The sequence below is a fragment of the Budorcas taxicolor genome, chromosome 2, assembly GCF_023091745.1.
Source record: "Budorcas taxicolor isolate Tak-1 chromosome 2, Takin1.1, whole genome shotgun sequence".
NCBI lineage: Eukaryota > Metazoa > Chordata > Mammalia > Artiodactyla > Bovidae > Budorcas > Budorcas taxicolor.
The window spans coordinates 160255622-160385195 of record NC_068911.1 but is presented as its reverse complement, the minus strand read 5'-3'; the positions used below and the strand labels follow the sequence as shown (position 1 = coordinate 160385195).

Below are 129574 nucleotides of genomic sequence, written 5' to 3'. Positions count from 1 at the left end.
TTGAGCACAGTGGCATTTGTTTTACATTTTTGCTGATCTCTTTTATGTCTGGCTTAAAAGATGGCTTAGAGTTGGCTGGGGGGTCACATCTACTTCTGTGTTGACTCCATTGTACTATGTTGTTCTTGTTAAAGCAAATAAAGAAAACTCAGTCTCACACAGACAGGCAGTTGAAAAAGGAAGATAAGCCAAGGATCCTAGAATCACACTTCGAGGACTGCTAGAGCAAAGATTCAGAAACTTAGTTCCCTATGGAAACAACCTATGTAAAAATGTTCCCAACATTTCACTTCATCAAGGATACATCTTTATGCCACTTTATGGAATTTTAATGCTTCTATATTAAAATAGTTACCACATGCTGCCATATTTTCTAACAGCATTTCTAACAGTATTTTCTAATGCATTTCCCACTCAATAATCCTGTGACTGTCTTTGTCTTTAAAATAAAGCTGAAACTCACCAGCAGAGCGTTCAATGCCCTCAACAATCTGGTTTCAATTGACCCTTACAGCCTAATCCTCTGTCCAGAGTTCCAGGGGCATCCAAGACTATCAAAAAAGAGAGGCTGGAAATTAATACCATTACTAACAGGCTTCCTTGGTAGCTCAGTTGGTAAAGAATCTGCCTGCAATGCAGGAGACCCTGGTTCGATTCCTAGGTTGGGAAGACCCGCTGGAGAAGGGATAGGCTACCCACTCCAGTATTCTTGGGCTTCCCTTGTAGCTCAGCTGGTAAAGAATCCACCACAATGCGGGAGACCTGGGTTTGCTCCCTGCGTTGGGAAGATCCCCTGGAAAAGGGAAAGGCTACCCACTCCAGTATTCTAGCCTGGAGAATTCCATGGAGTACATGGGGTCGCAAAGAGTCAGACAAGACTAAGTGACTTTCATTCACTCACTCCCTGGAGTAATAGTTAATCTTCATGGTACAAGCACTAGGTACTGAACACAGTACTAAGCACTTATAAATGTAACCGAGCAGGTTCTTAAGGCTTCCTGGAACAGACCCCCACCCCATGTCCTCCACCTGTCTCTTGTATATAGAAAAGCTGTAGTCTCCCAGGCCTTCAAGAGTTAATGGGTCAGGAGAACTGGTGACAATTTAAACAGTAGATCAGCCATATCACAGTCACAGAATCTTTAGTTCCTACCTGAAGGACGTAGATAAGAGGGTCTGATGCACATACCTGAGTTCTGCAGACACTGAAACTACCACCAGAGGGAAAAGGCTAACTTCATGATGCCCAGACTGTAGCCATGACATAAGCTGCTCCATCTTGAGCAGTACGGAATCTGAGGCTTGCACAGTTCCAAGAACTGGCCTCAAGGAAATGGACACAGACCAACCTTGGAGTTAAAGATCAATTGCACTTAAAACAAGCAAGATGACGCTGACCATCACGTGAGTTTCAGGATGACTGTTGGAGCTGACCATGCTGTTCTGCATGTAGCCCCTCCCCACACTCCCCTGAAACTTCCTGATTTTCCCTTTGCCCCCTAATGGGGAATTTGAAGATGGTTTGGGGAACACTAGTGTGCTAGTCGGACACGACTGAGTGACTGAACTGAACAACTGAACTGAGTGCAACATCTCTCCAGGGTTGCCTACTTCCTAAATGAAGCATCTCTCTTTTTCCATCAACCCTTGTCTCTTGAACATTGAGTTTGGAGCAGAGCAGCCAAGCTTGAGTTTGACTCCAACTGCAGCCAGTGACAGAAATGAAACAGAGACAAAAGCAATGAAGCAGGCAGGACTCACGCAGTAACACACATGAAGGAATAGTGTCAACAGAGCAAAGACAGCGAAGGCAGGGCAACAATAGATCACGCCTGTGACGCAGACCTTTCTTCTCCCATGAAAGAAACACCCCAGCCACATGGTCACACCTTGAACTTTTATACTCCTGTATCTCCCTTGTGGCTGTGCTTTTAGCTGAAAATGCCTTCCTCCACCATCAAAATTCTACTCATTTAAAGATGCCCTTTTTGTCCCACCTGTTTTGGTTGTACCTCCATTATATTCTAATAAAGGAAGGGAAGAATGAGAGCAGGGAAAATAGGAGGAAATGCTGTTGCCATAGGAGATGAAGGAGAGACAGGAGTTAAGGCTATTAGCACCACTGCCACCATGAATGGCATTCTCAATACACACACACACAAGGTAACTATGCAAGGTGATGGCTGCATTAATTAACTTAATTATGGTAATCGTTCCATAATATATGCATATAGTAAATCATCACATCATATACCTTAACTATAAATAACAACTGATTTTTTAATTATACCTCAATAAAGCTAGAAAAAATATTTGTTCCAAGGAGATAGATATGTTAGGGAAAGATTTGAGTATAATGCAACTTTTACATTTATGTGGGATTCTGTGCCTGAAAAACACCAGGTAAATGAAAAAAGCTGCACTCAGCTAACACGTGTGCACACACACATTTCAAACAACCACCAGCTACCTGTGTGTCCTATGGGTAAAGAGCATCACTCATCCACACCTGCAAATACAACTTTCCCTCCCCTTTAGGATACATCCTCTTGCACCACTTGACAACAACACAAGCTGCAACCTTTCTCAGGGCCATTTTCAAAAGCAAACTTTAGGTCTTTTTCAAGGTAAAGTACCATATTTATTGTGCTTTCCTCGTGGCTCAGCAGTAAAGAATCTGCCTGCAATTCAGGAGATGTGCGCTTGATCCCTGAGTCGGGAAGATCCCCTGAAAAAGGGAATGGCAACCCATTCCAGTATTCTTGCCTGGAGAATCCTATGGAAAGAGAAGTCTGGTGGGCTGCACTTCATGTGGTCACAAAAAAGTCGGACATGACTTACTGACTAAACAGACAAAAGACCTGTTTATTACAGGATTTATACTTTTTAAACATATAATGTGTAAAACTGCACAATTTTTGTTTCAACTCTAAACAAGTCACTGATGAAGTTTTTGTGTGCTCTTCCCCAATCCCATAGCCCTGTGGTTTTTACTGCATGATCTTGTAGAGTGCCATGTTGTGTAAGAACACCTATGTTGTGTTATAGCTGAACTGTGAGTACCAAAAACCATCTCAACAGTGAGCACACCTAGCACCTAGATCTTGGATTCTAAATACCAATCTCCAATAAAAGAGACAGACTTTTTGAAGAAATGACTGATTTCAGATCTGAGGCTGGGAAGGGATGAAACAAACTTTGAACATCTTGTGCCGGACCCTAAGTCAGTGCTCAAAAACTAGCGGAGATACTTTTAAAAGCTACAGGGGCCAGCTTGCAGGTATGGCCAGATATGCAGATGACACCACCCTTATGGGAGAAAGTGAAGAAGAACTAAAGAGCCTCTTGATGAAAGTGAAAGAGGAGAGTGAAAAAGTTGGCTTAAAGCTCGACATTCAGAAAGCTAAGATCATGGCATCTGGTCCGATCACTTCATGGCAAATAGATGGGGAAACGGTGGAAACAGTGACAGACTTTATTTTGGGGGGCTCCAAAATCACTTCAGATGGTGACCGCAGCAATGAAATTAAAAGACACTTGCTCCTTGAAAGAAAAGTTATGACCAACCTAGACAGCATATTCAAAAGCAGAGACATTACTTTGTCAACAAAGGTCTGTCTAGTCAAGGCTATGGTTTTTCCAGTGGTCATGTACAGATGTGAGTTCAACTATAAAGAAAGCTGAGCGCCAAAGAATTGATGCTTTTGAACTGTGGTGTTGGAGAAGACTCTTGAGAGTCCCTTGGACTGCAAGGAGATCCAACCAGTACATCCTAAAGGAGATCAGTCCTGGGTGTTCACTAGAAGCACTGATGCTAAAGCTGAAACTCCAATACTTTGGCCACCTGATACGAACCGACTCAGTGGAAAAGACCCTGATGCTGGGAAAGATTGAAGATGGGAGGAGAAGGGGATGACAGAGAATGAGATGGTTGGATGGCATCACCGACTTGATGGACATGAGTTTGAGTAAACTCCGGGAGTTGGTGATGGACAGGGGGGCTTGGCGTGCTGCATTCCACGGTTTTGCAAAGAGTCAGACACGACTGAGCGACTGAATTGAATTGAACTGAATGGAGATGAGCTTCTATGTCAAGTTTTGTTCTCTGTAACCCCTTAATTTATAGCCTCCTTGCACTTTATCTATACATCTGTTGACCTATCACTTCCCCTAAAATATCTGTATCTATATTTGTCTTTTCATCTCTCTCTGCACATGTATACACACACACATACATGCACACACACACACACATTATGAGGATGTGTGCATGCTCACTTAGTCATGTCTCACTCTGCAACCCCATGAGTCGTAGCCTGCCAGGCTCCTTTGTATAGGGGATTCTCCAGGCAAGAATACTGGAGTGGGCTGCCATTTCCTCCAGGGGATCTTCCCAACCTAGGGACCCAATCCACGCCTCCTGCATTGGCAGGTGGATTCTTTACCACTGAGCCACTGGGAAGCCCTAACCATGAGGATGGATCTTCTTTATTCAGTCTACTAATTCAAATACAATTCTTTTCTAGAAATTCCCTCACAAATATAGCCAGAAACAATGTTCTACCAGATATACGGGCATCCCTTAGACCAGGCAAGGTGGTTAAAATGTCTTTTATCTATTGAGACTTTCCATTCATAAGCCTATTTTTCTCTTCATTTAATTTTTTGTGTGCTTCAACATTTAATAAATTCCTCCATAAAGACCCTTGCATATCATTAGATTTATTCACTGTTATATTACAATTTTTGTTGCTCTTCGGAAGGTGTTCATTTTTAAATTACATTTTCTATTCTATGAGTAAGAAATTTCTTTATTGCTGAATACTAATATTTTTAAGGGCTCTTTTCCCTCCAGGATTTCTTATTACTTCTGGGATGCTTTGTCAATCTCCCAAATGGAGACATAATATCTAGCATTTCCTAGGCTTATTTGACTAAAAACTCCATTTTAACTGACTCTATATATCTAATTTACTGTTTGTTAAGGGTGAGTGGATGACATAATGTCCATAAAATGTATCTAAGTACAGCAGACTAAAAATGGATCAGATTAGAACCGATTTCTTTCCTCTGTAAGGCCCTTACCATTCTGTGCAAGCAAAGGGAAAGCTTGGCTGGCCTTGATTTAGACCGTCTAACACTCAGCAGGAGAACTGCATGCTCAGGCAGCCACAATGGGAAAACAGTGTCTTATTAAATATTTCAGTTCTGATTCCATTTGTGAAGTAGAAGTGAATTTTGCTAAAACTGGAAAACAATCAAGTTCCATGTATCCACAGAGGTACTAACAAACAGAAAATCAGCATCTGCCATAAAAACTGGTCAAAAGAACAAGGAAGTGACTGCATACCATGTGCCAAGCCCCCAGATGGACTATTTAATGGCCCCTTAGCAGAGCCAAGCATGAGACCTCCCTCTTCTCTCGAGTCTTCTCTACTGATATCTGTGGTTGTAGAAGTTGTGGCCGGGATAGTGGCTGCAATGGTGAGAAGGGCTGTTGCCAGTAGAAGCCAGAAGCAATGCTGCTGCTAGGGGGACCAGCCCGGCTGCTGGTAGCATTTGCTGGAACTGGGCTTGTCTGTTGGTAAGTCTTTTCTACAACCCTCCTCGTCTCTTTCTGTGACCTAGAAGTCACTGGTGTGCACTCAAGGGCTGTAACTGGATATTTTCCTTTCTGTCACATCACAAACTGTTTAATTTCTTAAGACCCTACAGCCGAGGTGAAAGAAAGAACTGAGCCAACAAGACACCCCAGCCACTGCAGACAATCCACATATTGAACAAACTTGAAAACTGAATCATGGTCACAAATGCTTCTGCTTTTCCGAAATTCTTTGACATAACTTCAGGGCCCGCCCCTGTTCTTTTTGTGCTCATACATGACATGCCATTTCTTCTGAATTCTTCAGCCCACCAGTGAGGTACTGCTGAAAATGAAACCATAAATAGAATAAGGCATTATATATTGATGTTTAAATATTTTTTTTAACTTTTATTAATTGTCTTGCTATGAAAGGACCTTCTCTAATCTATAAATTCGGGCAAGCCAAATAAAGAAAGCCTTGTTGGGAAGAATTTCCCAGTTGTCAGATTCACTTCTTTTACAATCACAGTTGCCCTGAGATGCATTATGGCAGAATCACAAGCAGGTCTCAGAGCGGTCTGACTTGTCCACATTCCGTCTCCTGATACCATTGCGACACCTCATTTCTTTGAAGTCAGTGAAAGTGAACATGGCAGTCACTAAGTCGTGTCTGACCCTCTGTGACCCCACAGACTGTAGCCCGCCAGGCTCCTCTGTCCATAGAATTCTCCAGGAAAGGATACTGGAGTGGGTAGCCTCTCCCTTCTCCAGGGAATCCTCCCAACCCAGGGATCGAACCTGGGTCTCCTGCTTTGCAGGCGGATTCTTTACCATCTGAGCCACCAGGTAACCCAGTGAAGTCCTTGGGGATGTTACTATTCTTTCCAAGAATGCCTCCCTCTCACCTTGGTTTGAAGGAACATGAACCCACCTTGAGCTGCTGCCACTCTCCAGAAAAACAGGAGATGTTTTACCTAAATCAGCCAACCCCATCCCTGAGGACATTCTTAAGACAAATGTTATACGTTTCCAAATCTGCCTTAAGTCTTTTTTTTTTTTTCAAATCTCAATTGGAAGTATATGGCTTTTGACATAAGAGGCTATCACAGAGAGTTGTTTTTGGAAGAGGTACTGAACAGCTCAGGCAGATAGCCAGGCATCTGGCTCTTAGGTGGCAATGGCCTGATGACAAGGTGTGTTGAGATGGATTAGGAGCAGGTGTTTTCAGGTGCTTTCAAAGCTCACTGACCCCAGGTTAGGCCTCCCCCTGAAGATTTAGGTCCTACTCTGTTTTCATTCTGGTACTATTCTTGGGAATGGTGAACATGTTTTCATTTTGTATTTGACAGTTTCTGAAAGCGATTCTTCACCCCATTCTTATGAGAAGGATAAATACAGTCAGTGGGCCAGACAGAACCAAGATGTTGATCAAGGACCCACTCTCCTACTCTATTTATGCACATTAATGTGCAAAAGGATGAAGATTTTTCAAATCTCTGTGTGATACAGGTGTAAAAAGTCCCTGCATGAGTCTTTGCCAAGCCACACCAGGAACATACCATGAGTACCTGACTGGCAAGACCCAGGAAAATTCTCCTTGTGTGTAACTAAGGGAATGCAGGTCTAACAGAGAGAGAAAATGTCTATAAAATCAAAGGATTCAATGACTATACTTAGGTTTAGAAATGGGGGAGAATTCATCTACACTGACTTTGTGCCAAATCCTACATTTTTAGAAACTTAATCATCTACCTTGAAACAGGAAACTTTCAATTCAGAGCGAAGAATGTCCTTTGGCCTTTAGAAGGACTCTCAGTATAGAAAACCCATGCTCTCCACTGTTGGCTTATCCCACTGTAGCACCACCCTGGTTCTTCATGTCTCCCACATGTACAACTGGAATCTCCGCTGCTTTCTCTGCTTTTGTGTTTCTCCTTGTCCACTGTAGACCTAAAAGTAACATCCAGTAGTCTGCTCATCAAAACCCTTAATAGATCGGAGGACAGTCTTCAGTTTTTTTTTTGCAATTACCAACGACCTCAATTTTCTTAGCCTTCAGTAGAGTTACAATACACTGGTCTAGTTCAAGGTGTAACTCCTGAGTCAGCAGCATTGGAATCACATGGGAACTTGTTACAAGTTCAAATTCTCAAGACAATCAGAGGGTGAAGCCAGTGATGTGTGTTCTAACAAATCCTCCAGGAGATCCTGGTGCAGGCATGAATTTGAGATCTTTGGACTGTATCAGTATAGGGGAAGACGATTTTTTCCACCTAGATTTGGAGAACTATCTCATATTAATAGGAATCTAGTCAACTATTTCTATCTCATTTTTCCAGTGAATATGTTTTTAATGGAGAAGAAAATCTTTGGAAACCAAGGCTTGATGAAGAGTTCTCAGACTGGACACAAAAAACAAGAACAGTAAAATTTTAAAAATTCAGTTCAGTTCAGTCGCTCAGTCATGTCCGACTCTTTGTGACTCCATGAATCGCAGCACACCAGGCCTCCCTGTCCATCACCAACTCCCGGAGTTCACCTAAACTCATGTGCATCGAGTCAGTGATGCCATCCAGCCATCTCATCCTCTGTCCCCTTCTCCTCCTTCTCCCAATCCCTCCCAGCATCAGAGTCTTTTCCAATGAGTCAACTCTTCACATGAGGTGGCCAAAGTATTGGAGTTTCAGCTTTAGCATCAGTCCTTCCAATGAACACCCAGCACTGATCTCCTTCAGAATGGACTGGTTGGATCTCGTTGCAGTCCAAGGGACTCTGAAGAGTCTTCTCCAGCACCACAGTTCAAAAGCATCAATTCTTTGGCACTCAGCTTTCTCCACAGTTCAATTTTCATATTCATACACGACCCCTGGAAAAACCATAGCCTTGAATAGACAGATCTTTGTTGGCAAAGTAATATCTTTTCTTTTCAATATGCTATCTAGGTTGGTCATAAATTTCCTTCCAAGGAGTAAGTGTCTTTTAATTTCATGGCTGCAGTCACCATCTGCAGTGCTTTGGGAGCCCCCAAAAATGAAGTCTTCCACTGTTTCCCCATCTATTTCCCATGAAGTGATGGGACCAGATGCCATGATCTTCGTTTTCTGAATGTTGAGCTTTAAGCCAACTTTTTCACTCTCCTCTTTCACTTTTAAGAGGCTTTTTAGCTCCTCTTCACTTTCTGCCATAAGGGTGGTGTCATCTGCATATCTGAAGTTATTGATATTTCTCCCAGCAATCTTGATTCCAGCTTGTGCTTCTTCCAGTCCAGCGTTTCTCAGATGTACTCTGCATATAAGTTAAATAAGCAGGGTGACAATATACAGCCTTGATGTACTCCTTTTCCTATTTGGAACCAGTCTGTTGTTCCATATCCAGTTCTAACTGTTACTTCCTGACCTGCATAGGTTTCTCAAGAGGCAGGTCAGGTGGTCTGGTATTCTCATCTCTTTCAGAATTTTCCACAGTTTATTGTGATCCACACAGTCAAAGGCTTTGGCATAGTCAATAAAGCAGAAATAGATACTTTTCTGGAACTCTCTTAGAGTTCAAATCAAAACTGCAATGAGATATACTTACCAGAATGAGCAAAATAAAGAATAGTGACAACCCCAAAGCTGGCAAGGAAACCAGTTCAAAGCAGAGAAACCAAGTCATTGGTAGCAATTATATAAAATAGTATAGGTATTCTGGAAAAGTATATGTTACAAAACCACATATATGTTTACAATAATATTCAGCAATTCAGACATGTAGTACAGAGAAATGAAAACTTAAGGCTCACACACACACAAAAAATCTATACATAAACATTTATGGTACTTTATTCATAATAACCCAAAACTGAAAACAGCTCAAAAGTCTTTCAACAAGTGAAGGGTTAAATAAGCTATGGTAACAATACATCCATCCCCAGAATAGCACTCAGCCATAAAGGAGATTGATACATGTAAAACTTGGATGATCTCAGTGGAATAATGCTGTATGCAAAAGCCTAGCTCAAAAGGATATATACTGTATAATTCCTTTTATATAACATCCTTTTTATTGGTGTATAATTGCTCTACAATGTTGTGTTAGTTTCTGCTGTACAACAAAGTGTTTCAGCTATATACATATATCCCTTCCCTTTTGTACCTCCCTCCTACACCCCATTCCACCCAACAAGGTCATTATAGAGCACTAAGCTGGCTAGCAGGAACCTGCTACATAACATTCTTGAGATAAGAAAAGCACAGCGATGGAGAACAGATTAGTGGTTACTAGGTGTCAGAGCGGAGAAGGCAATGGCAACCCACTCCAGTACTCTTGCCTGGAGAATCCCAGGGACGGGGGAGCCTGGTAGGCTACTGTCTATGGGGTCACACAGAGTTGGACACGACTGAAGTGACTTAGCAGCAGCAGCAGGAGTCAGAGAGGAAGAGTGGGAAGGGAGTGTGACTGTAAAAGGGTGATGTGAGGGGTCCTGGTGACAGGATTGTCGTGTCTTCACTGCTGTGGTCATACACATCTACCCATGCAATAACAAAGCATAGAAATAAGTGCATGCAAATAAGTGCCTGTAAAACTGGTGAAACCCAAACACAGCCAATGTCATGTTAGTTTCTCAGATGTGATTCTGTACTATGTAGCTATGCAAGATGTTCCTGTTGGGGAAAACTGGGTGAAGGCTGCTAGGACCTCTCCGCATTACTTCCTAAAATTGTGTGTGAACCTACAACTTTCTCCAAATAAAAAGCTTAAAAAATAAATATCACTCAGTTGTGTCCAACTCTTTGCAACCCTGTGGACTGCAGCACACCAAGCTTCCTTGCCCTTCACTATCTCCCAGAGTTTGCTCAAATTCATGTTCATGAGTCAGTAATGCCATCCAACCATCTCATCCTCCGTCATCCCCTTCTCCTCCTGTTCTTGATCTTTCCCAGCATCAGGGTCTTTTCCAGTGAATTAGTTCTTCACATGAGGTGGCCAAAGTATTGGAGCTTCAGCTTCAGCATCAGTCTTTTCAATGAATATTCAGGACTGACTTCCTTTAGGTTGGACTGGTTGGATCTCCTTGCAGTCCAAGGGACTCGCAAGAGTCTTCTCCAACACCAGTTTGGAAACATCAGTTCTTTGGTGCTCAGCTTTCTTTATGGTCCAACTCTCACATCCATACACGACTACTGGAAAAACCATAGCTTTAACTATATGGACCTTTGTCAGCAAAGCAAAATTAAGCTGCAAAGGACATGTCTAGATCAAAACGGCACCTGGTTTGAGACCCCCAAAGCTCTCCTTTCCAGCTTCTCCCTGGCAACTCCATTTGCTCATCCTCAGCCAGACTAGGAAGATTATGATCTTTCCATACTCACCCCTGCGCCTGGATTGTCCTGTTTTCACCTTGTGTACTTGGTGAATTCCTTTCCTCTGTCGACAACATCTAATTTTCTCCAGCACTATCAACCTTGGGACTAGCCACCGTCTCTTTTCTGAACTACTGGTGTAAACTCCCTATTACTCTCCAAGTTTCACCCTTATCATCAGTAAATTCTGTTTTGCACGCTGCATCTAGGGTTCGAACCACATCATGCCAGAGCTGACAATCCACCAATGGCTCCCTTCATGCTCTGAATTTGTTTTAATCCCTTACCCCAGCCCACAGGCTCTGCCTGATTGACCCCTAATCCACTTTCATTAGCCTCACCCACTTGCCACACTCGCTTTCTTTCCATTTGTCAAACACATAAAGCATATGCCAGTTTGCACACTTTTGTCCTAGCTGTTTTCTATGCCTGGAGAAAAGTTTTCCAAATCTCTGCATGATTGATTCCTGCTTAACTTTCAGGCCTAAAATTAAATCTCACCTCCACAGAGTGACCTTCTCTGATCACTCAATCTGAAGTAACCCTTAGGGTATGGTTTATAAACAAGGGAATTTTGCTTCTCCATTGGCACTTATTTATTGTTTGTCTCTCTCCCCCCATGACATCTGAGTCCTATCTGCCTATCTACTCACACAGTGTTGTGTGCCTGGTGCCCGCAAAAATGCCGGGCACAACCTCAGTAAACATCCACTTAAAGAAACAAAGCTCTGGAGGCTTTTTATGCCTTCCTCTGATCATTCACGGAGTCAATTACTCCCTCATCTGTGCGAGCAGCTGCCTTTTACAGGATCCCACTGGAACACCGACACAATCACGCACATGCCTATTTACAAGACCTTGAAGTTCTATGAAGGCAGAAACCACACGTTTTGAAGTCCCAGGTTCTTTCACAGTATAAGTCCTCAGTTAATATGTGATGAACAAATGACCTCACCCTCTTTTCAGGGGATGACAGCAGGTGGTCACATCCCCAAGAATACATTTAAAGCCATTTACAAGGCCAGTGATGATGGGTATTGAACAGTGTCTCACATGAGGCCTGAGGGTCAGACGCAGATCGACACTTTCCTTCTCACTAAGTATGCAGTTCAGCCGTGCCCTTAAGCTTCTGGCCAAAGACATTCTTCACAGAAAGCTCACAAAATAAAGCAGCAAAGCTGAAAACCAAAAGCACAAATGCATTTTCTAGAAAGATTTTGGGCTTCCCCGGTAGCTCAGTTGGTAAAGAACCCACCTGCAGTGCAAGAGACCCCAGTTCGATTCCTGGGTTGGGACGATCTGCTGGAGAAGGGATAGGCTACCCACTCCAGTATTCTGGCCTCGGGAATTCCATGGAATGTATAATCCATGGGGTTGCAAAGAGTCAGACACAACTGAGAGACTTTCACTTTTTTCAGAAAGATTTTAAATTGGAACGCTTTTTAAAAAAGCAAATTATCGTGGTGGATTCATGTCAATGTATGGCAAAACCAATATAGTATCGTAAAGTAAAATAAAGTAAAAATAAAAATTAAAAAAAAAAAAAAAGGCAAATTATCTAAACACCAGGGAAAGGAAAACTCCATAATAACAATACAACACAATTAAATCACTGATTTTCAGAAGGGATGCCCAAGTGACCTTGCTTCTGGGGGGTCACCAGAGAAGATGCTGGAAACTCAGAGGTTAAAGTCAACTTGGAAGCAAGTATTCCTTTTTTAATTCACGCTAATATAAGATCATGCTAAAGTCCTTTTTGTTGCCTGTACAAAGAAGTGTAGTAATTAGATACCAGCAAAACTGACCAACCAACAAAAAATATATAGGCCCCATAGCTGGACGAGAAAAAACCTTTGGAATGAGGTACCTAAAGTGTCCAGTCTAGGTGGATACTTAATAACATCCACCATCTAAGTGTCTCAGTGGGTTTCCAACAGGCCAGAAACACAGCTTCCCTAGGGAAGACTTACCCTGGATGCCGCCCACTTGAGGACCATGCTGCACCCAGCTCCCCTCACCCTAGCCCCAGGGGGTAGGGCCTTTGTTCAGTTTAATCACCAGCCTCTCAAGGTGGCTCAGATGGTAAAGAATCCGCTTGCAATGAAGGAGACCCAGGGTTGATCCCTGGGTTGGGAAGATCCCCTTGAGAAAGGAACAGCTACCGACTCCAGTATTCTTGCCTGGAGAATTCCATGGACAGAGGAGACTCGTGAGCTACAGTCCATGGGGTCACAAAGAGTTGGACATGACCGAGCAACTAACATTTTCACAATCTTGGAGTAAATCAAGGGCAAGAACAGAGATAAGCCTAATTCCCTGGGACCCACGATCTTCAAAATGGCTATTTTGACTGTTTATCAAGAAGGGTGTTCATGGATATTCCTTTCCCTATGAGCTATTCTGACACAGAAAAAAGAATTAGAAACTAAGAGCCACTGAGGGGAACAGAAGAGGTGTCTGGAACACATCACTAACCCACCAGGAGCCAGCTGTTCTTGTTGTTCAGTCACTAAGTCATGTCTGACTCTTTGCGACCACGTGGACTGAAGCACATCAGGCTTCCCTGTCCACTATCTCCCGGAGTTTGCTCAAACTCATGTCCATTCAGTCGGTGACACCCTCCAACCGTCTCATATTCTGCCGGCCCCTTCTCCTGCTCTGTCTTTTCCAATGAGTCAGCTCTTCACATCAGGTGGCCAAAGTACTGGAGCAGGAGGTAGGACTAAAATCGTCACCAAACACTTCTCAATGAAAGCCACAGAAATACGGGGCTGAGTATTTTCACCCAGGAAATAATTTCACCCAGCTCTGTAACTGTTCATAAAACTCTGGGAATACAACGTGGGAGGCTGCTAATTACCACTGATGGCTCTGTGATGCCTTTTAAACTTGAGGTCAGAATACAGCCTGAGTGCTGTAAGGTTGATGGGCTAGGATGGGTTGGGAGGCTGTGAAAGATGGAAGATGTATATTGATTGAACTTGGTGAGCTCAAACAGGTAACTGAAGGGATAATACTAGGTAAGACCTGAAGGGCAAGTGGCCAGCATCACTATTCGTCTTTTTCTTAAAACAGGAATTGGTATCTTGGAATGAGCATTGACTGGGAAGGATGGGCAGTGCTATCTGGTTTTGTCCACATCACAAGGCAGCTGTTTGCCTGTCTACATAAGTAAGTCACTAAACCTCTTTAAACAAGTTTTTTCCCTCTTGTAATCACTGAGCTCAGACCCTCCCAAGGGTCCTTCCAGCTCTTAATTCATCAATGAGTTTAATAAAACAGAATGATCCATTAAAACTAAAAGGTATTCTGTAACTATATGCTCACAAAGGGAATTATTGATTTATCTAAAGAGGGCAGAAGTGATTTTTATTTGATGTGAATTCAAAGTTTCATTTTTTAAACTTGTATACAACTAATTGTGAGGAGATTTCAGTCAAATTTACATGATGAGAGGTTAAACAGATAATGCTAGAACTGTGATTTAAATTAATACAAGCATATAAGCCCACATTTTCTTAAAAATTAAGCCTCACCTAAAAGAAATTTAGACTCTGAACAAATAAAAACCAGAAAACAAAACCCATGATGCTAACAAAGAAGATACAATAATCGTCACCACTTACAGAGGGCATACAGCCATCAGTCTAACTTAATTCTGGTTGTAATCCTGGAGGGTCAGTACCTTGAACCACCTTTTCAAAGGGAAAAGTTAATGTTTCTCAGAAAGCTGCCCAAGGTGCAAGGCTTTCTAAGATGTAGAGCTGGAATCTGAATCCAGATTTGAGAGCTTCAACAGGTGGCTGCTAGACAAACTAGGGCAAATCATGACCAGATGCCTTCATGTATTTCAGCAGTAACTGCCAGCAATGTTCATTCCTTCTGGACAAACAATTTATTGGGACAACTAAATTCTTTCTTGATGTGAGCTGTGCCAAATGCCCTGTCACATTAAAAGCAGCAGAGAAACCTAAATATCAGGTTCTTTCCAAGCTGAGGACAGGATGACTTTCCCTTTGTACCTTGGCCAGTCTACCCCTTGCTTTTCTCACCCACTCACAGCTTCACTTTCACCTCCCATGCTGCCTTAACCCACAAGGGGCCTGGTAAAAGTCATCAGATATTTCATCACAGACACAATCCACCTCGTCTTCATCCATGTTATCATAGAATCCTTTAAGAAATCTGAGAATACTCGTCAATAAAGTGTGGAAACAATTATGACCAGACTGCTCATCACATCACTTGAGTAAGTGGATGATATGTGCTAAGTGGTTGATGGCAAAAATCATTCCAGGAAGGGAAGCAGTGGAACCATCAGCCACATCAGCAGCAGGAAATGAGACAGAGAGACACATTTCATCACTCCTAGGACATGAGTCAAAAGAATTCAATTTAGGATGACATATGTACTTAGTTCACTTGTCGAATTGCTCCAAAAAAAAAACAAAAACAAAAAAAACACCCACAAAATCCTACCACTTGCTAGCACTGGTGGTTTGGTGCAAGAGATTCAGAGGAAGTCCCCATAGTCCAAGTAGGAGAGAGTAAATTTTTTAATAACTCATGCATACAGTCCTTTTATTCTCGCATTTTCAATTGTGATGTCATTCACAGAAATTATACATTTTTCCTTCTGTGTGTAATTCAATAATTTTTGGTATATTCACAAAATTCTCTATTGTAGAACATTTTTTCACACCCCAAAGAAACCCTATGGCCATCAGCGGTCACTTATTCTTCCTCCATCCCAAGCCCTGGGAAGCACTCTTCTTAGTGGATTTGCCTGTTTTGAACACTTCATATAAATGGAATCATACATATATGGTCTTTCATATCTGGCTTATTTCATTTAGCATGTTTGCAAGGTTCATCCATGTTACAGCATGCATCAGTACTTCCCTCCCTTTTAATGGCTGAAAATTGCTCCTTTGTATGGTTATACCACATTCAATTCATCCATCTACCAGTTGATGGACATTTGGGTTGTTTCCACTTTTCATCTATTATGGAAATGCTGAAACGAACATTTATGTACAAGTTTTTGTGTAGACATGTTTTTATTTCTCTTGGGTATATAATGAGCAGTAAAATCGCTGAGTCATATGGTAACTCTATGTTGAACTTTTTAAGGAACTGCCAGTTTTCCAAAGCAACTGCATCGTTTTAAATTCACAGCAGCAACGTATGAGGGTTCCAGCTACATCCTCACTAACACTTGTTATTGTTTGTCTTTTTTCTATAGCCATCCCAGTAGGTGTAAAGTGATATCCACTGCCTTTTTGATTTGTTTATCCTTAATGACTAATGATGCTGAACATTTTTCATTTGTTTATTGGTCATTTGTAAATTTTTTAGCAGAAAAATGTCTACTCAGATCTTTTGCACACTTTCTGGTTGGGTCATTTGTCTTTTTATTACTTAGGTAAGAGTTGCTTCAAATAGTTAAAACTACGAAAAGGAATGTATTACACTCATGTTATACCAAATTTGAAATACATGTTTAAACAAATTCATATGTAGTCATATTTTGCTTGCAATTTAAGTAATTTTTATGAATATTTAGAAAATTAAGTTCTATTGTTATAATAAAAAAGGAAAATGTAAGAAGTACCAAAAGCTCTACCAACTCTTAAACAGACAGTAACAAAAAGTACCAAGTAAATTTAGATTTTATTATAGGAAAATAATTTCAATACTTGATATGTTAATATTATTAAGTCATATATTAAGCTCTTCTTTTGTAGACTGGCCACATAATTTTTTCCAATGACAAGAAAAATTACCAATAGTTGCCAGATGTCCATCAATAATTGTCTTCATGTAATCTGAACCACAGACTTGTTCAAAGTCAAATTTAGTAACACTTTGTTATGTCAAGATTCAAAGAGAAATGTCATGTGCATTTATTATATTTCTTACCATTAAAATGTCTCATCAGGAATATGACAATTCCTAAAAAGATAGAATATCTTCCTTGCATATAATTTTCAACCTTTTAATATTTCAGAGATTGTCCTATCTTGGAATCTTAGCAGAAATCATTTCAAGGTTTTAAGGTGGTACTTCTTTCTCAAGTACCTCAAATAGTATTTTTAAATGTTTTATTCTATAGATAATTCCTAATTCCCCATTAGGGTTGAGTTTTATGCATCATATCCACTACCCAGGTCCTGGTTTCCAAGTGAGTCCAGACAAAATATAAGGCAGAGGCTACCCACTGGGTGAACACAGCAATTCTTTTCAGGGTCCAGTCAGATGGGACAAGAATTTGCTCCAAGAGTCCTTGGAAATGCACTACACCAAAGACCACACATCTGGAAGGAAGCCAAGATCAAAGCCAAAACAGGACGCACGGTGTGCCCAACTAAAAGCGTCAGGTGAAGACGGAGAGTGGATGCAAAGCTTCACTCTCACTAGCGTAAATTCCACAAACACAGGGGTCTTACTTTTCATCCACCTCCATACATAGGATCATGCAGGCACGCTGCAAATAATCTACTATTTGCTAAACTTATGAATGAAAGTAAAGTTTGGAGCTTTATGTTCAGGGGCTGAAAGAACACTGAGTTCTCCCCTGTGTGTGCTGAGGGCCCTGGGGAGGAGTGGCCAAGAGTCCAGTCCACATGTGCTGAGATCAGTACAAGCAAGAACACCAAAATGAGTGGAGACTGAACAATTCATCAATGAACATGAAGCTATGTCTGAAAGAACTGCCAGTCTTCCTCTGGTTGACATGCTGTCGACATTTCTCAAGCACAGGTCAAATTTTCGTACTTCTTTATGTTTATCAGGGGTTGGCAAGCTATGAGCTGCTGGTCAGATCTGGGAGGTAGTCTGTTTAATCAAGTTGTATAGGAATATAACTATGTGTACAGTTTGCATATTATCTATGGCTGTTTTCATACTACAAGGGCTGCCCTCATCAGCCTTGCACATACATAATTCAATCAGATATATAATTATTTGAGTTGGTCACACAGGAATTATTAAAAATGGAAGTTCTTTCCTACATTTACTTCTAAATGCTATGAATGTTCAGACTCAAGGCTGTATCTCCAGCTGAGACCTTTCACTTGAGTCTCTGAAACAACCTATAGGTTTTATCTGCATATTGGACTCTCAGTTTATATAAACTGACCTCAACAACTTTTCATCCAACTACTTCAGCAAATGTCACTCCCATTCATCCAACTGTCTGAGCCAGAACAATCATCTGGGTTGTTCTCTTACCCCTAGAATTTACACCATCTCCCCATTATGCTGGCTCAGGTCACCATCACTTGTCACATAAATTACTAAAAACCTTTTGATTGTCTCCCTGCTTCTACTTCCAACTCTTCAATAAATTCATTCTTCACACTGCAGGCTAAGCAATATTTCTAAGCAAGTCTGATCACATCAATCATTTCCTTAAATCTCTTAACATCTAAACACTCTTATCCTCAACTTCTAAAGTCAAAACCCGTAAGATGGCATGTTAGGTGTGTACATCCTCAGTTGTGACCCCATGGACTGTAGCCTGCCAGGCTCTTCTCTCCATAGGATTTTCCAGGCAAGAATGCTGGAGTGGACTGGCATTTGCTCCTCCAGGGGATCTTCCCGACCCAGGGATCCAACCATTTCCTGTGCCTCCTGCATTAGAAGGCAGATTCGTTACCACTGAATCACCAGGGAAGCCCATCTAAAACGGCAGAAACAGCTCTTCAAGACCTGGCTTCTGTCTTTGCCATCTGAGCTCTCGTCATTTTGACTCGTCTCTGTACTCCCTTTGAGATTCTCTAGCATTTCCCAAGATTTTTTGCACTAGATTATCTCAGTGCCTGCATTTCTCTAGGCAATAAGCTAGATGATTCTTCCTCTTCAAGTCTCAGTGGGTTATTTTCATAGAAAACCTTCCTCAGTGCTCTAGCTTGTTAGGTGTTTCTCCTATAACCACAGCACCTGACTCTATCCTACTTATTTTATTGAGCATTTGTGTCTACATCCCCCACTGCACTGTAACTTTTACTACACTGTAATTCTAAGTTTCCCTCTAAACTTCAGGACAAACACTGTTCCTTCCTGTTTAATCCCAGTATCTTACTTGGTTCCTGGTTCACAGTCCATACTTTATATGTGTTGATGAATCCTCAAAAGGTATGGAGCAGAATTTTTTTAAAGGATTATTATCTTACCCGTGCCAACTCTTATCTTCTCAGAAGTTGATCCAAGAAACCCTCATTCATCCAAGCAACATTTATTGAATGCTTAGCATGTGCCCAGCCCAGCAGTGGTTATAGTTATTCAGAGGTAACTGAGACAGAGCTATTGCTAGTGAACAGTTCAGTACCTAGTAGGGACGCAAGTGAATAAAGGAGTGATAAACATCATGCTAAAGCAGAAGCGCACGTTAGACAGAGGAGAAACCTTGCTGATGGTAACAGAGACATCAGGCATCAGCTTTTGGAGGATGGTTTCCAAATAGCTAAAAAGTTACATTTACTAACCAATTAAGAAAACAGGCTAAGGACACGTCTAGGCAACCTCCTCCCAGCACAACCCCTCCCTCCTGGCTGCAATGCCAAAACACTAAGTAGACCAAGCAAATAACTCCTGGGAAAGAGTCTGCTTCCATGGCAAGTTAACTTTTTACAATGCAGAAAATGAGATACTGTCTTTTTGCTTATGATAATAATGCCTAAGACTTCTCACAAGTCCCATATCAGTAAGGATCATGCAAAATAAACATTTACATCCTGATGATGGGAGTATGAACTTGGTAAAATTTCTTCAGAAGGCAATTTGGCAATGTAAATCCTTAGAAAAGACCAATCCCCAAAAACCTACTCCTGGAAATTAAACTTTCAAATAGTAACATCATATAATATGCAAACAGATATATGGATAAGAATTTTAAAATTATTATTTACCGTAATGCCAATGGAGTGTTGGGGCATTACTTCAGCCTACAGTACACCAGGCTTCCCTGTCCTTCCCAATCTCCTGGAGTTTGCTCGAATTCATGTCCTTTGAGTCAGGCAAGGGTGTAAGAAAACAATTTTAAACATGAGTTCTTTAAAATCGCCATACATTATCCCTCTTCAGTCAGCTTCCTGCAACCTGGGCCATAACTCAGCCAGCAGGGGGTGTAACATGCATGCATCTTCGTCCTCTGAGCCACTATCCTTCTGAGTCACACACTCAATCCAAAGTGGACTGGCACAGTACAATTACTGGCACCAAGAGATACTCTGATGTCCCTGGGTGGTTCTGTTCTGTCTACAGAGCTGCCTCCTCTTTTCCAGTGATTGGTTTCATGGTGACAGTGAAACCTGTACTCTTCAAACTCATCCTTCATCTTATAGCATCAACCAATGACTTTATGTGCTATGAGATCAATACTGGTATGTTTCTTTACTAATCCTTCTTCATGAATAGCCTCCACACTGACTCCTAACTCCTAAAAACATTTAACCTGAACATTCTTAAGAAGGAACTTAACTCAGAAGTGCTTCTACATAATTTCTTTTGATGAGCTTTTAGTGTACCTTTTAAGATTCTTTAGAGCAATTTTCCCAAAACAGATGGACTTTCATCAAGATTTAAAAAGCTAAAACAAAAATAACTTATCTAACATAGCGTGCTGTGGTTCATGGGGCTGGAAAGAGTTGGACACGACTGAGCGACTGGTCTGAACTGAACATAGTACCTAAACCAGTGCTTCTCGATCTTGAATATGCTTACAATTCACCTGAGATTCATTAAAATGCAGATTGTGATTACTATCCTGGGATGAGAATTGACATGGCTAACAAGAGTCCAGGCAATGTCCAGGCTGTAGCTCCTCAGACCAAACTTTGAGTAGCAAGTGATCATAATCATCTTTAATGGAAAAAAAGCTGAAATATATATGTTTCAGAGGATTCCAAACTAATACCATTTTACAATAACTTTAAATACAGTTACTGTTATTGACGCCTACTCTGCTTTCCATGTTCTTTCTACCCTAGGAACCTGGAAGTATTTGCAACAAGTATTCTTACACACAAACACACACAATATTCTTTATTCAAATGTTGATGACAAACCTGTACAAAATACTGCAAATAGCTGCTTCTCAAATATGGAGTCCCCACAACACATGCTTATGAATTGTGGTGCTGGAGAAGACTCCCAAAGTCCCTTGGACAGCAAGGAGAACAAATCAGTCAATCCTAAAGGAAATTAACCCTGAATATTGACTGGAAGACTGATGCTGAAGCTCCAATACTTTGGCCACCTGATGCAAAGAGCCAACTCACTGGAAAAGATCCAGATGCAAGGAAAGATTGAGGGCAGGAGAAGGGGGTGAGAGAGGATGAGATGGTTGGATGGCATCACCGACTTGACAGACGTGAGTTTGTGCAAACTCCAGGAGATAGTGAAGGACAGGGAAGACGCTTGCTGCAGTGCACGGGGTTGCAAAGAGTCAGACATGACTGACTGACTGATCATTCAGGTATAACCTAAATCAAATCCCTTATGATTACAGAATGGAAGTGACCAACAGATTCAAAGGATTAGATCTGATAGAGTGCCTGAAAAACTATGGACAGGCGTTTGTACCACTGTATAGGAGGCAGTAACCAAAACCATTAGAAAGAAAAAGAAATGCAAGAAGGCAAAATGGTTGTCTGAGGAGGCCTTACAAATGGCTAAGAAAAGGAGACATGAAAAGCAAAGAAAGAACAGAAAGATACACCCAACTGAATGTAAAGTTCCAGAGAATAGCAAAGAGAGATAAGAAAGCCTTAAGTGAACAATACAAAGAAATATTAGAGGAAAACAATAGAATGGGAAAGACTAGAGATCTCATGAAGAAAATCAGAGATACCAAGGGAACATTTCATGCAAAGATGGGCACAATAAAGGACAGAAACAGTAAAAGGACCTAACAGAAGCAGAAGAAATTAAGAGGTGGCAAGAATACAAAGTGTACAAAAAATGTCTAAATGGCCCGGATAACCATGATGGTGTGGTCACTCACCTAGAGTCAGACATCTGGAGTGTGAAGTCAAGTGGGCCTTAGGAAGCATTACTACAAACAAAGCTAGTGGAGCTGATGGAATTCCAGTTGAGCTATTTCAGTCCTAAAGGATGATGCTGTGAAAGTGCTGCACTCAATATGCCAGCAAATTAGGAAAACTCAGCAGTGGTCACAGGATTGGAAAAGGTCAGTTTTCACACCAATCCTAAAGGAAAGCGATGCCAAAGATGTTCAAGCTACCATAAAATTGTGCCCATTTAACATGCTACCAAGGTAATGCTCAAAATTCTTCAAGCCAGGCTTCAACAGTATGTAAACTGAGAACATTTGGATGTTCAAGCTTGACTTAGAAAGGGCAGAGGAACCAGAGATCAAATTACCAACATCCACTGGATCACAGAACAAGCAAAAGAATTTCAGAAAAACATCTACTTCTGCTTTATTGACTACACTAAAGCCTTTGACTGTGTGGATCACAAAAAACTGGAAAATTCTTAGAAAGATGGGCATACCAGACCACCTTACCTGCCTCGTTAGAAACCTGTATGAAGGTCAAGACGCAACAGTTAAAACTGGACAAAGAACAATGGACCGGTGTAAAATTGAGAAAGGAGAAAGTCAAGGCTGTATACTGACACTTTGCTTACTTAACTTATAACCTGGCCACCTGATGTGAAGAGCCTACTCACTGGAAAAGACCCTGATGCTGGCAAAGATTGAGGGCAAGAGGAGAAGGGGGCGACAGAGGATGAGATGGTTGGGTGGCATCACCGACTCAATGGATGTGAGTTTGAGCAAACTCCGGAAGATAGTGAAGGACAGGAAAGCCTGATGTTCTGCAGTCCACGGGGTTGCAGAGAGTCGGATAAAACTTAGCGACTAAACAACAACACATAAAAGCAGGTCAGACAGCACAGTGGTAAAGAATCCGCCCGCCATCAAGAGACAAGGTCCAATCCTTGGGTCAGGAAGATCCCCTGGAGAAGGAAATGGCAACCCACTCCAGTATTCTTGCCTGGAAAATTTCACGGACAGAGACTGGTGGGCTATGGCCCATGGGGTCACAAAGAATCAACACCACTAAGCTTCTGAATAAACGTAAACTCCTCTCCCTCCTGTTTCAGTTCAGGTTTAGTCCTCAGTCTTACATTTTATTCCTTCAAGGCTGACACTCCTTTATCAGTCTGTTGTACACAGGACTGAGATCTCTCCTAGTCTCCAGAGCCCTTTTCTCTGCCCTTGATTTGCAGATTATCACCCTTCCCCCATCAGTTGCTCCAAGGAACCAGGGTGGAGTGGTTCTGAATGTCACTTTGACAGCTGAGTTTAAAGCTCAGTCCTGCTGCTTAAATTTCTTGAGACAAGTAAACCACCACCTAGTCTGTTTCATCTGGTAAAATAAAGTCATTTCTACATATAAGGTTATGAGAATAACAGGAAATGTTTAAAAAATACTCAGCAATGTGGCACCAAATTAATACAGATTAAATGGAAGATACTACGACACTGATATACAGCATTCAGCACAATTTCCTTCACCTGAGAAATCCTCGACCATTACTTAAAAAGTCAAAATTTTCTGCATTTAAAAAGATAGCTCTGAATAAGAGAAACTGAATATAGTGGCCATAATATGAAACTATATGGTGGTGGTGTTACCTGTACTTTCAATCTAGAAAATACGATAGTTTATGCTCAACCTAACAGCTATTCTTATGAAATGTCTAATTCCAGTTTCCAAAGCTAATTATTCTCTAAACATATATTCCAAATGGCTGATGGGAATCATGTTTTACCATTTGGAAGAGATTTCTCTTTAAAGGTGGGAAACTGGCATCTAAATTACCTGCTCATTGAATGCCGGTTAACGCAGAATTTAAAACTGAAACATAGGACACTGGACTCTGGGTCAGTACCTTTCAATCCTCAAGTTCAGTTTTAATTTTAAAAACGTTAGCATATGACTTAAAAAACAAAAAAGAATTTGAATCTTTCTTCGCCTAGTAAGACTAAACTTTAGTCTCCCTCTAGATGGAGAGGAGGGATGGGGAGAGTAGTGGTAGCTGCGTAAAATTACTGATTCAGAGGAAAATAAATTTTCTTCTGGGTTTTGATGATTAATGAAAGTAATTTAAACAACAAAAATGTACAGAATTGGGACACAAAAAATAATGGTTACTACCAGGAAATAAGATTAGATGTATGAAGAACCAAAGATAGTTTACTATGTGCCTTTTAAATTTCAACAGGTAATAGAGAAATTAAGATCTAATTGCAAAAACCATTGTCTTAAAAATCAAGCTAGAACAATATGAATTTCAAGAAAAAATGTCATCCTCTGGGGATGGGGAATCAGTACTGGAAACTCAGTAATAAGTAAGTGCTTTTAAAAAACAGATGCTTTGTAATTTAAAAAGCAAAGAGAAAGTGACAAAAGTTGCTCTTAATATACAACTAATGGAACAAAGAAATTAAGGCTGGAAGTAGATGCATCATGTGCTTGGCAGGAACAAACATGCATGACAAAAGGGAAAAAATGTTATTCTTCAGTGTTCCAGATGTCTTGTTATGTTCTGTGATCATCAAAGGAAAAAGGCTACTACTTTCAAATGGTACATAAATTCAGGAGTCTTTATTTTTAAAAATTTATTCCAACAAGGTTTCACAATGAACAGCAAATCAGATATATCTACCATATATTTGAAAGGAAAATTGAAATCAACCTGTTTTTGTCTAATACCTAAGACCACCTCTTGCAATTAAGACTGGTCTTCATAAATCTTGTCATATCAAAACATCTTCCAAAATATGCCCTGCTGACTAAAAGGGCCTCATTCTTTCTTTCAGATTTCTCAGTTATCTCATTCCCTATTTTTAAGCCTTAAGTGCTGATATCATTTCTCATGAACGATTCCAGAAACAAAGACTTGTCCTTGACTAACGATAAACACAAATAAAGAAATTCTCAACTCTGTAATCTTGTGAGGAATGGGAACTGGAACTTTCAGTTATTACCCAAGTCTTTTCTAAGGCAAAGGGAGTTAATTTTGGAGAAGTAATAAATAAAACATGTGGTTGTGCCAAAAGATTTTGCCAAATTAAATTCTATGTTCTCATCTCAAAAATAAGGTATATTCTAAGCTAATGTAGATAAGGAAAGGCACAATACCAACAAGTAGTAATAGAAAATAGTTCCAAACCTTGAACGTTTACAAACGTCAGGGTCATGGAAAAATTAAAATTAAGGTGCTAAATAGATGTGAACTTGCACAATCTTCAATGAACTAACTGAAGGCCTTCACAGTTCAATTAAAAAGTATGAGATTTTTCAAACATCTTATTTTAAGACAGTCATACTGAATCTGCAGGTGAGATTCAAAATTGAATGATGTCTATTTTATCGAGTTTAGAGTCAGGCAGATTCATGACTAACCTTCATATAAGCATAAGGATATTCTCATTTTAACAATGTTTTTAAGTAGAAAAACTCTATAAACAAATATTCTTCAAAAGGGGCATCCATATAATGAAATCTTGGCGCTCCAAAGAGATAATGAATTAGAGCTGGATGTAGTAATACGGAAAAATAACGAAGTTAAACAAAGAGGATCAAGTTATAAAACCATACATTTAAAACAACAGAGGACAGCAAGAGGCATACATATAGAGAGAAAGAAGTATATAAAATAAATGATAACATTTCTGAAAGACTATACAAAAACACAAGTAACTGTATTTCTCTGGGATGTGGGAACAGAGTCACAGGAAGGAGACACACTTTTCCACTTTATACCTCTTTATATATTGCATAATTTTTAAACATCATAAACATGTATTATATTTTGGTAACATATAAAAAACCTTTAAAGTCTTTAAAAAACCTGATTGCACCCACAGCATTCTATGAAACACTGGGTAACATTAATTCACAATCCTTTCCTGCCTTTTACTTAATGATTATTTAGTCAAAATTAGAAGGCTTCTGGGTTGTTTGCTTTCTCTGTCCCTCAAGATTAAGGAAAAAAGGTGAGAATTCAAGTTTTAAGTCTCACTGGTTAAACTATAATTTGGATAATATCTATTTAAGATTCCAGAGAACCAATTAAGAAATTAACCAATGAACATCTGAATCACCAATTAAAATATTTTATCTAGGATCACTTTTCCTGGTTACAAAAGCCTGAATCTTTAAACTCCATAGCCCTGTGAGTTTAACGACCCTAGATTTCAAAAATACAGTTAAGTATGTTGAATTTTCCTCCGTTAGCATAAAATAAGCAAAATACATAGAGGCTATCGAGTTTGAAAGGAAATACATTTTTGGCAAGAGTCTTCACCAGAAAATAGCATCATAAATTCAAATTCTACAGAACTGACTCCAAAATCAGAACAGTTAAGAGCTGGCATAAGAGGATCCCTTTTATGTCTACTCAGAATTTGCCAATTCAAAGGCCTTAAAACGTTTTTGAACGTTTGAGGCCCAGAAAATTTAGAGTAGTAGGCTAGTGGCCACCTTGAGAGTACAAACACCCTTCAAACTACACAAAATTCAAGTTTTTAAAACACTGTGATGGTCAAACAAAACACAACTGCAGAGAAAATTCAGAGTAAATGCCATAAATGTGCAACCTCTACATTAGAACAATAATTGGACTTTTTAAACCAGGGTTTTCACAACTCTTGGGGGTCTTTCCAGATTAAATACTTCAGTGCCCACTAGACTTCTAAGTAATTACTATGTTTAGTCATTCAGTCATGTCCAATTCTTTGTGACGCCATGGACTGTGGATGGCAAGACTCCTCTATCCACGGGATTCTCTAGGCAAGAATGCTGGAATGGGTTGCCATGCCCTTCTCCAGGGATCTTCCCAACCCAGGGATCAAACCCAGGTCTCCCACGTTGTGGGCAGATTCTTTACTGTCTGAGCTCCCAGGAAAGCCCGAAGTAAACCAGTGTTCAAATGCTTACTGAATTAACAACACAAAAGGCTCTTCAAATACTACATACAATCACCTAATAGCCAATAAATTTAATGAACTGGGTTGTGGAATTACCCATCTGTGCCCTGCTGGAGCTGGCCTGCAAAGTGAGACCGGTGTGTCTAACTCCAAGTTTAATTTAATTAACATCAGACTAATAGCTGAAATCAGCCATGGTGAGAGTATTAATATCAACATATATCAGTAAGCACTACAGAACAGGACACTTTTTCATGAGAGAAAAGCATTCACCAGCACAGCATATGACCAGCACATCTTGGTCGTATATTCATTTGTTCATATATACCACATAAAATTTTTAATGACTGACATGTTTTAAAATATACAAGGAAAAAGTTAACTAATAAATATAAACTCAATACAATAACTCATTTTAGTAACAGCACCCTTTCAAAAGTAATTTTACTACTGTTTAGCGCACAGACTTAATAGTTGGAATGTTTCACAAAATAGGAGTTACTGTGATACTTCAAATGTCTCTTTATTTTAAAACCTGACCCACTATTTACCCCCATGAATTTACTTGTAAACTTTAAATAAAACCCTAGAGAATAAACTACTAATTTCAGCAAATTATGAATGGAATCCAAATTAAAAATGATTTTTATTAGGTATATAGGATATAGAAAGAGATTCTCTTAGAATTTCATGATTTTTTAAAAATCTGCTTACACATAAATGTGAGAGCATTTTAATCCAACAATAAAATACCTGCTCCCCAGAGCAAAAGCCCTGTCATTAGCCGAATGCCTTGCTTCTTTCATCCTTAGTATGAGCCCACTTTAAGGACCATATGATATAATACATGAAAAGCATTTAGCAAGTCTCTGATACACTAAAAGAGCTTAATAAACCACACTCTATAATACTGTCACCATTATTACTTTCAAGTCATATCTTTAAAGAAATACATCTTTATAGGGTCCCGCAGAGAGTAACTTCCTGATATAAACCTGAGACTGCAAGTGGAGGCCAAAGATGAGGTGAGTCATTCTGAATGTGAGTTTGGAGCAGGAGCACAAACATACGAACAAAGAGGCCCAAGAAGCAAGGCACAGGCCGGCCTGAGGACAGCAGCACGTTTTACTGTATGCCAAGGGCAGCAGTGAGAGGTGAATGACTATGTATCATAAACTACCTTTTACAAAGTCACAATGTCTTCAAAAGAATTTTAAAACATTCTGTTTAAATGAGAAACAACAAGTGTTCTCTCTAAAAATGGACAGGTATAAAAAGCCACTGGGGGGAAAACCCAGCGCAAATTTCTTTCTTAAGAAGTAAACACACTCCTTTAACTGTAGCTGATGTCTTGGAAGGTTAGAGAAATCCTATTTTCATTCCCCCAATATATATATGCACATACATACACAAAGTTAAAATTCTTTGTTAACTATAAACACAGGAGAGATAAGAAATTATTCTTCATTTTTGAACTTTCTTTAGCAAGGTGTAATTTTAAAATAGCTATCTGACACTCTGCCAAAAGAATACCACAATTTCAAAGTGGTCAAAAGAGTAAATGATTCTAAAACAATTACTAATATACAAGAGCCAGAACTTGGAATATTCCTTTTAAAAATGAGATATTCACCAATTTCATCATTACTGAAACACATTTACATAAAAATCAAAGGAAGAAAATCCAGAAAACAACATTTTAAAAGTTTGCCATTTCAACTGAAATTTAAATTTTTCTCATCAAGCCAACAAAAACACTCAGAAGTTCAGGGAGCAGTATATTTACACTACAACTAAACATCGTTGTCACAGAAAAATACAAATTTAAAGTGTTATGCAGTGGTTCTCAAACCACTGTATTCTGAGAAACCCCGAGGGTCCCCCCCAAACCCAAAGTCAAAACTATTTTCAGCATACTAAAATGCTGTCTGTTTCACTCGTGGTTTCACAAGTGCACGGTAGGGTTTTCCAGTGCCTACACACTGTGTCACTTAAAAGAACTGCAATGTGAAAGTAGTAGGAGAATCCCACTGATTCTATTGGGCCAGATTTTCTAAGAGATGTGCAAAATGTAAAACAATGGTCTTCTGTTTGTGGAAAACAGTTATTTGCCATCAAAAATGGTATTTATGTTAATGTGTAATGAGTTTATTATTGTTACGTTTAAATGAATAAATACGTTTTAAAACTATCTCAGTATTAATTTCTAATACAGCAAACACTGATTAATACAAGCTACATAAACAAAAGCTTTTTGGAGATCTTCAATAACTAAAGAGTTAATAGTCCTGAGGCCAAAATGTTTGGAAAGCAGCCAGTTAAGTTATTCTCTTCATTTTACCAATTAACAGGAACTGTACCAACCAGGATGTATGTTGGGAGCTGGGGCAACTCAGAAGTAAAGCAAGCAGTGATGTGCTTCTTCAAATTTACAGAAAGAATTATTCTGCGGAAGCAAGTGACTACTTGATCTCTATCTTCACAAAAATAAGAGTAAAATATACCTTTAAAGTAATCAATAAAGCTTGTCACCCTAAAAGAAAATTTTCTTTCCTGAGCAAACACAAAAGGAGAGAAGATGACTCAACCAGTAAGTCAGGAAACTGCGTCTTCATGTTGCTACCACTGAGTATTTTCTCCTCTTCACTGTTCAACACAGTTCTGATAGTCCATGTAAAACCAGAAGCAAATCTGAATATGAAAGTGTGAGGATTCAAATCCACATTAAAGTTGGACCACTTCTTACACTAAGCATTTTGATTTTATAGCATTCAAAGTTAACAAGAGTTTCCACTTAATTACAAACCTCAAGGTTTACCCAGAAAAAAATAGTCTTTAAAATTATTTTAATAACAACTGTTTAATTTACTTATTTCTTAGATGGAAAGCCTGGTAGGTTAACTGGGTAGTGGCTTTCAATGGTATAGCATAACTTGGTACAAGAGTTGATTGGGACCCAATACAATCTAAAACATAGGAATTCAAAAACATCTCTTAAGTATTCCCTCCATGAGGGGGCTGGAAGGTGACTCCAAAAATTTGGAGAAATTTCAAGTATACACCAACACACACCCAGACCTTTGCAGCATTCATTTAATTCTAAGAGAAGAGGCGTACTGCTCAGAAAGGGGGCAGAGACTTCCCAGTCTGATCAAAGTAGTTCAGACAACTATACATTCAGCTAGATATGCACTGGACAGCAATGCTTCAAGAAGTTTAAAACTCAACACAGATTTTAATATACTATGAAAACAACTCCTGCAGTCACCATTGGAAAAGGTATTCAGCACGAATAATGTTTGAGGAAACTGATGTTCACCTCTTTTAATACCAAAGCTTTAAAAACAATTTTAAGTATTGTAAGAAAACTTTTCAAACATGTATTACATATTTACACATGTAATTTCACCTTTTCTTGATGACACAGAGTCACAGTAATAGGCAATTTTCAGAAGATGGTGTATATAGTGATGCCCTCTCAACTGGGCTGGCTGTCCCTACACTAACTAGTCTTGGACAGTGTATGCTTGTCATACATTCTATCTCCTTCATTTCAAGCCATAACTTCTGAACTGTTAATGTGCCATGGTCTGGGAAATCTAATAATCAAAATTTTACATAAAAACATGAACTCTAACATATGGACTTTGTGACTTCTGTGGGGTGCTCAAAGGCATTAAAAAAAAAAACAACTATTACAAATTTCTCAGTTGTGTTCTGTTTTGATGAGATTGCCAGATTATCACTGGATGAATCAGGCATTATATAAATATTTAATTAAGTTCACTTGAATATTAACATAAAGATATAACTAAACATTAGTATCACTGCCTTTTTAAACAAAGTATTCTATAACTTTAAGGTAACATTGGGTTCCAGTTTCTTTCCCCTAGAAATGAACATAAACAAATGTCCTATTAATATCAGTTTGTTCAAAGAAAAAAAACTGAGGTGCAATCATGTCACAGTTAATGCATGTCTGCTTCCAATACATTCAAAGACAATATTAAAAAAAAAAATCAATAGTTAAAATAAGCCTTTTGCAGTCTGAGAATTCAAGATACTTAAAAAAATTTGTAAATACACATACATGCAAATTCTTCATATATACAAATTTTCACAAAATTAAGAAGTTGCAAAGAAATTAGAAGGATTACAGTGAATCTAACAAGCTACATTAAATGCTTTACCACTGACATATTCCTAAACATAGCAGTCATAGTAGTTTTAATAAATTTTCTACATGGCCTTTTTATAAAATTTGCTTTTAGACATAAAAGTTAGTCACTAGAAGTCTTCTGAAACTCTAATTTAAGAATTCAAGATGTTCTCAATTCACTACTGATATTTAAGGCCACTTTGGTAAAGGCATTGCAGCAAGAACACAAAACAATAGCATATTTTCTAGTATTTATTTTTTTCACCTGCAAACTGTTGCAAAACATGATCAGCTTTATTATGCAGACAGGTATCCCTCTACATTTTTAAAGAATTTAGGCATGTATAAACAGAAGAGCTCTTCAGAAAGGAAAAATTCAAGAATGACTAAAACCTTCCAATTTTGACTTTAACTTTCCAGTAGCAATGGTTAAAGTGATTTTAGGTCATTCATTTCCAGATATAAGACAGCACCTTAAAAGTGGCTGATCTATTTCCCCAGTAACATTTCTCACATAACAATGTGTTAAAGTTACAAATACTGATATGCACAAATAGCTAATTTCTAAGAAAAATATGTACAGTACTGCAGCATAATGAATGTGGCATCTGCAATAACTTAATATTAGCCAATTTTTAATATACATGATACCGCTACTTTTTTTTTTGCCAATTCACAGGTTAAAAGTTGTTACTGGAGCCCTCTGTTTCGCACATATTACCTGGTGTTTAATACACAATGCAGGCTTTTTAAAGACTTCTCTTGTGTTTAAAGCTAAGATCAGTGAAACAAGACAACAGTGCAAGAGGCGGAGAGATGTAATGTGACCATGTAAAAGTTCGTTCCAGTAAAGTGTGTCTATATAAGGCTATAAGAAAGGATTGGTTGATGAGCTTCCTGTTGGAAATTGTCCTGTTGGTGCACCAGTCTAAAGGAAAACATAAGACAAAATAAACAGACAGACAAGTGTGGGAAAATAAGAAAATAATAATATTTTTAAATTAATAGTATTTAGATTAAGTATTATTAAGTGAAGTCACTCAGTCATGTCTGACTCTTTGCAGCCCCATGGACTGTAGCCTACCAGGCTCCTCAATCCATGGGATTTTTCAGGCAAGAGTAGTGGAGTGGGTTGCCATTGCCTTCTCCAATTTAGATTAGGGTTTTATAATTACTGGCAACCATATTTATTCATTCCTATTATTAAGGCAGGAGAAGGAGGCAACAAATGATGGGATGGTTGGATGGCATCACCGACTCAATGGACAGGAGTTTGAGCAAACTCCGAGAGACCATGAAGGTCAGGAAGCCTGACACACGCTGCAGTCAGTGGGGTCACAAACAGTTAGAACATGACTTACTGACTGAACAACAATTACTATTTTTAGCAACATACTGTAACACAACTATAGGTTACCAGGCACTGTGTTGTGTCTTTTATATCCATTACTTCACATAATTCTGTTAACAGATTCCAAGAAGGGATTGGTCCTAAAACATACATTTACAACTCAAACCAAATGACTCCAGGATTCCCTTTGCACATTGATCACTAAATCGGCAGCCTCTCATAAAGCAGAATTTTGATAAGAAAGCATACCAGTTTCATGTCTACAATGTTTTGCTTTCGAGCTGATTAATGTGTTTTCTTAAATCAACAAACGATTGTGCACAATGGCTGCCTCGATTTGTACAATCTTGCATCTGGGAAGAATCACATCCTGCTTTTCCCACTTTGAAAACAATGCAACGACTTACAAACTGCTTAAAACTGCATCTCACTTACCATAAAAGGATTACTAGACACTCCAGCAGCTGCAACTTGACCAAAAGGGGTTACCACTGGCTTTGTTTGTCCAAATGCTGCAAAACCTGCACCTTGTTTAAAAAAAAAAAAATTATAACCTACACCTCTGAGCAACAATCAAGGAGTTTCAGAAAAATCCCCACCAGAGCAACAGTAATTTAAAAAATCAATGTTAACTTGTTGAGTCTCATGTTCTTCAAAGTAAGTTAAAAATTTCAGTGGCACGTCTTAAAGAGTTTACATCGACTCCCCAGAAATGGTTAATTCCAGTCTGTCCCAGCTATGTAAGTTGCTGACAAAGGATTTAATCAAAAGATGAGTTTGTTGACTATTTAAGAGGGGATGTGATCCAGGGATTTCAAACTTCAGCAAATGAACGGCCAAAAAACAAGCAAAATCCACCCAAAACAAAAAAGACTACAACAAAAACAGAAACAAAAACTGAAAACTTTCTCTAGTGAATCTTCCTGAAAACAAGTAACAAACTCGAACTACAATACAGTTACCTTTAGTCTATGTCATCACCACCAACAACAAACAACAAAATATATACAATAAATGGAACAAAATCAACAGTTCTCCAATGCAAAGCAAACACTCCAGGTCTATAAAGTTTCCTTTTAGAATCAAGAAGCATATTATAACACAGAACATACAAGAAAGATACTGGAGATCCTGAGAAAGAAGAGGTATTCTTTAGTCTCAGATTACTCCCAAATCTGTAATCTGATCATAAAAACTTACTAAATCACTCTATTTTCTGTGGCCTAACTCACCAAAGGCTTCTACATCTGTGTAATAAACACTCACTAGATAACACTAGAGCATTCTTTAGATAAATCTTTTTGTCCAAACATTCAAATTATGATAAATAAAGGATACATACAATGAACTTGGCACCAGCCAAATGTTAGCTCTTACCATTGGGCTGTTGAGAAAAAGCTGTCTGTTGAGGAAAAGCTGCTTGGGCTGGGAAGGCTGGCTGCTGGAAGCTGCCACTAAAGCTGGTGGGAAGACTATAGGGAGCGGGAGTCCCGAAGCCCGCAGGCATGCTCATGGATGCAGTGCCAAAGGTCGCCGCTGGCGGGAGAAGGAAAGGCTGATCACTTACAAACAAAAAAGGAGGTTGTCTCTACTCATACTCAGCAATGTAAAATAGACATCATTTACCTTAAAACCAGAAAGATGTATTTTAAATCCCCAAACCCCAACAAACTTAATAGCAAGTTTTAGTGCCATATAGTTTAATGTAAGCTATAAAGCTAGCATTTGAAATCATAAGTAAACCTCTCAAAGTAATTATATAAATTTGAGTCTAAATAGTAGTCTACTTTTAAAGTCCATCATCATGCAATTCACATGTACACTAGTATATACATTTTAAGTTTTGCTTTGTTATACAGAGTAAAATAGTGAAACATTTATATCTAATGAACTGTCTGCTATAATGTAGTATATGTATTCCTGGAAAAAGCTCTGCAAAATAGTTCACTTAAAAATAAAACTTACAAGAGAAATAGTGCAGCAGGCCACTCAAAACCTATTCAGCTTTGTAACCATAGTCAAAAAATGGATGGGGGATAATCCTAATAAAAACATCAACACAATTAAACTATATGGACTCCCATTCCTTTTTTGAAAAGTATAAATAAACAAAGACTTCTTTGCATAAGAGGTATAAGGAAGATAATATTAGGCACAAAGAGTTATAGAAACTGGGGCAAAGTACACAAAAACTGAACAGAAAGTGAAATAGGCATTCTTAAAAGAGCCAAAGAATGTAGGGATTAATGACACTGTACCCAATAACTACCATGGCCTGCCATATCTAGTCACTATAACTTCATGGAATGAAGCATTCATTCACAGGTTGGGGAAATCTGTGTGTGAACTACAGCTATATATATATATATATATATACACACACACATATACACACACACACACACACACACACATATGGTATGTTGCCATCACCCCCCACTTACAATGAGTTATGAATTCATATCATTATATTACTCATATAAAAACACACATAGTAACAGAACAATATAGTACTTTTTGCTAATGATTCAAAATAGAACCTTTCAACTATATGTTCTAGGAAAAAAGAGCCAACAATGTTGCTTTTAATACAGAACACTAGCAATTACATAGTGAAGCATTTTCAGCATTATGTTATCAAACAACATAATTCATTGCATTTTCTGATTCTAAGAAAAAAAATTACCAACTTGAATGCTGACTTAAGGCACTGAAATTAACACTACACGTGCTATATAGAATTATCTTTAATTAAAAAATTAAAAATCTGTTATGGATGTTGCTCAAAGTAATTCTCATAATCCTAATATTTGTAACAGTGCAATTCTCCTCAGTGAACCTAATTAGAACATAAAATTTTAAATATTACTTTTTATTATTCATAAGAAAAAGGAAACTAAGCCACTGGGAAGCAAGTGAATTAAAGAATAATAAGCACACTGCAAGGGAAACAGAAGGGTTTCAGAACAGACAACAATACACTGACATAACTTTGACAGCTCACTTTTTAAGAAAGCAGTATAAAGCAAAAGTTGGCTACAGTTAAGCAAAGCCAAACTCCATGGGATAATGTGGTAAAATGGTTTGGTACATAGAAAAGGTGTGTCACTCAAAGTACTATGAATTCAAACTTAAGAAAAATAATCAAAAAAGCTATTAACATTCTAATGTGACCATGGAGGTAAGCAATATGCTTTTCAATATTAAAACAAATTACCACAGGAGATTTTCATGTAACTTTATAAGTTATTCCCAATGCCACACATCCATGCCCACTCCATTTTAAAACATGGAAAAAACTTAACTTCACATGCAGGGATCCAGAACACTAGCAGAAGCTTCCACAAGCAGGTAGACAAATTGCCACACAAACCTAGATATTAGCTGTGGCCACCTACCAAAATGAGCGTGAGGAAACACTTGAGAATGCATTGCTCCAGAAAGGCCTTATGGAAAGCCATAAAGAGACCAATGTCAATTAACTTATGAGTAACTATTGTCAAAATAAAAGTAAATTTGTTTCATTAAAAAATTCTAAAATTAGAATACACTTACAAAGGAGACAGCATAAGAATACATAATAAAAATGCACCCACAGTCTTTACTTCAACTATATTCATGATACTAGTACTTACAGTATTTGAAACAAAGAGATTAGAATAATACCAGAAAAACAAATATCAAACAAAGAAACATTTAGGAAATACAGCTTTTAAGTAAACACTAACACTTTTTTTTTCACGTGAAGATGCAACAATATACATAAAATGATTTTCTAGGCCTCAGTAGTTACACCCAAAAATGCTATTCATAGAATCATCTAAAATGATCTAGTATCTACATTTTAGCATTTAAAAAGTCAAATCTCAGAAAAAGCACCTGAATAATGTTTGTTTTATTTTCAACTCCATATATTAACTAGAAACTAGTAAAGATAACTCAAGGGAACAAATTATTCAGGGAAAATTAGTCAGTGGACTCCATTAGAAAGGTGAGCAGCACTTTCAGTTTAAAGTGTGATGGCTAAAAAGAGAGAGAAAAGAGAAATTCATCCCGTGCAGATCTTAACCTGCATGACTGAGGTCAGACAGGTTACACGTAAAGAAAAGTACTCAACACAGATCAAATTTAGGTTAAGCACTAGAACCACTGTTTGAACTATCCGGAGTAGGACTGTTTCTAAAAATACATGTCCATACATTTTAAATAAGCATACTTAACTAACTAAATTTGGGGGAAAACAACAACTGAGATGTGAAAGTGGTTCTGAGTCTTGGTTCTGTTGTTTTCTAATTACAGGACACCACAACTTCTTTAAGCCTCAGTTTCCTCCTTTGAAAACAAGGGATGGAGAGGCAGATACAGTAATACCTAATTTACAAAGCTGCTGTGATTAAAAAAATATTCAATGAATCTGTTCTTTTTTCTTGCTAACTTAAAAGATGCTGTTTATAGCTCCTTATAAATTCAACAAAAGGTTGACTGAGGTAGAAGGGTTCTGCGATAAACAAGCTTGGTCACTTTATGTTTAGCTCCTTTCCTAGAGCATGTTACAAGCTCTGAGAAATCGTGCATTAATAATACTGGTTCAATTTTGTGTTATTAACTCAGCATTTCCCATATGCTTTTGGGCACAGAACCCCTTTCCCACAAAGCACTGTGTTAACATCACCTCAGGAGACATGTTCTACATAATACACTTTGGTAAAGCCTGACTTTTAGTCAACAATGATTGTTAATTAGTATTAACTACAATACTCAATCTGTAACACTGATGCCTAGTCCTGGGCTGCTATCAAACTATTTTAGACTTGTTTTTAACAAACTTTTTGAGATATAATTCATATATCATACAATTTATCAACTTAAAGGGTAAAATTCACTGTTTTGTTCTTTTTTAAAAACACATTCACCAGGTGTACAACCATCATCACAATTTAATTTTAGAACATTTTCACATCCCCCTCACTAAAAGAAATTCCACACCTATCAGCTCTCCATTTTGCCCCATCTCTTTTCTGTCTCTATAGGTTTGTCCATTCTGGACAGGTTATAAATAGAATCACACATTATATGACATTTTGTGACTAGCATCCTTTATTTTCCCTGCTGTTTTCTAGATTCATCCATGCTGTACCATATATCAGTACATATCATTACTTTTCACTTTTTATTATCAAAAAAACTCCACTGTACAGCTATACACATTTGCTTTATCCATTCATCAGTGGATGGTCACCTGGGATGTTTCCGTGTTCAGTTGTGTCCAACTCTTTTGAGACCCCCATGAACTGGAGCCTGCTAGGCTTCTCTGTCCATGGATTTCCCAGACAAGAATACTGGAGTGGGTTGCCATTTCCAACTCCAGGGGATCTTCCTGACCCAGGGATCAAATCCTCATCTCCTGCACTGCAGGCGGATTACCACTGAGCCACCTCAGCTGAGCCAAGACTGTTTCCACCTTTGACTACCAGGAATAATGCTGCTGTAAATACTTGTATACAAGTTATTGTGTGGACATATATTTCATTGACTTTCCTATAAGTGAAATGAGTGGAACCAGTGGAAATAGTGCTGATTTAGAAGCACTCTGGGATTAATGCTAAGTCGCTTCAGTCGTGTCCGACTCTGTGCGACCCCATAGATGGCAGCCCACCAGGCTCCCATGTCCCTGGGATTCTCCAGGCAAGAACGCTGGAGTGGGTTGCCATTTCCTTCTCCAATGCGTGAAAGTGAAACTGAAGTCGCTCAGTCGTGTCCGACTCTTAGCGACCCCATGGACTGCAGCCCACCAGGCTCCTCCGTCCGTGGGGTTTTCCAGGCCAAGAGTACTGGAGTGGGGTGCCATTGACTAATACTAGTCATTGGTTAATCAGGTAAATCCATCGAATTGGTCTCCACCTAAGTAATAAAATGATGATGCTTGGCTAGATACCACCATGATTCTTTTGGTTCTACATTTATACAAGTTTATTTCTTGGCTGGGGGAGGTTGGGGTTGTGGGGGGGTGGCGCGGGGAGACACGGGACACTTAAAATCATTCATTCATTCATTCATTCAATGAATATCAGAAAATAAAGGGTACTCATTCAGGGGCAAAGGAGAGATTTAAGAGTTTTAAGAGAACGTCCTAATAACTGAAAACCATAAAATTATATTAACTTCATTAATTAAAGGGTTCAAGGGCTCTAGAAAAATAGAATGCTAAATATTATAGAATCCTAAAAAAAAAAAGTCTTAGGCCACATTGGCCAGTCTTTTGAAGGTTTCTATATATTGTGGTAAAAGAAGGCCCCAAAGCTATTAAATGCAGGAAAAAAAATTATTATTAAAATATGCATTTTAAGAATGAAATGTATCAGCAAAACTTTATAAATAGTTTGCATAGAACTATTATTTAATACCTCTTTCAAAAGCTACCTCAAATGGATTTAACAATACTAATATGAACTAATATTAAGTTTGATGATATAAAACACTGTCGTTTATATTTTAGCTTCAACAGAAACATATTACATAGGTAACATTTACTTTGACTCAGTCAATTCAATAAGATGATCAATGTGAAAAATCAAAATGGTTTACAACAGAAAAGATATTTTACCTTGAAATAAAAATTTGGGGACATACTAGATTCACCTTTCAATAAATTTTGCTTAGACTAATATTAAAACTACTTTATATTATCTGAACAAGCTTTTTGAGATATAATTTGTACACTTTACATTATTTCACATCTTATATAGAACCTTAACTTTAAGGACTTTTGTACTCTAAGTAACAGTGGGGGTGGGGGTGATAATCTTTAACTCTAATAACAGAACCAGTCTGGAGGTACAATCACCAAAAAGAAAAAAAAAAAACAAAAACAGGAATGATTTACCAAGCATATGGGCTTCCCAAGTGGCACTAGTGGTAAAGAACCTGCCTGCCAATGCAAGAGATGTAAGAAATGCGGCTTCAATTTCTGGGTTGGGAAGATCCCGTGGAAGAGGCCATGACAACTACAGTATTCTTGCCTGGAGAATTCCACTGATAGAGGAGCCTGGCAGGCTACAGTCCATAGGGTCAAAAAGAGTCAGACACAACTGAAGGACTAAACACACACACACACCCCAACTCTATACAATAATGCAAGGACGATACAAGGTGATCTGCATCATCTAATTCTCACAATATCCCTGACAGAGAACACTGTTCACATTCTACAGAAAAAGATAATAAAGCTCAGAGGAGTTAGATCAACATGATCTTGGTTAAGGTATAATATGTTTCCATCCTTCAGTTTAAATGGGGTTAAATAGCTTTAAACATCTCAACAGTTATTATTATTACTGCAAATAATGTATTTTCCTATCACTTTTTCTCCATTCATTAAAAAAATAATATACAGAAAGCATTTTTAGGATTACCTAGTAAGTAAATACTAAACCAGGATTTGAACACAAATCTGGCTGTATCCAAAACATATGCACTTAACTTCCCTGAGCCTCAGTCATCTCAGCTGTTAAGAGTGATTTAAACATCTGATGAGTTAAGAGGACTAAATGAGACAATGTACAAAATACCACGTCATGAGACATTTTAAAAATTCATTCCATGAAGTCAAAAGTCTATGCTCAGAAACAGAAATATTATATACATCATCAGTGATGAACAGTATATTTTGTCCAAAACACAACAGAAATCTGAAATAATCACTGATTATGTTTAAGCATAGTATATTTATATGTTTTTGAATGAAAATAAATCATTAAAAATTATGTGCAAAATTTAAATACTTATACAACATGTATTCCGTGAGATAGCAACAGATTATGAATGAAGATATTATATGAAAATGGAAGTTATGGTTCAAACTTCCAATATTACAGTTCTCAACCTTGCCAATGACAAAACGATGTGCTAGTAATTAGTAGTTCTTAACGGTGCAAATTTATTGTGATATTATAAGCACCTTACTCTCTCAAAATATCACATCAACATATGCTATAAGTCAAGTTTAAGGCTTTAGTTCTAAAGTTATCTAAATCTAAAAACCAACAAATTCAGCTTAATGGGTACTGGGTCATACCACATGCACCTGCCAACATTCCAAGGTACTGGCAAATATCTCTGGTGTTCAGGGTAATAAGACAAAAATCAAAGAGGCAAAATAAAAGAAATATGTGGCTAGCTTACAATATGAATCAAAAAGAAAAAAGAGGGGGAGGGATAAAGAGGATTTTTTAAAAAAATTATAAAAAGAGAATATATTCAAATTATTATATCCCAAATTAAACCAGTTTCAACACCCCCCAAAAAATGTTAACAACCCTAAAAGAGATACACATTGGGAAAATACCTCATTATCAAGATCTCATGTATCAATAATAAAATCCATCCATTCCTTGCAATCCCAAGCAAAGGAAAAAACATGACACATATTTTCAATTGAGTTATAATCAATAATTGTGAAACCTGATCAACAAATAAGTCAGAATTATAATGTTCAAGTACCACCTCTGTCATGAACCGGCAGTGTGGAGTTAAGGCTTTAACTCTCATCTCTATGCTTGATTCCACACCCAAAATATGAAACCTTTCAGTGGTGAGTGCTAGGTAACTTCCATGGTCCATTTTCAACTATTAGGTTCCAGGATTCTATAAACTTTCAGCTAGCATATGTTTTCATAGACGAAACTAATCCACTTCACAGTCAATTCAGTAAAAAAGGAACCTTATTTTCTAATGTTCTTCACATAGTGTCTTTGTGGTATATACCTTTCCCAAAGTTTACTGTTCTGTAATTTACATTTCTTACCTGTTGCTCCTCTGGCATTGGTCTGAAATGGATTTGTAGAAGATGCCACAGAAGGACCAGCAGCAGCAACAAATGGATTTGTGGAAGGTGTAGCTTTAAAAAATTATAAGATACACTATAAAATCCTAATGCATTTGTATTCAATTACTTAAAATATTTGTTCATATATTTATGAAGATAGAAAATTAGAGCTTTCTGATAATAAACTGGTGCTTTGATCGTCTTCTGGTATCCCTAAGAAAATGCAATACAATATACACATATATTTGGACTCCATATAAAAACCAATACATATACCAGAAACACATACCTCCAAATGGAGCAGGCACACTTGAAGATGCAGGCTGTGTCTGTGCAGAAGCACCCACTGGCACCGTTCCAAAAACATTACTGAAAACAAGTATTGAAAGAATTCATATTTTGAGAGGGGGAAAAGAGCAAAGGTAATCTAACAACAGGGTTGCCATAAAATACGGAAAAAATAATATTGAACATATCATGCATCACATCAGCTTTCAAACTTTTAAGTCTTAGAATTCATTTACATTCTAAAAAAACAAGAACCCCAAAGAGCTTCAAGATGCTATATCTACCAATATACAGTACATCAATTAAAACAGAAATTTAAGAATTTTTAATTCATTTGAAAATAACAATAAAGCCATTCATATCTGATACTTTTACAAATCTCTTTAATGGGTGGCTTAATAGATGATCAATCTATTGTGATATGTTGTTTAGCTTGGTGCATATGAAGAAAAAACTGGCCTCATGTGGCATCACGGTTGAACAAAACAGAATTTTAACACCTTTTCCAGATAACTATGTATATCTTGCTTGATATCATTCCAGAAACAAGAGTTACAGTTTCCTAGAGGTTAGCTGCAATATGGTCCAACTCTCATATCTGTATAGGAGGAGAAGGGAAGGGCAGAGGATGAGATGGTTGGATAGTATCATCAACGCAATGGACATGAGTTTGAGCAAACTCCTGGAGACGGTAAAGGGCATGGAAGCCTGGCATGCTGCAGTTCATGCGGTTTCAAAGGTGGACACAACTTTGCGACTCGACAACAGCTGTGATATGGAATCTGAAACCCTATCAATGAACTCTGATGCACTCTTAAAGTAACATCCAGTAGTCTATCTTACACTTTAAATGAATCTTTTACTACTTTCGTATCATTCGGAAAATACTTGACGCCCATCTTCAAAATGTCAATATATTTCCTTATGCAAAATAAAAAAACAACCATTAACATCACCATCCATGTCATCAGAAAAGCAATAGGAAGCTTAATATTAAGCTCATGGTGGCTAATAAATTTTCCGAAATTCTACTTAGTTGCTTGAGACTGTGTATTTTAGCCATTGTTTTCCCTAAAGTGACAGACTTAAAAATTTCATTTCTGAGAAAATGTCTAACAAATATCCAAATCTCAATAACCATGGTTTGTTTAGCAATCATACTTCCAAGAAAAAAATGGTGTTCCATAAAACAAGTAGCTGGTTCATTCCACCACTCAAAAAACCACATAAGTTGATTTTCCTCAAGACAGCTTTATACTTCAGTATACGGCAGAACAACTCGATGCATACCACACTTCAATACAGAGAAAATTAAGACATGTGTCAGGGTCTAGACTTAACAAAATCAAATTCCTTTACACTGCTTCATCAAGCATATTCATAATAAAAACTGAATCAAAAATATTCCTAAGTAAAACTGACTGTGTGGTAGCAAGGAATGACTATTAGATGACTGCTGGTACAGCTTGGCACTGGAGCCATAATTCAATGCTAAGTCACCATCAAGTCTTAACCTATTAAAGAGTTTCTATACCATGAATACAAATGTCAATTAATGAAAACACAACCACCCACTCAGAATTATTATGAATTTAGTTTTAACCTCACAAACCTTTGGAATGGGTCTTAGGTACTTCAAATATTCCATGTATTATACTCTGGGGACCACTTATTATGAGTATAATGTAATATCAATAAACCATTTCATTACATATACCTGTGTTTCCAGACTTTATGGCCACCTTGCTATAGTTCACTATTTTATATGTCTACTGTAGTCAATATTAGTAAAGCAAAAATACAGAAATACTCTGAATTTTATTCTTTGGATTCAATCTTTCCCATCTGCCATACAGAAAATGTGTTACTGGAGAATAAGCCCAACTAACTAGTGTTGCAATCCTATCATTTTTTTCTGGAAAAGGTGCTAAAAGGAAAAAAAAAGTTACTCGGATAAAAGAGACAATCTATAGGAATGGAAAATCAAGGGTAAGACATTGTACAGATAAGTCACCTATACTTCTGGGTCTGCTTCCTTGACCCAAAAAGAAGTCAAAAAACTAGAAGAGTTTTTAAAGATCAAATGTTTTTAAAATGTGGTAGACTCTCTTCTGCCAAGAATTCCTTACACCATACATACACAAACACTGTAACAGATACATCTATTTATAAATACCAGTGTGACAGAAAAGATACAGGACTAATCTTGGGTTCTGGTGCAAATCTTTCTAAAACTTTACTTACAACTCAGGCTACAACATGTTACTTTCAGTGTTTAATCTTCATGACTAAAAACTGTACCTTAAAAGTAAGTAATTCTGTAAACAGATTCTCTGAGTATAATTAAACTTGTATTTAACAATTTAACACATCCATTTCAAGATGCGTATATACTCTAAATTATATTTCAGCATTCAAGGAGAAAAAGTACTTTTGATTAAATAAAAAATATAAAACGATGGTAAATCCCCTATGGTAATTACTCAAGGGGTATATTTTAACTAAAAAATGTAAACTCGTAACTTTCTTCAAATTTAGGAAAATATTCAAGAATCTTTTAAATTAAGCCCCAAATAGTGATTACTTAACAACATAATTATTCAAAGTTGAAAAAAAGCTTAAATATAAAACACAAGACAATGACAAGCTACCTGCTAGCATTACTTGTGGAAGTATACACATTACTGGAGGTGGCAGCAGAGCTGAAAACACTGTCCAGTTCTGCCAGGGCTGCATACTTGTCTGAAGATGCACTTGACTGACTGGGAACTGAAACCACAGAACCAACAGGAGCTTTACCTGTGGTCCCAAACCCACTACCCTGATCACCACCTATGAACAAACAGAAACAAATTAAATCAAAGATTTTAACTTACGCTTTTCCTTTCAACTTACCAACAGCATTTGCCATGATGTGTGAATTTAAAACTGATTTGGAGCTTAGCAAATAAATGGACATGATTCTAGAGTCTTACCTAATAAATAAATACTCCAGAAAATACTGGACAAGTTTGGTGCTATACATTCCACTCTGATAAAAATAAAATACTCTGTCTGAAATAAAAACTAAGACCTGGTACCAATGACATGTCTAGGTTACATATAAGAAGAAAATTCTCAAAGTGCTACATTAAATCTGCAAGATGGGGACAACTCAATCAAGCGCACATATACACTCATCTAATGCTGGACCTATGTGAACTCAATCTATTAATAATATCATCTTCCCAGGGTTGTTTACAAAAAAATTAAGAGACAGTAATAAGTAAGAGTAATAAGATAAGTAATAAGTAACACTTACTATGTGCCAGACGCTGTTCTAAATACCTCTCATGCAGTAACACATACAACACAACTTTTTAAGTTGAATGCTATTTCTATTGCTCTTGGTGGGGAGATGAGAAATCATGCTCAGAGATCAGAATCCAGTCTGAAAGCAGACCCCAGCTGTTCTCCTTACTACACTATGCACTTTGAGAGGCAAAAATACTAGCCTTACGACCATAACTGGGTATAAAAATACACTGCAAATAGGCTTTATTTCTTTTTAAATAAATACTAAAATAGTCATAGAAAATAGTTCAAAATTAATACATCACAGAAACCACCAAATAATCCTCTAGTCATCTCTTGGCCTTTTTGGCCTTTAGAACAATAAAGCATGCTAAGACAAAATTAAATTTTTGTCAATTATTTTCTTTTAAATCTAGAAGTTTACAAACTAGTTTCTAGGCTTTCTACCGTGTGGTTATTTCAGATCCAAAATGGGCTAAATAGTCACGAAAATTTAAGTGTAGATAAAACCTATACACAATGAAGAAAAGCATCCTCAGAATGTAATCAATAGAATCAAATGTAGAAGACTGCTTAATACACAAATTTGTATTCTTTTCTTTAAAGCTTGATACCTTGCCCAGCACTGAAGATATTGTCTAAATTAGCAAGTGCCGCATATTTGTCTGTTGTCTGTAGACCAGCTTTGTTCGCTGAAACTTTACTAACAGCTGAAGCTGTTTGATGACTCTGGGATGTATTGAAGGTTCCAAAATCAGCACTGGAGGATTTGGGGAAGTTATCAAAATGAGCAAAATTAGCATTTACTGATCCAGCACTTCCACCTGTAATGGAATAGACAGAAAACTTGAAACTGCTAGACTTTCCCAATATCCTCTGATAGATTATATGATCATTTCTTCTTAAACTAAGTTTCCTATAAGAAATCCTAAAATCTTAAAAGTAAGAATTGGCAAATGGCATTCAACTTGAATCATCTACACATAACCACTCACAGTCTACAAAACTAGATTTTCAAAGGTCCTGACAACATATAGGGCAACAAGTTCCTATGGTGTAATTGTGTAATTACCTATCCCGGAATGAACAAAATAATTCACCGGAGAGTCTCCATGCTACTCAGTTTTATTGTACTTGAAGAGCTACTACTCAATTCCACATAATTTAATGTACACACAACACTACAATGTCTTCAGTAAAATTATGCTAACATATTTCAAGGAAAAAATAAGAGCACTTAATAAATAAATAATATAAATAATACATCAATTTTATTCTACTAAGATTTTAAAGACTGTTCTATATTCTAGAATCTTCCCTAACATACTACCAAAATATTAAAAACCAATATATATTCATTCTATGCTTCTGATGCAATACTTTTGATGTTTGTTCTTTATACCTACACATTAGTTTCAGCAATCAAGATAGTAGATATAGATACATGTAAATACAGTTATAGATTAAACTGAGAGCAACACGCACTTAAAGGTATTTCAGAAACAGAGACATTACACCCTATTTTTTAAAAAAAAACACTTTCCATCAATCAGTTTTTTATACATTCTAAAACAAATACATGTCTTACAGAAATTAAACTGTTTTTGATTAAAACTAAATAATGTCTGTATTTAAAAGACTGTGATCTGTCACAAGGAACTGGTGAACAAAGCACATACTAAGTTTTTAAAATCTGTATGAAGAAAGTTATTTCAAATTAATAAAAACAATTATTAAAGCAACTGTTACTGTACACTATTGTGTTCTCCGAGTTTAGCAATAGTGAGGAGAGTAAAAGTGCGAATTTATGGAGAATTATCATGAAAGGATGATTAAAATTCTATAACTGAAAAACCTATAAAATATACCATTAAATATACAAATTAGTAAAAGATGCCTACTTGACAACAGAACTTACTGTTGGAAGCCTGGAGAGGAAAAGCTGAAGTAAATTCACCAAAACTGCAGCTAGATGAAAGCATTCTAAATGCTGGACAGCCAGAAATTATGTAAATGATGAAATTTAAAGAAAAAAAAAGAAAGTTGAAGGAAAAGGCTTTAAGACAATACAGAGTTAAAAGTTGAAAGAAAAGCAATCAGCCAAAGATCTAAACAAAGGTTCAATGAGTTTCTGAAAATAATACAGTTTATGGGTAAGTATTCAATGTTTAAAGACCAATTCCTGCACAGAAAACTATTTGAAGTTTATCAAAGTGATTATTAAATAATCTACTCAACCAATTATTTTCTGAAGCTTGCTGCCCTGAAAAGTACTTACATTTTTAGTTCTATGGAAATAATTAACTAGCTTCTTTTATTTAGAGCCTAAATTAAATCAAAACGTATTTTGTGAACCTAAAAAACTATTACTACTTCAATGTCTCCGTGCCTAAGAAATTTAAGAAAGATTCATGTGCAGGAAAAGGAAAACAGATATGAATTAGACAAAACACTAGTGTCCAGAAAAACAAATAAAAAAAAATATAAAGATTTCAGGTTTCCCCAGAGCTTTGTAAAACAGAACTATTTTAAAACCAGATAATCACAGTATTTAAGTTTAGAATAATTTTCCAAAACTATATCTACAGAGTTGTATTCTATTTTTTAAAGTAAACATTTAATCATAATGCTAGAGAGGCTCTACCTGTGGTTTGGGGCTGAAAAGAAGAGTGACTTGCTGTGGGGAAACCTCCAAAATTACTCGAACCACTAGACTGTCCAAATGCATCAAAGTCTGCAAAATCTGCATTTGCAGAATTCTGAGCTGTAAATGGTAAGGAATAATACATGTTAATGAACATGAAAACTATAAATAAAAAATATGATAAATGAGTTTAAGAATTTTATGAAAGTTTCCATGTTTCATAACTTAAAGAAAATTCATTTAGAAATCAGATTTTAAGTTCTACAAATGTTTATTTCACCCAACCGCAAGCAATTCATCAAAGGGCATCCAGTACAATGATAAATTTGTACACAAATAGCCTTTGAGTGGCATCACGAACAGTACTATAAAGTGACTCTATTAAAGGAATCTCTGAATTAACAGCACTAAACACAAGTTTCAGTAAAGCAGAGAGATGTGGGATACAGGATACATTTGGAAAATTGAGATTTAAAATGGTGATTCACCAGTTACATGAATCATATGAAAATGGCTTGATTACATTAAAAATTTTTGTTGTTTTTAAGCTTGCAACTATGTTACATCATAGCATACTTTAAAAAAAGCAAGTACACAAAAAGCTGGACATGATCATCAAATAAACTGAAGAAACTCATATTTTATTAGGAGCTTATCATATTAAAACACATATTAACTTAAGAAACAATAAAAACTAGTAAAAATTATACCATAAATACACCTCAAACCTACTGAAAAAGACCAACTGGCATTTCCCAACTGGTAACCAATCTAACAGCAAAGTCCTAGGCTTCTATAAAGTTAATATGTAAGGTAAAACAAAAGATTTTTTAAAAGGCCAAAACAGATGCTGGATAAGATTTTTACAGAGGATAACATAAGAATAAGAAGTGGTTGATATGCAGGAAAGTGAATGCTAAATCGTAAGAGTGAAAAGGATGTCCAACAAAGTGAGTGAGCCACTTTAAATTCCTTGGCAGGCAATTCTATTTCTAGGCAGTTTTTGTAAAACTACTACAAATGAGCATACAGCTAATTCTAATAGCTAAACAATGTATTTTTTATAATAATGAAAAATCAGAAACTCAAATGGCCAGTAATTAGGGATTACTTAATTAAAGAACATTACACGATGGAATATAATGTAGCCATTAAGAAATATATCATGTAAAGAATATTTAGCTTTATACAAAAATACTTATAGCAAAGTAAACAAGATAAATAGGTTAATAAATTCCAGATATATCTTCATGTGGTAACTTCATTAAACATGATATCATGTGCATACAAAATCTGCGTTTTAGTTAAATGGAAGTAGTGAGATTTCAGGTAGGTTATCATGTCCTGAGCTTGCCTTTTTCAGTGAGTCTGTACTCTACTTGGGCTTCCCTGGTGGCTCAGAGGTAACAAGCCAAAAGAAGTCACTAAGCAAAAAAAATTGTCCGTTAAAGTAAAACATTATTCTAGGAAGAAAATCAGCAAAACTTACAGCATTTCCTGTAACTGCTCTTTTTTTTTTATCTAACTGGGTATGATAATGAGCAGGGGGACATGTACATAAAGAAGATCAGACCCCCTTTTCCTACACATCTGTGCCAACCTACCACTTCTGACATGTGGAGTGCTATCCCACTTTGCTCTTGAAAACCTTTTTAAAACCAACTGTCTTGGCCCTCAAATACCACACAGAAGTACCTAAATTAAAAGGCTGCTTACTGCTTAACAACATAAATTCTGTGTTTTCTTGACTCCCTACACTATTTTGTCTGTTTTTATTTAATAAGATAAAATTCAACTTTACAGGCTGAAATTTTACTTTCCCCAAAATACATATAATAGAAGAAATACTAATAGATTAAAAAATGTTTTAATTAATTTCTCAAAAAATATTTTAAAACAAGTATCTATGCCAGTTTAAATTATATATAAGGTTAAACACAGTTTACTGGCACATTGCTGACAACACCATAAGTGCAGTTTAATGAAAAGGGAATCTAAGATAAGAGTCAGACAACTCCATCTTAACATGAGAAACTGTAAACCCTTGGATTAGTCCCTCATTGTTCTGACTCTACCAGTATTCTTACTAACAATATGAGAAGATTCATTAGATGGCCTCTACTAATAAAACCAACACTATGATTCTACAACTTATAAAAACAAATAGGAATAATTTCTTATCAGCTTTAAAATGCTAATCCAAAGAAAATTCTAAAAGACAAAGTAAGTTTCTTAAGGTGAAAACAGATAATACAACTGTAAACCAAATGAAAAGAGAGCATGATATATGAAGTTCTCAAATTCAGAGCAGATTATATTTCAAAAGGCAAGTTTCCAAGTTTTTGGAACCCTTAGCTGTATGGTTGAGAACAACAAATGAAATACATCTGTCCCTTGTAGAAACAGGAATGGGTCCCTAAGCTAGTCTGTGGCTTATAACCTCAAATATATAAGACTATGTAGTCTATAATAATATATACTGAATATTTAACTTATATTTAGAACATCATATGGGAAAAACTTACATTTAACATGTTTTAAACATAAGGAAAAAAAATTAGTTCAATGCAATCCATTTTGCTTATCAAGTCTATTTTATCATATCTATAATTTTCCAACCAGAGCACCAAACAAACTAATCAAATACCTATTCATTACAACAAAACAGGATTTTGTAATACTTCTATCAGTTCTTATTTATAGATACTGAATCCACTCACTGTTTTCAACAACTTTTTTACAGTACATTTTGAAAATTAACTCTGATAAACACAACTTTGGAATTAAACACTAATAATACATTAAAAAAAACTACTATCTAGAACCTCAAACAACTTCTACACAAAGAAATCCAGACTAAAAAGAATGTGACAAAATAGTAAAGAATGCTTTTTATATAATCTTATTCAAAAAGTACAAAAGAGTCAACTCAGTTTAGAATTTAAGGTACTAAGTCAATGAGCCTGAATCTTGCCCAGAGCTGTCTTTACACTTCAGTGAGCAATAGATACTCATGTAAAAGGAAAAAAAAAAAAACGTAGAGACCAGAGGATAGCAGCCAGCAACTCTCATCAAATCCAGGTAACAGACTTCATTCCATCTATACAATATTTTAGATTATTTTCATCAATTCCTAACATTTAAAGAGAGCATTTCAACAAGATTTCTTGCCTCTCTTAAAAGAATCAATATATTAGGAACCCTGAGCCCACATTTCCATGTGGCAACAGGAGATTACAGAACATCTGCCTCTGAAAGGGGCACTGTGGTCCCTTCCACAGTGCATTATACCACTCATCTGTGTTAACTGGGTGGCAAGGCGATTGAATTTGACATCCCTCATATAAGATGTGACAATAATCAATGACAGTTTACAGTTTTTGTGATATGTTTATTACCAGGTAAGATAACTATTACATTCCATAGTAAATTATGTTTCTAACTGCCATGTATATTTCTATAGAAGATGACTTTTCCTGAACATAATACTGACCCCATCATCGACACACATCCACACACTAACTCAGCCAGAATGTTCAAAGAAGGGTAAAGACTTCTGGTTTTTAAGCCATTAAATTGTCTGTAAAAGAACAGGTTTTCCTATAAAATAATGCTAGCCAGATTGGCTTATCTGAATAATTACTGTCTGCCATTAAAGGTTCCATTTGTCACATCAATCTGTTGAGGAGAAAGTTTTCACCCATTATTTTCTTTTGATATGAGAATTTCAGGGCAAGAATTCAGCTATCAATGACTTTAAATCTGCGAACCATGTATGAAAAAGTATAAATTCACAGTGCTTACAAAGGTTCTGGGAAAAGACATTTCAGATTGAACCAAGACATTGGCTTACACTTAAAAACTATGTAAGGTAAAAAGTAAAAGATGGCATCAACTATACTAGAAGGGAAAATAAATAAGTAATTTTATTAGCTTTTTCTTGCAATATCCATATACATTTTTTATGCTCCTGGAATCAAATGAGGTAAGAAAAGAGTAATCTGAGTAGTCCTTTGTAAAAACAAAAGAACTTTAGGCTAAAAAATTATTACTCTCAGGCAACCTGACTTATTAAACTACTTCCTCACAGACATATCTGTCCTCTACTATATTTCTGTGATATGTGGAAAAAGAGACAACAATATTTAATATCTTCAGTCAATCTGATAAAATCATACATTGCTATTTTTTAACATTTATATATCACAAATAACGACAATTATTTTCAAAAAGCATTTTAAGGGAGTTATTGAAAATATAAAGGTAATCATGGTACAAATCAGTCTGTGGAGTACATTGACTTGTCTATTTTTTTGCTAATATGGCTACATAGAAAAGTGTAACATTAATCCCCTGACCTGCAAATATTTACAAATTGCATTCAGAGACCAAACACACACACATGAAACATGAAATAAGCTGAAAATTTATAAGAGTTTGGCAGCTATTTATCTATCATTTCAAATTATATCTCAATAAGCCTAAAATTGAGATAAGTAGAATATTCATGAATTACAGAAGCTTCACTCTCTATTCATTGATTCTTCCACCAACTCTTTTGACCATCATTCAAAAAGCAAGAGGTGAGAACAGAGAGCTGGAGCTCCTGTCTGCTCAGAGAAGAAACAACTGGCTTCCCGCCTAGAGGATGAAGGGAAAGATTTTTTTCAGTCTCCTGGACTTCTGCTACTTGGCTAATGTAAGAAATGGAAAACCTACCACAGTCCCAACAACTTATGCTTCCTGATTTCTTACCCTTCTCCGTATAATCTCTTGAAAGAAATCTTCACCCTAGGATCTCTTTTTAAAGTAAACACATACAGACACAAACATACATAAATCACACCACAACTTCCTTCTGTAGCATAGTCTTAGAAAATGTTTTTATTGATATTCAAAACAAAAATTCCTTTAATGCTTGATAGAAATGTGGCTGAAGGTTTTCTATAATTTTCCAAATTATCTCAAACAACATATTTTTTGATACATATACATAAAATAATCTGTACCATTATTATCCAACTATAAGCCAGGACATGAAACTGAAAGGAAAAAAAGGGCAGAGAGCATCACAATTTCACAGGTGAGTAAAAGAAGGTAAAGTAAGTCCCAAAATAAAACAGGAAACCAATTCAGTAAGTACTGGCTTTTGTCATATTTATAAAACACTGAAATACATACATGCAAAAATATGTCTCAAATTATCATATAAAACTGCTCCAAAATGACCAAAGGAATTCTTAATTTAGTGCTCCACATTTAATTTCATGATTATTCAAACACTGGCAAAAGCTGCTAGGAAAAAACACTTACCTGCATGACTGTTGAAATGTGCAAAATTAGCAAAATTGGCTGTAGCTGTTGACTGAGGTGCTGGAGCAGCAAAGATGTCTGAGCCAAGATCACTTAAAAGGTCAAACTGCTTCTTTTCCTGCTGCTGCCCTTGGGAGCGACCTACAACAGGGGACTATAATCCACATATTAACTATAAAGAGCTTCCAGTTAGATTTGCTAAACGTTTATAAAACGTCTTCCAATTCACCAAGCTTAAAACAGTTTAAAGATTATATAATCGACTTGTAGAGTTTTGAATAAACAAAGGTAAAGTGAAGTAGCTCAGTTGTGTCTGACTCTTTGCGATCCCATGGACTGTAGCCTACCAGGCTCCTTCGTCCATGGGATTTTCCAGGCAAAGAGTACTGGAGTGGGTTGCCATTTCCTTCTCCAGGTGATCTTCCCAACCCAGGGATCGAAGCCAGGTCTGCCACATTGCAGGCAGACACTTTTACCATCTGAGCCATGTTTTCTGAAAAGCACAAATTTTCAACATCTATGCCCATAATTATCTTTTAAGTACAGAGTCAAAAGCAATGAAGTATAATTACAGCAGGTGTTATACCTCAAGACACAAAACAGACTTATTGCTAAGAGTATGATGATACGGCTTTCACAGAACAAATCTTTTATCCAAGGGGAAGAGTTACAATATACTGACTTTACCCTTCTCTTCATTTTTTATTCAAAGCTTTCGTGAAAATGGAGCAATTTATCTAGTTGCCCTAGTATATGCATTTTTTTTAAGGGTGGAATCCTAGTATATGCATTTTTTAAAAGGGTGGAATTTAATTCAAATAATAACATGTTTCAGAATCATTCTTATGTAAGACAGACATAATGCCACACAGTAACAGATTTGTCATAACTCATCTGACTGTCATGAAGTATAGAAGCATAAACTCTAGACACCAACTGCTGAAAAGACTTCAGTCTATTCAGTTTTTTAGAATAAGTTATGTAATGCAAAGCTACCTGCGTTTCAATGATAAACATGTTTCACCATCAGGATGGGGAAAAAATTCTGTCCTTGAGAAATCCTTTCCTGTAAAAGTATATCACAAAGGCTATACTGTTCTAAATAACTCTGATGGTCACCACAGATTCATGTTTTACCACTATATGTTACATCTATGACATTGCTCCTGAATACCTTTACAAACTCATATTCGCCAATAGCAAAACCCACAAAAACAGACACACTGCAACCACTTAACCAAGTATCTTTTAAGGTATTATAAACCATTAGGACATAATGCTACTGGTATACAAGTAGCATTATGCAACTGTCTTAATTCCCAAATTCATTGTACTCAATCCTCCTTACGTAGAAGCTTCTACAAAGACTTAAAAATGACTCACCTGACTAGGCGTGCCCTTATTTAAGTGCAGTGCTGGAGCTGAATCTCCTAAAAGAGATTTCAGTGGTTTGACCTCAGGTGTGCTGCTCGTGCTACTGGCAGAGGACCCTGAAATAGATGCATGGACTGACGCCACCACTTTGGCTTGTTCCGGTGGGACATACCTAAAACATATGAATAAAGTTGAAGAGGCAGTTAACTAAGGAAGAGGTAGGGAAGACTAAGCTCAAAAAGCTTAACTCTGCAATTCTGTACAAGACTGCTTTGATATTAATCTTATTTCAAGAATTGATATCATAAGAGTACACTTAATTAAAATATTCAGAGAAAAGGTAATAAAACAGCAACCACAAAACTTGCTTCAATTATTTACTTACAGTTTTTCTAAGATAATATTAACTGCTTTTTTTTTTAAAAAGACGACTTGTAGTTCATCAAGTACTGTAAGATCATAACATTTGAAAACTGAGCAAAAGGAAGGAAAAATATTTATGTTACAGTTAATAGCCCAAAATATAAAGGTCTATTACAAATCTATAAGAATAAGATTAACTATTCAATTTTTAAATGGACAGAAGCAATTCACCAAGAGAGACACAGAAATGAAAACATTTTTATGTAAATTAAAATAACATACATTTGGTCTGAGTATAAACTTTACAAATTTTGTTACTCTCTATTAAAATACTCTGTGGCCCAGAAGTACCATTTCCAGTAATCTATCCTTGGGCAATAATTGGGTTAAGTGTAAATAAATGTATGTTACCACAGTACTCTTTTAGATTTCAAAAAAAAACAGCAATAAACCAAAATCCATCAGGAGAAAAATGCTTGAAAGGGTTATGCCAGTATCTATATTAATACACAGCTGCTCTGTCTTGACATGGAAAGATGTTCATAAGACTTTACAGGTCTTTTAGGTTTAACTCCAGTCATGTAAGGATTCGTGGGGGAAAGGAATAAAGGAAAGAGAGAGGGGAAGTGAGAACACAATGCCCATATATTGGCAGTGCTATCTCCAGGGCTGGCATTCTTCGAGAGCTATTGCTCACAGAATTCCTGGGTTTGGTTCTAACTACCCTCCTTCCCCACATCACACAGATGGGAAAAGCAGAAAAGCAGAGTTTTTCTACTGTGTTCCACATGTGTGTGCATGTGTGCTCAGTTGTGTCTGACTCTTTGCGACCCCATGGACTATAGCCTGCCAGGGTCCTCTGTCTATGCTCCAAAATCAGAGTTCTAATCCTAGCTCTATCACTCAACAGATGTGAAACCCAGGGCAAACAACTTCAGCACTTTGTGCCTCTGAATTTTCTTCTAAAACACTATGGTTACTATGAGGTATAAACAAATTAACATTTACAAAGTATTTATACAGTGTTCTGGTACACAAGCATTGGCTATTATCAAATTATATAATAATCACAAACAATAAAACTTTGGTTTTTTTCAGTATAGGGAAGAGATGAAAACAGGAAGTTACATTTTCCCAGTTTGGCTTATCAGTAGTGATGCCAATTTCTGAGAATAGCCAAGCCTTTTTAAAGCATAAAATCAGGTAAGAATCTTTGGCTCAAAGGCTTATGTAGCTACAAGTAAAAAAGCTAACTAAACATGTACAGCATAGGAAATGAGTTCAAAGCTTGTTAAAAGAATAATTTCAGAAACCCTTTAGATGACAGCACCAGCCTCAATGCCTCAAGTGTAGCTGCCCACATTGAGGGTTTTTAGAGAGACTGCATTTGGATAATGCTTATGTTGCAGAGAAGGAAATGGCAATCCACTCCAGTACTCTTGCCCGGAAAATACCATGGAGCCTAGTAGGCTCCTCTGTCCATGGGGTCACAGAGAGTTGGACACGACTGAGCGACTTCGCTTTCACTTATGTCACATTACAAACCCACTGCACCACCCACTATGTACATGTCACAGGTGTGCAGGAGCATGAGTTTAAAATGGAAAAGTCCCAGCCTACCTAAATGCTAGTCACTCCCTCTCCCCTACCCACCAATTGAAGTTTGTATTTGTCTTACTCTTATTAATATTCTGTTTTTCAGGACAAAAAAGATAACACAAATTATAATTATTTGAGGTTTACAATTATTTGGTTATGGTTTGAATAAATAATTTTTATTATTTTATTTTGTGGCTATTATCACTAATGCAGGGAGAAGGGACTTCCGGTTTTAATTCTATCAACTCTTATTCATACATGCTTTCCTCTTATCAGCTGAAGCTAAAGCATTTGAAAACCCAGCTCAGTTCTATTTAAACTAACTCTGAGCTGGTAAAAGCGAAACTTCAGAAAATGAAAAATTTGGCCAAGGCTATCAAGGAGAAAGGTCTTAACTACAGGATAAAAGGCCTGGGAAATTTAGAACTAAAATGATAAAAAGATAATTATATACTTCATTTTAAGAGAATTATTTATGGCAGCATGTTTTTGCTATCACCTCATCTTGTAAAGTTTTTTTTTTCCTTTCCTGAACTAAAATCTTGCTGTTATTTTTTCTTCTATATTCATACCTGATGTTTCCAGTAATGCTGAATATGGCCCTGGCAAAAATTAGTCTCCTCCAGAGAACAGTAAGAATACAAAGTTGACAGAACATAGAAATTAGAGCCACTTCTTTCTACTATGCTCACCCAGTAGAAGTGGAGATATCTCACTCATAACCACAGCAAGTATTCCCTCAACTAGAACAGTTTTTTGAAGATATTCTCTGGGTTAAAATACAGTTCCTCTGGCAAACAAGAGGCCATTTACTTCATTATCCCTCTATTTATGACTCTCTCTCATCTTTTTAACCTCTCAAGAAGGAAAATACACACTACTGAAACTAAAACACACACACTAAAGAAATAACCAAGAATTCATCACTAATGAGTCTTAGTAAGCTAATTTAAATTGTTCTCATACAGCTAAAATGAAGAGCTCAAAGTAGCTGAACATTAGCTCTACGAATATACCCTTGCTAAGTTACTTCAGTCGTGTCCGACTCTGTGCGACCCCATAGACGGCAGCCCACCAGGCTCCCCCATCCCTGGGATTCTCCAAGCAAGAACACTGGAGTGGGCTGCCATTTCCTTCTCCAATGTATGAAAGTGAAAAGTGAAAGTGAAGTCGCTCAGTCGTGTCCGACTCTTGGCGACCCCATGACTGCAGCCTACCAGGCTCCTCTGTCCACGGGATTTTCCAGGCAAGAGTACTGGAGTGGGGTGCCATCGCCTTCTCCACAAATATACCTTTGCTCTGCTTTAGAACACTTCACTAGCCACACGTACATCTGTTTTAACTCCTTTTCAAAAATTAACATCTGACAGGTTTAGCTTTAAAAGTATAAACACTTCCTTCTTAACAAGGTAGAAAAATGACTTCTTGGGTGGGTAGTTTGAGCAAAGAGGGGTATTTTGAGCAAAAAATTATTGCAACCTGCAATTAAGTGAATAGACTGCTTCATGAGTGCTTTAGCGCAGTGCTTACTATATAAAAGAAACTAAAGAAACACTTGCTAAACAAAGGAAGATTTTTAAGAAAGGAGGTTTTACATGACTACAATGTCTAGAGAAGCTAACAGGGATAGTAAAGGTCTACAAGAAGAATCCCCGACTTCCCAAAAAAGGGTAAGAGGCCTGGTGGTGACAAAAAGGCTACTGCCAGGCACAGATGAGATAGGACAAAAGCAGAAGTAAAGATTTTTGGAAATCAAATCCAATAAAAGCCAAAATATAATGAGTTATCTACCTATTTCCTTATTTCCTGTCTACCTACTTATTTCCTTCCTTCCTGTTATACTCATCTTACCCATAATTAATGCAATCTGGGGAGCCTTTGCTCTAAATAGAAACTATTCACTCACCATCTTTTCTTTTCATATTTTTCTTGTAGGAACTCTTTCACTTTTTGTGGATCCCTGAAGTCTGGAATTGCTGAAGATCTATCATCAAATAATCCTAGCCAAATCTGTTTACAGACCTTTGGAAAGAATTACAAGAACAAAAGTGTTAAATTCAACATTTTAATGAAATTTTAAGATAATTAAGATTCATTCAGAAAGCTAACCTACTTTAATTTTAATAATATTGCTTTCAATAGGATATTAATCACAATGAGCAATGAAGAAGCAACAAATGAAGGAACTAAATTTATTTTAATGTTATAGCATGCAGTAAAGTCTTATCAACAGCATCACAAAGACCAGCTCCTCAAAGGGAAATAAGCAGTGAAACGGGATCTAAGAGGACCTCAGATTGTCTGATCTTAGAATAATCATAAACTGTAAACCATTAGCAAAGTCACGTAACCTTTATGAATTTCAGTTCCTTCACCCCATAAAACAAAGGAATTTGATCAGCAATCTCTTAATCCTTGACAGGTTTAAAAATCAACCAAAAAGAACAAATAAAAAGTACTAGAATCATACACAATTTGTTCTTAAAGTATAATATAAGAAAAATACAAGGCAGCTATGACTCTAGCTTTATAACTGCCTCCTATACTTTTTGCCCCCTAATGGCTAAAAAAATGAGAGAGATTATCTAACTTTTTAGTAAAAATCAAAGAAACAAAATGATGCAGTACTCAAATAGGATACAAAGTATAAAGAGAACTGTACAGAAAAAGTTGATAAGGTGTGCTTCATCAAAATTTAAAACTGCTTCTCCAGATAAGGCAAGCCACCAACTGATAAAAGGAAGTTACAATCTGTTGAAGAGTGGATAGAAAATTTGAACAAACACTTCATCAGAGAAGATACACAGATGGCAAATAAGCAGCCCAAGACCACAGTCCATGTAGAAAATGTAAATTAAAACAATATTGGGCCCCACTACACAGACACCCATACAAACCACCAGAATGGCCAAACAAAAAGACTAAAGCAAGGCAAAGCGAGGCTTTTTTCATGAACTATATCCATCAGAAATGTGATGGAGCATAAGTTCCTGCATTTGGGACCCGCACCAAAAAAGTAGTAATGGAGAAAATGCTTTATGAAGCTTTCCCTAGAAGAATTTTCCTTTTCTCCTCTACAGACCATTGTTTAACTCTCTTGTGCCAGTAAGTTTTTTGATACAGAAGAGTTATTTCTGGACATTCTTATAAATAAGTGTATTATTATTGAAATAGTTGGTGTTTTGACAAGTATTTATTATAATAATCCAGAAATAACTACTCTACCCACCTCAAGCTACACAGAATGCTTATTTCTGAATTACAAGGGTTCTAGCCACACACACACACAAAAAAAAGACTGGCCATATCATATGCTGGTGAGAATGTGGAACTAGAATGCTCAAGAATGTAAAAATGGTACAATCAGTTTGGGAGATAGTTGGCAGTTTCTTAAAAGTTAAACATATACCTACCATGTAACCCAACCATCCCATTTCTAAGTAAGTACTTAACTCAAGAAACATAAAGGTACATGTCCATGCTCAGATTTGTACATAAATGTTCACAGAAGCTTCATTAACCCCAAACAGAAAACAACCCCAATATCCATTAACAGGTAAGTGAATTAATAATTTTGGAATATTCGAGTTAGATACTATTTGGCAATAAAAATGAACAAATTATTGACACAAGATACTACGTGAATAAACCCTCAGTTATGCTGATTGAGAGACATCAGAACCCACCCCCTCCAACAAAGTATACATAGTTAGTATGTATACATGCATAGTATACGTATTATGTAATTCCATTCATTTAAAATTTGAGGAAATGTAAACTTATCTATGGTGATGGAATGCAGATCAGGGGATGCACTACAAAGGAGCACAACAATATTCTTGGGGATGATGAAAATGTATGTTATCATGTTACTATAATGATGGTTCACATATGTCAAAGCTCATTAAATTGTACATTTTAAATATATACAATTATACTTATTCCTCAGTAAAACTCTAAAAAACAAGTCCACAAGTTTCCAAAATTATATTACTTTAAAGAACAACACTGTAAAAAGAACACAGTATATAACTTCCAAAGCTTGACAAAATTTTGAGAAATCAGAGATGGAAAAGCAGTATCCTTCTCTAGCTTACCTGCATGCTCACTGAAGTAGATGCAGGAGAAATAAGACAGGAAAAAAGGAGTCACCCTTCTCCTCTCCTCCCACGTACCCCAAGCATGTTTCAGAACAGCATTTCTTGTGGTTCCTTACTACTCTGGTCTCAATACAAATACTATAAAGTCATTAATTAAGGCAGTACATAACAAACACAAAGGTAGTCTTATTATAAAAACATTTCAGTGGAAAAGCCCAAGAAGTGAAAACACCCAGGAATGGTAACGCAACTTACAGCACAAGTACTATATAAACCCTATTAGAGGACCAGCTTCTCTAATAAATACTTAGCTACTAAAAAAAAAAAATAACATGATCCAAAAGGGTACCTGCACCCCAACGTTCACTGCAGCAGTGTTTACAATAGTGAAGACATGGAAACAACCGCCATGTCCATCAACAGAGGAATGGATGAAGAAGATGTGGTGCAAATGTATAAAATGGGACACTATTCAGCCACACAAAGAATGAAATAATGCCGTCTGCAGCAGTATCAATGGACCTAGAAACTATCATACTAAGTGAGGTAAGTCAGAGAAAGACAAATATCATGATATCACTCATATGTACAATTTAATTTTTTTTAAAAAGACATAAATGAACTTTTTCACAAAATAGAAACAGACTTACAGATACTGAAAACAAATTTATGGTTACCAAAGGGGAAATTGTAGGGGAAGGAGGAAAAAATCAGGAGTTCGGGATGAAGACACACACACTACTATATACACGATAACCAACAAGGATCTACTGTATAGCACAGGGAACTCTACACGATATTCTGTGACAACCTATGTGAGAAAATAAATGTGAGAATCTAAGAAAAGAAAAATACGTGTGTTTGTGTGTTTAGAACTGAATCATTTTACCGTACACATGAAACTAACACTGTTGTAAGTCAAGTATACACCAAAAAAGTTATATTTTTTTTAAAAGTCCACACAAGACTCTTCTCAACCAGAAACCTATAATTCTCTGAAAATGTAATTTTAAAAGATTCTATGGCTTTAAAATTATATTTATAAAGAAATAACTAGTAGCTCCTAATTCTTTTATTTAAAAAATTTCTAAGTGAGAAAACAAGACATTTGCTCAAAGACTTATTAAAGTGTAATTGAAAGCATTAGCTTAGGATAATTTATGACATTTAGTCTTTGTATTCCAAAACCCCTATTAACTAATGTATACAGTTTTTTAAACTAAAAACAATTAATGAATAGCAAATAATAAAAATACAAACAAAAAGGAGACGGGTTAAAGACAGATTATATAGTTACTGTCTTGGCACTCATCATGGTAATACAGAGCAAAGATGGAGTGCCTAGTTCTATAGATACCTGAATTACCAGCCTGTCACTCAGGGCTTCCCAGGTGGCAATAGTGGTAAAGAATCAGCCTGCCAATCCAGGAGACCTAAGAGATGAGAGGTTTGATCCTGGGCCAGGAAGATCCCCTGAAGGAGGGTATGGCAACCCACTCCAGTATTGCTGCCTGGGGAAACCCATGGACAGAGGAGCCTGGCAGGCTGTAATCCACAGGGTAGCGAAGAGTCAGACACAACTAAAGTGACTCAGCACACACGCATGCACAAGTTACTCAAAATTTCATACTAACTGCTGGAGGGTCTGTTCTTTCTCCCTGACAGGTCAAACTGGTAGGCAAAATCATGAAAACTCACTGCCTCGGTCCACCACAAACTCATGCTATCTTACTATCAAAGCTCCATGGTGGTGTTGTGTGTAGTCACTCAGTCGTGTCCGACTCCTTGCAGTTCGGACAGGCTCCTCCGTCCACGGGATTTTCCAGGCAAGAAAATGGGAGTGGGTTGCCATTTCCTTTTCCAGGGGATCTTCCGGACCCAGGGAATGAACTTGGGCCTCCCGCATTACAGGCAGACTCTTAACCGTCTGAGCCACCAGGGAATCCCTTGACACTGATGATGTTGTTAGTCAGCTCTTATTTCTGACTCTGCTTCCCTGCAAAGGCTGTTTCCTGTATTGCTCAAAATTCTAGCTATACCTGCCACTCATGGCAGTTGATTTCTTATTCAAGTGAAGTGACTCTCAAAATGGGATCCCCCAATCTCTTGGACTTGGCAGCATCAGCATCACCTAAAAACTTGTAAATGCAAATTTTTAGGAGCCACCCAAGACCTGTGAAATCAGAACCTCTGGAGGTGGTATGCAGCAATCCTGTGTCTTAGCAAGCCCTTCCAGGGATTGTGAAATAGGCCAAAGTTTGAAAAACAACTCTTTAGCAAAATCTAGGCCAGCATATGGAAACTTCCTTCCATACGAATACTATATATAGTTTTCAGCAATTCTCAAATTTACTTAGCCATTACATCTTTTCTTGGACAAGATTCATGAAACAAAGACAGTATTCCAGAGATACAACTGGGAAAATGTCACAGTCCTATCTCCTTTTGATCCATTCACATTTTAATCCCTGAAAAAGTGGCTTCTGCTCCTATCGATCTCCTGGAAACTGCTATTTCAGGTTTGCAGATCTTCTAATCATGAACCTACTGTTAAGTTGCTCAGTAGTGTCCGACTCTTTGTGACCCCATGGACTGTAGCCCACCAGGCTCCTCCATCCATGGAATTTTCTAGGCCAGAATACTGGAGTGGGTTGCCATTTCCTTCTCCAGAGGATCTTCCCTACCCAGGGATCAAACCCGGGTCTCCCACATTGCAGGCAGACACTTTACCGTCTGAGCCACCAAGGAATCAAACCCCTGCACACAAAGTTCTCTTTTCTCCATGTTTGTTTTGGCTTTTTTTTAAGAGTAAAATAATAAACACCATCAACTGAAAAGAGAGGGTTTCTGAGTTGAAGGAAAAATGAGAGAGTGAATAAACTAAAACTATCAGACGGTTAAGAGCACTAAGGTTTTAAGGTACGGGTATTTAAAGTGAAATTAGTCAAAACAGTTTTGTGTTTTCCTCCAGGCTCATTTGGCTGTTTAGGTACAAAGTAGGTAGAATGATGGCTTTAATCAGGTAAAATACAACAGGTGTTAAGTGAGTGGTTATAACAATAGATCTACAGAGCATGGACTCAAAGCTAGACTAAGAAAAATGGAAACATGGTAAGAATGATGCACAACAAAGAAATTTAGCATCAGTGGACTGGAGGTCTTAATGGTTATCCCAGAACTGTTGGAGTCAGAAATTAGAGGGCATGAGATGGGAAGAGAAGAGCAGTGGTGGTCAGAAAACAGGGCACTTACACTTGAAATCTAAGAATACAGTTACTGATATCTAAACTAGAACAAAGGATTCCTGGACATAAACAGCCAAAGAATTCAGGAGGCTGAGGTATCTTATGTGGACCCTGGGACTGCCAGAAACAATTAATAGAAAAAAAATATTCCTCATGTGAAGTGGTAAAACATATTACTGAATGAGAGGGGCTGACTGGTATAACAGAGCATGTGATATGACAATAACATGGGGCCGGGGGCCTTGAAACATCACTGAGGACAAGGAGGACACGTGAAAGCCATCATTTAAAAGGCTTCATGATGAAATTCGTTTTGATGATCTCTTTGGGGAGATGGATCATTAGTTTTAATTACAGAATAATATGGTAGGTGTGGCAGTTACGAGCCTAGTTGAGGAAACCAGATTGCCTTAATGTGAATTCCAACTCAGTTGGGTAAGAGAACCTGCTTCATTGAGATGCTGGAAGAGTTAAATGAGTTAATATGTTTTCCACTCAGAACAGGTATATACAAGTGGATTTTAAATGGCATTAGCTATTACTACTTTGATCCCTAGTCTCTTATGTGGTTTGCAGTGGAGTGTTATGGGGTGACAAAGTAAGCAAGGATTGGAAAGCAGAGGTCTTACCAGAAATGCAGCAAACCGTGGGTCTCTCATTCCTGCTGCAGACAGAATCAAAGTGGTCTTAATGGAACAATCACCGTCTCTGAACTTCTAGAGCACTTTATACCTCTCACATGAAACTTGCAACAAACTGCCCTATATTAAGATTACTATGTGTCTCATCTACTTTTGAATTCCCCATTATGCTGAAACAATGGGTTGTGCCATACTAAGGGTTCAGTAGCCAGGCTGATAATACTTAAAACCAGACCTTATGGAGGAATTAAAATAAAATCACACATCAACCAACAGAATAAATTCGTGAAATTGTCAGAATAATTATCCCCCTTATTCTACTGCTAATCCACTTTAGAATTGCAATCATGATAACCACTGAAAGAATCTAGAATATTTCAACGTATATTTATCAGTCAGGGTAAGCCTTAGGAAACAGATGACACACTCAATTTGGGTGATCTGAGAACTGCAACAGAGACGGTTTAAAGCCGAGGTAGGCTGTAAGGAAATCACCAGTGACAATATAGTGTCTCAGGGTTATTAGCAATAGCAGGGCCTGCCTATCACCACCTACTGGCAGCAAAGGGAGGAGGAGAGGAAGTGGTCACAACCTTAACTTGATGGGAGCTTTGACCTTCAATGAAAGGAGGCAGCCAGGCTACAGAAATCCCACACTAAAGAAGTTAAGAAAGTAAATATCCTAACCTTTCCCTTCTTCCTTTCTTTTATCTGCTAACAATGTTCTCCATCAGTTAAACCCTTCCAGGAGGCAAGAAAACTCATTTGTGTACCCCGACAAACCAGGTGCCTGGAGACATAAAAGGGTTAAAAACTAAGGCTAGAAGGGCAAATGAAAGATATGCAGCACTGCACGTAAATCACGTAATAAATACATGCAGTGCAAGCAATTTAACAAACAATTCTGAAAATCAAAAATAGGGAACATCTACACTAATTCTCAATTACTCACATAAAAGAGTTAAGAAAACAGTGTTGCATCAGGCAAATAGATATGACATGTTATAGTTTTATAATCCCCTCAAGGACAACAAAATAGAGAAACCTGCTTCAATGGATACTGACCTTTATTCAGACAACCACAATATTTTCATAAAATAGATACAAAGAATAAACAATGTGACATGACTCTACCTGTAACCTCTAGGTCCAAAGATACAAAATAAGGAAAATACAGGAAGATGTTCTGGAATTACAGAAACTTTTGTCATTAAGCCAATCTACACTTATCAACTAGAGTTCAGATTTTTTTTTTTACCTTTCTCTCCTCAGTAAAGAGAGGATTACTGCCTCCTTCTGTTAAGATTGGGCTTCCCTGGTGGCTCAGACAGTAAAGCATCTGTCTGCAATGCAGGAGACCCGGGTTCGATCCCTGGGTCGGGAAGATCCCCTGGAGAAGGAAATGCCAGCCCACTCCAGTACTCTTGCCTGGAAAATCCCATGGATGGAGGAGCCTGGTAGGCTACAGTCCATGGGGTTGCAAAGAGTCGAACACAACTGAGCTGAGGGGGTGTCTGTTAAGATACAATTACAGCAATTAACAATATTGCCTATAAAATACAGGAACAAATAATAGGAGACAAAGAATTGATGGGTAGACTGAAGGAGTATCAGATTAAAGACATCAAATCCAATTTATTTAATCCCAGTTTGTTGCTGTTTTTTAATTTAAGCAAAAACTACCTTATAATGGCTTCCTTAGCGTAGGAATCAAATTCATTACCACCTATTTATGTCCCAAAGGATCTAACCCCTGATTAACCCTCTAAACTCATCTTACATCATCACTCTCTCCAGCCATAAAGGCTTTCCTGACCACGAAAGGGGCAAAGCGGCAAATTCCCCACACCAAAACACATATAATAGTATCACAATGTATTATTTATATCATACCCTTTGTCTAACTTTTAAATGTAAATTTCACATGGCAGGTGCCTTCTCTCCAATTCATCACTATTTGTTTGTACTATAAGTGCCTGCCAAACACAGAGTAGCCACTGAATAAATATCTGGTGCATGAATGAAAGCAACCTCCTAACAGCCATGAAATATATGTACAGTAGAATTCTTTTTCCCTTTGTTCCATCTGAAATACACATGCTGACCTAGAACATTTAGCTTACCAACATATGAATAAGTAATAAATTCACCAAACCAAATTCTCAAATCAAATTTAGGCCAGATGTTAACAAATTATACCTCTCAGGCTAAATCTGGCCTATAGCCTGCATTTACAGCTGAAGTTTCACTGGAACACAGACATGTCTGCTTGTTTATCTACTGTCTAGGGCTGTTTTGTTCGGTAGTTGCAACAGGTACTGCATGATCCAAAAGCCTAACATTTACTATCTGGCTCTTTAAAGAAAACGTCTGCTGATCCCTGAACTACTTGCAAGACCCCTGGACTTACTTTGATACTACCCCCAGTATCCAAGAATAATAAAGATTTAAATAAGACAATAAATAAAAGCCCGTTTTTGAGGTATGAGTTAATGTACATGGGGAATAACAGAGATGAAAATAAAAGAAGTCTTTCCCTGGAGGAAGCACTTTCCAAGAGTGAGGACTATCTAAGGGCCAATTTATTATATACACCCATTCACTTGAGAATAACAGAGAGATTAATGGGTCTTTCACACTTATTCTCAAAATAACTGATAATCACAAAGAAATAGAAAAAAAGAAGCAAATACTAGGACACTAGAGAGAAATCAGATGAAGTAGAAAGACCAATAAAACTTAATTCCAAGTGTCTGTGGGTTGTGAAGGAGACCAAGAGCTCTCATTCAGACACCTACAGTGGAGACTAAGTAAGTCAGTGTACAAACCTCAGAGCACAGTCCATGCCCTGTTTCATTTAATGTTTCAAATGTCAGAACCGCATTCCAGGTAGGCTGTGAAGAACCAAAACTCATCCACATTTGATCAGATAAAACAAGTTTACTCAAAGTGAACAGTAGCTCTTAAAAACTGTATGGGAACCTGGGCTGAAAACAGGAGGTTATCTGGGGCCTAGGCAGTCTGATTACCTGTTTCCTAAGGAGAGTGAAAAAGTTGGCTTAAAACTCAACATTCAGGAAACTAAGATCATGGCATCCGGTCTCATCACTTCATGGCAAACAGATGGGGCAACAGTGGAAACAGTGTCAGATTTTATTTTGGGGGGCTCCAAAATCACTGCAGATGGTGACTGCAGCTATGAAATTAAAAGACGCTTACTCCTGGGAAGGAAAGTTATGACCAACCTAGACAGCATATTAAAAAGCAGACAACAAAGGTCCATCTAGTCAAGTCTATGGTTTTTCCAGTGGTCATGTATGGATGTGAGAGCTGGACTGTAAAGAAAGCTGAGCACCGAAGAATTGATGCTTTTGAACTGTAGTGTTGGAGAAGACTCTTGAGAATCCCTTGGACTGCAAGGAGATCCACCCAGTCCATCCTAAAGGAGATCAGTCCTGGGTGTTCATTGGAAGGACTGATGTTGAAGCTGAAACTCATGGCCAAACTCCAATACTTTCTCCACTCTCCCACTCCCTGCAAACACATAGTTTACACACATAAGTCTCTTCCCTGCTCCTGTTTAATCTCAGTACAATTTTTTTTTTCCTGTTTACTTGTTAAGATTGCACATGGCCCAAATACATACTGCCTTTTTGGTTAAGTGACTTATCTTTTCAGTCCAGCCTCTGTGAACCTTAATTCAATTTCATGAGAGGATCTGATTAGTCCCTAGTCCCTAGGCTTAGGCATCCAATCAGTTGTGTGTTTTATGGCTTTCCCAGCAGAGGGAGCCTTCCCCCATTTCTTCCTTCACTAAGGGTAGTATGAGCTTGGTAAGCAGGCCCTACCTTCTAAACCCAAGTTTATTCATAAATGTAATTTGTAAACTATAAACAGCTTTATAAATGTAAGATTCACTATATTAGCCAAGGACAGTAGTCTGGAGAAAGATTATCAACTGCCCTATTTTATCAAACTAAGATGACATATGTAACTTATCCTGTATGTGTAACAAACACTCACCTGTCTTTTTTTATATGTCTTTAATAAGTTTCCATGTTTTAGCTAGTTAAATTTATCAATTTTACTTTTATTTCTTCCATTGCTTTTAGTCTATAAATTCCTCATACATTTAAATGTTAAAATATGTAGTCAGTTATTTTTTAATTTTACAGTAATAACTGCTTTTGTTTTTTGATAACCTACAAGTGTATACATCCTTAAACACTATCATTTAGTTTATTAGTTATGAAATAATCTGTTCTACAGAGAAGTGGCAATTGTGGTAGAAAGAAATCCCATACATGCTATTTACCCAGAGTCTAACATCTGCTTTATCATTCCTCTCTCCGAAAAAATTTTTGGAGCCAATTAAATTATAGATGTAAATCTTTTACCTCAAAATGTGTATCTCCTTAAAAAAAAAAAAAAGGACATTCTTTTATATACCCATAACACAATTATCAAAATCAGGAAACCAACACTTCATAATATTATCTAATCCACAGACTAACCAATTACCATGAAAGAAGAGAGCGAAAAAGTTGGCTTGAAGCTCAACATTCAGAAAACGAAGATCATGGCATCCAGTTCCATCACTTCATGGGACATAGATGGGGAAAAAGTGGAAACAGTGTCAGACTTTATTTTGGGGGGGCTCCAGAACCATTGCAGATGGTGACTGCAGCCAGGAAATTAAAAGACGTTTACTCCTTGGAAGAAATGTTATGACCAACCTAGATAGTATATTCAAAAGCAGAGACATTACTTTGCCGACTAAGGTCTGTCTAGTCAAGGCTATGGTTTTTCCTGTGGTCATGTATGCATGTGAGAGTTGGACTGTGAAGAAAGCTGAGCACCGAAGAATTGATGCTTTTGAACTGTGGTGTTGGAGAAGACTCTTGAGAGTCCCTTGGACTGCAAGGAGATCCAACCAGTCCATTCTGAAGGAGATCAGCCCTGGGATTTCTTTGGAGGGAATGACGCTGAAGCCAGTACTTTGGCCACCTCATGTGAAGAGTTGACTCATTAGAAAAGACTCTGATGCTGAGAGGGATTGGGGGCAGGAGGAAAAGGGGACGACAGAGGATGAGATGGCTGGATGGCATCATCGACTCGATGGATGCGAGTCTGACTGAACTCTGGGAGATGCTGATGGACAGGGAGGCCTGGTGTGCTGCGATTCATGGGGTTGCAAAGAGTCGGACACGACTGAGCGACTGAACTGAACTGAACTGAACTGATTCTTAATAGCAAATGGGAAAAGTTCTCCTAGTACAGTATCCGTAACTGTCTTGTTTCATTAGTCTCCTTTAATCAGGAACAGTTTCTTAGCCTGTTTTTGTCTTTAATGACCCTGACATCTGTGAACAGTATAAGCCAGTTATTTTATGTTTCATGTTATGCATTTTGGGAAGGAATACCAATCAGTGATGTTGGTTCCTTCCCAGTGCATCACATCAGGAAACATATGATTTGTCCCATTCCTGGTGACGCTAACTTTAACCATTTGCTTGAAACGATGCAGGCCATGGGACTTCCCTGGTGGTCCAGTGACTAAAACTGCACTCCCACTGCAGGGAGTGTAGAGTCCATCTCTGCTCAGGGAACTAAGACTCCACGTGCCACGCGGTGTGGCCAAAGAACAACTGCAAGACCGAAACAAAGAAAAGATAGAGCCTAGATTTTTCCATAGTAAAGTCACTAGTTTTCCCTTTAATAAGTATCTTGTAGGGAAATACTCTGAGACTACTATTCGTATTTTTATGGCTTTCTTTATGGCTTAACTAAAATTTTTCTGAAATTTATTTTGGCATACCATGTCAGTTAACATTTTAACTGACTCTGCATTAACTGAATAACCAACTCCTTTCACACAAGACTGAATTTTGTAACTTCATATACATATTTACTATATATTAAGACTATAGTATATCTCAGGATCTGTTTTTACAGGTCTAGTCTACCACGCCCTGCATCAGTTTCAGATTGCTGTAATTAATGATTTCAAGTTTTATATCGCAAATTACTTCCTATAAACAGAGCTATATCTAGTATCTACTAGAGCCAATCCTATTTACTCTTCACTTCATAAATTCTTTCCTGCTAGTTTTACTTTTTTAACATTTTGAATAAACTTTAGAATCATTTTCTTAAAAAGGTAAAAAAAAAAAAATTCCCACCAATGTTTTGGTTCCATTTGTTCTAAACTTAATTTCTGAAGGCTCTTACAGCAAAGCATTCTTATTCCCTAAGACAGTATGAATCTGATAAGCAAGCTTGCCAAGAAGGAAAAATTACCAAAGGTTTATGTTTCTCTCTCTACAGAGCAAGTTTTACATTTTTTACATTCCCAAAATATAACAAGAACAGAGGTAAGCAAGGGAGTAGAATGGGCAAGATGATCTGATATTTCATTTAAAACTGAATATTAAAAAGTTTTATTCACTTGTCCTATGAAGTAAGAACTGTCACAGCACCAGCACCAGAGGGCTACCTCCAGCATGAACACGACTCACCCATTGTTCAGCTTCATCTAAGGCTCAATGATAGCGATTGATTTAGATGGACACTCTATTGTCTGGTTGTCCTGGTGACTGAAGGCATGCATTTGCCAGGCAGCTGACTAAGGTTGGGAATGTAGCCGTTGGCAAAAGAACAGAGAGATGAAATGGGCCAAATGCAGAACAAGTCTCTGAAGTAAGCTTGATCTGTACCATATTCTACATAAATCAATCATGAGAAGAAGAAATATTTAGTTTTCTTGGAATATTTGCAAATAGATGGTTCACAGGTTAATATAAAAAGAGGAAAAGGAATATTTAGACAAAGTCCTTCTAAGTAAAAATGGGATCTGCAGAAGTGGTATAAGTTTTAAGTAGGTTTCCAAAAAGATTACCTAACTGTCCAAAGGGGACAACTGAACATCAAGAATAACTGCTACTGACCAAAATAAATAATTTCACAGTGATACACACACACAAACACCAGCTACTTATTGTTACAGATGTTACAGAACTAACTCATTTTGAAAACAGTTAAATATTGAGGGGGCTTCCCAGGTAGCGCAGTGGTAAAGAATTCGCCTGCCAATGCAGGAGACATAGGAGTCAGGGGTTCAATCCCTGGGTAAGAAAGATCCCCTGAAGTAAGAAATGGCAATGAACTCCACTATTCTTGCCTGGAAAACTCCATGGACAGAGGAGTCTGGTGGGCTACAATCCATGGAGTAGCAAAAAGTCAGACATGACTGAGCGACTAAGCACAAGTAAGCAAATACTGAGGACCACAAATGGCTTTATTTATGTTCATTGTATCTACTGATATTTGTAAGAAATAGTTTAATGTATTTATTTTGACTCCTCAAAAGCTTTACTGAGATACCATATAATTCACCTATTTGCACCATTTAATGTTTTTAGTATATTCACAAGAGTTGTGACACTATCACAACCAAATTTTAGAACATTTAGTATCACCGGAAGAAACCCCACATCCATTAGCAGTTGTGCTGTACTAACCCCATGTCTTAGGCAATATTATCTTTCCGACACTCAGTTGTGTCTGACTCCGTGACCCATGGACAGCAGCATGTCAAGTTTCCCAGTGCTTCACCACCTCCCAGAGCTTGCTCAAACTCATGTCCACTGAGTCAGTGATGCCATCCAACCATCTTGTCCTCTGTCGCAATATTAATATACTTTTAATAACAATAAAACTACTGTATGCTAATGTAACCAACTTGTAATTGTAAAAATAGCTATATTTTCTAAAAAATAAGAGTGGCACTGCTATACATTTTTACAAATTTCATTAGTTCCTGGTTAAACAGAAGAAAGTTGATTTCTCATCAGCTGCTGCATTTTCATGTTATGCAGCTTCCGGAAAACTCCACTGTATATTCAGACTGGGAGTAAACACCACAAATCAAGTCTGAGAATTATTATTTAAAAAATCTTGACCTTACAGAAACCCTGTAAAGGTCTCAAGGATTCCCCTCTCACAGGATCCTAGACTAAGTTATCACCATTTTACCATTCCTACTACATGGATATAGACAGAGTATTAGTCACCCCACCCCAACATATACACAAGCACAAAAATGTCTCTACAAAAGAACACAACACCCAACCTATGAGACGACGAGTCTTCTCCCTTCCCTCATTAAATGTAAATCTTAGGAATCTACTAGATCTGACTATCAATTTACAGGTAACTGAGATGACAGAGGAACACTGACACTTCATGGGTGGAATCAGCAAAATCCTGACAGTGGGAAACTACTGAACAAACTACTGAGCTGACAGGGGAAGAGAAGGCGGAGAGAAGAACAGGAGTGGAAAACAGAAACCTATAGAATGGGGAAACCTACAGAATGAAGAAGACCTGAAAGACAAGCAGAGCCGATTCCACTTCCAATAATGTCAGAGTAGCTCATATGAAAAAAAAAAAAAAAACAACCTCCCAGAAATTAACAACTATAAATTCAGCAAACATTATACAATTTATCAGGAAACATTAGAAAACAACCACAAGTAAACAGAATCTGGAGAGGAGTCAACACCTGGAAGAATCAGCTCAAGGTATTTGCCTTTTTTAAGGATCATCATTTGAAAGCAGGCCTCTGCCAAGCAGAGCTGTCAAAACTCAAGGAGAAATCCCCAAACCTTAAAGCTTAAAGACAGAGTTCACAACCACAGCATCCAGAAAGTGGGGGTATGTCCAAAAAGACAAGAGCTACAAGATTTGCATAATGACGTTGCCCAAAACTCTGGCTCACCCTTGACCTTGGCATCCTCAAGAATGATTCAAAGCAGTTCAATTAAGGACTGAAAGAACTGAGCAGAGATTTCAACTGGCTCCCACCAGGAGAGGTAGAGTTTGCTAAAGCAAAATGCGAACAAAACTAACAAACAAACCAATACTTTCTGAACAAACAAAACAGAATCCAGAGGCTCTACAACCAACATTTCCAGTGGTCTACATATAATCCAAAACCACTACATATCCCAAAAGAAACAAGAGTGTGATCCATATTCAAAATAAAAGGCAATAAGTGGTCTTTGTTGACTATCTATTTTAAATACTGTAGTGTATATATGTAAATCTCAAATTCTTAATTTGTCCCTCCCCACCACCTTTCCCCTTTGGTAACCATAAATTTGTTTTCCAAGGCCGTGAGTCTGGTTCTGCTTTGTAAAAAGTTCATTTGTATCATTTTTTTTTTTTAGATTCTACGTGTAAGTGATATCCCATGATAAACCTTTCCGATTTATTTCACTTAGCACAATAATCTCTAGGTCCATCCATGTTGCTACAAATGGCGTTATTTCCTTCTTTTTTATGGTGGAGTAGTATTCCACTGTGTATATGTACCAAATCTTCTTCATCCATTCATCTACCAATTGATACCTAGGCTGTTTCCATGTCTTCACTATTGTGAATAGTGCTGCTATGAGCACAGAAGAGCTGTATCTTTTTGAATTATAGTTTTGTCAGAATATGTGTCTAGGACAGGAACTGCTGGATCATATGGCAACTCTACTTATAGGTTTCTGAGGACCTCCTACAGATTTCCAAAGTGACTGCACCAATTTACATTTCTACCAACAGTGTAGGAGGGTTCCCTTTTCTCCATACCCTTTTCAGTATTTGTTACTTGTAGAACAAAAAAAGCACATTCTAATTTTATTACATGAGTATGAACAAAAATCAAAACAGTGGTTGCCTCTGGAAAGGGGAGGGACTGAATAGGAAGAGATATCAGGAGAATTTTGGGGATAATGGTCATGTTCATATCTTCACAGGACTCTGGGTCACCAAACTGGATACTCTTTCAAAGTGACATGTAAGACTTTTACATTCACTGTAAGTAAATTATACCTCACAAAAACCTTACTGAATTTTAATTAACGATATACAAAAGATTTTAAGAGTGATATGAACTAATTTTGCAACCTACTGTGAAATGCAAGAAAAATGTTAAGACAGGTGGACAAATGGAGACACAGATATATTTGCTAGTGCAAATATGGCAGTGTTCAATGTATCTGCACAATTTTAAGTTCTATGAATTTCTCATAATAAAACATTGGGAGGTGTGGGGCAGAAGACAGGCAAACACTGCCACTGTGCTATGGCTTGAAGCAGCCTCTGCTAGGGAAAAGACCTTGCTATGGCCACCCATGCGAGAGGGTTCTAAAGACAATGTAGCAGAGAGGCAAGCAGCCCCCTACCAAACAGAGCAGTTGCTGCCCTCACACTGCCAGAAGACTTAGCTCACCCTCAGTAAGACTTAAAAGCTGCATTATGCGGCACAGTGCAGGTCAAGTTCTGCCAGAGATGACGGCTCAGAGCCACCCCCACACTTGGAAAAATCCTAGCATCACAGGCCAGTATGAGGTCATCCTTAGGGAACTGGTGAAGTCCATGGTCCAAGAGAACACTGATGAAAGATATTACCCTAAAGCTCCATTAAATTCCTACTGGGCATGACCTCTGGCTTCTTCTACAAAAGCTGATCTTGCCTGTTACAGGATGGCTTGAATTTCATAAAACAGAACCAAAAAACTCTTCAATGTCATCACCAATTCCTCAAAAATCTATGGCCCCAGAGTTTAAGATCCTTCTTATCAGCTTATAAGGCACCCCATATCCAGATGGCATCCTCTGTTGCCAAGATGAATGCCTAGCAACCAACTAGCATCCCTGCTCTGTAGCAAGAATTCAACATCAATTTTCAGGAGTCTGGTTAGCAGGTGATGCTGGAGCAATGGAAGATTCACATGGAAGACAACAACTCAATGTGAACTAAGGGAATGTGTACTGCAAGTCTGACTGCAAGGCTTAGAACTCACCTCAACTGCTATGTTTCCCAGGGACTTGAGGTGGCAGGGCCCCTGGTTACAGGGTATCCGGCCCCAGAGTAACCACCTGGCCTGAGGTTCCCACTGTCCTGGCACAAACCTGGCTCTATCCCACAGACAGAGGCTGGATGGCATCACGGACTCGATGGACATGAGTCTGAGTGAACTCCGGGAGATGGTGATGGACAGGGAGGCCTGGCGTGCTGCGATTCATGGGGTCGCAAAGAGTCAGACACGACTGAGCGACTGAACTGAACTGAACTGATCCCAGAGACCAAGTGGTACAGGTCCCAGGAAGCTGCCTGGTTCCAGCCAGAACTATGCAAGCCCAACTCTGACCCATCTAGCCTCCAATACTTTGTCAGAGTTTCAAAACCCATATTAACCACTCATTAACATGTGAGCATTACTTGAACCTCTATTTAAACATACGTTTAAGGGAAGAGAAAAAATGAAAATTATTAAATAAAAGGAAATATGCACACTGGCTAGATAATTGAAAGTGAAAGTTGCTCAATAGTGTCTGACTCTTTGTAACCCTATGGACTATACAGTACGTGGAATTCTCCAGGCCAGAATACTGGAGTGGGTAACCCTTCCCTTCTCCAGCGGATCTTCCCAACCCAGGGACCGAACCCAGGTCTCCCATGTTGCAGTCGGATTCTTTACCAGCTGAGCCACAAAGCAAGCCTAGATAATCAGATTACCATTAATTTTTATGGATGTGAAAACGGTATGGAGTTATATATTTTTTAAAGTCTTTCTTCAAAGATAACATCTAGTTCATGAATTTAGAGAGGAAATTGTACGTCTCAGACCTATTTCACATAATAAAAAAGGAACAGGAGTTTGTTGTATTATTTTGTCTACTTGTGTGGCTATATGGGAACCTCCCTAACAAAAGTTTTTTTAAAAAAAGGAATAATGTATATTTTTAATTGGATTCAAACAAATCTGTTTTCTTTTAAGTAACATATTTATGGCAAAAAAAGAAATTAACAAGAAAAGCTGGGAGACAGATGACAGGAAGCGAGAATGACTGAAGCAGTCAGAAGCAAATAAATAATATGACCTGGGATACCAAGGCAATAAAGAGTGAAATAAACAGTCAGAGTAGTTACATAAACTATCATCAATCTCCTTCTACAGTACCCTTTGGGTTTTCAGTAATCATTCAAAAAGATCCACATGCTACAGTACGTACAAATATAACATTTCCTACATTCTTTTTGTTAATTAGCATTAGATATTTCTCTGAAAGCCAACAACTAATACCAAAGAATGCAGTGACTATTTAAAGATTACTATGTCACTACCGATTTGATTCAGAATTTTAAGAAACTCTTAACACCTCGCCTTTCTTTGAAAATAAAAACTAGATTTAAAATGTTTCTTCACAAATATGTAGAAACTGAAAAAAACAGCCTATTAAATCATAGCATGTGTTTCAATATTTTAGCTGGATGGTTTTAAACCTCAAGTATCTCACTAGAAAGCCATTCTCCCAAATAATTCCATTTTTAGTCTAAAATTGTTTGAAATGTTACTATTATTACTGAATTAGCTTTCCATAGTGATCAACACCATCATATTGACTACAGTTCTGCAAAAATCTGCCTACACTAAACTAACTGAATTCAGTTCAAAGCACATCATTTTTCTACATGGTACCCCCCACCACCTCACCCTGAGCTTAGAAATCAATGAGAAAGTGTATTTGCACTTAAACTGACATCTTTTATCTACATAGTACACTGGTTTTCAAAATGTTTTCACATATACTACCTTCAAATCAACCTCATGAAATAGGCAGCACAGGTACTTCTCATGGAGTACAAAGGAAAATGAAACTCAGGGAAAAGCAGTTCCCAGTACTCTTGCCTGGAAAATCCCATGGACAGAGGAGCCTGGTGGGCTGCAGTCCATGGGTCGCCGCTAAGAGTCGGACACGACTGAGAGACTTCACTTTCACTTTTCACTTTCATGCACTGGAGAAGGAAATGGCAACCCACTCCAGTGTTCCTGCCTGGAGGATCCCAGGGACAGGGAGCCTGGTGGGCTGCCGTCTATGGGGTAGCACAGAGTCGGACACGACTGAAGCGACTTAGCAGTAGCAGCAAGGTAACAAGGCTTATCAATTGGTGGTGCTGAAACTTGACTACAGATTATTTTGAGTCTAGACTCAATGGAGCCTTCAGTTATTATACTGGTTCTCTCAAAAGATGGTCTACAGCATCAACAACAAGATTACATGGGGCTTCTGGCTGAAAAGGCAGACACTCCTATATCCCACACCCAGGGTCAGAATCTCCAATGGAGTAAAGCCCAGGAATTTTTATAAAAATTACATAATACATATACACACACACAAAAAAAAATACACACATAAAATACACACACATACATACTCACAGCTCTAGATGTAATGATACAGTATTTAAGATTATGCCATGGAATTATCTTATGTTTTGAGGGTAGTAAGATCAATATAGAAGAAACTATGAGAGCAATAAAAAAAAAAAAAACTGTGTAAAATCTTATAGTCAAATATATTTTTAAAAAAGTTTAAAGTCTGAGGGGGTAGTTTGGTCCCTGTGTGCTAAAATACTCCTGAAAGACTTGATGGAAGGGTAAAAACCAACAGGTCTTGGAACAAAGATGAATGACAAATGAACAACTTGAGCAAAATGTCAAGAAAACTGGGATATAAACAGCATATATAAGAAACCAGAAATCACCGGGGTTTAAACATTTCTATTGATAACGAATAAAGTTAGCTAGGAAAAGAAGCAAGGTTATAAAAGGATTTACAACGAGGACTGGAATTTCATAGATCAGGAGTCTTGAATCAAAACCACCTGCAGATCAAATTGGGCCATTGGCCTGTTTTTTGTACTGCCCCTGATCATTTGGTTTATGTATGTTTAAAGGGCAACATTTTTTTTTTAGGGCTACATTTTTTTTAAAAAGTTTTTTTTCAAATAAGAATATACTATAAGCAGTTGACCTATAAAACCTACAATATTTACTATCTGTGCCAACCTCTGCACAGGCAGTTAGGTAACCGTAAACCCTGGAGTAATGAGGATGTAACTGAACTCTGCCACTCAATAAAGACATTCAATATGTCATTATTAAAATAACTACCAAATTTTACTAATATTATTTAGGCTCAGCATATAGTTAAAATTCTCCAAGAGTTTAAATACTCAACCTAAATATTAATGTAACTGATGAAAAGACTCTGATGCTGGGAGGGATTGGGGGCAGGAGGAGAAGGGGACAACAGAGGATGAGATGGCTGGATGGCATCACCGACTCGATGGACGTGAATTTGAGTGAACTCCAGGAGTTGGTGATGGACAGGGAGGCCTGGCATGCTGCAATTCACGAGGTCGCAAAGAGTTGGACACAACTGAGCAACTGAACTGAACTGATATACTACCATATTCTAAGAAAACTGAAAAATTCTCCAAAAAAACCCACTTTGAGCAAGAAGTGAAAAAAAAAAAATCTCCCTGTAACTTCTACTACCTCAAGTTCTGATTCAATAGACATTTGAATATCATACTACAAGAAGTATGCTGGGAAATTTCATGGTTGCTTGAGCTCAAAGCATTCCACCCTTTCTATAGTAAGATACTGTCACTATTTTACACTTGTAGAAATTGAGGCTCAGAGGTAACCTGACCAATGTTCTCAACCCTCCAACTTCAAAACCAACCCTTTCTGCACAAGACCACTGAACTTCAAGTAACATTTAACAAGTCTAGTCCAAATTTTATCAATTTCTGTACAGAGTTGCAGTTTGGGATAGACTGTCTGGTTTTTAATCACACTTAATGTAACACTTTGAAGCTACATAATAGTTCCATGCCCTGGTTCAGGATTCATTCAAAAGTTCACTGTCTTTACTCTGACAATGGCCTACAGGTTCTTTCAGATACTGGCCTTCTACTTTACAGAGTCCACTATTCTGTACTGAGAGTGACCATCTCTTATTACAGTTTATAAGACAAGATGATTTAGGAAATAACCACTAGTGTCCTGTTTAACATTATAATAGATTGAGTCTAATACTATAAAATGATACCTGAATATTCCAGCAAAATTGTCACAGCATGTGAATTTGAAATTTAAAATGTTTTTAAGATATCAGAATACTTTTCTTTGTGCCAGTGCTTATTTCTGACTATAAAATAGCTCCAATCTTTCCCAAAGATGCAATTCAACTACCCAAAAGGCCTGAAGTGCTGTCTCATAAAATAAGGCCTATTTAAGCCACAAGTATAACATCTTAAAAAAAATACTGTCTCCATAATCCCAAGCATCTACAATTCCAAACTGAAGCCCTTTCTCACTCTTATCCAAAAACAGAACTGGGGGGAATAAAAAGATTTTTATTGTCTCTCTCTCTCCCCCACTAGACTGAAAACTTTACAGGAGGGCAGGAATCATAGGCAGTACCCCTAGTACCCAAAGACAATCCCAGACACAACAATAGGTGATTAATAAATCTCTGCTTCAGGAATGAAGAATGAGATGATCATGAATATTGACTAGGGAAAAGCACAACTTACCTTATGGGCCTACCACTTTAGAAGGATTTTTTTCAAAAGCTTTAGTTTCTGGTTTGAGGGTTATGTTTTGAATCTAGCATAAAGATAACAAAATACTGTCAATCAACGCATGATTTTATTTCTACATGTAGAGTGCATGCCTGTGAAGCATCAGCAGTAACCCTTTTACTCAGTCCTGAAATCTAATTAGGAGGGTTAATTTATTACTAGGAAAAAAAAAAAACTGTATGGCTCAAAATAAAATTATTCCTACATTTTCCTTTTACTGAGTTAGCTATATAGCACTGGTACCCAGTCTTCTTTCCATTAAGTCTGATAATCAGAAGTTAACCCAATAGGGAAATTCCTTTGATTGACCCACAACACCATAAAAGAGGGCATATGAAGTAAATCACTAAAGACTTTTTTTTTAAATAACATATGATACAAAAGAAAGCATTATGTGATGTGCCAAAAACAGTGGACAATTCTTAAGTTCTGAATGAAAAGTAAAATCTTTCCCAGATATACAAATGCGTTAAGTCACTGCACTGATTGTGTCAATGAATGGCTTCCTCTGTCCAAGCCTTCTGCCCTATAACTTGTGGTCCTCTCCCACACTTGATTCTAGACTTGGCAGCATGACTTTCTCTGACAATAAGTTGTTCACAACTGTAATGAAAGCATGTAAAACAGATTTAAGTTCTACATGCAGACTGACTGTAAAAAGGTTTCTCCCACATATAAATGTCTGGTGGAAAATTCAAAGCATGTGGAATACAAGATGATTTAAAAATCAACACCTTGTGAGTCATCCACCATGGTGCTTGCCTGATGCAAATAATGACAACCAACAAGCCCCTCAGAACGTTAAAACTCTCTCATGGGGGTAGAAGACCCAAAACTTCTGCCAGTTAATATACATTTTGATCTTTATGTTCAGACATGAACCACTCATTCACTAGACATATGACAATACCTTCTTTTAACCCAACATTTACATGACTGAGTATGTTCCTTTCCAGACAATGGAGAAATTTAATGCACTGCTCAAATATGGCAACATCATTTGAAATAAAAAATAAACATCTGCAAATTTTCTCTATGCATGTTATACTTAAGATTTAAGTGTATAAGATAAACTGATAATTAGGCACTTGCACTTGCAGTCTATACAATTTTTTACCAAGCTGTATCAATCTTCCTGCATTTCATAGTATCAATCCTCACCTTCTACACACCTCATAAAACTTTTAAGAATGGAAATTCTGCTAATAGTGTAAGGAACTAAACATACCTACTCCAATATTTTGGTTATAAGATGTTTTTAGGGACACAAGAAAGTAAGTTTGTCTCCCTTAACAAGTAATTAGGTAGTTGGTAAACTTTCTAGCAGTAAGAACAGTTGGAAATTTCTCTGTGCACTGTTTACTCTGCCTCTAGAATCTTTTCCTGTTAGCCTAAGTCCTGCTGCTGCTGCTGCTGCTGCTAAGTTGCTTCAGTCGTGTCCGACTCTGTGCAATCCATAGACGGTGGTACTCACCCTCAAAAGCCAGCAAATGCCTCCTCTATGAAATCTTCCCAATCCTCTCCTTTCCACATTACTTCTGAAAATTCTTATTCTTATCATTAATTACTAACAGTGTTACAATTATTTGTTATGTATCCATCTCCTACCTAGACCATGAGCTCTAAGTCTACTGTCCCCAAGTACTAGCACAGTGACTGTAACAGTGAGGGCTTTAAATGGACTATTAATTTGCATGCCTCTTTTTAGAATTTAAAATTCATAAATCCATTCCAGTCATCTCTATTGCTTATATTCTGTTTCCATTATTTGATATAAAGAGTTGTCTAAGATTTCCTTTCATATATTCTAAATTTATCTTGATATTACAGTCATAAAAACTATTCCTTCAGAAATCCTATCATACGCAACATGGATGAACCTTGTGAACATTATGCCAAGTGAAATAAGCCAGTCACAGACCAGCAAATACTGTATGATTCCCCTTAAGATGAGATACTTCAAACACTCAAACCCACCGAAGCAGAAAATATAATGGTGGCTGCTACGAAGTTCAGTTATGCAAGAAGAGTAAGTCCTAACACTTTGCCTATAGCTAACAATACCACATTTTACACTTTAAAATATTTTAAGAGAATAAATCTCATGTTAAGTGTCCTCACCACAATTTCAGGAAAAATGTTTTTAAAAAGGGTCCTTCAACTGTATTATTTTGGGACCAACTTCCATTGAATCTTATCTACTGACAGGTTTGAATGTTTTTTTACTTACTTCTCCAATGGATTGTTACTTTTACAGTTCTACTACTATAATTTTATCTACAGTTATTAGATTTTTAACATAAGAATAGATGATATTCTTTCATTTCTGACTCCATTCTGATGTCCAAAATTTCCAAAATTCTAAGAAAATAATTTAAATTTGCACTGGTAGGCTAATCTCAAACTTTATACAAACTGTTCAAATTGTCTTTTAATCGAAATACATTTCTACACTTACTGTCATTACACATCTCTGCCTTTTCATCCTGCTTCAGATTTCCCTGTAATATAGAACCTGATTACTCAAGATAATTTTTTATTGGCAAACTTTGGAAACTTAAAAATGTGTGCTTACTTCTCTAAATCATGTATTTTAAAAATTTCATAATCTTTACTACTTTAGAACCAAATACACACATGCATCAAAAATTGGAAAGCAAGTTTAAGCCATTACTATAGAAGTGTTAGGGAAAAAGAGAAGCCATGTACAAAATGCTTGCATACATCTTCTGAGGTGAAAAAGAAGACTGAACTAATAAAATTTGAAGTCTTCTTTTCTATTATCAAAAAGGTGTAAAAAAAAAAAACAAAATATGCAACCACTGTAGTACAACTAAAGTAATACTTCCTTTCTAGGAAGTGATTAAACTGTCTTATTAAATAATGGCAATTACTAACCAATTGGGTTGACTGGTTCATCCATGCCCCAAGATTATAAAACATGCTGGCTTTCTGTTAATTTTACAGTTTTTTGTATTTGTTTTAAATAGCAGACCACCACTCTTAATAATAGCAAAATATGGAACTAAAACAAGAAAGCAAGCCAAGAGAACAGAATTCCTGGAAGCCCATTGTAGCAGAGTAGAAAGAAAAGGTTCCCCTACAAATCTTGACTCTGTTGGGTTCCTCATGCTGCTAGGCTGCCCACTCAGAATTATTAATCATCTCCTCCCTACTGAGCACCTACTTAACACTGTTGTGCTGTGTGCTTATTCACTCAGTCGTGTCCAACTCTTTGCGACCCCATGGACTCTAGCCCGCCAGGCTCCTCTGTCCACAAGGATTCTCCAGGTAAAAACACTGGAGTAGGTTGCCATGCCCTCCTCCAGAGGATCTTCCCAACCCAGGGATTGAACTGGGGTCTCCTGCATTGCAGGCTGAGGTACCAGGGAAGCAGCTCAACATTAAGCATCACATATACATCTAAAGTTAAAAATGTAAAAAGGAAGGAGGGGACCGTCAAATGAAAGCCGATCATGTAACAGCCTAACAAAAGTTTACTACACTACCACAATGATAATTCTCTTTCTCCCTCTTTTTGTCATTTAAAGCCAAAACTAAGTTACTCCAATACTGCTGCTGCTGCTGCTAAGTCACTTCAATCATGTCCGACTCTACGCGACCCCATAGACAGCAGCCCACCAGGCTCCCCCGTCCCTGGGATTCTCCAGGCAAGAACACTGGAGTGGGTTGCCATTTCCTTCTCCAATGCATGAAAGTGAAAAGTGAAAGTGAAGTCGCTCAGTCGTGTCCGACTCTTAGTGACCCCATGGAATGCAGCCTACCAGGCTTCTCCGGCCATGGAATTTTCCAGGCAAACGCACTGGAGTGGGGTGCCACTGCCTTCTCCAATACTAGATGTCCTCTAAAAATACCTTTTACATTCAATACTGACAAAGCCTAAATACAGGTTTCATCCCAAGTCTAAGGGAAAATAGTTATGTAGCAGACATTAATTCCAAATACTTTGCTAGATGAGTACATTCTGAAACACCTAAATACAAAAATACCTTCGTTAGACAGTGAAAATTTCTTATCATTCTAAACAACTCAAAATTTTTAAAAGGACTAAAACACTTACTTCATTTCCATGTTTTTGAAGGAATTCAATTTCCTGTTGTGTGAATGTTGTCATGGAGATGGATTTCACCCTGTGTGGTGGATTTAACCCTCGCCTAAAAGATAAAAGAAAATACCATTACAAACTATAGTATTTCAAAAAGTATGTCAATGAAAAACATTTTAATTAGCACATTTAAACTTAGAACTGTTTTTTATGCTATAAGCTAAATTAAAAAATATTTTAAAACTATTAATCCCCACAATAGATATATCAAGGTGAATTTGTTCAGACCAACACTAATTTATTTAAAGATAAATTTATCTAAACAGTTAGAAATACACAGTACCTGTAATACATTACTTTATTGGGAATACAAATACTGCTTTAGTGTAAGTCTGATGGAAAGGGGATTCATTTATATATATATGATAGGCTCAATGGTAAAGAAAGTTATTACTTAAATATTTTCATATTTTCTAAGAAAGTGATGATGATAAGTCAGGTATGGAAACATACAAATACTCAAATAGCTACCATCTTTAAGACTGACTTAGGAAACTGAAAACTAATCCAAGGAACCTTGAAGGTATTGATGGGTAAGAAAAAAGTTCCATCTCTCCATCAATTCAAATAAGTGTTGATAATGAAGAACATCTTCAACCACCTCAGGAGGCCCTAAGTATTCAAGAAGAAATTAAAGGGACATGACAGGATTCAAGAAATACCTGCATATATATGAATACTTTTAAGGTCCTTCACCACTTTGAATCTTTTCTGTTTCGTTATATTTTTTCATGCACGTGAAAAACTGAACAGAGATGCGCTCAGAGAGAATAAGAACTGCTGAGTTCTGTCCAGCTACCACTCAGTGGCCTACTCGACCACAAGAATGAGGAGTTAAATAATCTATGCAAAGTAACAAGTTATCTATGCATTTTCATCAAATCAGTTTGCAGTCATATCCTCTGACAAAGACTTCATCTGAAATACAGGTTCTAGGACAGATCAATAGTTTTACAGAATTTGCAATACTCATTTTGCAATCAACCATGATAATTAAATAAGAGTTAACAATGACTCAAAGTAACAAAAAAAAACTTTCAAAAATATTCTAAAAACATTTCTGAATAATTAAATATGGTACGCAATGTTCTAGAAATATAAAATATCTTAACATAATAATTTAGAATTAACAGAAGCTCAATTGTTATACACTCCTGCTTCTTTCTCTACCTTCTGTCAGACATAGACGGCACATATTTCAGCTCACACTTTGAATTAAATCAAGTTGCACTTTATCTGCTTCACATTTCCAGGTGGAGAAACAATAATTCAATTTTGTTGTTTTGCTTTAAGTTTTAAACTAATAAATTATTTTTCTTTCAGCTCTTGGTAAGTCATGAAACACAGAAATGAAAATTGCACAGTAGGACAAATTGAAACACAGCCATTTCATCCTAGTAAAACTTTGAAACTTAACTATGAAGAAACAACCACCGTACGAATTACTTCAAGTATCTTTACAACTGGTGATCACAAATTAAATTATGCTTTAAAGATATCTAAATTCCCAAAAATGAAAATTTAGAAAAGTCATTATTACTCCTTTAAAGCAGGACATTTTATTTTTCAATTCACCTGTATTATGAAAATAAGACTAACTTCATCATTTTCACAGCTTATTCATTTATATTTATTTGTATTCTATCCTGTTCCAAACAATTTTAAAAGGAATTAACTTATTATTGTTCTTAAATTTCCCCCGGCTCTCCCCCTCACACTTAGCAACTCTGTCTCTCCTTATTCCCTAATACTTCCTCCTTGTTCCAGACAACCCTCTCCATTCCCACCTCCCTTATAGTAAGGTAAGGTAAGGTGAAGTCGTTCAGTCGTGTCCGACTCTTTGCCACCCCGTGGAGTGTAACCTACTAGGCTTCTCCATCCATGGGATTCTCCAGGCAAGAATACTGGAGTGGATTGCCATTTCCTTCTCCAAGGGATCTTCCCTACCCAGGGATCGAACCCGGGTCTCCCGCATTGGAGGCAGACGCTTTAACCTCTGAGCCTCCCTTATAGTACAATATCTAAAAAAAAAAAAAAGCAAAGGCATAACTTCCTAACAAGGAAATGTCACAACACTGCTACAAGGGTGTGTATATTTTAGATAAGAAATTAGGGAGTAATGAATTATATCCCTATACTCTCGAATCATCAAATAAGGGAAGCCCCTGACTCTTTTAAAGTTATGTTATATAGATGCAATCTCAGGAAAGCACTGTACTGTATAGCTTATTCCATCAATGCTCTACCACACCATAGAGTCAAATTTTGCAAAAAGAAGGTATTCATATCAATTAACTTAAAGTGAACAAAAATTTGCACTTACGAAACAAAACCATAATATCCAGTTCAGTTCAGTTCAGTTCAGTCCCTCAGTCATGACCGACTTTACAACCCCATGAACCACAGCACGCCAGGCCTCCCTGTCCATCACCAACGCCCGGAGTTCACCAAAACCCATGTCCATTGAGTTGGTGATGCCATCCAACCATCTCATCTCTGTCGTCCCCTTCTCCTCCTGCCCTCAATCACTCCCAGCATCAGGGTCTTTTCCAATGAGTCAACTCTTCACGTGAGGTGGCCAAAGTATTGGAGTTTCAGTTTCAGAATCAGTTCTTCCAATGAATATTCAGGACTGATTTCCTTTAGGATGGACTGGTTGGATCTCCTTGCAGTCCAAGGGACTCTCAAGAGTCTTCTCCAACACCACAGTTCAAAAGCATCAATTCTTCGGTGCTCAGCTTTCTTCACAGTCCAGCTCTCACATACATACATGACTACTGGACAAACCATAGCCTTGACTAGATGGACCTTTGTTGGCAAAGTGATGCTTTCTAAGGCCCACTTGACTTCACCTTCATCTTCCAGGATGTCTGGCTCTAAATGAGTGATCACACCATCATGACTATCTGGGTCGTGAAGATCTTTTTTGTACAGTTCTTCTGTGTATTCTTGCCACCTCTTCTTAATATCTTCTGCTTCTGTTAGGTCCATACCATTTCTGTCCTTCATCGAGCCCATCTTTGCATGAAATGCTCCCTTGGTATCTCTAATTTTCTTGAAGAGATCTCTAGTCTTTCCCATTCTGTTCTTTTCCTCTATTTCTTTGCATTGATCACTGAGGAAGGCTTTCTTATCTCTTCTTGCTATTCTTTGGAACTCTGCATTCAGATGTTTGTATCTTTCCTTTCCTCCTTTGCTTTTTGCTTCTCTTCTTTTCACAGCTATTTGTAAGGCCTCCCCAGACAGCCATTTTGCTCTTTTGCATTTCCTTTCCATGGGGATGGTCTTGATCTTGAATGAGGTTCAGGGCCATGCTCAGTAAATCTTTAATCCAATTTTCTGTTGATGGGCAGAGCTGTGTTCCCACCCTGTTGTTTGGCCTGAGGCCAAACTATGGTTAGGGCAAAGCAGTCCGTGGGGTCTCAAAGAGTTGGATAGGACTGAGCAACTGAATTGAAATGAAAGAAGGTAATGGCGACCTCTTTCAAAAGGACTTGTGCATGTACTGTTATATTCAGAGCCCCTGATCATGCAGCAGGCCACTGTCGACCCATGCCTCTGTCGGACACTCCTGGACACTCACAAGCAAGTCTGGCTCAGTCTCTTGTGGGGACACTGCTGCTCCTTTCTCCTGGCTCTTCGAGTGCACAAGGTTTTGTCTGTGTCCTCCAAGAGTCTGTTTCCCCAGTCCTGTGCAAGTTCTGTCATCAAATCCCACTGGCCTCTAAAGTCAAATTCCCCAAGGGTCCTCAACCTCTTTGATGAATCCCCAGGTTGGGAAATCTGTTGTGAGTTCCAGAACCTTCTTAACAGTGTGAGAATTTCTTTGGTATAATTGTTCTGCAGTTTGTGGGTCATCTGCTCAGCGGCTCTGTGGTGGGGCTAATAGCACCTTCCTCCAAGAGGGCTTAATGTCACATGCTGCGTGACCCAGGTCTGTTGCAGCCAGAGCCCCAGTCCCCGCGGCAGGCCACTGCTGACCCGTGCCTCCACAGGAGACACTCAAACTCATAGGCAGGTCTGGTTCAGTCTGTGTAGGGTCTGGGTCCTGGTGCACACAAGGTTTTGTTTGTGCCCTCCGAACGTCTCTGGTGGGTATGGGGTTTGGTTCTAAATGCGATTTCACCCCTCCTACCATCTTGTTGGGGCTTCTCCTTTGCCACTGGATGTGGGGTATCTTTTTTTGGTGCAATCCAACATTCTCCTGTCAACGGTTATTCCGCAGCGAGTTGCAATTTTGGAGTTCTCGCAAGAGAAGATGAGCCCGTGTCCTTCTACTCCACCATCTTGTTAGAATATAAGCAGCTTAGTATCATCAAAACAAACAACCCAATCAAAAAAGTAGAGGTAAATAGACATTTCTCCTAAGAGAACACACAGATGAACAAGACACACATGAAAAGACGCTGACACTACTAATTATTAGAGAAATACAAATCAAAACTACAATGAGTTATCACCTCACACCAGTCAAAATGGTTATCATCAAAGAAATCTGGAAATGACAAATGCTGGAGATGTTGTAGACAGAAAGGAACCCTCCTACACTACTGGTGGGAATGTAAATTGGTACAGCTACTATGGAGAACAGTATGGAGGATCCTTAAAAATCTAAATATAGAATTACCATATAACCCTATAATCCCACTCTTGGGCATCTATCAGGAAAGAAAAATATGGTCTGAAAGGATACATGCACCCCAATGTTCACTGCAGCACTGTTTACAACAGCCAAGACCTGGAAGCTACCTAAATGCCCATCAACTGAGGAATGGATGAAGATGACGCGGCATACACAAGACAACACTTTACTCAGCCACTGAAAAGAATAATGTCATTTGCAGCAATATGGATGGATCTAGAGATTGTCATTCTGGGTGAAGTAAGTCAGAGGAAGATCATATGGTTATCATGCATATATGGAATCTATACAGAATCTAAACAGAAATGATACAAATGAACCTATTTACAAAACAGAATCAGACTCACAAATTTAGAGAAGAACCTATGCTGACCAAGGGGAAGGGTGGGTGGGAGGGAGAGTTAGGGAGTTTGGCACTGACAAGTACACACTGCTACATTTAAAATGGTTAACCAACATAGTCCTACTGTATATTGCAGGAAACTCTGCTCATTATTATGTAACAACCTAAATGGGAAGCTCTTGAACTGTGGTGTTGGAGAAGACTCTTGAGAGTCCCTTGGACTGCAAGGAGATCCAACCAGTACATCCTAAAGGAGATCAGTCCTGGGTGTTCACTGGAAGGACTGATGTTGAAGCTGAAACACCAATACTCTGGCTACCTCACGCGAAGAGCTGACTCATTGGAAAAGACCCTGATGCTGGGAATGACTGAGGGCAGGAGGGGAAGGGGACGACAGAGATGAGATGGTTGGATGGCATCACCGACTCGATGGACATGGGTTTGGGTGAACTCCAGGAGTTGGTGATGGACAGGGAGGCCTGGCGTGCTGCAGTTCATGGGTCGCAAAGAGTTGCACACTGAACTGAACTGAAATGGGAAGAGAATTTGAAAAAGAATAGATACATGTATATGTATAACTGAATCACTTGCTGTATACCAGAAACTCTCACAACATTATTAATTTACTTCAATATAAAATAAAGTTAAAAAAACACTTCATTATCAAAGGGGAAACGGTTAAGTGACAGTGTTGTTATTGTTTAGTTGCTAAGCTGTAGCTGACTCTTTTTGATACTATGGATTGTAGCCCAACAGGCTCCTCTCTCCATGGGATTTCCCAGGCAAGAATACTGGAGTGGGTTGCCATTTCTTACTCCAGGGGATCTTCTGGACCCAGGGACAGCACTTGCATCTCCTGCATTGGCAGGGGGACTCTTTACTGCTGAACCACCAGGGAAGTCCTAAGTGGCAATAAAACTGTAGAACTATACAGTATTCTCAAAACTATATTAAAAATATCTACAAAGAAAACAAACTAAATACTCTAAAATATTAATATTCTTTGTTTATAGATTATGGAATTGAATGGGGTTTTTTCCCTATATATAATTTTCAATTCTCTCCAAGTTTTCCACAATGAATCTGTATTATTCTGTACTAGGAAAAAAAATAACAGCAGAAAAGAGTAAACAATTCAATTAACTAGTAGTAGTCAAAATATTTGTACTTTTAGTATTGACTTTATGGATGTCAATGTCTGTGCTGAAGAATTACCAAAAATTAAAAAAAAAGCAAGAACAGTTTTCCTTCTTAAGGCAATCTTTCAGTTTTTCTAAAATACCTGGAAAACTCTCCTCCCAAATACAGCTACTAGCATCAACAATTTATGTTCACCTCACTTCTCTACAGCTGGCGTGAGCTGTAAAGAACCTACTTGCCTGCCAGTGCAGGAAATAAAAGAAATGTGGGTTTGATTTTTGGGTCAGGAAGATCTTCTGGAAAAAGGAATGGCAACCCACTCCAGTAGTCTTGTTTATGGACAGGGAAGCCTGGTGGGCTCAGTCCATGGGGTCGCAAAAGAGTTGAACATGACTGAAGCAAGTGAGCATGCACTTCTCTAAATCAGGCACTATTGACATTTCAGGCCAGAGAACCATCACGAAGCACATAAGGCACATCACCCTGTGCCCTACAGGATGTAGGGGCAGTATCCCTGGCCTCTACCCACTATAGGCCAGTAGGACTCTCAACCCAGTAAGAGTAATGAAAAATGTTTCAGGATACTGCCAAATGTCCCCTGAGGGTGCAAGGGGTGGAACTGCAGAGTACTACTCAAGAACCACTACTCTAAATATACTAAATGTGCTAATCACCAAGTGAAGAAAGAAGTAGAGTTTCTTTGGATCACTACTGATATATAAATTATACCTAGGTTCAATCGTCTACAAAACATTCTACACATTCACCATTCATGTTGTTGCTGTTGTTTTAGTCACTGAGTCACGTCCAACTCCTCTGCAACACCACAGACTGTAGCCTGCCAGGCTCCTCTGTCTATGGAATTTTCCAGGCAGGAATATTGGAGAGGGTTGCCATTTCCTTCTTCAGTCACCTCATATACAACAATAATTTTAATTTTCACATAAATTTACTATTTCCAGCATAACAAAAAATAGAAATCCTTAAAAGATTAAGCGAAGTGTCCACAAAAATATATATATATTAAGTACATTTATACAAATTAAGAGGTGAAAAAAACTTAATATAACAGAAGGAAATTAATATCTATAACGTTCCTAGACTGGCATGCACTTTGCATGTCTAATCTCATTAATTTCTATTTATAACAGTATGGCAGACATTTATGAAAAGGTTCCTCTGCTAAAATATGATAACTTTATACACTACTAAAAAAAATAGAAGAAAAACCCTAATTGCTAATATTTCTAGAAAAATCCTAATTGTTAACTCTTTTAATAAATCTCAAGTAATCCCCCTTTACAAAAGAAAAAAAACAAAGATAAAAAGTGAACTGAAACTAGAAGAGTGGCCTATGTTATACAAAAAATTCCGTATTGCTCAGAAGGCAAATATAACAATAGCTAAGACAATGTACTTTGGCCACCTCATGCGAAGAGTTGACTCATTGGAAAAGACTCTGATGCTGGGAGGCATTGGGGGCAGGAGGAAAAGGGGATGACAGAGGATGAGATGGCTGGATGGCATCACTGACTCGATGGATGTGAGTTTGAGTAAACTCCGGGAGATGGTGATGGACAGGGAGGCCTGGCGTGCTGCGATTCATGGGGTCACAAAGAGTTGACACAACTGAGCGACTGAACTGAACTGAACTGAAGACAATGTGAGAGGTAATCCTGAGCTATTCCTATTAAACCCAGGACTTTGGATGAAGAATTAAGCAGCTTCAGGGTGGCAATATCCCTAGATCCAAACAGTAGAATATGCAAATCCTCTCAAGAAAAATGCATTTATAATTTACAAATTATGCTATGAGGATTTGGAAATATTAAGTTCAATGAAAGATGAGACTACAATAAAAATCACTACATAAGAGCAAATCATTACTGAGCTTGAGACAGTAGAACACAGATTTATGCCATCTCTTCCCATGACTTTAGCTACTGGATTTATCAAAAAAAAAATATAAAGTAAACATAGCATATAGGAAATGTTAAGTGGTGGAATAAAAATGAACAGGAAATATGAAATAATCAAAATAAACTGGTAAATCTAAAAGTCAGAGCTTTTAGAAATGAAAATTTATAAATGTGGAAATCAAAAACTTAAGAAACTAGTTATTAAAGAGCAAATTAAACATACCAGAAGAGAGATTTGGGGAATGAGAAAACAGAAGAAATAGCCCAGAAGGCAGCACAGATGCATAAGAAGATAGAAAAGACAAGGATTAAAAAAAAAAAAAAAAAGGGTGGGGGACACTATTAAAACGTGTCATCAGTATTCCTGCTTTTGCAAGAAAGACTTCAAAGAATGAAGGACAAGCAATATTAAAGAGCTAATAGCTGAGGTTTTTACAATCCAATGAAAGTCATGCATCTACAAATACAGGAAGCACAGCTTATGAAAATCAGCACAAATAAAATTCATACTTAGAAACATCTGGGTAAAACTTCAAAGATAAAGAGAACATCTTAAAATCAATCAGAAAGAAAAGACGAAATGAAATCTGACTGAAAAGACTTCTCACTGAAAACCAGAAAATAGTAGAATATTGTCTTTAGGAAGTTTTTTAAAAACTAAAAATTAACAGTTGTGAATCCAGCAAAAATATCTTTGAGGTGTAAGACAAAATAACAATTTCAGATTAAAAAACTGAAGTTTACCCCCAGGAGATCTTCACTAAAGAAACATAAAGTTGGCCTTCTGTGTCCCTGGGTTCTACAACCAGGTACACAACCAACTGCAGATCAAAAATATGGACAAAAAAAATTCCATGAAGTTCCAAAAAGCAAAATTTGAATTTGCAATGTGCCCAGCAGCTATTTGGGCGGTGCTAGTGGTAAGAATCTGCCTCCCAATGCAGGAGACCTAAGAGACATAGGTTTGATTCCTGAGTCAGGAAAATCCCCTGGAGGAGGGTATGGCAGCCCACTCTAGTATTCTTTCCTGGAGAATCCCACAGACAGAGGAATCTGGTGGGCTACAGTCCACAGGGTCACAACTGGGCATGCACACACCATTCCATGTTCTGCTTGTGGTGGCAGTCACATGCATCTATACAGATGTTAAGACTCCCAGAACTACACAACAAAAAAAGTTGCTTTTAATGTACGCCAACTTAAGATGCCATGTTACTATTTACAGTAACCACAATTTTCACACAAACTAAAATTTTTCACTGGCAGACCACCTTTCCTTCTCCATCTACCAAATCTGATTATTTATTTAAATGAATGAAATCTTCAAGTAACCAAAACTGAATTATTCATTTATCTAGTTATTTTCAGGATACACTCCTGAAAGCTGGTGCCATTTCCCCATTTTTTGCTAAGCCAGGTCTAGCTATCATGTGAATCCAGTGTTTATAAAACACTTTACTGTAATGACATTAGTCATAACTATTGGATCAAAGTGTTACGCAAATAAACCACATCATTTTTACAGTGCCAATACTGAAGTACTACCCATTCTGGATCCTAAAATACACATTTTTAAGTCTCCAGTTTAGTGCCCCCCCCAAAAAAAAGATTAAATAGTGACTCATTTAATAATAGCAGTATTGATATTTTGAAAGCATGTTTGCCACTTAACTGGCTTCAAGAAGTTTCAAAGTCATCTTCTGGTGGAGCCCAATATGTTTTTGCAGCATAATTAAGTCATATGCAGATCCCCAGGAGTTTCAGTTTTAAGGACCACCACCCAGGTATGACTGCAACCAGATGGTGTGACTCAGTCCATATGTCCACCAGTATGTTACTCTTAACTATGCCTCAAACAATCTTGCAAATAGCCATTTGTTCAACTCAAAAAACAATGTGTGCTGGCTGAATAAGTAAGAAAGCTTATTTAGCTAGTTTTATTCACTGCTTTTCTCCTGCTGGAGGAAAAGCTGGTTCAAATATTTCATTAGGCTGTGGAAATTTAAGTGGTTTGCTAATGTTGGCATTAAGTAAGAACGCCAATTTGACATTTAAATCTATCCCAATCTTATGGAGTAAAAATATTGTATATAAATGTTCTGTATTATGTAAATTATACATTTAAAATCTACAACAAATAGAAGATGCCTTTAACAGGTTACCAAAAATCTACAGACTTCTGATACCAAGATCTGTGTATATTAGATAGTCCAGATATTAGTTTATCCAGAACTCAACTTTAAAACACTGAAAATACATACACACACACCCATGGTGTGAACCATAATTTCTATTTGGGGTTTTTATTTTTTAAAGCCAGCAACACTACACTGAAAGGTCCTTGTAACATTTAGGGCAAGAACCTAAAAAAATAGTACTCGGGTAACAATTTAAACCTAATTAATGCATTCCTGTTAAAAGTGGACAAAACCCAAGAATGTCTTTACTACCTCTCTAAACCCGAATGAAAAGACAGCAAAGGAATAAAAAGTCATTAATCCACAAAGAGAGGAACAGAGAACAAGGGGGGAACCCAAAGGCATAGCAAAAATATAGAAAATACAATACCAGCAGTAATCGACTACGCAGAGTAAAGAAAGCTAAAACGAAGCTCCTGTAGAGGTGGGAGAAGCCAACCAGAAGATGACTCCCACCACAGACCCCTAAAAGAGTCACAAAAGCAATCAAGCCACAAGTTGGGTGATTTATGCAGGCTCAAAATTAGATTTCCAATTTCCCTACTTCGAAAAGACTACTCCCCAGTGGCTCAGCAGGTAAGAATCTGCCTGCAATGCAGGAGATCCAGGTTTGATGCCTGGGTCAGGAAGATCCCCTGGAGAAGGGAATGGCAACCCACTCCAGGATACTTGCCTGGAGAACCCCATGGACAGAGGAGCCTGGCAAGCTACAGTCTATAAGGTCTCAAAGAGACAGACACGACTGAAGCAACTGAGCACACACATGTACCAAATCCTAGGTAGGAAAATTTAGTCTGCAATGGTGGTTGTTGTAGTTCAGTCATTAAATTGTTTGACTCTTTGCGACCCCGTAGTCTGCAGCAGTAACCAGTAATGCTGAAGAAGCTGAAGTTGAACAGTTCTGTGAAGACTTACAAGACCTTTTAGAACTAACACCCAAAAAAGATGTCCTTTTCATTATAGGGGACTGGAATGCAAAAGTAGGAAGTCAACAAACACCTGGAGTAACAGGCAGATTTGGCCTTGAAATGCGGAATGAAGCAGGGCAAAGACTAATAGAGTTTTGCCAAGAAAATGCACTGGTCATAGCAAACACCCTCTTCCAACAACACAAGAGAAGACTCTACACATGGACATCACCAGATGGTCAACACCGAAATCAGACTGATTATATTCTTTGCAGACAAAGATGGAGAAGCTCTATACAGTCAACAAAAACAAGACCGGGAGCTGACTGTGGCTCAGATCATGAACTCCTAATTACCAAATTCAGACTTAAATTGAAGAGAGGAGGGAAAAGCGCTACACCGTTCAGGTATGACCTCAATCAAATCCCTTATGATTAAACAGTGGAAGTGAGAAATAGATTTAACGACCTAGATCTGATAGATAAGAGTGCCTGATGAACTATGGAATGAGGTTCGTAACATTGTACAGGAGGCAGGGATCAAGACCATCCCCATGGAAAAGAAATACAGAAAAGCAAAATGGCTGTCTGGGGAGGCCTTACAAATAGCTGTGAAAAGAAGAGAGGTGAAAAACAAAGGAGAAAAGGAAAGATATAAGCATCTGAATGCAGAGTTCCAAAGAATAGCAAGAAGAGATAAGAAAGACTTCTTCAGCGATCAATGCAAAGAAATAGAGGGAAAGAACAGAATGGAAAAGACTAGAGATCTCTTCAAGGAAATCAGAGATACCAAGGGAACATTTCATGCAAAGATGGGCTCGATAAAGGACAGAAATGGTATGGACCTAACAGAAGCAGAAGATATTAAGAAGAGGTGGCAAGAATACACAGAAGAACTGTCAAAAAAGATTTTCATGATCCAGATAATCACGATGGTGTGATCACTCATTTAGAGCCAGACATTCTGGAAGGTGAAGGTGAAGTCAAGTGGGCCTTAGAAAGCATCACTACGAACAAAGCTAGTGGAGGTGATGGGAATTCCAGCTGAGCTATTTCAAATCCTGAAAGATGACGTGGTGAAAGTGCTGCACTCAAGATGCCAGCAAATGTGGAAAATTCAGCAGTGGCCACAGGACTGGAAAAGGTCAGTTTTCATTCCAATCCCAAAGAAAGGCAATGCCAAAGAATGCTCAAACTACCGCACAAATGCACTCATCTCACATGCTAGTAAAGTAATGCTCAAAATTCTCCAAGCCAGGCTTCAGCAACACGTGAACCGTGAACTTCCTGATGTTCAAGCTCATTTTAGAAAAGGCAGAGGAACCAGAGATCAAATTGCCAACATCTGCTGGATCATGGAAAAAGCAAGAAGAGTTCCAGAAAAACATCTATATCTGCTTTCTTGACTATGCCAAAGCCTTTGACTGTGTGGATCACAATAAACTGTGGAAAATTCTGAAAGAGATGGGAATACCAGACCATCTGACCTGCCTCTTGAGAAATCTGTACGCAGGTGAGGTAGCAACAGTTAGAACTGGACATGGAACAACAGACTGGTTCCAAATAGGAAAAGGAGTACGTCAAGGCTGTATATTGTCACCCTGCTTATTTAACCTCTATGCAGAGTACATCATGAGAAACGCTGGACTGGAACAAACATTTACAAGCTGGAAACAAGATTGCTGGGAGAAATATCAATAACCTCAGATATGCAGATGATACCACCCTTATGGCAAAAAGTGAAGAGAAACTAAAAAGCCTCTTGATGAAAGTGAATGTGGAGAGTGAAAAAGTTGGCTTAAAGCTCAACATTCAGAAAACAAAGATCATGGCATCTGGTCCCATCACTTCATGGGGAAACAAGGAAACAGTGTCAAGACTATTTTTTGGGGTTCCAAAATCACTGCAGATGGTGACTGCAGCCATGAAATTAGAAGATGCTTACTCCTTGGAAGAAAAGTTATGACCAACCTAGATAGCATATTGAAAAGCAGAGACATTACTTTGCCAACTAAGGTCCGTCTAGTCAAGGCTATGGTTTTTCCCGTGGTCATGTATGGATGTGAGAGTTGGACTGTGAAGAAGGCTGAGCGCCGAAGAATTGATGCTTTTGAACTGTGGTGTTGGAGAAGACTCTGGTGAGTCCCTTGGACTGCAAGGAGATCCAACCAGTGCAATCTGAAGGAGATCAGCCCTGGGATTTCTTTGGAAGGAATGATGCTAAAGCTGAAACTCCAGTACTTTGGCCACCTCACGTGAAGAGTTGACTCATTGGAAAAGACTCTGATGCTGGGAGGTATTGGGGGCAGGAGGAGAAGGGGACGACAGAGGATGAGATGGCTGGATGGCATCACCGACTCTATGGACGCGAGTCTGAGTGAACTCCGGGAGTTGGTGATGGACAGGGAGGCCTGGTGTGCTGTGATTCATGGGGTCGCAAAGAGTCAGACACGACTGAGCGACTGAACTGAACTGAGTCTGCAGCACACCAGGTTCCTCCATCCTCCCCTACCTCTCGGAGTTTGCTCAAATTTCATGTCCATTGAGTCAGTAATGCTTTCTTACTGCTTATTTAATCTGGAGAGCCTATACCAAATACACTCTGGCACAGCTGAGGACTGCTACTTGGTATTATGCCAAAACTTGGAGGCTTATCTGAGACTCTACACACTAAACAATAATAGATTCTATGTCCCCATCCCTTCCCTCAACCTGGCACTAAGAATGACAGTCAGACTTTTTTATTCCCCAAAAAGACTGGAGGAAAAAAAAAAATCTATGAACTAGAAAAAAGTGTGGATAGAAAGATCATATATACTCCCAAAGAGGGAGTGGAAAATGGGGCACAGAGAATGACTAGTAAGAATAGCATCAAACTTCTCAACAGCAATACTGAAGGTTTAAAGACAATGAAGCAATGTCTTAAAAACTCCAAGGGTATTTTCACCTTTGTGAATGTACACAAAGTATTAATTTTAACATGAGGGCAGATCAGCAACGCAGATCTCAAAAATTATCTCCCATTAACCTTTAATCAAGAGGTTAATGGAAATGTGGGTATGCTGGAAAAAGAGGTTTCAATACAGGTTAGGCATGATGGGAATTTCCAAAACTAAGGTAGAAGAAGAAAGTCCAAACGCAACAGCTGCACAGCAGGCCTAGAGCGCATTATCTCCAGACCAAAATGACAGAAGCACCCAGCATCTGACACATCTGATCATCCTATAGAAAGGTGTATACCGTAGCCAGAGATAATTTCACGTGGGGAAATATTAATGAAATCCACATGGAAAACAAAGCAAATGAAGAAACCTAGACAATTATAAACTTCAGGGAGTAAAGTTTATAAAAGAAAGAAAATGTAGTAGTAACATATTATAGGACTTAGCTGAGACAGTATGTAGAAGGCAATGGCACCCCACTCCAGTACTCTTGCCTGGAGAATCCCATGGATGGAGGAGCCTGGTGCGCTGCAGTCCATGGGGTCGCTAAGGTCGGACACAACTGAGCGACTTCACTTTCATTCACTGGAGAAGGAAATGGCAACCCACTCCAGTGTTCTTGCCTAGAGTATCCCAGGGACGGCGGAGCCTGGTGGGCTGCCATCTATGGGGTCGCAAAGAGTCAGACATGACTGAAGTGACTTAGCAGCAGCAGCAGAGACAGTATGTACATAACAGTAACATACTGTAAGACTTAGCTGAGACAGCATGTATGTAATAGTAACAAACTGTATGACTTAGTTGAGACAGTATGCACATAATGCAATAAGATAAATACTTAGTGATTTAACCAAAACTGTGATAGTCTATTGAAGGAGTAGCTGCAGAGTACACATGGAAAGTGAGAGGAGTGTTAAGAGGGCCAAAGCCTTATCTTCACTCTTGCAGAGAGAAGCCAAATTTGAAAAAAAAAGCTATATGCATGTTAGTTAGAAATACAAACGTAAAAAAGAGAAGGGAACAGACTGTCCATGATAAACAGAAATAGGGAAAGGGAAGAGGTGACTGCTGTTGCTCATTATAAGCCTTTTTAAACTAATGCAAGGATTTTTTTAATTAAAATTAAATTTAAAAATAAACATAAAATATGGAAAATAAATGGTTCTTTCCCTTCAAAATGAAACTTGACACATACACACGCTGTATTCTTTAACTGCTGTATTCTTTAACTGAAGAAAAAACATTTCTGGAAAATATGAGGAATTTTTTAAAATTTCAAATTTCTCATATTTCAAAAATATCAAGACTCTACTATACATCAGCAATTTCTTTTACAGAAGTACCTCTGAACACAAATGTTCCAAGTCAGAGCCACCAAGATTCATTAAGAGATAAAGACTTGAAGAGAGAAATGAGGAAGTTTTCCCATCTTCCCACATTATTAGTTCTGCTGACTTTCTTACTTTCCCCATCAAAGATGTTGCAAAATTTAATGCAGAAATGGGTCAAGAATAAGAATTTCTAGAACCTAACACTACGAGAAAAATCCCTCTTCTTTTCCTAAACATGTGTTTCACTATGACTTCCATACCTGGTCTTGTATCTCCCTCTTCAGAACCTAGACAGCATATTAAAAAGCAGAGACATTACTTTGGCAACAAAGGTCTGTCTAGTCATGGCTATGGTTTTCCCAGTAGTCACGTATGGATGTGAGAGTTGGACTATAAAGAAAGCTGAGCACTGAAGAATTGATGCTTTGTGGTGTTGGAGACGACTCTTGAGACTCCCTTAGACTGCAAGGAGATCCAACCAGTCCATCCTAAAGGAAAAATCAGTCCTGGGTGTTCACTGGAAGGACTGATGTTGAAGCTGAAACTCCAATACTTTGACCACGTGATGTGAAGAGCTGACTCATCTGAAAAGCTCCTGATGCTCGGAAAGATTGAGGGCAGGAGGAGAAGGGGACGACAGAGGATGAAATGGTTGGATGGCATCACCGACTCAAGGGACATGAGTTTGAGTTGAGTAAACTCCAGGAGTTGGTGATGGACAGGGAGGCCTGGCATGCTGTGGTTCATGGGGTCGCAAAGAGTCGGACACAACTGAATGACTGAACTGAACTACAGAATAAAACCTAATACCTTTTCTGCACAAAAAGTGAAAGTGGCTCAGCCCTGTTCAACTCTTTGCAACCCCATGGACTATACAGTCCATGGAATTCTCCAAGTCAGGATACTGGAGTGGGTAGCTTTTCCCTTCTCCAGGGGATCCTTCCAACCCAGGGATTGAACCCAGGTGTCCAGCATTGCAGGATTCTTTATCAGCTGAGTCACAACAGAAGCCCAAGAATATTGGAGTGGGTAGCCTATCCCTTCTCCAGCAGGTATTCCCAACCCAGGAATCGAACCGGGGTCTCCTGCATTGCAGGCAGATTCTTTACCAACTGAGGTATCAGGGAAGCTCTTCTGCATAAAGGTCTTAAATTACTCAAAGATAGTGACCTCATGTACAGCTCCATACCCCCACTGCCTAGTTTTTTCTTCTTTAAGCTAATATACTTCTGGTCCCTGGAGATATTCCGCTCATTCAGAATTTCAAATCTCCTTATCATCCTAACCAATTTTCTTACACCATGCTCCAATTTGTTAATTCATCTCTTAAGCTAAGTAACTAGAATAAAAGCAAAGAGTAATTATGACTTCCTTCCCTGTAAAAGACAGTTATGATACCAATCAAAAGGAGACCATGTCTTACACAGGATTCTTTGGAAAAACACATTCTAACTTAAAAACAAACAAAAAATTCATTCCCCATATATAGAACAATTCAAATAAGGTCCCACCCCTCCTCTAAGTTAATAAATTTCATTCTCGTCATGTCCAAGCAGGTGTTTTTAGGGCAACAGCTCTCATAAGTGAGGCTGAAAAGGATGTCTGGAGGAACCTATTCAACAAAGTACCCAAAGTTATGAACGATTTATCTTTTTTATATACAGTAGAGGAATCCAAGGTGTGTATTCCTAGACAACCATCGATTTGATCAGGTGGACCTGGGAAATGCATTACTGAGTGGGGAAAAAAACAAAATAATGGCACCTAGTACTGAATAGCTCAACAGAAGCTTCTTAAGAATGTAAGCATTATACATGTTGTACAGAAAAGACAGAAAATTATCACTTTCAGTATTTGCTTATTTTCCAAAGAGTGTACTGAAACTAGATACACAAGTTTCTAAAGAGGCAAAATATTTAAATTGAGGTCCAGAAGTCCGCAAGTTCCTTAAAAGAATGCTTTAATTCTTTTTATTTGTAATACAACTCACTAATAATATTTAAAATTTTAATATAAATTTACTTAGATAAATGATACAATCACTACTTCAAAACTGATTAAAGGTCAAAGTGCTTACAAGCACACTGAACCAAATTCACAGACTAATGAAAGAAGAACATAGACAAACAATATAAAAATGCTGTGGTAGCAAGTTAAGGTCAAATGATGTCACCATCCCTTTGGTGCCAAAGGACACCAAGACAGGAGGTGCTCACAACACTTAAGAAGAGTCTCTCTCAATCAGTTTGCTGAATGAATCCACGTTTATCTTTCCTGCTAAAAAACCTACAGCAAACGTCTATTCCACAATGAACATTCATGCTAGAAGGTCCTATCTCTTGCTCCTTTCAACTGAGTCTTATGCTTATCTAGAGTTGTTTCATATACTACTAAACTATATTTACTTGGTATAGTATTGGGCAGGTTTTTGTTGTTGTTCAGTTGCTAAGTCATCTCCAACTCTGAGAACCCATGGACCTTCCGTCCAGGCTCTTCTGCCAGGCTCCTTCTCTGCACTGATTTCTCAGGCAAGAATATATGGAGTGGGTTGCCATTTCCTTCTCCAAGAGATCTTCCCACCCAGGGAAAGAATCTGAATCTCCTGCACTGGCAGGTGGTTGGTCCAACAGGGAAGCTCTATTTGATAGATATACAGTTTAATTAAACATTATATAAAACAATCACACTTGAGTAAGAACTGTTTCCATGAAAATGAAGTATTTTAAAAACCCCACCGAACAGTCACTATGAAAAGCTGCTACTCAAGTGTAGACAAGAAATGTAAAACATCTAAACTGAAAAGAGACCTAGAGCAACTCAGCACTCAAACTGCTTTAAAAGTAGCTCAAAATTCTAAGAATCTTTTCCAACACAAAGTGAGTCTAAGTTATATCAAAGGGACAAAAATCTCATCAGTGAAACCATATTCAAGGAAAAGCCCTAGGTGTTGCATAATGCTCTGGCAAATTAACAATTACATGCTAAAATTCAAAAACCTAAATTTTACCTGTGTGTATGTTTTTTAATGATTGTCTTTTTTGATAAACCTAAAGACTATCACTGTCTTTTTTCACTGCCTTTTTGGATAAAGCTAACCACTATCAATCCTGAACACATGGGATGAGGGGTTTTAATTACAGTTCAAACACAGAAAATAGCAGAATAATTAATTCCTGACAGGACAGATGTGCCAAATTCAAAAGAATCAATATCAGAACCAATCACCCCAGAACTGATCACACTCACAACACATAACAATAGTTTCTGAAGAAATTCAAAGAGCAGACATTTGAAGCTAGCTAAAACTACTAAAGAAAAGCATGACATAAGTCTAAAACACAAAAATACACAATACATTAATAAACTACCTGTCCTGCCCTTTAATATCCAATGAAGTAAAATCCATCATTTAAATCCCCCAAATACAGAATTCACAACAATTTATAATAAGCATTAGAGTATAAGCTAACTTTACAATTTAAAGTTTTTAAGGATTACACTACTTTTCTTTATGACTGTTACTAGAATAACGCCTGACACAAGAGTACTTAGTAATTCTAGCTAGTAATTATTATCGTATTTTTCATTTATATACTTTAATTTTTGTATCCCCTGGATACATGTACTAGTGCCTGGACTTAATATTTACTTTAAAAAAACCTCTGCCCTTCACAATTGAAAAAGTTATCAAAATAGCTTTCCCACTTAAACTGAAATTGTACTACACTGTCAAAATATTTCACTGAATGTACCCATGCTGCTGCTGCTGCTGCTAAGCCGCTTCAGTCGTGTCCGACTCTGTGCGACCCCATAGACGGCAGCCCACCAGGCTCCCCCGTCCAGGAAAGAACACTGGAGTGGGTTGCCATTTCCTTTTCCAATGCATGCAAGTGAAAAGTGAAAGTGAAGTCGCTCAGCCGTGTCCGACTCTTAGTGACCCCATGGACTGCAGCCTACCAGGCCCCTCCATCCATGGGATTTTCCAGGCAAGAAAATGGTACACATTTTGCTAGTGTACCAAAAAACATGAAAAGGGAATTAGGGATGTAAACTGCCACTTGTGACATCCATGAGGTTCTGAATATTATACATAGAGGTCCAAAAGGATATTTGAGTCAATCTACTCAAATGCTAGTAAATATATAAAAACAAATGCCTGTTTTCAATTGCCCAACTTTAATTTTAAAGTAAAAACTCTTATTAATAAAGATTTATCTTAAGACTCAAAATGCACACGAAATTGAGTATAAGTTACTATCCGTTTACATTTATCCACCTGTGAAATTCCAAGTTTAAATGCACTGTCTACATAAATGGGCTGGTATTAAGCAGCTGGCCTAGATGTTTCTCAAATGTTATTTGTTATTTTTATCTAAACTCTCTCTGCAAACTAAATGAATCATTTTTAAAGTACAGAACAATTCTTATATTATTTACCAATTAATTAATGCTAACAATCTCAGCAAAATAAATAATTTAGTCTAAACCTAGTCTTTTCATCAACTATAAGTTCATTAACGTGAAGGCAATATTTTATGTTGGCTACAATGGAATGCCATTTATAAGTCTGAATAGTTCCATAGATAGAAGCAGCAAGAATGACAAATCAATCTGTTAGAACACTCCCTTTCTACCTCAGTGACAGCTTAACATACCTAAATCTGAAGTCTATTTTAAAGTTTCACAATCGTAATTCAGTTACATATTTTAAATAAGCATCATACTAGCACAGAGTACAATCATCTGAAAAAAAAAAAACAGGAAATAAAAGATCAACTCTGAGTCTAGTAATATTAACAAGATACTCGTTCAATTTATTTAACAAAGATACTGCTAAATAATAAAAAGGCATGTGACTATCTTAAAATTCATAATAGCAGATACCATTTATTGTGTATCAGCATTTTCTAGGCACATCAAGGTTCCTAAAAGGCAGCTAACATGCCTCAACTCATGTATGTATATTCCCTGCTTAGCCCCATGCTCAAAAATAATATATACTCAGTTAATATTCAGTGAAGTGTACCATTTAATCCTCTGAACAAACAATCTATATCTTATCAGCCTCTTCTCACAAATAAAGAAGCTGAGGGGATGGATCCAGGCCAACCCACACATAGTGGTCTTACTCAATACTTTGCCTTTGCTTAATACTTTGCCCTAAGTCACAAAGCTGGGCTTTCCTAATAGCTCAGTTGGTAAAGAATCCACCTGCAACGCAGGAGACCCCAGTTCAATTCTTGGGTCAGGAAGATCCCCTGGAGAAGGGATAGGCTACCCACTCCAGTATTCTTGGGCTTCCCTTGTGGCTCAGCTGGTAAAGAATCCACCTGCAATGCAGGACACCTGGGTTCAATCCCTGGGTTGGGAAGACCCCCTGGAGAAGGGAAAGGCTACCCACTCCAATATTCTGGCCTGGAGAATTCCATGGACTGTATAGTCAGTCCATGGGGTCGCAAAGAGTTGGACACAACTGAGCAACTTTCACTTTCAAGTCACAAAGCTAGTGGTAGAGTCAAAATCTGACTTCATAATTCATATTCTTTCAATTACAGCACATCATCTAAGTATCAAAGACATAATTATCATTAAACTCAATAGCTATTATTCCTCAAGTATTTTCCTATATTATTGCTTTTCAAAGAAAAAAATCCTCAGGAATTATTATTTCAGAATTTCTGAGTAGACATTTGATCTGGGATCCAGTCTTTCCTCTACAAGGATCCCACATTTCTGATTTGGGAATTCTATTTGGGATCTTTGTTATTCCAATAATATCATCGTACAACGTATCCAATGAAGGTACTGGTTCTATGCAATCCTATGACCTAACCTAATCCAGAATGAGTTGTAGAATTTCTGGAAGAGTTGTAATAATAATATAAATTAAGGCAGCTGGGAGCAGCCATCTTTGAATGAGGGAAATCTAGGCAACACCATTAAATCAGAGCATAAAGTCTCATTTTAAGACAAACAATACATTCCCCTCATATTTTTAAACCAACTTCAGTCACACTGAGTTAAATCTAAAGAATCCAAATTGATTAAAGGTGCTTCTCATTTTATCATCTTTCATATATTGTTCCCTACTCATGGAATGTCCTGTTCCCTTTGTTAATAATGTCTCTCACCTACTGGGCAGCTATTATTAATATATATCCCAGGAGTCATGTGAGGTGTCAGACACACAGTATCTCTAATATTGAAAATTAACCTACATCCAAAATGCATAAGGTAAACCTCATCCTTGCCTTTCAACCGTGAGAAAATTCACACTCATAGAGGCTGAGTGATATTCTCAACACTACACAGCTAATAAGTGGAGCCAGGATTCAAAACCAAGTTTATCCAGTTCATAAGCATTAGTATTTGTTCTTTCACTACATGAAGCCACTGCCATGTGGCTCTTATCTTTAAAGGTCTTCGATCGGCCATTAAGTCTTCTGTGAAGCTTTCCCTATTCATTTACATATTTCGTGGATAGCTCATTCAAAGAAATGAAGTATTACAATATATTGTAACTGTTTCCACACTGAGAATGCAAGCACCTGAAATACAGTGGGATCCCAACAGGACCAGTGCCTCCCATAGTACACGAAACAGGCCAAGCAATAAATATTTGAAGATTTACAACTGAACAGAGATGGAGTCCTATCTGTTACACATTAGATTTCATTAAAGTGAACAATTGGCATGTATAATGAGATAGCCTCTCATATACAATGTTTCTGAAATGCCAACACTCTAGGAAGAAACTTGTAAATAATTCTTCATATTACACATTTGCAGCAATAAATTCATACTTATAAACAGATACACAGAAAAGTCAGATATCCAGAAGAGTAAATATATATACATTGTTGTTGTTCAGTCCCTAAGTCATGTCTGACTCTGTGATCCTGTGGACTGCAGCACACCAGGCTTCCCTGTCCTTCACTATCTCCTGGAGTTTGCTCAAACTCATGTTCACTGAGGTGATGACGCCATCCAACCTCACATTCTCTGTTGCCCCCTTCTCCTGCGGCCCTCAATCTTTGCCAGCATCAGGGTCTTTTCCAATGAGTTGGCTCTTTGCATCAGACGGCCAAAGTTATTAGGGCTTCAGCAACAGTCCTTCCAATGAATATTCAGGGTTGCTATCCTTTAGGGTGGATTAGTTTGATCTCCCTGCTGTCCAAGGGGCTCTCAAGAGTCTTCTCCAGCACCACAGTTTGACAGCATCAAGTCTTCATCAATGCTTCATAAAGCATCAGTTCTTTATGGTCCAACTCTCACATGCCAATGACTACTGGGAAAACCATAGCTTTGACTATACGGACCTTGGTCTGCAAAGAGATGTCTCTGCTTTTTTATACGCTGTCTAGGTTTGTCACAGCTTTTCTTCCAAGGAGCAAACATCTTTTAATTTTATGGCTGCAGTCACTGTCCGCAGTGATTTTGGAGTCCAAGAAAATAAAATCTGCCACTGTTTCCTGTTTTTCTCCATTTATTTGCCATGAAGTGATGAGACTGGACATTTTTTCAAATCAAATACTTTAAATGTATTAAAGGACCTTGTGTTAAGTAAAAACACAGCATACTTACTATGCAAAAAGTCACATACTACCCTCAAAACAAACTGGACTATATAGCCTTCGTTGTTTTAAAACCAAAGTTGCCCACAAAGTTTTTATTTGTAAATGAAAAGAATGAACCAGACTATCTCCTAAACACTACCCAGCTCTAGGATTCTGTTGTAATTCAGTAACATCACTAATTATCAACTTCTCAGAGTGCTTTCTTGATCCTACAATCTAAAAGTGACTTCTCAGAGGTCTCTCCTCTTTACTATTTCAGTGCACTCTTGCCCCTGACATTTTTCTCATTTGATTACTTACTATGTTACCATCTCCCCAACAAGAATGTAAGCACCAAGAGAACAAAAGACCTTGCTCGATTCATCAGCACTCCCCAAGGCTTTACAGAGAACCTAGTAGGCACCCAATAAACATGTTAAACAAATAATCATCATGGGAGACTAATGATGCATCTTTGCCCAACTTAGGAAGACGAAAAATCGTACATTACTGGGCATGTCTTACATTTTCAAAAAGAAAAAAAAAAACCTCAAGTTTTCTCACATATTATACACTTTGCCTCAAGATTAATGTTACAAAGTTTCTGAAGGAATGGGGAAATCAAATAATTGATTTCAAACAATGGAACAAAAAAAAAAAGAACTTATGTAGATGTTTGATACAACAAAGGTTTTAAGACCATTTAGTAATTACCTCTTCGTTGGTAACTTACTAGATAATTTAGTGTATAAAAACAACTTAGTTCCAAAATCAACTGCAAACTCTCAAAAAAAAAAACTTCAATCTCAACAAACATCTTAATAGAAAAAAGCAGCTTAATGAAGAAAAGGGGAACCAATACAAACCATCCCAGTAATTCAAGACGGCAGTCTCCCTTTTCCTGAAACAATACTGTCTTTCCATCTCTTCTCGTTTCTGTGTACAGCCAGGACACTTGGGTATTGACTGAGAAATCTTACAGATAACACCACCACCATATGAACAATGACACAGCTCCTAGTCAGCCCTTACTTCCATTTCAAACTTTACCCCAACTCTTCAAGACTCTCTTTGGGTCATAAAGCTGAAGTCCCACAATCTCACTCCTGCTTTCTCTGCCTTCCTCTCCCGCAATTAAACGCGGACCCCCTCCCCTCCACTCAACTTTTCCCCTGGGATTCCTATCTCTGCCATCAAAACATTTTAACCCCGCTACTATTTCTAAGTGCTGGCTTTCTCAGTGTCCTAGGAACTCCGGAGCCGAGAGAAGGAAAAAAAAAAAAAAAAAGGCTAAGCGTCCAAAAAACAGGCTAAGCGTCCCTGCTCTCTCTCCCACCCCAGCCTTACCCACCACCCCTCTACCGGGGGCCCAGCAGGTGCCTCGCTAGGGACCGCCGCGCCCCGGTAGAGAGGCGGGGCACACAAAGGACCCGCGAGGCCCTCCCAGCCTCCTCCCGTCCTCCCACTGCAGCTCCATCGGGTCAGCGCGCCCGGGCTAGCGGAGGCCGGAGGGAGGCGGGCAGGCGCCGGCTCCGCGGGGACCAGAGATGCTCACCCCGGGCGCCCTTCTCCCAACCCCGACCCCGCCCACGCCCCAGCCACCAACGCTACCCACCCCGCCCCGCAACGCCGGGCCTGGACCCTCGCCCGGCGAAAACCGAAAGCGCATCCCCGGCCCCGCGGGCCCAGCGCGTCCCGGCCCATGGCCCCGAGCCCCGTGAGGCCCCCCGCCCGGCCAACCGCCCCCCGCGCCCGAGGACGGGCCGGCCGCCCCGCACTCACAGGCTGCCGGAGCAGGAGGTACAGACGAAGGAGCCGACCGTCATGTTCACGTAGGTGGGGCCGCGCTGATCGCAGTCGAAGCACTTTCGGTTGTGCGGGAGGCTGGTCATGTCCCGCAGCATCTTCAGGTGCTTCTCCTCCTGCTTCCGCTTCGCGCTGGCCGCCATGGCCGCGGCGCCGAGCGAGGAGGCCGGCAGGGCCGGGAGCCGGGCGGCGCTGCGCCGGGGACCCCGCGGTCCCACCGGCCGCCCTGGCCGCGGCCGCCGCCCTCCGTCAGCGCGCGCCGCCCGCGCCGGACCCGGGCCGCTGCGGCTCGACTCGACCGGGCTGAGCGCGAGGAGAACACGCTGCGGAGCGCGGGCTGACGGGCCACGCGAACCGGCCCGACAGTCTTGGGACAACCGCCGCCGCCGCCTTCCCGACTTCTCCTGAGGGGAAAAGACGAGGAAGGGGGGACGGCAAGAAGAGGCCCGCCCCGGGCGGCCTGAGGCCAAGTGTCGGCTGGCGCCCTCTGCTGGCCGGGAGGAGTTACTGCGGCCCCACTTGCAGGCGAAGCGCATTACTTGGGTTGCCTTCCTCCCCTTGCCTGAAGGGGTTCAAGCCCACTGCTTTGGGGATAATTCAGAGTTCATCACCCTGTGTCCTAAACAGCTCTCCATCCGTCTAGCCCAGGCTACCTCTCTCACTTCATCCTAATCTACTCGGCCACACGGGATTTCCATTTGGATCCCAAACACAGTAAGCTCCCTCTTGAGTCAGGAACCCTTGCCGGGGCTGTACACTCTATAGCAGGGGTTCTCTGCTATGCCTCCGTTGACATTTTGGACTAGATGATTTCTTGGTGTGGAGGCTGTCCTGTGCCGTGTAGGATATTGAACATCATCTCTAGCCTTAACCCACTAGATGCCAGAATGACCTCCCCACCCCATGCCGTGTTGTTGTGGCAAGCGAAAATTCCCTGACGTTGCTCAATGTGGAGTCATGGTAGAGGGAGGTGCAATCCAGCTGGCTAAGAACCACTGCTACACGTGGGAGGCCATATCATCCATGCACCCACTGCAGGCGACTTCTCTAAGCCCAATCAACCTACTTAATATTGCAGCCCGGAGGATCTGCAACATTTCCACGTGAGTATTTCCACGTTCAGGAAAGTCACCCTCAGTGAAATGGCTGTGCTGTGTTTTCTTCATAGTTCTGGCTATTTAAAATCCTGTTCCTGCTACTCTAGAAGAGATTAAGGGAGTTCAAGCCCTGCTTACTCCCTTAATCTTATCGGAGACCCCCACCTTTGACCCACTGTTATAAAGTAAATAAAATCCTATTCCTTCTTTAGTGTTTTCTGTGTTTTCCCTGGGATCTCCCTTTAGGCTCCAAACGACCTGGACCCCAGTGTTTTCTTCTCTGCTTCACCCCCTGCCCCTCCCAGACCTGCAGGCTGGATGCTCAGTGTTTATGGAATGAGTACATTTGTATCTCACTTAATCTTCACAAGATCCCTTAAGGGTAAGCCTTATGGTTCTTATAATCGGGAAGCCAACACTCTGGAGGATTAAGTAAATTTACCCTTGGATATACATGGGTTGGCCCAGACAGTCAGACTGCAGAACTCAAATCTCTTAATCACTGCAGGAATCCACAGCCAGCAGGATGTTAAAAATCATTCTTGCCCCTCGTTTCCCCAAGGAGTATCCAGGGAGACCCAGAGAGTCCAGAGTCCCTCAGCCAGCGAATAGGAAAATAAGATTAGAATCCAGGTTTCCTATTGCCGAGGCTAGCCTCCAGATCTCCAGTCAAAGTGACTGGACACTTCGGCCAAATGAGACTTCATATTACTAGTAAGAATAACGTGCTTAATAGTGAGAGAAAAGGATTGACAGATTTTGGCTTGGCCAATGAATGTTTAACTTAGGCTCCCCTCGTGACTCAGACAGTGAAGAATCCACTTGCAGGGCAGGAGACCCAGGTTCGATCCATGGGTCGGGAAGATCCCCTGGAGAAGGGAATGGTTACCCACTCGCGTATTCTTGCCTGGAGAATCCCATGGACAGAGGAGCCTGGTGGGCTACAGTCCATGGGCTCGAAAAAACCATTAGCACATGAAAAAAATTGATAATTCCTTAAAATCCTCATATATCCCATCAGAGTTCAAAGTTCCAATTGTCAATGTTTAAAAAAATTTTTTTACAGTTTATTTGAATACCCACCTTGCAATTGAGTAATGTGTCTCATATTGTAAAATCTCTTTTAGTCTATGGTTACCCTTCTATCTCCTCTTTTTTTTTTTTAATTTTATGTTATTTTATTGGCTGCACCATGCAGAATCCTACTTTCCTGACCTTTGATTGGACCCTTGACCCCTGCCCTGGAGGCTTAGAGTCTTAACCAGTGGACCACAAAGAAGTCCCCGCCATCTCCTTTTTTCCTTTCAATTAATTTCTTTTAGGAACTGGGCCCTTGGTCATGTCATTTACCATTGTCTACATCATTTAACATTTTTCTCTATCCTCTGTTTCCTAAAAAATGCATTGTTGCGTCTAATTCACTTGTATCCAGTTCCTTTTTTTTTTTTTTAATTTTGGCCGAATTTTATCTTTGTGTTCTTCCATATAATGGGTGGGGGAGGAGGAGGGGAATGTCTTTCTGTCTTTTTATGACATTGATAGCCCTTGATGATTAGTGTCTAGATTTATTAATCCGTTACAGTTTACAAAATGGTGACAGTCTAACTCTGTTCTTCCTTCTTCACGTATCGGCTGGAAGAAAATGTTTTTTATAAAGAAAAACTTGCCCTCAGCCACTGTTTAGCACAGTTCATGTCAGAAAGGCAGAGTGACTATTTGATTCCTTCTGTTTATTCACAAACTTTCAAAATAATATATTGGTTTCCTAACACCTTGCAATGGTGAGCAATGTTTTTTTCCATGTCATTACAAACTCAAGAATTTTTAAATGTATTTGATATATTTCACATCCTCCTTGGAGCTCACATTGTCTCTTCATGAGTGAGTGGGAGCCTTAGAAAGTTGACTTCCGAGTCTTTTTGACAAGACCGTTGACTTAACATCAGCAGGAACGCCAAGGCAACTGGATCCTTGGCTGTTTAGGAGAGGAGAATACTGAAATGTCCACTCCTGGACTGACCAAGACAGAAGGCTTCACAACCCCACTGTGACCAAGTGTGACACCCAGCCATCTCTTACTCATCACTAACAAATGCATTCAACCCACAGCCAATGGCTTCCTCATTTGTTTCTATGTTTGTAATGCTCACTTGTTTGTGTGTTTTCTGATTGTTCATCTCTCCACGGTCTAGCATCTAATAAATGCCAAAATCAGAAGGCATGACTGCAGCCCCTTGTACAAACAGTTTAATAAGTGGTTGTTGTGTTGTTGTTGTTTAAAGAATCAGGAGTCGGTATTTCCAGACTGTCATTCTATAGGAAGGTGAAGTTCAGGTGACGTCCAAAGTGTTTTCTCCAAATGAAGCTGAAAGTCCATATGACCTGCTGAATTCTAGCTTTTTTATTCTCCCATATAATATCAAAGTAGGTTTCTACTCTCTCAGATCCCAAGGAGAATTTGTGGTGTGTCAGGCAAGTCTACTTATTTACTTGTCTTGACCCTCACAACAAAAGGAGGTATTTTTGTCCCTATTTCATATATGAGGAAGCTTAAGCTATGAAGTGCCGGCGTATCCAAGGCCAGAAATGAAGCATGAAGCTGAATTCAAACCCAGATCCAGATGTAAGGTGCCAGCTTCTACTTCTAGTGACTGAATACTGATCCTGCTTATTGGATTTGCACAGAAGTTACCTTCAGAAAAGTTAGCTCTGCAGCCAGTGATCTTTCCCAATGCAAAAATGATTCTGGCATTCTCAGTCTCCTCTCCCTGCCTTTCAGAGACTTCCCATTGCTAGGAAGATAAAGACCCTAAGAAACCCAGAAGCCCTGCAGTCCAACCCGAGTTCCTTCGCCCAACACACGGTGAGACCAAACAAACTGAAAAGTCAGAGTATGGAGCAGAGAAAGTTTCATTCCGGGGCTTCCCTGGTGGTTCAATGGTAAAGAATCCGCCTGCAGTACAAGAGATGCAGGAGATGCTGGTTCGATCCCTGGGTCAGGAAGATCCCCTGGAGGAGGGCATGGCAACCCACTCCAGTATTCTTACCTGGTGAATTCGCATGGACAGAGGAGCCTGGCGGGCCATAGTTGCAAAGAGTCAGACACGACTGAAGCAACTGAGCACACACAAGCACAAGGTTTATTGCAAGGGCCACACAGGTCCATAAGGTCACAAAGAGCTGGACGCAACTGAAGCAACTTAGCACGTACGCATGCACCTCTCCTTTAGAGCATTTGCCACTGCAGTGGCTTTATGGTTTTCAGATCGGGTTCTTAGCCCCACTAGCCACCACCCCCCCAACCCTCCCCACTACACGGTGGGCTCCATAAGGACCAGGTCTGTGTTTGCTCACCACTGTTTCGGCGGCCCTGAGCATAGGGCACAGCCCTTTGAAGGGGCTCAATAAATATTGGTTGAAAAAATGCAATCAAAGAATAAAGCTTCCCTCTGGGTTCCGCCTTCTATTTATTGTTGTCTCTGCTGCTTTGGCTCCCAGAATGACTACAGTTCTGTCAAGTCTGCAAAAGGTTTGTTAAGGAACTTGCAAATTCTGAAATCAAACCTCCAAGGGTACGAATCTAAAACCTGACTTGCTTAGAGGCTCCTGCCTGTGCTTATCACCAGGGGTGACTCAGAGAAAATGTCCTGAACAAACCCTGGTGTTTGGAGAGGCCCCATGGAGCCAGCAACCAGGCTGCCGACTCATCCCTGGCCGCCCCACCCTCCGGGCCTGTAGGCGGGCCCGGAGAGGAGGCCCCTCTGTGTCTTCTTGGGAGCAAAGCAGGACAAACGGTAACAAATGTTAACCGCCTTGGTTTGAGCCTTGGTTTGATCGCTCGAAGTACTTGAGTGAAGGGAGGAGAGTCCCCCCCGACTTTTATGTGAAGGACTCAGATTTAGACTATTGACAGGGGCCTCTCTGGCAGTCCCGTGGTTAGGAGTCCGCGTTCCAATGCAGGAGACACGGGTTCAACCCCTAGTTAGGGAACTAACATGCCACGCTCCATGGGGCAACGAAGCCAGCATACTTCACCTAGTGAGCCTGAATGTTTTAGAGCCTGTGATCAGCGACAAGAGAATATTGACAGTATCCATCACTGAGGTGCCCACAGTGTCAACGAGATCTGCTGACAGAATAGAAAGAAGATGTTGCCAGAGACACACACGGCCCGTGTGCATCTTTGCCACCTACAGCACTCTCTGAATTCCTACTTTTAATGAGTCCTAGGTTTAGCCTGTGAATAACACAGTTGGCTTGTTTGCTTGTATATTAAAAGGGCTAATCTGTTGAGTGTAAGTATTTAAAAATACACCGCAATGGCCCTGTTTTGACATCTGTTTTCATATACCGGAAACCTTGAAAAATTTGAAATGGCCATGACCCCCCTCTGAAAAGAATCTCCTTCTCTCTCCAAGCCCCCAGACCCTTGACTGGCCCCCGCCCAGCCCCAAACCTTGAGGCACAGAGCCTCTCAGAAACTCTCCCAGTCTTCCCTCAAGACACCTCCATGGTAGGCTAGTGAGTTGGGGTTATCAGGGACCCCATTTCTCATGCTTGGGGTCTTCAGATCTTCCTTCTGCTCAGGACCCCTTGATGCCTGGAGCTGATTTTGCTTATGGAGAGGAGTTAACCTGACAAGTTAGGAGCCTTTCCAAGGTAGGAAACTGGAGCTGTGGGTTTTCTCTTTTTATTAACATTCTTCCTTCCCTAGAGCGTGGCTTTTTCCAGTTTGTGACCAGAGAGCCAATGTTAACCTTTATGGCCCATTTAAGTAATGGCAGAGGCAAGTCACGTGGGCCCATTAACTCCCCCAGGCCCCCGAAGTTCCCACAGAATCAACAATCTCAAGGCCTGGATGTGAAACACTATGGAATAATACTCAGCTTGGTTTTTTCTGTGTGTGTTTTTTTTTCCCTTTTCTTCTTTTGCTAGATCTTTCCCTTAGCTGTGGTTTGATTATTTTTAACATTGCTTCCTGACTTGCTTTTTAATTTGCAAGAAACAGTGAGATAGAAAGGGAAGAGGGAAAGAACCTACAGAGAACAAGCAGTTGGTGTGTACTTCCTGGAAACATCAGCGTGGTTTCTGGGTACGCTCTGCACAAGAGCACCAGGAAACCACACACCTGAAGGGCTGATGCTGTGGGGCTAACAGACACTCGGTCACCTGGCCTCCTGCTCCCCGCAGACCTGCCCCCAAGCAGTCCCCACCACCGTCAAAGCTGTACTTCTCTACCTGGATTCATCTTACTGTGTCTTTTGTGAGTTTTGTCTCAAGGCACCCAGCTGAATGGTGTCTGCTTGGAGAGCAGGGACCAGCTCCTAAACTTGGTGTCCCTAGGTTCCCAGACCACAGAAGGACCGTGCCAGTCCATTGACTGATCTAACCTCAGGTCATGCTGGAAGCCCAGAATAATTGCAGCTAGGTTCTAATTATCCATTTGTCAGAAAGGCACTTTCTGGCTGTTAGAGGGAAACCAGAAGTGGCTTTCAGCCTGCATTCATCCATCTGTTCGTTCATTCAATGAGTATTTTTTGAGCACCTACTGTGTGCCAGGCACTGTGCTGGCAGCTGGGGACTCAGCAATAAATAAGACAGAGTCTCTACTCTCCTGGAACATGTGTTCCCATGCGACAGAGACCAGACTGTATCCAGGATAATGGAAATGGACCAGGTGATGCTAAGTGTTCTAAATCAAAATGAAGCAAGGTAAAGGGATATAGTGTAAAGAGGATGCTGCTGGATGTTTGGGCAGGCCCGGAGGTCAATGAGGCAGGGAAAGCTCTAGGATGTGGACCTGTCAGAAACCACAGGACAAATATCATATGATACTGCTTATAGGTAGAATCCAAAAATACGGTACAAATGAACTTATTTATAACAGAAATAGAGTCACAGATGTAGAAAACAAACCTATGGTTACCAAGGGGGAAAGGGAAGGGAATAAATTGGGAGATTGGGATGATATATCCACACTACTATATATAAAATAGATAACTAATAAGGACCTACTATATAGCACATGAAACTCTGCTCAATATTTTGTGACGATTTAATGGGAAAAGAATCTATGACAGAGTATATGTGTATGTATAACTGATTCACTCTGCTATACAGTAGCAACTAACACATTGTAAAGCAACTATATGCCGATAAAAATTAATTAAAAAAAAAAATCACAGGTCAAACGGCCTGGTATAGAGACCCTGCGACCAAGCAGTCCCCCTCCCTTCGTCAGTTTTTACTGGAATCAGGGCCCCTGGGCTGCCTAAAGAGAACGTGAGTCGTCTTTGGAAGCCAAGGGACAGAGGAAAGGGCCCTGCGTCTATAGCAGGGAGAGCGTCCCGGGTAAGAAACGTTCCATTCACGTCGTCAATGGAACGTTGTTCTTGCCTGATGCTGAAAAGAGAAAGGGAACCTTCCCTTCTGGTTCGGGGGGAAGAATGGGGCTCCTGTGGGGAGAGAAACCTGCTCTGGTTTCAGAAAAGAAACCCCAGCATGGCTTGTAGGGCTGCCCAAAAGGAGTATGGACCGTACCAGCAGCCATCTGTTCGGATAGGCTCAGATGCAGATAGTGCACACATGGGTCTCCAAAACACTCATCTCCCCAGCCTCCTTTTCTTTTTTTCACCAAATGCCTGCAGAACAGGTGATGGTGCAACACGGGGTGAACTGAGCACAAGGAAGCTCTCTTGAGCCCAGCCAACTGAAGTGGCCATCACAACTCAGCCCCTGAAAAATGAAGCGATCACACAGAATTCCACTGTTGATGCCCAGGAATAATGACAAACATTTTCTGGGACTAAGCATGAGGCACTAGGCAAAGCATGCTCTGTAGAGTGACTCCATGAATTCTCACACCAGCCTTCAGCGGTAGGCTACAGACATGTCCATTTTACAGATGAAGAAACTAAGGCTCCCGAGTCAAGGCCCATGCCTAGGTCCTACAGCTGGGAAGTGATGGAGCTGCGATTTAAAGATCAGTGGTGGGCTGACTTCAGCCCATGATTTAATGTCTGTGCTCTTGTCAGTCAAACCCAGCCCTACACGACAGCAGGAAAAGACAGGAGTATGTGCTTCAGGGGTACAAACACCCTGGGACACAACCGAGCTGGTATAGCCCAAGGATGTCACACCACCCCCAGAGCATCAGGCTGTGTGCTTAGACCTGTTTTCACTCAAGTTATTCAGATAAGGGAAATTACCTGGAAAGTTACAGACACCAAACTTCCCCAGAGAAAATGTCCCCAATATTCATTCAGGTAGTTGATGCAATACAGATTTGTCCTTACAGAATGTGCAGAGAGTCACAGAGCAGAGTCCACTTCAAAAGTGGGGGAACCCCTGGAGCAGGTTTATAGGAAAAAGCCTGTAGCCATTTTTAGCATAAAGATAACCTACTGCTTTATTAACAGTCACCCTCCCAGCCCTGGGGCCAGCAATGATTCAGAAGGTCATAGCATTTGGCGAAGGTAAGGCTCAAATGAGAAAAAAGACTCAGTAGGGCACCTGACATTTGAATGTAAGTACTCCAGTCATTCTTCTCGTTATTTTAAAGATGCCTGCTAATTCCAGTTTTCTTTGCTCAGTGTGTTGCTTGTAATATACAAGTCAACTGCAACCGTGGTTTAGCTGCAATTTGCTAGAAGCCACTGTAATCGAACCCCCTTGGGTACGTGGCTACTTTGACCAGAGCGACGCTGCTCTCTGATTCGTTGAAATCACTTGTGGTCTGTGTGGTCTGCAAGGCAGTAGGTGATGCTCATGAACCTCTGTATATCACTCAGACTTGGACTTTCCTGGTGGCTCAGACAATAAAGAATCCACCTGCAATGCAGGAGACCTGGGTTTGAACCCTAGGTTGGGAAGATCCCCTGGAGAAGGGAATGGCCAGAACTCTTGCCTGGAGAATTCCAGTGACAGAGGAGCCTGACAGGCTATGGTCCATGGGGTTACAAGGAACGACTAGCACGTTCATGCTAGTCTTTATTTGTTCTAGCTATCTGACAACGTCCAGTCCAATGGATTCTGCAGATGAAGTGCTCCAAACGCATCTAACCATGGAAACGACATGTTCATTTATTATCGTTGTATTTGGGCGGTGGGGGAGGGGGGAGGATGTGGGTCTCTTTGTGTTTAGGAAGTGGTGATGGTTTGCTTTAATCAGACCTCTGTCTCCTGTGTCTGTCTGCTTATAGACAGTACAACAGGGCAGCTGTGAGCACAGCTACTGAGTCACACTGTCTGGATTCCAATCCTGGGTCTCCCCTGGGAGCTTACATAAGGACCTTCAGCCTTCCACACTTCAGGATTCTTTTCTCTTTTCTGTAAGATGGAAATGATAGTATCACCTACTTCCTAAGGTTGCTATGAAGATTAGGTGATTCAGTATACAAAAAGCACTTCATCCCTCCTTTTTTAAAGAAGAGGTCCCACATTTTCATTTTTCACTGGACCCAAAAAACCGATGCAACCTATCCTCTCCGCAGCCCACCTCAAGAAAACTAAACCGAGTGCTTGCAGCTACATGATATATGTTCTGAACTTTCGCACAAGGAGAAAAGTTTTACTTTGCTACCTACTAAAAAAGGAGAAAGAGTGGATTCGTAGCTAAATTTAAACATTCAAATTTAAATGCTGCCCTCAGAGCATGCTGGGGTCCCGCAGTGGTCAGCTGACCCACGTGCTCAAGGTCAGCAGCATGGCCAATGTGTGTTCTGGAGGACAGCACTTAAAGGAAAATAAGGAACTCATCCCATTGTTTATGGTTCCTACCATTTGCCCCCCAGGGCTTCCCTTGTGGCTCAGTCCGTTAAGTATTTCCCGCAATTCAAGAGACCCAAGTTCAATCCCTGGGTCAGGAAAATGCCCTGGAGCAGGAAATGGCAACCACTCCAGTATTCTTGCCTGGAGAAGCTCATGGACAGAGGTGTCTGGTAGGCTACAGTCCATGGGGTCTCAAAGAGTTGGATACCACTGAGAAACTAATACTTTTACTATCACCATTTGCCCCTGTTTCTCCAAATTTATTAACTTAGTCTGGGGTTGTTAATCTTATGTTTATTTCCAAAAATAATGAAAGGGATCCTTCTAAAACAGAACAATAAACAAGCAAAGCACTCAGGATAGTGTCTGGCAAATAATGAGCACTCCACAAGTGTTAGCTATTATTATTATATTTCTCTGTCTTCCCATCAACCACCTCCGCTACAATCCAGCCGGAGTAAGGGAGTAAACGCATACGCGCAGGTGCGCATGCGTGTGTGTGTGTGTGTGTGTGTATATGTGTGTGTGTGTGTGTGTGTGCATGTGTGTATGTGTGTGGCTTCTGACAACACCTTTTGTTGTTGTTTCCTTTTGTTTTTCAATATGCTAAATAAAACAGGGCTGCAGACTCATTTTTTAAAAAAGAACTCCAGACAGTGCTAGCGTCATGGGTTGAATAATGTCCCCCATTCACCCAGGACCTCAAGGTGTGATCTTATTTAGAAATAGGATCTTTGAAGATGTGATCAGTTAGTAAAGAAGACATGGGGTCACCTTGGGAAGAAGGCCACGTGACGAGAGAGGCAGAGGACAGAGCAACGCAAGCCAAGGAAGACCCAGGACCCCCAGGAAACTGGAAGAAGCAGGAAGCAGCCTTCCCCAGAGACTTTGGAGGGAGCACCGCCCTCTGACACCGCTGTTGTGGACTTTCAGCCTCCAGAACTGTGAGAGAATACACTCCTGGTGTTTTCAACCTTCCAGCTTGTGGACATCTGTCATATCAGCTGTAGGAAATGAACCCAGCCAGTAAATCTCGCGATACCCTAAGGGACACGCCCCCCCCCATCCCCCATCCATGTCCCTTCTCCCGCCAGAGTGTCATTTTATTACCTTTCCAGGCCTTTTCCCATGAGTCTGGCATATTTCATCTAGTTGACAACAGCATATGGCGAAGGTGGCTAAACTGCCCTTACTGCATTCTGCAGCCTTGATTGGAGCAGGGCGGTTGGACCACCTTCAGAATGAGGAGAGCTGAGTTGCCTCTCCCAGGGGACCCTCTCCTGTGTCTCCCGTGAGCACTGCCTCTGAATGACAACCATTGAAAGACAAGAGAATCCTCTGGAACAATGCCTCGTTTTTCATTTTTTTTAGCACTCCCCCCACCACGACCACACAGCATGTGGGATGTTAGTTCCCCAGCCAGGGATCGAACCCAGGTCCCCTGCAAAGGAACTGCAGAGTCTTAACCACTGGACCGCCAGCTTAACCACTGGACCGCCAGGGAAGTCCCAGTGTCTCCTTTTTCATAATTCTCATGCCCTCAGGGGTCATTTTAACAACCCTACTTCCTCTTTCTTATGCAGGTTACACTTTTGTCTACTTGAGTCATCTTCCACAGATGACTAAAATGGGTTTATTTAATATTAATATGGGTCCATGCTCTGTAAGAACTGGAAGTTGCCATTTGAAGAGTGCATGTGGGCCTCATCTTCCAGCTGTGAGCATATATATAGTTATCAGTTACATGAAAAGGTATCTTCACAGACAAAACTTTCAAGTGGAAAGAATTATAGAAAGCTCCTTACTTTTTAAGGGTTTGGGGGTTACAGCCCCGTTTTGAGGACCTGATAAAGATGCCAGTCCCCTTCCCTGAACTATGCACCAAGCATATCAACAGGAATCTCAGGCTGGTCCTTGTGCCCAGGTTAAAGTCCCCCTCATTTTACAGCTGAGAAAAATCAGACTCTGAAACATAAAGCAAAAAATGTCGCAGAAGGAGTTGGTGGCAGACCCAGGACAAGACCCTAAATTCCCCCTGACCCACCACCTCCCTGAGACTCTCTCAGGAGACCCCTGGGTCAGCAGGTAGGGGACCAAGGTGGGGAACAGAACATTGTGGGAAGGAAGCCCCAGATCGCAGGAGCCGATGGTTGGAGGCAGGGGAGCGAGTCCAAGATCTCTACGCAGACTGTGGCCAGGACACCACAGTAGATTCCTTGGACATGGCACTTCTCCAGGTTTCAGCAAGGCCGAGACAAAAGAACTTTATATTAAAGCAGCAAAGCTTTAGATAACATAAGGGAATTTTGTTCTAAGTAACTATCTTTGCATATCTAAAAGAAGTTTATACACTGTCCTCTGCAAGCCTCTTCAAAAATAGAATAGCATCTCACCTATCTAAGATGATTTGAATGTAGACAGTTATGGAGGCAAAAGGCTGGTCAGGAACGTTAAATATGTTGTCTGGGCACACACCACTCCTGCCCCCTACCCCCAAGCAGACATCATTTGCCCTCATTGTACTATTTCTAAACTGATACCAGGTGTGGCCCTAGAGTCCTTCACAGCTCAGTTACTCCCAGCTGGCAATGAGGTCTGCAACCTGTATGCCATCCTCTGGCTAAATGACCTTCCAATGCTGTTCCTAATCTCTTGTGATGACGGAACATTCACTGGAAGGACTGATGCTGAAGCTGAAAATCTAATACTATGGCCACCTGATGCAAAGAACTGGCTTATTGGAAAAGACCCTGATGCTAGGAAAGATTGAAGGCAGGAGGAAAAGGGGACGACAGAGGATGAGATGTTTGGATGGCATCACTGACTCAATGGACATGAGTTTGAGTAAATTCCGGAAGTTGGTGATGGACAGGGAGGCCTGCCGTGCTGCAGTCCATGGCGTTGCAAAGACTCGAACACGACGACTAAGCAACTGAACTGATCTGAACTGTGATGATGGATTTTCCTGTTGTCCTGTTTAAACTTTCTGATGGCTTTACTTGGCTCAGCAGAGGCCTAGGGATCTCTTATTTCTAGGGCAGGAGTCTCCCCTAGGATTTTTTTCCTAATAGCTGTTCTCTTACATACTCAGTCATGTGAAATGTTTGAGAGCCCTAAGAATCCTTGCTTATGTTTACGTAGGGCCCCCCGATGACTCAGTGGTTAAAGAACCTGCCTGCCAACATAGGAAATGCAAGAGATGTGGATTTGATCCCTGGGTTGGGAGGATCCCCTGGAGAAGGAAATGGCAACCCACTCCATTATTCTTGTTTGGAGAATCTCATGGACAGAGGGGCCTGGCAGGCTACAGTCCATGGGGTCACAAAAGGGTCAGACACAACTGAACACACACTGGTGCTTGTTAACATAGTCAGTTCTTTAAAACTATTATTGCCACAGGGCTTGTGTCTTGATTTCAAAACCCTCTTTTGTATCAGTGATCAATCTCTCTCTCTCCCTTTCTCTCCACGACATCCCGAATGCTAGATTTTGGAGAAGAAACAAGGAGACAGACACAAATCTAAGCTGCGTCAGGAGGTTCAAAGACAATGACAACTGAGGTGCAGTGTGGGGTTTTACGCCTCTTCACTGTAAATATCCAAAAGGAGCTCTTTATCTATGACGTCAGTTAGATACATTGAGAGTAGAGCCCACTGCAGGGCCCCTTTCTTGCCTTTCTTCTTTGCTTGCATCACCAAGCCTTCCAGAACTAGCTCTGGAAAGTTCCAACCTTGTATCTGCCTCAGTGCCCCTTGACTTGATGACTCGTTTCTGTGATACAGCGGTGCTGTCCCTGAAGGAACAACCGAGTTAGCTCATGTCTCGTGCTTCTCACCCATGTGCTAGGCATGTTGCCGCCTGTGATGGGAGGGTGGGAAAGCTCTTTCTGCAAGAGAGGGACTGAACAGGAGGTCCTGGTGTGCTTGTCTTTGATTTTCTATTTTTCAGTCTGATGTAAACCAAGAGGGTTTTAAATATTTTCTAATGTCACTTTAAGAAATCCTTTGGTCTCCCTGCTTCCACACTTCTCTTGCTCTCTGCTGTCCATTCTCCACCAGGTACAAGGAGGTCCTTTTAAACAGGAAGTTGCATCCAGCATATTGCTACTCCAGGTCCTGTAATGCCTGCCCCCACCTTCGTCCTTCCCTTCTACAAGGCTCTGCCTCTTTCTCTGCCTGGCCATTCTCACCTTCCCGTCTCCTTGGGTAGGCGCCAGGCTCTTGCCTGGGGCCTTTACTCTAGCTGCTGCCTCTGTTTTTAAGGCAGATAACTGGCTAACTCACTCACCTCTCTCCATCTCACTTTCTCAACAAGGCCTATCTAGATGACCCTATTTAATGTGGCAACCTGCCTCCCACACATACACTCCCCAATCCTCCATCTCCTTAAACTTGCTCTCCTTTTCATTTATGTGTTTTACTCTTTCCTGACCGCTTACGAACTTCCTGGATACGGTATTGTTCTCACTTACCATGTTTGTTGTTGATTATCTCACTGTCTCCCACAAGGATGTAAGCTCCAGGACGCTAATTATCCTTTTCACTAATGTATTGGAGGCGCCTTGATTTGTGCTAGGTAATTTGGGTGCTCAGTTAACAGTTGATAAATAAATGGTTGAATGAATAAATAAGTGAATATAATCTTTGTTCTGGGATGACTGCTGATTGGTAGCAAATATTTAGAAACCACATCTAACAGTTTCTAACGGAAGCAGGAAAATGGGATGGGGGAATCAACATTGTAGAAAAGGGTGAACACAGATGATCGATAGCATTTATTTTTCCACTTAATATACACTCACTGGTGGTGTTGACCTATTTTTATAGAAGCAAAACTGACACAACTTCCAGCAGGTAGTTTTGACAGTAATTTCATTTAATTTTATTTTACAAAAGAAAGGTGCAGCAGTTCTCTGGGTCTTTCTGGCAAAATACAAATGGTAGCCTGGACTACTCTAGTAGCACTTCAGATTTTCCTTCGGTAGAGACAGAGCAGAAATGCATGTGCAGGGAAGTTACTTAAAAAGCATAAATATTTTGCCAAAAGAAAGATGCTTTTGTGGTTGAGTGATGGAATAATTTATGTTAACTACCTCTCAGCATCTCTAATTTTGCATGCAAAGGTGAGCTCATGTGATTAGTTAATCAGAGTAGCTCAGTTGTGTCCAACTCTTTGCAATTCCATGGGCTATACAATTCATGGAATTCTCCAGGACAGAATACTGCAGTGGGTAGCCTTTCCCTTCTCCAGGGATCTTCCCAACCCAGGGAAGATTGAACCCAGGATCAAACCCAAGTCTCCCCCATTGCAGGCGGATTCTCTGCCAGCTGAGCCATAAGGGAAGCCCAAGAATACTGGAGTGGGTAGCCTGGCCCTTCTCCAGCAGATCTTCCTGACCCAGGAATCAAATAGGGGTCTCCTGCATTGCAGGCGGATTCTTTACCAGCTGAGCGATCAGGGAAGCCCCTAATGTTACTGACAGAAAGTAAGTGAAAGCTGCTCATGTGATTAGGAGCCAAAAAGCCTTAGTAAGACATGCTCTCGGACAGTTAATGAAAAGGCAGACCCAAGGGTAACACCAAGGCAGTGTAATACATCATCATCGAATAACCATCATACCACCCAATTAACTTTTGCAGAGGAAGCAACCTTGAATCTAAATGCTAACAATACAGGGCTGTAAAAGATACAGAATGATTCCACTGAAAAGAAAGTTGACCCTGGAGGCCTCATGAAATCATGTCCATAAAACTCTGCATTGGAGAGCAGAGATGCAAAATAAGATAACAAAGGAAATGTACATTGAGTCTGTCTGCTTTGAAGGAAAATGTGCATTCTTATGGCAATTTGAGTTTCAAAGATTGAAGGGTGTCTATTGTTTCCTTCAATGTACTTTGTGGCAGTGCTTTTCACAGTCTAAATGCCGATGTGATTAATTAAACATGCACACAATGACATTCTACTGTGTGAGCTTAGAAAAATTGCAAGGCTAACCTTTTTAAAAAGTATGCCTAATTGCTAAGCCCTGATGGGGGGGGGGGGGGGGTGACACCAAATGAAAGACTTTCAGATGAATCTCTGGTTGAAGTCAAAGGTCACCAGCATTTTGTGGCCTGAGAAGGGGTTAAACTTGGTTTCTTTTTTTTTTTTTCTTTTGTTAATCATTTTATTTATTCACTCTGCTGAGTCTTGGGTCCCGTGAGGGCTTTTCTCTAGTTGTGGCAAATGAGGGCTACTCTTCATTGCAATGTTAGGGCTTTTCATGGTGGTGGCTCCTCTTGTTGGGGTCTAAGGGTTCTACGGCTCAGTAGCTGCTGTTCCCAGGCTCTAGAGTACCAACTCAAGGGTTGTGGCCTGCAGGCTTGCTTGCTCCACGACATGTGGGATCTACCCCGACCAGGGATTGCACCCCTGTCTCCTGCATTGGCAGGCAGATTCTTTACCACTGAGCCACCAGGGGAGCCCTAACCTTGATTTCTAAGACAAGGTAATGGCACCCCACTCCAGTACTCTTGCCTGGAAAATCCCATGGATGGAGGAAACTGGTAGGCTACAGTCCATGGGGTCACAAAGAGTCGGACACGACTGAGCGAGTTCATTTTATCTTCCTAAGGAAACAATGTGGAAAACTTGGCCTCTGTGGACTGATGTCAAATCAAATCTCAGAAACAGAGTTCTGGATGAAGTAGAAAATAATAGCTTTATTGCTTTGCCAGGCAAAGGGGGATGAAACAGGATCATGCCCTGAAAATCTGGGAGGATATAGCCGAGTTCGAGGGCAGTTGCTGATAAAGATCGGGGTGTGGGCAAGGCCTGCACTCCTTTAATCAGGTAGTGTCCTAATGAGCTTCTCAAGGTTATCGAACTGTGACATTCTCTCTGGAACATCTTCCATTTGGTGGGGGTTTTATTAACAGCTCTGAAGAAGAGCTTGAACATGCTACGATGTGTATCGCTTGAGGTGGAACCAGGACCCTGCCCCAAGGCCGCACTATTGTTTCTTGACTGGTCCTCCCTGGTCTCTGCACCCCTTCCCTTCCCTGATTGCAACTGTTGAAAAGCTTCCGTGTCCAGGAGCCCCGCAAGGGTTCTGCTTGGTTTCAAACCCAGGCCATGGATTTCAGTATGGCTTTAGTTCAGTTCAGTTCAGTTCATTAACTCAGTCGTGTCCAGCTCTTTGTGATCCTATGGACTGCAGCACGCCAGGCCTTCCTGTCCATCACCAGCTCCTGGAGTTTACTCAGACTCATGTCTATTGAGTTGGTGATACCATCCAACCATCTCATTCTCTGTCGTCCCCTTCTCTTCCCGCCTTCAATCTTTCCTGCTAAGTCACTTCAGTTGTGTCTGACTCTGTGTGACCCCATAGACGGCAGCCCACCAGGCTCCTCCGTCCCTGGGATTCTCCAGGCAAGAACACTGGAGTGGGTTGCCATTTCCTTCTCCAATGCATGAAAGTGAAAAATGAAAGGGAAGTCGCTCAGTCGTGTCCAACTCTTAGCTACCCCATGGACCACAGCCTACCAGGCTCCTCTGTCCATGGGATTTTCCAGGCAAGAGTACTGGAGTGGGGTGCCATCTGGAACCCTCCTTCTTACTGCCTTCACAATCAATAGACATCAGCTGGGCTCAGTGCCAGGCTGTTCTCTGTGACCTGTCAGTGTCCACTGGGGCAACCTTGCCCCTCTTGCCCTTTCATCCCTAAACATTTTCACCACACAGGGTTTCTCTCTGACTGTGCCTCTTCTCTTTACATGGCTTCTTCTTGGGAGAGGAGGATCCTACATTTTCCTTCATCTTCTCTGTTTCTGTGGTGCTTCCCATCATCCCTATACCTCCCACCCGATATCCCATCTCTTCAAATTGCTCCCCCCGAAGACTCTCTCTCCCCTCCCCAAAGAAGGAGCCACAGAATCCTAAGATGAATGTGCCCTTACATTACCTAACATATCTCCATGTGCCCTAACATACCTCCCTAACATACCTGCCCTAACATACCTCCACCTGCCCAGGCCTTGTGTATCCACTGAGTGACTTGGCCCTCCAAATCCCTCAGGATTCCTAGGTGCCCTCCTAGCCATCATCATCATCAATAAAAGCTTCCTGTCTCCAGGGAAAACAAATAGACAATAACCAGTTCTGTGCTCAGGTTATAAGTTGACGTTCAGGAGCCAGGCTGCTTGAATCTAGTCCCTGCTCTGATCCCCAAACATCCATGGAGCTTGGAGTTCATCACCTTGACTCTCAGGGCTTCACCCTTCTCTTTGCAGAATAAGGATAACAACACTAACCATGTCAGGGGATGTATTAAATGAGATAATACATACAAAGTGTTTTGAACAGTGATTCATACGTTGTTGTTGTTTAGTCACTAAGTGGTGTCTGACTGCAACCCCATGGACTGTAGCCTGCCAGGCTCCTCTGTCTGTGGGATTTCCAGGCAAGAATGCTGGAGTGGGTTGCCATTTCCTTCTTCAGGGGCTCTTCCTGACCCAGGTTTCAAACCCACATCTCCTGCATCGGCAGACAGATTCTTTACCTCTGAGTTACCAAAAAATCCTGATTGATACATACTGATGCTGAAGCCTCAACGTCTATGCACCATTACTGAATCAAATTTTAGAGACAGAGTTTTGGGTAAAGAGAAAAAAGCTTTATTGCTTTGCCAGGTGAAGGGGGACATAGTGGGCTTCTGCCCTCAAAATCTATGTGTCCCCACCCAGGAGGTTTTGATGAGGAGTTAGCAATGGACTTCCTTGGTGGCTTAGATGGTAAAGTGTCTGCCTACAATGCGGGAGACCCAGATTCAATCCCTGGGTGGGGAAGATCTCTTGGAGAAAGAAATGGCAACCCACTCCAGTATTCTTGCCTAGAAAATCCCATAGATGGAGAAGCCTGGTAGGCTACAGTCCATGGGGATGCAAAGGACATGACTGAGCGACTTCACTTTCACTATACAGCAATAGTTCAAGGTTGGGTTTGCTGATAAGATCAGTATGTGTGCAGGGCTTGCAGTCCTTCAATTTCGTCTCAGGTGGCAGCTCTTCTAACCCTGGTGAGCTTCTCTGGTCCCTGTAATCTTGCCTCAGGTGGTTTCTTGGCCACCCCTCCCTTGATTAGCAACTGTTAGAATCTGCCCTTTGGAACTCCGGAATGGTCCTGGAGGCTGGAGGCTTGTCTGCAGAAATGAGCAATGAGTGACAGAAAGGCTTCCGTGCTCAGGAACCCCACAGTGTCCTGATCAGTCTCAGCACTAGCCATTTGCTACCATGTTCTTCAAAGGCAGAAGCTATTTTATCCTTCAAGCCTCAGGCCAGACTTTAATCTTCTGTGAAGACTTTCTAGATTTTTTTTCAACCAGATGTGATGATCCTTGTTTAGTTATTTGAACCTTTGTCATACTAGGTTTGTGCTTATCTTATCCCCTTGGAAAGATACGACTTACTAGGTAACTAGATACATCAGGCACTGAGCTCAGGACTTCATGTGTATTGTCTTATTTGCCTATTTGTTTTTCAGTTGCCAAGTTGTGTCTGAATCTTTGCCACCTCATGGACTGCAGCACACCAGGCCTCCCTGTCCATCACCAACTCCCGGAGTTTACTCAAACTCATGCCCATTGAGTTGGTGACGCCATCCAACCATCTCATTCATCCTCTGTAGTCCCCTTCTCCTCCTGCCTTCGATCTTTTCCAGCATCAGGGTCTTTTCCAATGAGCCAGCTCTTCGCATCAGGTGATCAAAGTTTTGGAGCTCCAGCTTCCACTTACATTTCACAGATGGAGAAACCCACCCTCACAGAAACTAAGCTAATTTTCCAGATTCACAAAGCAAATGTGACTAAACTCTTTTATCCTCTTAAGTTCATTTCTACAGTGAATGCTCTCTGAAGGCAAAGTCAGCATATCTTTCTCAACTTTGTACACCCTATGCCTCAGATGAGAAGGGGTTCATACTCCAAGTATTGCTGATCTGAAGTGAACGCACAGTTTGGATACCACAGTCTGGGGATGTAATAAAAACAAATGGCACTTACAAAGCACTATACACTTTGCAGTGCATTTTCACATGCCTTATCTCATTAAGACCTCACCACAATTCTGGAAGACATGTATTATTGCTGTCTCCATTTCTCAAGTAGAAGACTGGGAGGCAGAGAAGCTAATTGGCTGTCCTCAAACCAAACGACCAATCACAGCAGAGCGACGACTCACATTCAGGTGTCCATCCGTATGCTGCCCTTTAGGACGCCTTTACTTTTCCCCCAGAGCCATCTGAGACCCAGCCAATGGCACAGTATTATTGTGGAGGCAAAAGAAACTTTGCATGACTCTTGAACGCTGCAAAAGAGGCAATGACCACAGATGAGCAGAAAACTGGAAACGATCTGCCAGAGTTCACTTCTTCAGAAGGAAGAAGGCAGATAGACCCAGAGCCAAGCCAAATTCAAGAAATTTCATCCTCATTCTGTGGGAAGAAATAGTCAGCTCAGAGAGCTCCTTTAATTCAACGATGGATTTATATAAAGTAACAAGCCAGCAGGTGTTTAGGAACTCTGAAGGTTGAACATTCTCATGCTAAGAATTCAGTTTGGGAGCATTCTTCCTTTTCTTTCAGAAAGGTCAAGCATGTCATCTCAACACGTCCCTGGCAGTGGTAGCCTTACAAAGGGGTTGGGCTAGGTAATGTAGCCGTTTTTATATTACTAAATATGAAAGCACAGGTTGGTGTGTTATACAACAGTGAAAGAAAAGGAATGGCTGAGTCTTTAGTAACAAGCCCCATTTCAAGAAACACCCAGGGTTTATGAGAGTTTTTTCACTACAGAAAGGTAGAAAGAATGGAAGCAAAAATGCTGACATGCATTTGCAAAGGGGATGATTGCAACCTTAATCCAGGGAGTTGAACTGTAACCAGACTTTGTCTTTCTTCAACCTGACAGGGTGGAGAAGAGCTTGCCTGCATTATCTTGCCAACCAGAAGAACTTCCTCAGGGTGGAACCAGATATGGACTCGCTATGTAAAAGTCTTTTATTGAACATGTGATCTGAACGCAATGTACAAAGTCCTGAGCCACATGATATGGGAAATGCAACAAGGAACCAGAAGCATATTCTCCCTTCAGAGGGTTTCCTGGATAATGGGAAAGGAAGCATAAAAAACCTTAAAGCAAGACAGGATGTGAAGTGTCATGAGAGCTGTGAGATAATAATGTAG

At 39.4% G+C, this 129574-nt stretch overlaps 1 protein-coding gene across 3 annotated transcripts; it reads right to left on the bottom strand.

Moving 5' to 3' along the window:
* Positions 1–31029: 31029 nt before the first annotated feature.
* Positions 31030–108634, bottom strand: AGFG1 (ArfGAP with FG repeats 1). 3 transcript variants are annotated; one of them, XM_052659802.1, is made up of 15 exons: positions 108468–108634; positions 83663–83756; positions 58009–58124; positions 54150–54312; positions 52767–52920; positions 47454–47573; positions 46728–46799; positions 45424–45633; positions 44167–44347; positions 41517–41596; positions 41207–41299; positions 35802–35849; positions 33781–33939; positions 32839–32930; positions 31201–31980 (listed from the first exon to the last, which is right to left on the bottom strand). In XM_052659802.1, exons 1-15 carry the CDS (start codon positions 108632–108634, stop codon positions 31921–31923), a joined length of 1809 nt encoding a protein of 602 aa, XP_052515762.1. In that variant the 3' UTR covers positions 31201–31920. The 3 variants fall into 3 exon arrangements, with proteins under 3 accessions (XP_052515770.1, XP_052515779.1, XP_052515762.1); XM_052659810.1 differs by lacking the exon at positions 46728–46799 and having other exon boundaries at positions 31030–31980; XM_052659819.1 differs by lacking the exons at positions 35802–35849; positions 46728–46799 and having other exon boundaries at positions 31030–31980.
* Between the last annotated feature and the right edge of the window lie 20940 nt (positions 108635–129574).

Excerpts from the sequence above, each read along its gene's own strand:
- AGFG1 (XM_052659802.1), bottom strand. The coding sequence starts at position 108,634 with ATGGCGGCCAGCGCGAAGCGGAAGCAGGAGGAGAAGCACCTGAAGATG. Across the intron at positions 54,313-58,008 it reads AAATATGAAAAGAAAAGATG|GTATGTCCCACCGGAACAAG; the intron begins GTGAGTGAATAG and ends CATATGTTTTAG. Across the intron at positions 47,574-52,766 it reads ACATTTCAACAGTCATGCAG|CTCAGAATTCTGCAAATGCA; the intron begins GTAAGTGTTTTT and ends TACCATTTACAG.